The 144,179-nt window shown below is 42.3% G+C and overlaps 3 protein-coding genes across 8 annotated transcripts; 1 reads left to right on the top strand and 2 right to left on the bottom strand.

Moving 5' to 3' along the window:
• Positions 1–43,649: 43,649 nt before the first annotated feature.
• Positions 43,650–51,731, bottom strand: LOC128473538 (estradiol 17-beta-dehydrogenase 11-like). Its single transcript, XM_053455795.1, has 7 exons — positions 51,464–51,731; positions 49,071–49,178; positions 48,234–48,365; positions 46,330–46,436; positions 45,879–46,016; positions 45,053–45,169; positions 43,650–43,998 (listed from the first exon to the last, which is right to left on the bottom strand). Exons 1-7 carry the CDS (start codon positions 51,671–51,673, stop codon positions 43,908–43,910), a joined length of 903 nt encoding a protein of 300 aa, XP_053311770.1. The 5' UTR covers positions 51,674–51,731; the 3' UTR covers positions 43,650–43,907.
• Positions 51,732–89,259: 37,528 nt separating this feature from the next.
• Positions 89,260–119,672, top strand: LOC128488980 (UDP-glucuronosyltransferase 2A1-like). Of its 4 annotated transcripts, XM_053461710.1 has the most exons (7): positions 101,996–102,763; positions 111,718–112,350; positions 114,745–114,893; positions 116,306–116,437; positions 116,525–116,612; positions 117,646–117,865; positions 118,920–119,672. In XM_053461710.1, the coding sequence occupies exons 1-7, from the start codon at positions 102,052–102,054 to the stop codon at positions 119,197–119,199; spliced, it is 2,214 nt and encodes a 737-aa protein (XP_053317685.1). In that variant the 5' UTR covers positions 101,996–102,051; the 3' UTR covers positions 119,200–119,672. The 4 variants fall into 4 exon arrangements, with proteins under 4 accessions (XP_053317682.1, XP_053317684.1, XP_053317685.1 ...); XM_053461707.1 differs by lacking the exons at positions 101,996–102,763; positions 111,718–112,350 and adding an exon at positions 89,260–90,054; XM_053461709.1 differs by lacking the exons at positions 101,996–102,763; positions 111,718–112,350 and adding an exon at positions 94,502–95,227.
• Positions 119,673–122,070: 2,398 nt separating this feature from the next.
• Positions 122,071–141,252, bottom strand: YTHDC1 (YTH N6-methyladenosine RNA binding protein C1). Of its 3 annotated transcripts, XM_053461704.1 has the most exons (17): positions 140,843–141,252; positions 138,779–138,880; positions 138,249–138,574; positions 137,484–137,829; positions 135,086–135,175; positions 134,247–134,300; positions 132,983–133,077; positions 132,432–132,540; positions 131,962–132,079; positions 131,709–131,793; positions 130,978–131,144; positions 128,710–128,792; positions 127,401–127,437; positions 127,275–127,314; positions 124,391–124,453; positions 123,463–123,597; positions 122,071–123,173 (listed from the first exon to the last, which is right to left on the bottom strand). In XM_053461704.1, exons 1-17 carry the CDS (start codon positions 140,871–140,873, stop codon positions 122,934–122,936), a joined length of 2,121 nt encoding a protein of 706 aa, XP_053317679.1. In that variant the 5' UTR covers positions 140,874–141,252; the 3' UTR covers positions 122,071–122,933. The 3 variants fall into 3 exon arrangements, with proteins under 3 accessions (XP_053317679.1, XP_053317680.1, XP_053317681.1); XM_053461705.1 differs by lacking the exon at positions 135,086–135,175 and having other exon boundaries at positions 140,843–141,250; XM_053461706.1 differs by lacking the exons at positions 134,247–134,300; positions 135,086–135,175 and having other exon boundaries at positions 140,843–141,250.
• Positions 141,253–144,179: the final 2,927 nt, after the last annotated feature.

Below are 144,179 nucleotides of genomic sequence, written 5' to 3'. Positions count from 1 at the left end.
TCTACTTCAATAAAGTGGTACACATTTTAGTATAGAAGAATTAGTTTGCTTTATTTCAAAAGATAACCATTGCCAACGGTTTTCTTTGGCAGTGTTTTAAACAGAAAACAAATTAATGTATCAATGTCAATATGGTTAAAGTGTATCAAACCTTTAAACTTTTTACTATTCAGACGATATCCATTTGCAATTAATGTTTCTGAACATTACTTGTGTAACTTTAATGTTTGTTGGACAGGATTACCAAGAACTGGAGCTCATGTTGAACCACTGGCGCTGTTCATATTGTTCATAACCCATACGTCGTGCCAATAGATTTGAGCAAAGCTCTGTAAGCCGCGTAGAAGCAAATGGTTAATGGTTCTTTCCTTGAGGTCATTGGAAGAAACTAAGATAAGTGGCTTTCTATTTATAATTTTTGATGCACACTGTCACTTGATGGTTAAAGTTTATTATCTTTTATTGGTGATTTAAAGGGATTTGCTGCACTGTTATCTACACTATATATTTTGTACAAATAAGTGCCAATTATCACACACTATAATTATTCATGGTTAATCACTCAAACCACATACTTAAAAAAACCATACTGGAAAAAACAAGCATTTTTCTCTGCTCTGGTAAGCAGAGCTGTAGAGTTAACACAAAATCCTGGAGCCCTACGCTCTGCTATGGAGTCCTTCATACGTATATATCCTTGTAACCATGGTAGGTGTGTATGTGAGACTCGTCTAAAGCGACGGTGGTGTCTGTTGGCACCTCTGGGCTATGGTGACCGTGATATGGGTGAACTGCCCCTAATTTAACTCTAAAGATCCCATCAACCATAACTACCCCTAAATTAACCCTAAAGACCCCATTAACCATAACTGCACCTAAATTAACCATAACTGCCCCTTAATTAACCCTTAAGAGCCCATCAACCCTTACTGCCCCTTAATTAACCCTAAAGACCCCATTAACCAAAACTGATTCTAAATTAGCCCTAAACACCCCACCAACCATAACTGCCCCTAAATTAACCCTAAAGACCCTATTAACCAAAACTGTCCCTAAATTAACCACAACTGCCCCTACATGAACCCTAAAGACCCCATTAACCAAAACCGTCCCTAAATTAACCCTAAAGAGCCCATCAACGATAACTGCCCCTAAATTAACCCTGCAGACCCCATTAACCATAAATGCTCCTAAACTAACCCTAAAGACCCATTAACCATAACTGCCCTTAAATTAACCCTAAACACCCCATCAACCATAACAGCCCCTAAATTAACCCCCACATCCCCTAATTTTCAGCAGCCCAAATATTAGTTTTATACTTACCGTTTGATGAGTTGCTGAGGAGTGTGGACACTATAAGGGAAGGGCCGGGGGGGGGGCGCCAATCAACAGTGTGACTGCAGGGAGGGACTTAAGTAGTAACTGCTGTAAGTGACATTGAATGAACTGATTTATAAAATGAGTGGTAGTTTTCAGAGCATTTTCTCTGAAAAAAACCTCATCTTATAATTGATAAAATCGATTCAACTCATCGATAATGAAATGCATTGCCAAAGATTTTCATTATCGATTATTATTAATTTTATCGATTAGTTGTTGCAGCCCTAGTGTATATGAGACAGGCTAAAAGCGATGGTGGTGTCTGTTTGGGCAATCGGCCTAAAACGACCATAGTAGGGGTGTATGTGGGAGTGACTGAAGACGACGGTGGTGTTTGTTACCACATCCGTCCCTAGGCAACGTGATATGGGTGTTTGTGAGACTGGCTGAAGGCGACGGTGGTGTCTGTTGGCACATCCGGCCTAAGGAGATTGTGATATGGGTATATGTGAGATTGACAGAAGGCAACAGTGGTGTCTATTGGCACATGGGACCTAAGCTGACAGTCATACGGGTATATGTGAGAGTGGCCGAAAGCGACTGGGGTATCTGTTAGAACATCTGGCCTATGGCGACTGTGGTAGAGGTGTATGCTAGACTGGCTGAAGGCGACGGTGGTGTCTGTTGGCACATCCGGCCTGCGTCAAACGTGATATGAGTGAATGTGAGATTGGGTAAAGGTAACAGTGGTGTCTGTTGGTGAATGTGATGAGTCAGCCGTGATATGAGTGAATGTGAGATTGGGTAAAGGCAACGGTGGTGTCTGTTGGCACATCCGGCCTCAGTTGACTGTGATATGGGTACATGTGAGAGAAGGTGAAAGCAACTGGGTGTACGTTAGCACTACCGTTCTAAAGTAGTAGGGGTATATGCAAGACTATCCAAAGGCGACGGTTGTGTCTGTTGGCACATCCGGCCTATTGCAACTATAGTAGTTTCTGAGACTGGCTGAAGGCGACGGTGAGTAGTTTGTGAGACTGGCTGAAGGCGACGGTGGTGTCTGTTGGCACATCCGGCCTCAGGTGACTGTGATATGGGTATTTTTAATAGTAGCTGAAAGCGACTGGGGTGTCTGTTAGCACATCTGGCCTATGGCGACCGTGGTAGAGGTGTATGGTAGACTGGCTGAAGGCGACGGTGGTGTCTGTTGGCACATCCGGCCTGAGTCAACCGTGATATGAGTGAATGTGAGATTGGGTAAAGGCAACGGAGGTGTCTGTTGGCACATCCGGCCTCAGTTGACTGTGATATGGGTACTGGTGTTTGTTGGCGCATCCGGCCTATGGCGACCGTAGTAGAGGTGTATGCATGACTGGCTGAAGGCGACGGTGGTGTCTGTTGGCACATCAGGCCACAGGTGACTGTGATATGGGTATTTTTAATAGTGGCCGAAAGCGACTGGGGTATCTGTTAGCACATCTGGCCTATGGCGACCGTGGTAGAGGTGTATGCTAGACTGGCTGAAGGCGACGGTGGTATCTGTTGGCACATCCGGCCTGCGTCAACCGTGATATGAGTGATTGTGAGATTGGGTAAAGGTAACGGTGGTGTCTGTTGGTGAATGTGATAGGTCAGCCGTGACATGAGTGAATGTGAGATTGGGTAAAGGCAACGGTGGTGTCTGTTGGCACATCCGGCCTCAGTTGACTGTGATATGGGTACATGTGAGAGTGGGTGAAAGCAACTGGGTGTATGTTAGCACTACCGTTCTAAGGCGACAGTAATAGGGGTATATGCAAGACTAGCCCAAGGCGACGGTGGTGTCTGTTGGCACATCCGGCCTATTGCAACCATAGTAGTTTGTGAGACTGGCTGAAGGCGACGGTGGTGTCTGTTGGCACATCCGGCCTCAGGTGACTGTGATATGGGTATTTTTAATAGTGGCTGAAAGCGACTGGGGTGTCTGTTAGCACATCTGGCCTATGGCGACCGTGGTAGAGGTGTATGGTAGACTGGCTGAAGGCGACGGTGGTGTCTGTTGGCACATCCGGCCTGAGTCAACCCTGATATGAGTGAATGTGAGATTGGGTAAAGGCAACGGTGGTGTCTGTTGGCACATCCGGCCTGAGTCAACCGTGATATGAGTGAATGTGAGATTGGGTAAAGGCAACGGTGGTGTCTGTTGGCACATCCGGCCTCAGTTGACTGTGATATGGGTACATGTGAGTGTGGGTGAAAGCAACTGGGTGTCTGTTAGCACAACCCTTCTAAGGCGACAGTAGTAGTGGTATCTGCGAGACTGGCCCAAGGGGACGGTGGTGTCTGTTGGCACATCCGGCCTAAGGAGATTGTGATATGGGTATATGTGAGATTGACAGAAGGCGACAGTGGTGTCTTTTGGCACATGGGACCTAAGCTGACAGTCATATGGGTATATGTGAGAGTGGCCGAAAGCAGCTGGTGTTTGTTTTCGCATCCGGCCTATGGCGACCGTAGTAGAGGTGTATGCATGACTGGCTGAAGGCAACGGTAGTGTCTCTTGGCACATCCGGCCTGAGTCAACCGTGATGTAAGTAAATGTGAGATTGGCCAAAGGTGACGGTGGTGTCTGTTGGCTTAACCAACCTAAGACCGTAATAGGAGTAAATGCGAGACTGGCCCAAGGCGACGGTGGTGTCTGTTGTCACATCCGGCCCAAGGTGATTGCGATATGGGTAGATGTGAGAGTGGCTGAAGGCGACGGTGGTGTCTGTTGTCACATCCGGCCCAAGGTGATTGCGATATGGGTATATGTGAGAGTGGCTGAAGGCGACGGTGGTGTCTGTTGGCTTAACCAGCCTAAGACCGTAATAGGGTTACATGCGAGACTGGCCCAAGGCGATGTTGGTGTCTGTTGGCACATCTGCATAAGGTGACTGTGAAATGGGTATATGTGAGAGTGGCGAAAGCGACGGTGGTGTCTGTGGGCACAACCGGCCTAAAGTGACCGTAAAAGCAGTGTATGTGAGACTGGCCTAAATTGACCATAATGTGGGTGTATGTAAAATTGGCAGAAGACAACTGTGGTATTTCTTTGCGCAACCATTCTAAGGCGGCAGTAGAAGGGGTGTATGTGAGATTTGCCAAAGGCGACGGTGGTGTCTCTTGGCGCAACCGACCCAACGCAGCCACGGTACGGGTGTATGCGAGACAGGCCAAATGTAGATGGGATGTGTTTTGGTGCAACCGGCCTAAGGCGGCAGTAGTAGGGGTGTATGTGAGACTTGACGAAGGTGACGCCGGTGTCTGTTGGTACATGCGTCTTAAGGCGACAGTCGTATGGGTATATGTGAGAGTGGCCGGAAGCAACTGGTGTTTGTTGGCACATGCGGCCTATGGTGACCGTAATAGAGGTGTATGCAAGATTGACTGAAGCCCACGGTGGTGTCTGTTGTCACATCCGGCCTGAGTCAACCGTGATATGAGTGAATGTGAGAGTGGCCGAAAGCGACTGGGCTTTCTGTTAGCACATCCGGCCTATGGCGACCGTAGTAGAGGTGTATGCTAGACTGGCTGAAAGCGACTGTGGTGTCTGTTGGCACATCCGGCCTCAGTTGACTGTGATATGGCTATATGTGAGAGTGTCTGAAAGCGACTGGGGTGTCTGTTAGCACATCCGGCCTATGACGACTATTGTAAAGGTGTATGCAAGACTGGCTGAAGGCCCTAGGCTGAGTGCGCTATAGGCCGGCGCCTACCTTGCCCGTAGGTAGTATCGGCCCTGTGTGCAACTAATTTTAAGGTATGCTAGCCATCCCAGACGCCGCAAAGTCATCAAGATTAATTATGGATGGAATAAGCATGTCTTTAATTGTGTGTGATTTTTATATTCAAATGAGCTGATATCCAATTATCTAACAAAATACTATTGTACTTTATTTGACCTATAAATAACCATTTTTCCAGTGCTCTGTTGTAGAAAACATTAAATAATTTTACGTAAGCTTCAGCTTTTGTGAATGAGAAACAGGAGAGCTGCTGCTTAATGGGATGGTTACGATGAGTTCTCTGATCGCCCCAACTGTCCATTTACAATAAAGAAAACACAGCATCCATAGAAAAATTCTATGAATATATACATTTCAGGGAGTCCTGTAGCTTACTTGATGCATGGACATGCAGCAATATTAATGTGGCCTGGTAAGCAGAGCAGTAGTGTAACCCAAAATCCTGGGCCCCCAGTGATCTGTTATTGAGTCCTTCCATGTAACTATCCTATTTTGTATCCAAATGGCTGTGTCTTGAAATGTGTTATTGTGAAAGGTATGTGAAAGTATTGCTCACTTATATGCAATTATATTATGGGCCAAATAAACAATTTTGTTCATAATTTAAGCCAGTGGTATGTCAACACATTGTATGCATAGGATCCCTCTGTATCACGGGCCGGAGGACCCCATTTTCTCCCTTGAGCCTAAATGCAACGATACCAAACAAACCAGTTTAGACAAGGCCACACGCCCTCTAAGAATAAACATAATGATGCATTGGCCCATGCTTTATTCAAACTATTATTCATCTCAGCAGCAACCAAGCAGAATAACTCAACAAAGTATCACCCATCAGGAAAATCCTATAGCCTTTCTAAAGTCTTGCACTCTCTGATAAACTGCATTGACTCCCTATCTTTTCAGATTATTCAATCAGAAGTTACACTGTCAGTAAATTATCTCTGTGAAGAATAGATAAAAAATATAGTTTGATTCAAATGCCAGTGTTATCCATCATTTTCAGATGCTGGGAACAGTGAATGATGGCTTCGACACTGTTGACACTGTTGATGACAGCATAATGCAACAATAGACACTTGCTTTCTTGAAATCCTCCCTGCACACTCTGAGTATTGGGACATGGAGGGAGATATAGATATTGCTAGCTACCTCGCAGTGTGTGTCAGGGATCCAGTCGGTATATCTGAAAGTCTTCTATAGGATGAAGAATTGGTGATCTCAAACAGATACAGGTCTGACGTTTCTCTTTGGCGCCATCTGATTAAGCGATGGGGGGTGTCTGTGCAACAATACTTCCTCAAGTCAGAGATACGATGATCATTCGTAACAGAATTTTTTTTAGCATTTGGTGTTTCCAGATATGGCTGTTAGTGCAAGATACTTAATTCTAGACCTGCTTTGTAAAGCCATGATGACTTTATCCAGTTTATTGCAGGCTGTCTTTATGGGCTTTATGGTGAGGGATATTCTGCTTTTGCATTTAATTTCTACTTCAATAAAGTGGTACACATTTTAGTATAGAAGAATTAGTTTGCTTTATTTCAAAAGATAACCATTGCCAACGGTTTTCTTTGGCAGTGTTTTAAACAGAAAACAAATTCATGTATCAATGTCAATATGGTTAAAGTGTATCAAACCTTTAAACTTTTTACTATTCAGACGATATCCATTTGCAATTAATGTTTCTGAACATTACTTGTGTAACTTTAATGTTTGTTGGACAGGATTACCAAGAACTGGAGCTCATGTTGAACCACTGGCGCTGTTCATATTGTTCATAACCCATATGTCGTGCCAATAGATTTGAGCAAAGCTCTGTAAGCCGCGTAGAAGCAAATGGTTAATGGTTCTTTCCTTGAGGTCATTGGAAGAAACTAAGATAAGTGGCTTTCTATTTATAATTTTTGATGCACACTGTCACTTGATGGTTAAAGTTTATTATCTTTTATTGGTGATTTAAAGGGATTTGCTGCACTGTTATCTACACTATATATTTTGTACAAATAAGTGCCAATTATCACACACTATAATTATTCATGGTTAATCACTCAAACCACATACTTAAAAAAACCATACTGGAAAAAACAAGCATTTTTCTCTGCTCTGGTAAGCAGAGCTGTAGAGTTAACACAAAATCCTGGAGCCCTACGCTCTGCTATGGAGTCCTTCATACGTATATATCCTTGTAACCATGGTAGGTGTGTATGTGAGACTCGTCTAAAGCGACGGTGGTGTCTGTTGGCACCTCTGGGCTATGGTGACCGTGATATGGGTGAACTGCCCCTAATTTAACTCTAAAGATCCCATCAACCATAACTACCCCTAAATTAACCCTAAAGACCCCATTAACCATAACTGCACCTAAATTAACCATAACTGCCCCTTAATTAACCCTTAAGAGCCCATCAACCCTTACTGCCCCTTAATTAACCCTAAAGACCCCATTAACCAAAACTGATTCTAAATTAGCCCTAAACACCCCACCAACCATAACTGCCCCTAAATTAACCCTAAAGACCCTATTAACCAAAACTGTCCCTAAATTAACCACAACTGCCCCTACATGAACCCTAAAGACCCCATTAACCAAAACCGTCCCTAAATTAACCCTAAAGAGCCCATCAACGATAACTGCCCCTAAATTAACCCTGCAGACCCCATTAACCATAAATGATCCTAAACTAACCCTAAAGACCCATTAACCATAACTGCCCTTAAATTAACCCTAAACACCCCATCAACCATAACAGCCCCTAAATTAACCCCCACATCCCCTAATTTTCAGCAGCCCAAATATTAGTTTTATACTTACCGTTTGATGAGTTGCTGAGGAGTGTGGACACTATAAGGGAAGGGGTGGGGGGGGGCGCCAATCAACAGTGTGACTGCAGGGAGGGACTTAAGTAGTAACTGCTGTAAGTGACATTGAATGAACCGATTTATAAAATGAGTGGTAGTTTTCAGAGCATTTTCTCTGAAAAAAACCTCATCTTATAATTGATAAAATCGATTCAACTCATCGATAATGAAATGCATTGCCAAAGATTTTCATTATCGATTATTATTAATTTTATCGATTAGTTGTTGCAGCCCTAGTGTATATGAGACAGGCTAAAAGCGATGGTGGTGTCTGTTTGGGCAATCGGCCTAAAACGACCATAGTAGGGGTGTATGTGGGAGTGACTGAAGACGACGGTGGTGTTTGTTACCACATCCGTCCCTAGGCAACGTGATATGGGTGTTTGTGAGACTGGCTGAAGGCGACGGTGGTGTCTGTTGGCACATCCGGCCTAAGGAGATTGTGATATGGGTATATGTGAGATTGACAGAAGGCAACAGTGGTGTCTATTGGCACATGGGACCTAAGCTGACAGTCATACGGGTATATGTGAGAGTGGCCGAAAGCGACTGGGGTATCTGTTAGAACATCTGGCCTATGGCGACTGTGGTAGAGGTGTATGCTAGACTGGCTGAAGGCGACGGTGGTGTCTGTTGGCACATCCGGCCTGCGTCAAACGTGATATGAGTGAATGTGAGATTGGGTAAAGGTAACGGTGGTGTCTGTTGGTGAATGTGATGAGTCAGCCGTGATATGAGTGAATGTGAGATTGGGTAAAGGCAACGGTGGTGTCTGTTGGCACATCCGGCCTCAGTTGACTGTGATATGGGTACATGTGAGAGAAGGTGAAAGCAACTGGGTGTACGTTAGCACTACCGTTCTAAAGTAGTAGGGGTATATGCAAGACTAGCCAAAGGCGACGGTTGTGTCTGTTGGCACATCCGGCCTATTGCAACTATAGTAGTTTCTGAGACTGGCTGAAGGCGACGGTGAGTAGTTTGTGAGACTGGCTGAAGGCGACGGTGGTGTCTGTTGGCACATCCGGCCTCAGGTGACTGTGATATGGGTATTTTTAATAGTAGCTGAAAGCGACTGGGGTGTCTGTTAGCACATCTGGCCTATGGCGACCGTGGTAGAGGTGTATGGTAGACTGGCTGAAGGCGACGGTGGTGTCTGTTGGCACATCCGACCTGAGTCAACCGTGATATGAGTGAATGTGAGATTGGGTAAAGGCAACGGAGGTGTCTGTTGGCACATCCGGCCTCAGTTGACTGTGATATGGGTACTGGTGTTTGTTGGCGCATCCGGCCTATGGCGACCGTAGTAGAGGTGTATGCATGACTGGCTGAAGGCGACGGTGGTGTCTGTTGGCACATCAGGCCACAGGTGACTGTGATATGGGTATTTTTAATAGTGGCCGAAAGCGACTGGGGTATCTGTTAGCACATCTGGCCTATGGCGACCGTGGTAGAGGTGTATGCTAGACTGGCTGAAGGCGACGGTGGTATCTGTTGGCACATCCGGCCTGCGTCAACCGTGATATGAGTGATTGTGAGATTGGGTAAAGGTAACGGTGGTGTCTGTTGGTGAATGTGATAGGTCAGCCGTGACATGAGTGAATGTGAGATTGGGTAAAGGCAACGGTGGTGTCTGTTGGCACATCCGGCCTCAGTTGACTGTGATATGGGTACATGTGAGAGTGGGTGAAAGCAACTGGGTGTATGTTAGCACTACCGTTCTAAGGCGACAGTAATAGGGGTATATGCAAGACTAGCCCAAGGCGACGGTGGTGTCTGTTGGCACATCCGGCCTATTGCAACCATAGTAGTTTGTGAGACTGGCTGAAGGCGACGGTGAGTAGTTTGTGAGACTGGCTGAAGACGACGGTGGTGTCTGTTGGCACATCCGGCCTCAGGTGACTGTGATATGGGTATTTTTAATAGTGGCTGAAAGCGACTGGGGTGTCTGTTAGCACATCTGGCCTATGGCGACCGTGGTAGAGGTGTATGGTAGACTGGCTGAAGGCGACGGTGGTGTCTGTTGGCACATCCGGCCTGAGTCAACCGTGATATGAGTGAATGTGAGATTGGGTAAAGGCAACGGTGGTGTCTGTTGGCACATCCGGCCTCAGTTGACTGTGATATGGGTACATGTGAGTGTGGGTGAAAGCAACTGGGTGTCTGTTAGCACAACCCTTCTAAGGCGACAGTAGTAGTGGTATATGCGAGACTGGCCCAAGGGGACGGTGGTGTCTGTTGGCACATCCGGCCTAAGGAGATTGTGATATGGGTATATGTGAGATTGACAGAAGGCGACAGTGGTGTCTTTTGGCACATGGGACCTAAGCTGACAGTCATATGGGTATATGTGAGAGTGGCCGAAAGCAGCTGGTGTTTGTTTTCGCATCCGGCCTATGGCGACCGTAGTAGAGGTGTATGCATGACTGGCTGAAGGCAACGGTAGTGTCTCTTGGCACATCCGGCCTGAGTCAACCGTGATGTAAGTAAATGTGAGATTGGCCAAAGGTGACGGTGGTGTCTGTTGGCTTAACCAACCTAAGACCGTAATAGGAGTAAATGCGAGACTGGCCCAAGGCGACGGTGGTGTCTGTTGTCACATCCGGCCCAAGGTGATTGCGATATGGGTATATGTGAGAGTGGCTGAAGGCGACGGTGGTGTCTGTTGGCTTAACCAGCCTAAGACCATAATAGGGTTACATGCGAGACTGGCCCAAGGCGATGTTGGTGTCTGTTGGCACATCTGCATAAGGTGACTGTGAAATGGGTATATGTGAGAGTGGCGAAAGCGACGGTGGTGTCTGTGGGCACAACCGGCCTAAAGTGACCGTAAAAGCAGTGTATGTGAGACTGGCCTAAATTGACCATAATGTGGGTGTATGTAAAATTGGCAGAAGACAACTGTGGTATTTCTTTGCTCAACCATTCTAAGGCGGCAGTAGAAGGGGTGTATGTGAGATTTGCCAAAGGCGACGGTGGTGTCTCTTGGCGCAACCGACCCAACGCAGCCACGGTACGGGTGTATGCGAGACAGGCCAAATGTAGATGGGATGTGTTTTGGTGCAACCGGCCTAAGGCGGCAGTAGTAGGGGTGTATGTGAGACTTGACGAAGGTGACGCCGGTGTCTGTTGGTACATGCGTCTTAAGGCGACAGTCGTATGGGTATATGTGAGAGTGGCCGGAAGCAACTGGTGTTTGTTGGCACATGCGGCCTATGGTGACCGTAATAGAGGTGTATGCAAGACTGACTGAAGCCCACGGTGGTGTCTGTTGTCACATCCGGCCTGAGTCAACCGTGATATGAGTGAATGTGAGAGTGGCCGAAAGCGACTGGGCTTTCTGTTAGCACATCCGGCCTATGGCGACCGTAGTAGAGGTGTATGCTAGACTGGCTGAAAGCGACTGTGGTGTCTGTTGGCACATCCGGCCTCAGTTGACTGTGATATGGCTATATGTGAGAGTGTCTGAAAGCGACTGGGGTGTCTGTTAGCACATCCGGCCTATGACGACTATTGTAAAGGTGTATGCAAGACTGGCTGAAGGCCCTAGGCTGAGTGCGCTATAGGCCGGCGCCTACCTTGCCCGTAGGTAGTATCGGCCCTGTGTGCAACTAATTTTAAGGTATGCTAGCCATCCCAGACGCCGCAAAGTCATCAAGATTAATTATGGATGGAATAAGCATGTCTTTAATTGTGTGTGATTTTTATATTCAAATGAGCTGATATCCAATTATCTAACAAAATACTATTGTACTTTATTTGACCTATAAATAACCATTTTTCCAGTGCTCTGTTGTAGAAAACATTAAATAATTTTACATAAGCTTCAGCTTTTGTGAATGAGAAACAGGAGAGCTGCTGCTTAATGGGATGGTTACGATGAGTTCTCTGATCGCCCCAACTGTCCATTTACAATAAAGAAAACACAGCATCCATAGAAAAATTCTATGAATATATACATTTCAGGGAGTCCTGTAGCTTACTTGATGCATGGACATGCAGCAATATTAATGTGGCCTGGTAAGCAGAGCAGTAGTGTAACCCAAAATCCTGGGCCCCCAGTGATCTGTTATTGAGTCCTTCCATGTAACTATCCTATTTTGTATCCAAATGGCTGTGTCTTGAAATGTGTTATTGTGAAAGGTATGTGAAAGTATTGCTCACTTATATGCAATTATATTATGGGCCAAATAAACAATTTTGTTCATAATTTAAGCCAGTGGTATGTCAACACATTGTATGCATAGGATCCCTCTGTATCACGGGCCGGAGGACCCCATTTTCTCCCTTGAGCCTAAATGCAACGATACCAAACAAACCAGTTTAGACAAGGCCACACGCCCTCTAAGAATAAACATAATGATGCATTGGCCCATGCTTTATTCAAACTATTATTCATCTCAGCAGCAACCAAGCAGAATAACTCAACAAAGTATCACCCATCAGGAAAATCCTATAGCCTTTCTAAAGTCTTGCACTCTCTGATAAACTGCATTGACTCCCTATCTTTTCAGATTATTCAATCAGAAGTTACACTGTCAGTAAATTATCTCTGTGAAGAATAGATAAAAAATATAGTTTGATTCAAATGCCAGTGTTATCCATCATTTTCAGATGCTGGGAACAGTGAATGATGGCTTCGACACTGTTGACACTGTTGATGACAGCATAATGCAACAATAGACACTTGCTTTCTTGAAATCCTCCCTGCACACTCTGAGTATTGGGACATGGAGGGAGATATAGATATTGCTAGCTACCTCGCAGTGTGTGTCAGGGATCCAGTCGGTATATCTGAAAGTCTTCTATAGGATGAAGAATTGGTGATCTCAAACAGATACAGGTCTGACGTTTCTCTTTGGCGCCATCTGATTAAGCGATGGGGGGTGTCTGTGCAACAATACTTCCTCAAGTCAGAGATACGATGATCATTCGTAACAGAATTTTTTTTAGCATTTGGTGTTTCCAGATATGGCTGTTAGTGCAAGATACTTAATTCTAGACCTGCTTTGTAAAGCCATGATGACTTTATCCAGTTTATTGCAGGCTGTCTTTATGGGCTTTATGGTGAGGGATATTCTGCTTTTGCATTTAATTTCTACTTCAATAAAGTGGTACACATTTTAGTATAGAAGAATTAGTTTGCTTTATTTCAAAAGATAACCATTGCCAACGGTTTTCTTTGGCAGTGTTTTAAACAGAAAACAAATTAATGTATCAATGTCAATATGGTTAAAGTGTATCAAACCTTTAAACTTTTTACTATTCAGACGATATCCATTTGCAATTAATGTTTCTGAACATTACTTGTGTAACTTTAATGTTTGTTGGACAGGATTACCAAGAACTGGAGCTCATGTTGAACCACTGGCGCTGTTCATATTGTTCATAACCCATACGTCGTGCCAATAGATTTGAGCAAAGCTCTGTAAGCCGCGTAGAAGCAAATGGTTAATGGTTCTTTCCTTGAGGTCATTGGAAGAAACTAAGATAAGTGGCTTTCTATTTATAATTTTTGATGCACACTGTCACTTGATGGTTAAAGTTTATTATCTTTTATTGGTGATTTAAAGGGATTTGCTGCACTGTTATCTACACTATATATTTTGTACAAATAAGTGCCAATTATCACACACTATAATTATTCATGGTTAATCACTCAAACCACATACTTAAAAAAACCATACTGGAAAAAACAAGCATTTTTCTCTGCTCTGGTAAGCAGAGCTGTAGAGTTAACACAAAATCCTGGAGCCCTACGCTCTGCTATGGAGTCCTTCATACGTATATATCCTTGTAACCATGGTAGGTGTGTATGTGAGACTCGTCTAAAGCGACGGTGGTGTCTGTTGGCACCTCTGGGCTATGGTGACCGTGATATGGGTGAACTGCCCCTAATTTAACTCTAAAGATCCCATCAACCATAACTACCCCTAAATTAACCCTAAAGACCCCATTAACCATAACTGCACCTAAATTAACCATAACTGCCCCTTAATTAACCCTTAAGAGCCCATCAACCCTTACTGCCCCTTAATTAACCCTAAAGACCCCATTAACCAAAACTGATTCTAAATTAGCCCTAAACACCCCACCAACCATAACTGCCCCTAAATTAACCCTAAAGACCCTATTAACCAAAACTGTCCCTAAATTAACCACAACTGCCCCTACATGAACCCTAAAGACCCCATTAACCAAAACCGTCCCTAAATTAACCCTAAAGAGCCCATCAACGATAACTGCCCCTAAATTAACCCTGCAGACCCCATTAACCATAAATGCTCCTAAACTAACCCTAAAGACCCATTAACCATAACTGCCCTTAAATTAACCCTAAACACCCCATCAACCATAACAGCCCCTAAATTAACCCCCACATCCCCTAATTTTCAGCAGCCCAAATATTAGTTTTATACTTACCGTTTGATGAGTTGCTGAGGAGTGTGGACACTATAAGGGAAGGGGTGGGGGGGGCGCCAATCAACAGTGTGACTGCAGGGAGGGACTTAAGTAGTAACTGCTGTAAGTGACATTGAATGAACCGATTTATAAAATGAGTGGTAGTTTTCAGAGCATTTTCTCTGAAAAAAACCTCATCTTATAATTGATAAAATCGATTCAACTCATCGATAATGAAATGCATTGCCAAAGATTTTCATTATCGATTATTATTAATTTTATCGATTAGTTGTTGCAGCCCTAGTGTATATGAGACAGGCTAAAAGCGATGGTGGTGTCTGTTTGGGCAATCGGCCTAAAACGACCATAGTAGGGGTGTATGTGGGAGCGACTGAAGACGACGGTGGTGTTTGTTACCACATCCGTCCCTAGGCAACGTGATATGGGTGTTTGTGAGACTGGCTGAAGGCGACGGTGGTGTCTGTTGGCACATCCGGCCTAAGGAGATTGTGATATGGGTATATGTGAGATTGACAGAAGGCAACAGTGGTGTCTATTGGCACATGGGACCTAAGCTGACAGTCATACGGGTATATGTGAGAGTGGCCGAAAGCGACTGGGGTATCTGTTAGAACATCTGGCCTATGGCGACTGTGGTAGAGGTGTATGCTAGACTGGCTGAAGGCGACGGTGGTGTCTGTTGGCACATCCGGCCTGCGTCAAACGTGATATGAGTGAATGTGAGATTGGGTAAAGGTAACGGTGGTGTCTGTTGGTGAATGTGATGAGTCAGCCGTGATATGAGTGAATGTGAGATTGGGTAAAGGCAACGGTGGTGTCTGTTGGCACATCCGGCCTCAGTTGACTGTGATATGGGTACATGTGAGAGAAGGTGAAAGCAACTGGGTGTACGTTAGCACTACCGTTCTAAAGTAGTAGGGGTATATGCAAGACTAGCCAAAGGCGACGGTTGTGTCTGTTGGCACATCCGGCCTATTGCAACTATAGTAGTTTCTGAGACTGGCTGAAGGCGACGGTGAGTAGTTTGTGAGACTGGCTGAAGGCGACGGTGGTGTCTGTTGGCACATCCGGCCTCAGGTGACTGTGATATGGGTATTTTTAATAGTAGCTGAAAGCGACTGGGGTGTCTGTTAGCACATCTGGCCTATGGCGACCGTGGTAGAGGTGTATGGTAGACTGGCTGAAGGCGACGGTGGTGTCTGTTGGCACATCCGACCTGAGTCAACCGTGATATGAGTGAATGTGAGATTGGGTAAAGGCAACGGAGGTGTCTGTTGGCACATCCGGCCTCAGTTGACTGTGATATGGGTACTGGTGTTTGTTGGCGCATCCGGCCTATGGCGACCGTAGTAGAGGTGTATGCATGACTGGCTGAAGGCGACGGTGGTGTCTGTTGGCACATCAGGCCACAGGTGACTGTGATATGGGTATTTTTAATAGTGGCCGAAAGCGACTGGGGTATCTGTTAGCACATCTGGCCTATGGCGACCGTGGTAGAGGTGTATGCTAGACTGGCTGAAGGCGACGGTGGTATCTGTTGGCACATCCGGCCTGCGTCAACCGTGATATGAGTGATTGTGAGATTGGGTAAAGGTAACGGTGGTGTCTGTTGGTGAATGTGATAGGTCAGCCGTGACATGAGTGAATGTGAGATTGGGTAAAGGCAACGGTGGTGTCTGTTGGCACATCCGGCCTCAGTTGACTGTGATATGGGTACATGTGAGAGTGGGTGAAAGCAACTGGGTGTATGTTAGCACTACCGTTCTAAGGCGACAGTAATAGGGGTATATGCAAGACTAGCCCAAGGCGACGGTGGTGTCTGTTGGCACATCCGGCCTATTGCAACCATAGTAGTTTGTGAGACTGGCTGAAGGCGACGGTGAGTAGTTTGTGAGACTGGCTGAAGACGACGGTGGTGTCTGTTGGCACATCCGGCCTCAGGTGACTGTGATATGGGTATTTTTAATAGTGGCTGAAAGCGACTGGGGTGTCTGTTAGCACATCTGGCCTATGGCGACCGTGGTAGAGGTGTATGGTAGACTGGCTGAAGGCGACGGTGGTGTCTGTTGGCACATCCGGCCTGAGTCAACCGTGATATGAGTGAATGTGAGATTGGGTAAAGGCAACGGTGGTGTCTGTTGGCACATCCGGCCTCAGTTGACTGTGATATGGGTACATGTGAGTGTGGGTGAAAGCAACTGGGTGTCTGTTAGCACAACCCTTCTAAGGCGACAGTAGTAGTGGTATATGCGAGACTGGCCCAAGGGGACGGTGGTGTCTGTTGGCACATCCGGCCTAAGGAGATTGTGATATGGGTATATGTGAGATTGACAGAAGGCGACAGTGGTGTCTTTTGGCACATGGGACCTAAGCTGACAGTCATATGGGTATATGTGAGAGTGGCCGAAAGCAGCTGGTGTTTGTTTTCGCATCCGGCCTATGGCGACCGTAGTAGAGGTGTATGCATGACTGGCTGAAGGCAACGGTAGTGTCTCTTGGCACATCCGGCCTGAGTCAACCGTGATGTAAGTAAATGTGAGATTGGCCAAAGGTGACGGTGGTGTCTGTTGGCTTAACCAACCTAAGACCGTAATAGGAGTAAATGCGAGACTGGCCCAAGGCGACGGTGGTGTCTGTTGTCACATCCGGCCCAAGGTGATTGCGATATGGGTATATGTGAGAGTGGCTGAAGGCGACGGTGGTGTCTGTTGGCTTAACCAGCCTAAGACCATAATAGGGTTACATGCGAGACTGGCCCAAGGCGATGTTGGTGTCTGTTGGCACATCTGCATAAGGTGACTGTGAAATGGGTATATGTGAGAGTGGCGAAAGCGACGGTGGTGTCTGTGGGCACAACCGGCCTAAAGTGACCGTAAAAGCAGTGTATGTGAGACTGGCCTAAATTGACCATAATGTGGGTGTATGTAAAATTGGCAGAAGACAACTGTGGTATTTCTTTGCGCAACCATTCTAAGGCGGCAGTAGAAGGGGTGTATGTGAGATTTGCCAAAGGCGACGGTGGTGTCTCTTGGCGCAACCGACCCAACGCAGCCACGGTACGGGTGTATGCGAGACAGGCCAAATGTAGATGGGATGTGTTTTGGTGCAACGGGCCTAAGGCGGCAGTAGTAGGGGTGTATGTGAGACTTGACGAAGGTGACGCCGGTGTCTGTTGGTACATGCGTCTTAAGGCGACAGTCGTATGGGTATATGTGAGAGTGGCCGGAAGCAACTGGTGTTTGTTGGCACATGCGGCCTATGGTGACCGTAATAGAGGTGTATGCAAGACTGACTGAAGCCCACGGTGGTGTCTGTTGTCACATCCGGCCTGAGTCAACCGTGATATGAGTGAATGTGAGAGTGGCCGAAAGCGACTGGGCTTTCTGTTAGCACATCCGGCCTATGGCGACCGTAGTAGAGGTGTATGCTAGACTGGCTGAAAGCGACTGTGGTGTCTGTTGGCACATCCGGCCTCAGTTGACTGTGATATGGCTATATGTGAGAGTGTCTGAAAGCGACTGGGGTGTCTGTTAGCACATCCGGCCTATGACGACTATTGTAAAGGTGTATGCAAGACTGGCTGAAGGCCCTAGGCTGAGTGCGCTATAGGTCGGCGCCTACCTTGCCCGTAGGTAGTATCGGCCCTGTGTGCAACTAATTTTAAGGTATGCTAGCCATCCCAGACGCCGCAAAGTCATCAAGATTAATTATGGATGGAATAAGCATGTCTTTAATTGTGTGTGATTTTTATATTCAAATGAGCTGATATCCAATTATCTAACAAAATACTATTGTACTTTATTTGACCTATAAATAACCATTTTTCCAGTGCTCTGTTGTAGAAAACATTAAATAATTTTACATAAGCTTCAGCTTTTGTGAATGAGAAACAGGAGAGCTGCTGCTTAATGGGATGGTTACGATGAGTTCTCTGATCGCCCCAACTGTCCATTTACAATAAAGAAAACACAGCATCCATAGAAAAATTCTATGAATATATACATTTCAGGGAGTCCTGTAGCTTACTTGATGCATGGACATGCAGCAATATTAATGTGGCCTGGTAAGCAGAGCAGTAGTGTAACCCAAAATCCTGGGCCCCCAGTGATCTGTTATTGAGTCCTTCCATGTAACTATCCTATTTTGTATCCAAATGGCTGTGTCTTGAAATGTGTTATTGTGAAAGGTATGTGAAAGTATTGCTCACTTATATGCAATTATATTATGGGCCAAATAAACAATTTTGTTCATAATTTAAGCCAGTGGTATGTCAACACATTGTATGCATAGGATCCCTCTGTATCACGGGCCGGAGGACCCCATTTTCTCCCTTGAGCCTAAATGCAACGATACCAAACAAACCAGTTTAGACAAGGCCACACGCCCTCTAAGAATAAACATAATGATGCATTGGCCCATGCTTTATTCAAACTATTATTCATCTCAGCAGCAACCAAGCAGAATAACTCAACAAAGTATCACCCATCAGGAAAATCCTATAGCCTTTCTAAAGTCTTGCACTCTCTGATAAACTGCATTGACTCCCTATCTTTTCAGATTATTCAATCAGAAGTTACACTGTCAGTAAATTATCTCTGTGAAGAATAGATAAAAAATATAGTTTGATTCAAATGCCAGTGTTATCCATCATTTTCAGATGCTGGGAACAGTGAATGATGGCTTCGACACTGTTGACACTGTTGATGACAGCTTAATGCAACAATAGACACTTGCTTTCTTGAAATCCTCCCTGCACACTCTGAGTATTGGGACATGGAGGGAGATATAGATATTGCTAGCTACCTCGCAGTGTGTGTCAGGGATCCGGTCGGTATATCTGAAAGTCTTCTATAGGATGAAGAATTGGTGATCTCAAACAGATACAGGTCTGACGTTTCTCTTTGGCGCCATCTGATTAAGCGATGGGGGGTGTCTGTGCAACAATACTTCCTCAAGTCAGAGATACGATGATCATTCGTAACAGATTTTTTTTTAGCATTTGGTGTTTCCAGATATGGCTGTTAGTGCAAGATACTTAATTCTAGACCTGCTTTGTAAAGCCATGATGACTTTATCCAGTTTATTGCAGGCTGTCTTTATGGGCTTTATGGTGAGGGATATTCTGCTTTTGCATTTAATTTCTACTTCAATAAATGATACACATTTTAGTATAGAAGAATTAGTTTGCTTTATTTCAAAAGATAACCATTGCCAACGGTTTTCTTTGGCAGTGTTTTAAACAGAAAACAAATTCATGTATCAATGTCAATATGGTTAAAGTGTATCAAACCTTTAAACTTTTTACTATTCAGACGATATCCATTTGCAATTAATGTTTCTGAACATTACTTGTGTAACTTTAATGTTTGTTGGACAGGATTACCAAGAACTGGAGCTCATGTTGAACCACTGGCGCTGTTCATATTGTTCATAACCCATACGTCGTGCCAATAGATTTGAGCAAAGCTCTGTAAGCCGCGTAGAAGCAAATGGTTAATGGTTCTTTCCTTGAGGTCATTGGAAGAAACTAAGATAAGTGGCTTTCTATTTATAATTTTTGATGCACACTGTCACTTGATGGTTAAAGTTTATTATCTTTTATTGGTGATTTAAAGGGATTTGCTGCACTGTTATCTACACTATATATTTTGTACAAATAAGTGCCAATTATCACACACTATAATTATTCATGGTTAATCACTCAAACCACATACTTAAAAAAACCATACTGGAAAAAACAAGCATTTTTCTCTGCTCTGGTAAGCAGAGCTGTAGAGTTAACACAAAATCCTGGAGCCCTACGCTCTGCTATGGAGTCCTTCATACGTATATATCCTTGTAACCATGGTAGGTGTGTATGTGAGACTCGTCTAAAGCGACGGTGGTGTCTGTTGGCACCTCTGGGCTATGGTGACCGTGATATGGGTGAACTGCCCCTAATTTAACTCTAAAGATCCCATCAACCATAACTACCCCTAAATTAACCCTAAAGACCCCATTAACCATAACTGCACCTAAATTAACCATAACTGCCCCTTAATTAACCCTTAAGAGCCCATCAACCCTTACTGCCCCTTAATTAACCCTAAAGACCCCATTAACCAAAACTGATTCTAAATTAGCCCTAAACACCCCACCAACCATAACTGCCCCTAAATTAACCCTAAAGACCCTATTAACCAAAACTGTCCCTAAATTAACCACAACTGCCCCTACATGAACCCTAAAGACCCCATTAACCAAAACCGTCCCTAAATTAACCCTAAAGAGCCCATCAACGATAACTGCCCCTAAATTAACCCTGCAGACCCCATTAACCATAAATGCTCCTAAACTAACCCTAAAGACCCATTAACCATAACTGCCCTTAAATTAACCCTAAACACCCCATCAACCATAACAGCCCCTAAATTAACCCCCACATCCCCTAATTTTCAGCAGCCCAAATATTAGTTTTATACTTACCGTTTGATGAGTTGCTGAGGAGTGTGGACACTATAAGGGAAGGGGCGGGGGGGGGCGCCAATCAACAGTGTGACTGCAGGGAGGGACTTAAGTAGTAACTGCTGTAAGTGACATTGAATGAACTGATTTATAAAATGAGTGGTAGTTTTCAGAGCATTTTCTCTGAAAAAAACCTCATCTTATAATTGATAAAATCGATTCAACTCATCGATAATGAAATGCATTGCCAAAGATTTTCATTATCGATTATTATTAATTTTATCGATTAGTTGTTGCAGCCCTAGTGTATATGAGACAGGCTAAAAGCGATGGTGGTGTCTGTTTGGGCAATCGGCCTAAAACGACCATAGTAGGGGTGTATGTGGGAGTGACTGAAGACGACGGTGGTGTTTGTTACCACATCCGTCCCTAGGCAACGTGATATGGGTGTTTGTGAGACTGGCTGAAGCCGACGGTGGTGTCTGTTGGCACATCCGGCCTAAGGAGATTGTGATATGGGTATATGTGAGATTGACAGAAGGCAACAGTGGTGTCTATTGGCACATGGGACCTAAGCTGACAGTCATACGGGTATATGTGAGAGTGGCCGAAAGCGACTGGGGTATCTGTTAGAACATCTGGCCTATGGCGACTGTGGTAGAGGTGTATGCTAGACTGGCTGAAGGCGACGGTGGTGTCTGTTGGCACATCCGGCCTGCGTCAAACGTGATATGAGTGAATGTGAGATTGGGTAAAGGTAACAGTGGTGTCTGTTGGTGAATGTGATGAGTCAGCCGTGATATGAGTGAATGTGAGATTGGGTAAAGGCAACGGTGGTGTCTGTTGGCACATCCTGCCTCAGTTGACTGTGATATGGGTACATGTGAGAGAAGGTGAAAGCAACTGGGTGTACGTTAGCACTACCGTTCTAAAGTAGTAGGGGTATATGCAAGACTAGCCAAAGGCGACGGTTGTGTCTGTTGGCACATCCGGCCTATTGCAACTATAGTAGTTTCTGAGACTGGCTGAAGGCGACGGTGAGTAGTTTGTGAGACTGGCTGAAGGCGACGGTGGTGTCTGTTGGCACATCCGGCCTCAGGTGACTGTGATATGGGTATTTTTAATAGTAGCTGAAAGCGACTGGGGTGTCTGTTAGCACATCTGGCCTATGGCGACCGTGGTAGAGGTGTATGGTAGACTGGCTGAAGGCGACGGTGGTGTCTGTTGGCACATCCGGCCTGAGTCAACCGTGATATGAGTGAATGTGAGATTGGGTAAAGGCAACGGAGGTGTCTGTTGGCACATCCGGCCTCAGTTGACTGTGATATGGGTACTGGTGTTTGTTGGCGCATCCGGCCTATGGCGACCGTAGTAGAGGTGTATGCATGACTGGCTGAAGGCGACGGTGGTGTCTGTTGGCACATCAGGCCACAGGTGACTGTGATATGGGTATTTTTAATAGTGGCCGAAAGCGACTGGGGTATCTGTTAGCACATCTGGCCTATGGCGACCGTGGTAGAGGTGTATGCTAGACTGGCTGAAGGCGACGGTGGTATCTGTTGGCACATCCGGCCTGCGTCAACCGTGATATGAGTGATTGTGAGATTGGGTAAAGGTAACGGTGGTGTCTGTTGGTGAATGTGATAGGTCAGCCGTGACATGAGTGAATGTGAGATTGGGTAAAGGCAACGGTGGTGTCTGTTGGCACATCCGGCCTCAGTTGACTGTGATATGGGTACATGTGAGAGTGGGTGAAAGCAACTGGGTGTATGTTAGCACTACCGTTCTAAGGCGACAGTAATAGGGGTATATGCAAGACTAGCCCAAGGCGACGGTGGTGTCTGTTGGCACATCCGGCCTATTGCAACCATAGTAGTTTGTGAGACTGGCTGAAGGCGACGGTGGTGTCTGTTGGCACATCCGGCCTCAGGTGACTGTGATATGGGTATTTTTAATAGTGGCTGAAAGCGACTGGGGTGTCTGTTAGCACATCTGGCCTATGGCGACCGTGGTAGAGGTGTATGGTAGACTGGCTGAAGGCGACGGTGGTGTCTGTTGGCACATCCGGCCTGAGTCAACCGTGATATGAGTGAATGTGAGATTGGGTAAAGGCAACGGTGGTGTCTGTTGGCACATCCGGCCTGAGTCAACCGTGATATGAGTGAATGTGAGATTGGGTAAAGGCAACGGTGGTGTCTGTTGGCACATCCGGCCTCAGTTGACTGTGATATGGGTACATGTGAGTGTGGGTGAAAGCAACTGGGTGTCTGTTAGCACAACCCTTCTAAGGCGACAGTAGTAGTGGTATATGCGAGACTGGCCCAAGGGGACGGTGGTGTCTGTTGGCACATCCGGCCTAAGGAGATTGTGATATGGGTATATGTGAGATTGACAGAAGGCGACAGTGGTGTCTTTTGGCACATGGGACCTAAGCTGACAGTCATATGGGTATATGTGAGAGTGGCCGAAAGCAGCTGGTGTTTGTTTTCGCATCCGGCCTATGGCGACCGTAGTAGAGGTGTATGCATGACTGGCTGAAGGCAACGGTAGTGTCTCTTGGCACATCCGGCCTGAGTCAACCGTGATGTAAGTAAATGTGAGATTGGCCAAAGGTGACGGTGGTGTCTGTTGGCTTAACCAACCTAAGACCGTAATAGGAGTAAATGCGAGACTGGCCCAAGGCGACGGTGGTGTCTGTTGTCACATCCGGCCCAAGGTGATTGCGATATGGGTAGATGTAAGAGTGGCTGAAGGCGACGGTGGTGTCTGTTGTCACATCCGGCCCAAGGTGATTGCGATATGGGTATATGTGAGAGTGGCTGAAGGCGACGGTGGTGTCTGTTGGCTTAACCAGCCTAAGACCGTAATAGGGTTACATGCGAGACTGGCCCATGGCGATGTTGGTGTCTGTTGGCACATCTGCATAAGGTGACTGTGAAATGGGTATATGTGAGAGTGGCGAAAGCGACGGTGGTGTCTGTGGGCACAACCGGCCTAAAGTGACCGTAAAAGCAGTGTATGTGAGACTGGCCTAAATTGACCATAATGTGGGTGTATGTAAAATTGGCAGAAGACAACTGTGGTATTTCTTTGCGCAACCATTCTAAGGCGGCAGTAGAAGGGGTGTATGTGAGATTTGCCAAAGGCGACGGTGGTGTCTCTTGGCGCAACCGACCCAACGCAGCCACGGTACGGGTGTATGCGAGACAGGCCAAATGTAGATGGGATGTGTTTTGGTGCAACCGGCCTAAGGCGGCAGTAGTAGGGGTGTATGTGAGACTTGACGAAGGTGACGCCGGTGTCTGTTGGTACATGCGTCTTAAGGCGACAGTCGTATGGGTATATGTGAGAGTGGCCGGAAGCAACTGGTGTTTGTTGGCACATGCGGCCTATGGTGACCGTAATAGAGGTGTATGCAAGATTGACTGAAGCCCACGGTGGTGTCTGTTGTCACATCCGGCCTGAGTCAACCGTGATATGAGTGAATGTGAGAGTGGCCGAAAGCGACTGGGCTTTCTGTTAGCACATCCGGCCTATGGCGACCGTAGTAGAGGTGTATGCTAGACTGGCTGAAAGCGACTGTGGTGTCTGTTGGCACATCCGGCCTCAGTTGACTGTGATATGGCTATATGTGAGAGTGTCTGAAAGCGACTGGGGTGTCTGTTAGCACATCCGGCCTATGACGACTATTGTAAAGGTGTATGCAAGACTGGCTGAAGGCCCTAGGCTGAGTGCGCTATAGGTCGGCGCCTACCTTGCCCGTAGGTAGTATCGGCCCTGTGTGCAACTAATTTTAAGGTATGCTAGCCATCCCAGACGCCGCAAAGTCATCAAGATTAATTATGGATGGAATAAGCATGTCTTTAATTGTGTGTGATTTTTATATTCAAATGAGCTGATATCCAATTATCTAACAAAATACTATTGTACTTTATTTGACCTATAAATAACCATTTTTCCAGTGCTCTGTTGTAGAAAACATTAAATAATTTTACATAAGCTTCAGCTTTTGTGAATGAGAAACAGGAGAGCTGCTGCTTAATGGGATGGTTACGATGAGTTCTCTGATCGCCCCAACTGTCCATTTACAATAAAGAAAACACAGCATCCATAGAAAAATTCTATGAATATATACATTTCAGGGAGTCCTGTAGCTTACTTGATGCATGGACATGCAGCAATATTAATGTGGCCTGGTAAGCAGAGCAGTAGTGTAACCCAAAATCCTGGGCCCCCAGTGATCTGTTATTGAGTCCTTCCATGTAACTATCCTATTTTGTATCCAAATGGCTGTGTCTTGAAATGTGTTATTGTGAAAGGTATGTGAAAGTATTGCTCACTTATATGCAATTATATTATGGGCCAAATAAATAATTTTGTTCATAATTTAAGCCAGTGGTATGTCAACACATTGTATGCATAGGATCCCTCTGTATCACGGGCCGGAGGACCCCATTTTCTCCCTTGAGCCTAAATGCAACGATACCAAACAAACCAGTTTAGACAAGGCCACACGCCCTCTAAGAATAAACATAATGATGCATTGGCCCATGCTTTATTCAAACTATTATTCATCTCAGCAGCAACCAAGCAGAATAACTCAACAAAGTATCACCCATCAGGAAAATCCTATAGCCTTTCTAAAGTCTTGCACTCTCTGATAAACTGCATTGACTCCCTATCTTTTCAGATTATTCAATCAGAAGTTACACTGTCAGTAAATTATCTCTGTGAAGAATAGATAAAAAATATAGTTTGATTCAAATGCCAGTGTTATCCATCATTTTCAGATGCTGGGAACAGTGAATGATGGCTTCGACACTGTTGACACTGTTGATGACAGCATAATGCAACAATAGACACTTGCTTTCTTGAAATCCTCCCTGCACACTCTGAGTATTGGGACATGGAGGGAGATATAGATATTGCTAGCTACCTCGCAGTGTGTGTCAGGGATCCAGTCGGTATATCTGAAAGTCTTCTATAGGATGAAGAATTGGTGATCTCAAACAGATACAGGTCTGACGTTTCTCTTTGGCGCCATCTGATTAAGCGATGGGGGGTGTCTGTGCAACAATACTTCCTCAAGTCAGAGATACGATGATCATTCGTAACAGAATTTTTTTTAGCATTTGGTGTTTCCAGATATGGCTGTTAGTGCAAGATACTTAATTCTAGACCTGCTTTGTAAAGCCATGATGACTTTATCCAGTTTATTGCAGGCTGTCTTTATGGGCTTTATGGTGAGGGATATTCTGCTTTTGCATTTAATTTCTACTTCAATAAAGTGGTACACATTTTAGTATAGAAGAATTAGTTTGCTTTATTTCAAAAGATAACCATTGCCAACGGTTTTCTTTGGCAGTGTTTTAAACAGAAAACAAATTCATGTATCAATGTCAATATGGTTAAAGTGTATCAAACCTTTAAACTTTTTACTATTCAGACGATATCCATTTGCAATTAATGTTTCTGAACATTACTTGTGTAACTTTAATGTTTGTTGGACAGGATTACCAAGAACTGGAGCTCATGTTGAACCACTGGCGCTGTTCATATTGTTCATAACCCATACGTCGTACCAATAGATTTGAGCAAAGCTCTGTAAGCCGCGTAGAAGCAAATGGTTAATGGTTCTTTCCTTGAGGTCATTGGAAGAAACTAAGATAAGTGGCTTTCTATTTATAATTTTTGATGCACACTGTCACTTGATGGTTAAAGTTTATTATCTTTTATTGGTGATTTAAAGGGATTTGCTGCACTGTTATCTACACTATATATTTTGTACAAATAAGTGCCAATTATCACACACTATAATTATTCATGGTTAATCACTCAAACCACATACTTAAAAAAACCATACTGGAAAAAACAAGCATTTTTCTCTGCTCTGGTAAGCAGAGCTGTAGAGTTAACACAAAATCCTGGAGCCCTACGCTCTGCTATGGAGTCCTTCATACGTATATATCCTTGTAACCATGGTAGGTGTGTATGTGAGACTCGTCTAAAGCGACGGTGGTGTCTGTTGGCACCTCTGGGCTATGGTGACCGTGATATGGGTGTATGTGAGACAAGCTTAAGGCCGCCGTGATGTCTGTTGGTACATATGGCCTAAGGTGACCCTGATATGGGTATATGTGAGACTGGCCCAAGGTGACAGTGGTGTCTTTTGGCTCTTCCGGCCTAAGGCGACAGTGATATGGGTGTATATTAGGGCTGCATCTAATGATTCTTTTCATTAGTTGGCCGATTATTTTTTCGATTAGTCGATTAATCGGATAAAAAAATAAATGTAATTTTTTCATTTATTTAAAATAATTTAATAAACAAACAGGATGTTAAAAAGAAATAGCAGAATAAGAAACCTTTGGTAAAAATGCATTTGTTGTTTTTATTTCCCATCCTGCCCCCCCAGTTATGCACATTTGAGCCCAGGCTTGCCGCACTGCCTCCCAGATATGCCACATACCCCCAGATATGCCACTCTGCCCTCCCCACATATGCCTTATGTGCCCCTTATGCCTTATACCCCTGATATGCCACTCTGCCCCTGATATGCCTTATACCCCCAGATATGCCACTCCGTCCTCCCTAGATATGCCTTATACCCCCACATATGCCTTATACCCCCCAGATATGCCATAGTGCCCTCATAGATTCACAGACTCGTTCACAGCTAACTGACACAATACTTTATTAAGATTCCCCTTAGTTTGCACCCCTTAACCTCTAACTGCACCTTAAGTTAACCTTATTAAATTAACCCTCAGCACTAAATTAGCCCTAAATATCCCATTAACCATAACTGCCCCTAAATTAACCCTAAAGACCGCATCAATCACAACTGCCCCTAAATTAACCCTAAAGACCGAATCAACCATAACTGCCCCTAATTTAACTCTAAAGATCCCATCAACCATAACTACCCCTAAATTAACCCTAAAGACCCCATTAACCATAACTGCACCTAAATTAACCATAACTGCCCCTTAATTAACCCTTAAGAGCCTATCAACCCTTACTGCCCCTTAATTAACCCTAAAGACCCCATGAACCAAAACTGATCCTAAATTAGCCCTAAACACCCCATCAACCATAACTGCCCCTAAATTAACCCTAAAGACCCTATTAACCATAACTGTCCCTAAATTAACCATAACTGCCCCTAAATGAACCCTAAAGACCCCATTAACCAAAACTGTCCCTAAATTAACCCTAAAGAGCCCATCAACGATAACTGCCCCTAAATTAACCCTGCAGACCACATTAACCATAAATGCTCCTAAACTAACCCTAAAGACCCCATTAACCATAACTGCCCTAAAGTTAACCCTAAACACCCCATCAACCATAACAGCCCCTAAATTAACCCTAAAGACCCCATTAACCATAACTGCCCCTAAATTAACCCTAAACACCCCATAAACCATAACTGCCCCTAAATTAACCCCCACATCCCCTAATTTTCAGCAGCCCAAATATTAGTTTTATACTTATCGTTTGATGAGTTGCTGAGCAGTGTGGACACTATAAGGCAAGGGGCGGGGGGGGGCGCCAATCATCAGTGTGACTGCAGTGAGGGACTTAAGTAGTAACTGCTGTAAGTGACATTGAATGAACCAATTTATAAAATGAGTGGTAGTTTTCAGAGCATTTTCTCTGAAAAAACCCTGATCTTATAATTGATAAAATCGATTCAACTAATCGATAGTGAAATGCATTGGGAACGATTTTCATTATCGATTATTATTAATTTTATCGATTAGTTGTTGCAGCCCTAGTGTATATGAGACAGGCTAAAAGCGATGGTGGTGTCTGTTTGGGCAATCGGCCTAAAACGACCATAGTAGGGGTGTATGTGGGAGTGACTGAAGACGACGGTGGTGTTTGTTACCACATCCGTCCCTAGGCAACGTGATATGGGTGTTTGTGAGACTGGCTGAAGGCGACGGTGGTGTCTGTTGGCACATCCGGCCTAAGGAGATTGTGATATGGGTTTATGTGAGATTGACAGAAGGCGACAGTGGTGTCTATTGGCACATGGGACCTAAGGTGACAGTCATACGGGTATATGTGAGAGTGGCCGAAAGCGACTGGGGTATCTGTTAGCACATCCGGCCTGCGTCAACCGTGATATGAGTGAATGTGAGATTGGGTAAAGGCAACGGTGGTGTCTGTTGGCACATCCGGCCTCAGTTGACTGTGATATGGGTACACGTGAGAGTGGGTAAAAGCAACTGGGTGTCTGTTAGCACTACCGTTCTAAGGCGACAGTAGTAGGGGTATATGCAAGACTAGCCAAAGGCGACGGTGGTGTCTGTTGGCACATCCGGCCTATTGCAACCATAGTAGTTTGTGAGACTGGCTGAAGGCGACGGTGAGTAGTTTGTGAGACTGGCTGAAGGCGACGGTGGTGTCTGTTGGCACATCCGGCCTCAGGTGACTATGATATGGGTATTTTTAAAAGTGGCTGAAAGCGACTGGGGTGTCTGTTAGCACATCTGGCCTATGGCGACCGTGGTAGAGGTGTATGCTAGACTGGCTGAAGGCGACGGTGGTGTCTGTTGGCACATCTTGCCTCAGTTGACTGTGATATGGCTACATGTGAGAGTGGGTGAAAGCAACTGGGTGTCTGTTAGCACAACCGTTCTAAGGCGACAGTAGTAGGGGTATATGCGAGACTGGCCCAAGGCGACGGTGGTGTCTGTTGGCACATCCGGCCTATTGCAACCATAGTAGTTAGTGAGACTGGCTGAAGGCGACGGTGGTGTCTGTTGGCACATCCGGCCTCAGGTGACTGTGATATGGGTATTTTTAATAGTGGCTGAAAGCATCTGTTAGCACATCTGGCCTATGGCGACCGTGGTAGAGGTGTATGCTAGACTGGCTGAAGGCGACGGTGGTGTCTGTTGGCACATCCGGCCTGCGTCAACCGGGATATGAGTGAATGTGAGATTGGGTAAAGGTAACGTTGGTGTCTGTTGGTGAATGTGATCAGTCAGCCGTGACATGAGTGAATGTAAGATTGGGTAAAGGCGACGGTGGTGTCTGTTGGCACATCCGGCCTCAGTTGACTGTGATATGGGTACATGTGAGAGTGGGTGAAGAAAGCAACTGGGTATATGTTAGCACTACCGTTCTAAGGCGACAGTAATAGGGGTATATGCAAGACTAGCCCAAGGCGTCGGTGGTGTCTGTTGGCACATCCGGCCTATTGCAACCATAGTAGTTTGTGATACTGACTGAAGGCGACGGTGAGTAGTTTGTGAGACTGGCTGAAGGCGACGATGGTGTCTGTTGGCACATCCTGCCTCAGGTGACTATGATATGGGTATTTTTAATAGTGGCTGAAAGCGACTTGGGTGTCTGTTAGCACATCTGGCCTATGGCGACCGTGGTAGAGGTGTATGGTAGACTGGCTGAAGGCGACGGTGGTGTCTGTTGGCACATCCGGCCTGAGTCAACCGTGATATGAGTGAATGTGAGATTGGGTAAAGGCAACGGTGGTGTCTGTTGGCACATCCGGCCTCAGTTGACTGTGATATGGGTACATGTGAGAGTGGGTGAAAGCAAGTGGGTGTCTGTTAGCACAACCGTTCTAAGGCGACAGTAGTAGGGGTATATGTGAGACTGGCCCAAGGCGACGGTGGTGTCTGTTGGCACATCCGGCCTAAGGAGATTGTGATATGGGTTTATGTGAGATTGACAGAAGGCGACAGTGGTGTCTATTGGCACATGGGACCTAAGCTGACGGTCATATGGGTATATGTAAGAGTGGCCGAATGCAACTGGTGTTTGTTGGCGCATTCCGGCCTATGGCGACCGTAGTAGAGGTGTATGCATGACTGGCTGAAGGCGACGGTGGTGTCTGTTGGCACCTCCGGCCTCAGGTGACTGTGACATGGGTATTTTTAATAGTGGCCGAAAGCGACAGGGGTATCTGTTAGCACATCTAGCCTATGGCGACTGTGGTAGAGGTGTATGCTAGACTGGCTGAAGGCGACGGTGGTGTCTGTTGGCACATCCGGCCTGCGTCAACCGTGATATGAGTGAATGTGAGATTGGGTAAAGGTAACGGTGGTGTCTGTTGGTGAATGTGATGAGTCAGCCGTAATATGAGTGAAAGTGAGATTGGGTAAAGGCAACGGTGGTGTCTGTTGGCACATCCGGCCTCAGTTGACTGTGATATGGGTACATGTGAGAGGGGGTGAAAGCAACTGGGTGTCTGTTAGCACAACCATTCTAAGGCGACAGTAGTAGGGGTATATGTGAGACTGGCCCAAGGCGATGGTGGTGTCTGTTGGCACATCCGGCCTAAGGAGATTGTGATATGGGTTTATGTGAGATTGACAGAAGGCGACAGTGGTGTCTATTGGCACATGGGACCTAAGCTGACGGTCATATGGGTATATGTGAGAGTGGCCGAATGCAACTGGTGTTTGTTGGCGCATTCCGGCCTATGGCGACCGTAGTAGAGGTGTATGCATGACTGGCTGAAGGCGACGGTGGTGTCTGTTGGCACATCCGGCCTCAGGTGACTGTGATATGGGTATTTTTAATAGTGGCCGAAAGCGACAGGGGTATCTGTTAGCACATCTAGCCTATGGCGACTGTGGTAGAGGTGTATGCTAGACTGGCTGAAGGCGATGGTGGTGTCTGTTGGTACATCCGGCCTGCGTCAACCGTGATATGAGTGAATGTGAGATTGGGTAAAGGTGGTGTCTGTTGGTGAATGTGATGAGTCAGCCGTGATATGAGTGAAAGTGAGATTGGGTAAAGGCAACGGTGGTGTCTGTTGGCACATCCGGCCTCAGTTGACTGTGATATGGGTACATGTGAGAGGGGGTGAAAGCAACTGGGTGTCTGTTAGCACAACCATTCTAAGGCGACAGTAGTAGGGGTGTATGTGAGACTGGCCCAAGGCGACGGTGGTGTCTGTTGGCACATCCGGCCTGCGTCAACCGTGATATGAGTGATTGTGAGATTGGGTAAAGGTAACGGTGGTGTCTGTTGGCACATCCGGCCTCAGTTGACTGTGATATGGGTACATGTGAGAGTGGGTGAAAGCAACTGGGTGTATGTTAGCACTACCGTTCTAAGGCGACAGTATTAGGGGTATATGCAAGACTAGCCCAAGGCGACGGTGGTGTCTGTTGGCACATCCGGCCTCAGGTGACTGTGAAATGGGTATTTTTAATAGTGGCTGAAAGCGACTGGGGTATCTATTAGCACATCTGGCCTATGGCGACCGTGGTAGAGGTGTATGCTAGACTGGCTGAAGGCGACAGTGGTGTCTGTTGGCACATCCGGCCTGCGTCAACCGGGATATGAGTGAATGTGAGATTGGGTAAAGGTAACGGTGGTGTCTGTTGGTGAATGTGATGAGTCAGCCGTGACATGAGTGAATGTAAGATTGGGTAAAGGCGACGGTGGTGTCTGTTGGCACATCCGGCCTCAGTTGACTGTGATATGGGTACATGTGAGAGTGGGTGAAAGCAACTGGGTATATGTTAGCACTACCGTTCTAAGGCGACGTTAATAGGGGTATATGCAAGACTAGCCCAAGGCGTCGGTGGTGTCTGTTGGCACATCCGGCCTATTGCAACCATAGTAGTTTGTGATACTGACTGAAGGCGACGGTGAGTAGTTTGTGAGACTGGCTGAAGGCGACGATGGTGTCTGTTGGCACATCCTGCCTCAGGTGACTATGATATGGGTATTTTTAATAGTGGCTGAAAGCGACTTGGGTGTCTGTTAGCACATCTGGCCTATGGCGACCGTGGTAGAGGTGTATGGTAGACTGGCTGAAGGCGACGGTGGTGTCTGTTGGCACATCCGGCCTGAGTCAACCGTGATATGAGTGAATGTGAGATTGGGTAAAGGCAACGGTGGTGTCTGTTGGCACATCCGGCCTCAGTTGACTGTGATATGGGTACATGTGAGAGTGGGTGAAAGCAAGTGGGTGTCTGTTAGCACAACCGTTCTAAGGCGACAGTAGTAGGGGTATATGTGAGACTGGCCCAAGGCGACGGTGGTGTCTGTTGGCACATCCGGCCTAAGGAGATTGTGATATGGGTTTATGTGAGATTGACAGAAGGCGACAGTGGTGTCTATTGGCACATGGGACCTAAGCTGACGGTCATATGGGTATATGTGAGAGTGGCCGAATGCAACTGGTGTTTGTTGGCGCATTCCGGCCTATGGCGACCGTAGTAGAGGTGTATGCATGACTGGCTGAAGGCGACGGTGGTGTCTGTTAGCACATCCGGCCTCAGGTGACTGTGATATGGGTATTTTTAATAGTGGCCGAAAGCGACAGGGGTATCTGTTAGCACATCTAGCCTATGGCGACTGTGGTAGAGGTGTATGCTAGACTGGTTGAAGGCGATGGTGGTGTCTGTTGGTACATCCGGCCTGCGTCAACCGTGATATGAGTGAATGTGAGATTGGGTAAAGGTAACGGTGGTGTCTGTTGGTGAATGTGATGAGTCAGCCGTGATATGAGTGAAAGTGAGATTGGGTAAAGGCAACGGTGGTGTCTGTTGGCACATCCGGCCTCAGTTGACTGTGATATGGGTACATGTGAGAGGGGGTGAAAGCAACTGGGTGTCTGTTAGCACAACCATTCTAAGGCAACAGTAGTAGGGGTGTATGTGAGACTGCCCCAAGGCGACGGTGGTGTCTGTTGGCACATCCGGACTAAGGAGATTGTGATATGGGTTTATGTGAGATTGACAGAAGGCGACAGTGGTGTCTATTGGCACATGGGACCTAAACTGACAGTCATATGGGTATATGTGAGAGTGGCCGAAAGCAACTGGTGTTTGTTTTCGCTTCCGGCCTATGGCGACCGTAGTAGAGGTGTATGCATGACTGGCTGAAGGCGACGGTGGTGTCCGTTGGCACATCCGGCCTCAGGTGACTGTGATATGGGTGTTTTTAATAGTGGCCGAAAGCGACTGGGGTATCTGTTAGCACATCTGGCCTATGGCGACCGTGGTAGAGGTGTATGCTAGACTGGCTGAAGGCGACGGTGGTGTCTGTTGGCACATCCGGCCTGCGTCAACCGTGATATGAGTGATTGTGAGATTGGGTAAAGGTAACGGTGGTGTCTGTTGGCACATCCAGCCTCAGTTGACTGTGATATGGGTACATGTGAGAGTGGGTGAAAGCAACTGGGTGTATGTTAGCACTACCGTTCTAAGGCGACAGTATTAGGGGTATATGCAAGACTAGCCCAAGGCGACGGTGGTGTCTGTTGGCACATCCGGCCTCAGGTGACTGTGAAATGGGTATTTTTAATAGTGGCTGAAAGCGACTGGGGTATCTATTAGCACATCTGGCCTATGGCGACCGTGGTAGAGGTGTATGCTAGACTGGCTGAAGGCGACAGTGGTGTCTGTTGGCACATCCGGCCTGCGTCAACCGGGATATGAGTGAATGTGAGATTGGGTAAAGGTAACGGTGGTGTCTGTTGGTGAATGTGATGAGTCAGCCGTGACATGAGTGAATGTAAGATTGGGTAAAGGCGACGGTGGTGTCTGTTGGCACATCCGGCCTCAGTTGACTGTGATATGGGTACATGTGAGAGTGGGTGAAAGCAACTGGGTATATGTTAGCACTACCGTTCTAAGGCGACGTTAATAGGGGTATATGCAAGACTAGCCCAAGGCGTCGGTGGTGTCTGTTGGCACATCCGGCCTATTGCAACCATAGTAGTTTGTGATACTGACTGAAGGCGACGGTGAGTAGTTTGTGAGACTGGCTGAAGGCGACGATGGTGTCTGTTGGCACATCCTGCCTCAGGTGACTATGATATGGGTATTTTTAATAGTGGCTGAAAGCGACTTGGGTGTCTGTTAGCACATCTGGCCTATGGCGACCGTGGTAGAGGTGTATGGTAGACTGGCTGAAGGCGACGGTGGTGTCTGTTGGCACATCCGGCCTGAGTCAACCGTGATATGAGTGAATGTGAGATTGGGTAAAGGCAACGGTGGTGTCTGTTGGCACATCCGGCCTCAGTTGACTGTGATATGGGTACATGTGAGAGTGGGTGAAAGCAAGTGGGTGTCTGTTAGCACAACCGTTCTAAGGCGACAGTAGTAGGGGTATATGTGAGACTGGCCCAAGGCGACGGTGGTGTCTGTTGGCACATCCGGCCTAAGGAGATTGTGATATGGGTTTATGTGAGATTGACAGAAGGCGACAGTGGTGTCTATTGGCACATGGGACCTAAGCTGACGGTCATATGGGTATATGTGAGAGTGGCCGAATGCAACTGGTGTTTGTTGGCGCATTCCGGCCTATGGCGACCGTAGTAGAGGTGTATGCATGACTGGCTGAAGGCGACGGTGGTGTCTGTTAGCACATCCGGCCTCAGGTGACTGTGATATGGGTATTTTTAATAGTGGCCGAAAGCGACAGGGGTATCTGTTAGCACATCTAGCCTATGGCGACTGTGGTAGAGGTGTATGCTAGACTGGTTGAAGGCGATGGTGGTGTCTGTTGGTACATCCGGCCTGCGTCAACCGTGATATGAGTGAATGTGAGATTGGGTAAAGGTAACGGTGGTGTCTGTTGGTGAATGTGATGAGTCAGCCGTGATATGAGTGAAAGTGAGATTGGGTAAAGGCAACGGTGGTGTCTGTTGGCACATCCGGCCTCAGTTGACTGTGATATGGGTACATGTGAGAGGGGGTGAAAGCAACTGGGTGTCTGTTAGCACAACCATTCTAAGGCGACAGTAGTAGGGGTGTATGTGAGACTGGCCCAAGGCGACGGTGGTGTCTGTTGGCACATCCGGACTAAGGAGATTGTGATATGGGTTTATTTGAGATTGACAGAAGGCGACAGTGGTGTCTATTGGCACATGGGACCTAAACTGACAGTCATATGGGTATATGTGTGAGTGGCCGAAAGCAACTGGTGTTTGTTTTCGCATCCGGCCTATGGCGACCGTAGTAGAGGTGTATGCATGACTGGCTGAAGGCGACGGTGGTGTCTGTTGGCACATCCGGCCTCAGGTGACTGTGATATGGGTGTTTTTAATAGTGGCCGAATGCGACTGGGGTATCTGTTAGCACATCTGGCCTATGGCGACCGTGGTAGAGGTGTATGGTAGACTGGCTGAAGGCGACGGTGGTGTCTGTTGGCACATCCGGCCTGAGTCAACCGTGATATGAGTGAATGTGAGATTGGGTAAAGGCAACGGTGGTGTCTGTTGGCACATCCGGCCTAAGTTGACTGTGATATGGGTACATGTGAAAGTGGGTGAAAGCAACTGGGTGTATGTTAGCACAACCGTTCTAAGGCGACAGTAGTAGGGGTATATGTGAGATTGACAGAAGGCGACAGTGGTGTCTATTGGCACATGGGACCTAAGCTGACAGTCATATGGGTATATGTGAGAGTGGCCGAACGCAACTGGTGTTTGTTGGCGCATTCCGGCCTATGGCGACCGTAGTAGAGGTGTATGCATGACTGGCTGAAGGCGACGGTGGTGTCTGTTGGCACATCCGGCCTCAGGTGACTGTGATATGGGTATTTTTAATAGTGGCCGAAAGCGACAGGGGTATCTGTTAGCACATCTAGCCTATGGCGACTGTGGTAGAGGTGTATGCTAGACTGGCTGAAGGCGATGGTGGTGTCTGTTGGCACATCCGGCCTGCGTCAACCGTGATATGAGTGAATGTGAGATTGGGTAAAGGTAACGGTGGTGTCTGTTGGTGAATGTGATGAGTCAGCTGTGATATGAGTGAATGTGAGATTGGGTAAAGGCAACGGTGGTGTCTGTTGGCACATCCGGCCTCAGTTGACTGTGATATGGGTACATGTGAGAGGGGGTGAAAGCAACTGGGTGTCTGTTAGCACAACCGTTCTAAGGCGACAGTAGTAGGGGTATATGTGAGACTGCCCCAAGGCGACGGTGGTGTCTGTTGGCACATCCGGACTAAGGAGATTGTGATATGGGTTTATGTGAGATTGACAGAAGGCGACAGTGGTGTCTATTGGCACATGGGACCTAAACTGACAGTCATATGGGTATATGTGAGAGTGGCCGAAAGCAACTGGTGTTTGTTTTCGCTTCCGGCCTATGGCGACCGTAGTAGAGGTGTATGCATGACTGGCTGAAGGCGACGGTGGTGTCCGTTGGCACATCCGGCCTCAGGTGACTGTGATATGGGTGTTTTTAATAGTGGCCGAAAGCGACTGGGGTATCTGTTAGCACATCTGGCCTATGGCGACCGTGGTAGAGGTGTATGCTAGACTGGCTGAAGGCGACGGTGGTGTCTGTTGGCACATCCGGCCTGCGTCAACCGTGATATGAGTGATTGTGAGATTGGGTAAAGGTAACGGTGGTGTCTGTTGGCACATCCGGCCTCAGTTGACTGTGATATGGGTACATGTGAGAGTGGGTGAAAGCAACTGGGTGTATGTTAGCACTACCGTTCTAAGGCGACAGTATTAGGGGTATATGCAAGACTAGCCCAAGGCGACGGTGGTGTCTGTTGGCACATCCGGCCTCAGGTGACTGTGAAATGGGTATTTTTAATAGTGGCTGAAAGCGACTGGGGTATCTATTAGCACATCTGGCCTATGGCGACCGTGGTAGAGGTGTATGCTAGACTGGCTGAAGGCGACAGTGGTGTCTGTTGGCACATCCGGCCTGCGTCAACCGGGATATGAGTGAATGTGAGATTGGGTAAAGGTAACGGTGGTGTCTGTTGGTGAATGTGATGAGTCAGCCGTGACATGAGTGAATGTAAGATTGGGTAAAGGCGACGGTGGTGTCTGTTGGCACATCCGGCCTCAGTTGACTGTGATATGGGTACATGTGAGAGTGGGTGAAAGCAACTGGGTATATGTTAGCACTACCGTTCTAAGGCGACGTTAATAGGGGTATATGCAAGACTAGCCCAAGGCGTCGGTGGTGTCTGTTGGCACATCCGGCCTATTGCAACCATAGTAGTTTGTGATACTGACTGAAGGCGACGGTGAGTAGTTTGTGAGACTGGCTGAAGGCGACGATGGTGTCTGTTGGCACATCCTGCCTCAGGTGACTATGATATGGGTATTTTTAATAGTGGCTGAAAGCGACTTGGGTGTCTGTTAGCACATCTGGCCTATGGCGACCGTGGTAGAGGTGTATGGTAGACTGGCTGAAGGCGACGGTGGTGTCTGTTGGCACATCCGGCCTGAGTCAACCGTGATATGAGTGAATGTGAGATTGGGTAAAGGCAACGGCGGTGTCTGTTGGCACATCCGGCCTCAGTTGACTGTGATATGGGTACATGTGAGAGTGGGTGAAAGCAAGTGGGTGTCTGTTAGCACAACCGTTCTAAGGCGACAGTAGTAGGGGTATATGTGAGACTGGCCCAAGGCGACGGTGGTGTCTGTTGGCACATCCGGCCTAAGGAGATTGTGATATGGGTTTATGTGAGATTGACAGAAGGCGACAGTGGTGTCTATTGGCACATGGGACCTAAGCTGACGGTCATATGGGTATATGTGAGAGTGGCCGAATGCAACTGGTGTTTGTTGGCGCATTCCGGCCTATTGCGACCGTAGTAGAGGTGTATGCATGACTGGCTGAAGGCGACGGTGGTGTCTGTTGGCACATCCGGCCTGCGTCAACCGTGATATGAGTGATTGTGAGATTGGGTAAAGGTAACGGTGGTGTCTGTTGGCACATCCGGCCTCAGTTGACTGTGATATGGGTACATGTGAGAGTGGGTGAAAGCAACTGGGTGTATGTTAGCACTACCGTTCTAAGGCGACAGTATTAGGGGTATATGCAAGACTAGCCCAAGGCGACGGTGGTGTCTGTTGGCACATCCGGCCTCAGGTGACTGTGAAATGGGTATTTTTAATAGTGGCTGAAAGCGACTGGGGTATCTATTAGCACATCTGGCCTATGGCGACCGTGGTAGAGGTGTATGCTAGACTGGCTGAAGGCGACAGTGGTGTCTGTTGGCACATCCGGCCTGCGTCAACCGGGATATGAGTGAATGTGAGATTGGGTAAAGGTAACGGTGGTGTCTGTTGGTGAATGTGATGAGTCAGCCGTGACATGAGTGAATGTAAGATTGGGTAAAGGCGACGGTGGTGTCTGTTGGCACATCCGGCCTCAGTTGACTGTGATATGGGTACATGTGAGAGTGGGTGAAAGCAACTGGGTATATGTTAGCACTACCGTTCTAAGGCGACGTTAATAGGGGTATATGCAAGACTAGCCCAAGGCGTCGGTGGTGTCTGTTGGCACATCCGGCCTATTGCAACCATAGTAGTTTGTGATACTGACTGAAGGCGACAGTGAGTAGTTTGTGAGACTGGCTGAAGGCGACGATGGTGTCTGTTGGCACATCCTGCCTCAGGTGACTATGATATGGGTATTTTTAATAGTGGCTGAAAGCGACTTGGGTGTCTGTTAGCACATCTGGCCTATGGCGACCGTGGTAGAGGTGTATGGTAGACTGGCTGAAGGCGACGGTGGTGTCTGTTGGCACATCCGGCCTGAGTCAACCGTGATATGAGTGAATGTGAGATTGGGTAAAGGCAACGGTGGTGTCTGTTGGCACATCCGGCCTCAGTTGACTGTGATATGGGTACATGTGAGAGTGGGTGAAAGCAAGTGGGTGTCTGTTAGCACAACCGTTCTAAGGCGACAGTAGTAGGGGTATATGTGAGACTGGCCCAAGGCGACGGTGGTGTCTGTTGGCACATCCGGCCTAAGGAGATTGTGATATGGGTTTATGTGAGATTGACAGAAGGCGACAGTGGTGTCTATTGGCACATGGGACCTAAGCTGACGGTCATATGGGTATATGTGAGAGTGGCCGAATGCAACTGGTGTTTGTTGGCGCATTCCGGCCTATGGCGACCGTAGTAGAGGTGTATGCATGACTGGCTGAAGGCGACGGTGGTGTCTGTTGGCACATCCGGCCTCAGGTGACTGTGATATGGGTATTTTTAATAGTGGCCGAAAGCGACAGGGGTATCTGTTAGCACATCTAGCCTATGGAGACTGTGGTAGAGGTGTATGCTAGACTGGTTGAAGGCGATGGTGGTGTCTGTTGGCACATCCGGCCTGCGTCAACCGTGATATGAGTGAATGTGAGATTGGGTAAAGGTAACGGTGGTGTCTGTTGGTGAATGTGATGAGTGAGCCGTGATATGAGTGAAAGTGAGATTGGGTAAAGGCAACGGTGGTGTCTGTTGCCACATCCGGCCTCAGTTGACTGTGATATGGGTACATGTGAGAGGGGGTGAAAGCAACTGGGTGTCTGTTAGCACAACCGTTCTAAGGCGACAGTAGTAGGGGTATATGTGAGACTGGCCCAAGGCGACGGTGGTGTCTGTTGGCACATCCGGACTAAGGAGATTGTGATATGGGTTTATGTGAGATTGACAGAAGGCGACAGTGGTGTCTATTGGTACATGGGACCTAAACTGACAGTCATATGGGTATATGTGAGAGTGGCCGAAAGCAACTGGTGTTTGTTTTCGCATCCGGCCTATGGCGACCGTAGTAGAGGTGTATGCATGACTGGCTGAAGGCGACGGTGGTGTCTGTTGGCACATCCGGCCTGCGTCAACCGTGATATGAGTGATTGTGAGTTTGGGTAAAGGTAACGGTGGTGTCTGTTGGCACATCCGGCCTCAGTTGACTGTGATATGGGTACATGTGAGAGTGGGTGAAAGCAACTGGGTGTATGTTAGCACTACCGTTCTAAGGCGACAGTAGTAGGGGTATATGCAAGACTAGCCCAAGGCGACGGTGGTGTCTGTTGGCACATCCGGCCTATTGCAACCATAGTAGTTTGTGAGACTGGCTGAAGGCGACGGTGAGTAGTTTGTGAGACTGGCTGAAGGCGACGGTGGTGTCTGTTGGCACATCCGGCCTCAGGTGACTGTGATATGGGTATTTTTAATAGTGGCTGAAAGCGACTGGGGTGTCTGTTAGCACATCTGGCCTATGGCGACCGTGGTAGAGGTGTATGGTAGACTGGCTGAAGGCGACGGTGGTGTCTGTTGGCACATCCGGCCTGAGTCAACCATGATATGAGTGAATGTGAGATTGGGTAAAGGCAACGGTGGTGTCTGTTGGCATATCCGCCCTAAGTTGACTGTGATATGGGTACATGTGAAAGTGGGTGAAAGCAACTGGGTGTCTGTTAGCACAACCGTTCTAAGGCGACAGTAGTAGGGGTATATGCGAGACTGGCCCAAGGCGTCGGTGGTGTCTGTTGGCACATCCGGCCTATTGCAACCATAGTAGAGGTGTATGCAAGACTTGCTGAGGGCGACGGTGGTGTCTGTTGCCACATCCAGCCTAAGGCTACCTTTATATGGATGTATGCGAGATTGGGTGAAGGCGACGGTGGTGTCTGTTGGCATATCCGGCCTAAGGCGACTGTCGTATGGGTATATGTGAGAGAAGGGTGGTGTCTGTTGGCTTAACCAGCCTAAAACCGTATTATGCGAGACAGGCCCAAGGCGACGTTGGTGTCAGTTGGCACATCCGCATAACGTGACTGTGAAATGGGTATATGTGAGAGTGACATTGATCTTTCACATATTCTAGTATTTTTTAGTCTGCTTAGGCCACAATTATACAGGGTTTTCTAGACAGTGGATTAGTTTGGATAAGCAAAGCCCATTGTTGTGAACCTCTATCTTTCACACTTAGCCTGCACCTTCCCTTGAAGGTTACTATCACCATCTCTATCCAATCTCTGGTGCAGTGTGCCATTTTGTTGGTCTCCCTGCATGCTTTGAGAGGAGGAGAGTCTAAAACATGTGCCAGTCACTTTATGACAGGCAGGCTTCATGCACTCTTGATAAGTCTTTATGTAGTTGGGGAGGAGTAGAAAGGCAAAGAATGGACATAGGTCCCAAACAGCTACTGTTCTTCTAAAAGAGGAACCCTTGTTAAATGGTAAACAATTAGATTTTTAGGAATTCTCAAAGAAAAACAAAAAAACAACAACAAACAAACATAAAACTGCAGACACCACCTAGCTCTATTGGCAAGTCAGTGAAAATGTAATTCAGGACAGTAGCAGGCCAACACATTACAAAACATGGATGATCATTTTTGAGAACAAGATTGTATCTGTGTTGGCCCTGAATTTGTTTTTAAAAATAAATTGTTTCATCATAAGACCTATAGGTAGTGCCTCTATAGGTAATGGTTTAGTTTTTACACTGTTTTGTCTAAATGTATCTATTCTATCTAAAATATTGTTCTAAAATAAGAATTCTTTTTTTTTTGCTATAATATTTACTTAATGTGTATTATTTTAATAATGACCTTTATTTAAATTACAAATTGGTAAGAAAATAATTATCAAGGTATTCATTCCTGCCTTTAAGCAAAAATGAATATCTTCTACTTGGATTCCCATGCCGGCTGCGGGAACTAACAGCTAGTATAGGAAAACCAACAATATATCTCTTCTGCCACCAGGGAAAGCAAGGATCTGCTACGACTCTGAGCATCAGATGTCTCTATATCTCTTAAGATGCATGAAACATCTCTGAAGGCAATAATACAATAGGATGAGGCAAAATGACCTGAGCTGGTCAGGAATCACATTTTAACAAAAAGCACTTCCCAAACAGGGCCGAATGACATTGACAATGTGTGACTCATTAGTCTCTTTGCCTTGGAATTGAGACATTGGCTGTGTTAAGTGAGGAGTTGTTATGTTGGCTAGGTAATGAATAAATAGTACTGTAAAATGACATTACTTGGGAAGCCATATGGAATTGTTTTTCCTCCTTAAGCATACACTATAGTGTTCTTTATGCAGTAAAGTTATTGGTATTGATTAAAAACCTGATTTTATCTTATTTTGTTCCAATAATCTTCATTTATCTGCAGACCTGTAGGATGCCATTGTGTCAGTCGTGGTATTTTGAGCAAATTTCCTTGCTCATACACCATACTGGGTTGACTCTTTATGGCAATGTTAATGAAGTCTGTGACTCCTTAGACGTTCATCAGTCAGAAATATATATACTATTGTTTATCAAAGTCACAGTGTTTGCCTACTAGGTTGGACTAAGAAACATATAAAAGGCAGCAACCTGCTATATTATGTAAACACTACGACTGATTTAAAAAAACATAATATTTAGAAAAGTATTTTTCTTTTGATGCTAGTAGTAAAATAAATATGAGAGTCCCCCTTTTAAGGAAACATATTTTTTTCTGATGGCACTTCCTGCAAAGGTCCAAGAGATCTCAGTCATGTTCCACTTTAGGTGTAAAACAATAAGCAGCGTCATAGAACATCTTCACCTAAGTATGACCTTGTTTGAAATCTTGAGGTAGTTGACTAATCAATTCACTTCATCACAGAGACATACAATGTCTGCTAGATGAACAGTACAGAAGAGTGTTGTTCAGGTTCCATAATAATAAAACCTCATCATAGAATGTGACTGTACACAGAAGTATCCGGTTCTCCTCTTGTAGAACTCTCTAAAGGATGTCTCTGTTATGGTTTTTCTGTCTCCTTTCTCCTCAAACACTATTACATCACCTCTTTTCTCAGGATATTTACTTTTTTGCATATCTCTCTCAGGGAGATTCTCCCGAATTATGTTCCCCAGTTTATCTAGAAACTTCTGGCTCACAAACCACAAGGTCCATCATTCCTATTCACTAAAGGGGGGGCTTTGTAAGTGAGTTTGCAAGAGAGTTGAGGTTTCTAATCCACCACTTCACTATTCATTATGAAGAGCCACCACTGGCAAATTTCTCCATCGAAATGGTTCGATATGGCCCTGTATAATGCATAATTCACTATATAACAAACCTGAAACTTTTGTTTGGCACAAAAAAAAACATAGTATGTTTATTGAATGTGTAGAATTACCATCTTTTGTCAAACTGTTTCATGGGCATGTGGTCAGTTTATGGCGATGGGCATGGTTCTACAGAACACCTTTAGAATGTTTAGTAGAAAGAGAGGAGAGAAAAGAAATGAGAGAGATGTGACAAAAGAGTGGAGAGGAAAGAGGAGATAAAAGAGAGGCAAGAGAGAATAAACACTTGTTCAGTATTGGTCCTGTAGAGCACTTCTATTTGTCTTTGTCCATCCCACAAATTTTGGCGTCAAATTTCACCTGATGGAATTTGCTTAAGGCTTTCAAAGCACGTTCTGGAAGAAATCTAGAAGAAAAAGAACATATATTACGTTATTTTGATTCTTTTGTGGGTGTTTTAAATGCTATTACTTATTGATTTATAGATGCTTTCCTTATATTAATTCAGACATACAAAAAATTATTCATTTGACATCTTTAAATGCTAAAAAGTCTAAACCCGTCTTTCTCTGAAAAGGATATTTTCTATTTATTTATATATTTTAGCACTGATTGTATTTTAAAATGCATGAAATGCATGGAGGGAACAATGCTGTTATTTTGTACCTAGTCTACCCCCCGACATCCATAAAAATAATACACACAAAGAGTACATTAACCCGCTGAAGCAAGATAGGCTTAATCTATAGCTCTTCTATATGTGTGACATGGTAATGCATCATTATAAAGGAACCCACGAAGTCCATGCTGTAGTTTCGGAATCCAGTATGGGCTTTTGATGTAGCCAGCTGCTGGAAGAGGACATGTTCATGGAAATTCCCCAAAGTCTTCCCCTATGGAGCAGATACAGAGTCTTTCTGTTTCATATCGGCTGCCAACACCAGCAAAAGCCAGACAGGGATCCAATGGGAGCTGGGCTTTATTTTTATGTTGGGATTCTCACACTTTGCTTGCCAGTTTGTTGTATCTGTGCTCCTTTGCCCTAGGTGACTCTGCTTAAGATCCAGAATAGTGACTGCTAAAAGTATCACTAAGCTTTGAAGTAACGTTGGCTTCGTTCAAAGAGACCAGCAGTTGTAACAATGCCCCTAAAAATTTTGAGTAATCAGCATGTACTTTAGGAGTTCCAGATTTCTTTGTTAAGTATTTGTATTTATATATACCAAACATACTGTCTATTTTTTATTTTTATTTTCTGTTCTACCCGTCACACTCTATGTATCCCTTATTAGTTTTTGACCATCTTCACTGTTCTTTCCATGTGGACTCCTGGTGATTTATTATCAGGAAGGAGTACAGTAGAAGAAGAGAAGGAAAGCAGTGAAGTGTATGCACTTCACGTTATGCTTAAGCGATACTTGCCAAAATCTGTTCAAACACACACAATTATGTATACTTACAGCTCCAAAACAAGTGACATGTTTACAAAGGGAGGTAGAACAACCATCTTCTTGTTGGTGAGGATGCCATCTACCAGTTTCCTGGCAACATATTCTGGCTCCAATACAGGAGATAATCTAAAAAAAGTAAATTTTATCAAGGGATATTAGGGGATATTACCTCTCCTGCTTAATTTAAGACGGCCACATTTTGGAAAGAAAATGTGAGAACAATTTTACACAGCTAGGGTTATTCCAAGGGGTCTTAGTGCAGAAGTATCTGTGATCTTATTTTAATACGTCTGTAGACATTTGCTAACATAGTGAGCACTAATGTTACACATTCAATAACATGTTCAAGATGTAGCTATTTAGATCGAAAACAGAATACTTACCTGGGATATGGCTCCTCAGCACAGTTTGCCCAGGGGAAAGGATTTTGTGTTAGGCTACTACTTGCCTTCTCATATTTATCAATTAGATTAAACTGATAACAACACTAGTGAGAACAGCTACTTAATTTCACCTATTCCTATGAGAGTATAGTTTTCTTAAGAAAACTGCCAAAGATATTTTATTTATTAAATAATAATAATACAAAAATATAAAACATAACTTAGAACTTGATTTCTCACCTGGTGCCCTAAGAATATACATACCACTGAGAAACTATGGAATATATTATAGGATACATATTTATTAGCTGTTTTCTTTACTTTTATATACCGCTTTTTTAATGGTAACGGGATTGTACGCTATAAAATGTAAAAAAGTCAAATTAAATGTCAAATAGAAAATTATTTATAAAATAAAACAATGTTATTTAAAAAGTTCCCACAGTCCTTACCTTGTGCTTGGATTTTTTACAAAGCCAGTGTTGACAAATACTGGGCATAGACATGTAGTGTTGATTCCATTTTTTTCTAGGGCGGCTAGCTCTGCGGTTAGTGCCTTGTGATACCCAACTGCAGCAAACTTAGTGGAACTGAGGATTTAAATCAGTAAGTGTGAAAAATTAACTACATTAAAGAATAGCTTTTCCTGTTATGAGAATAAATATATCCATATATTTTCCATAGGATGACTATGAGATGTTTTCAAGACCTAAATATAAAAAAACTAAAAAATGGAACCAGCCTCCAAGGTCCACAAAAAAAAGAAATAAAACTATTTACATACATAATGATAGCTAAATAACTTAGTATGCAAAAAGATTAGAGCCTGATTACATAGTTTTAGAACTTGATACTATTCAAACACAATTTTAAATCGTGTGAAAATATTAAGAAAATACATACCAATAATCCACTAAGAACGGAACACCCAAAAGTCCAGCTGATGAAGCCACAGTAGCAATATGTCCATGGTTGTTCCTTATCATTGAAGGGAGGAAAGCTCTTGTGGTCTGTAGGGAACAAAAAACAGTGTGTGTTTTATAAAAGTTATTTCAGTGCAAAGTCTGATGTCAGTATATGCAGTATAATCAGTATAATATATATATATATATATATATATATATATATATATATATATATATATATATATATTGACATGGTTCAGCCCAGGGAGATGCTTTGTTTGGATTTTGTGCACAGATGCTGTAAAAGTAATTTATATAGTTCCCTGGGGTGGAGAAACTGGAGAGCCGGGTGGGCCAATATCAATATTTGGTGTGACCACCGTTTTCCTTCAAAACAGCATCAATATGTACACCTTCACAATGCAAGGGATTGTGAAGGCATATAGTTAGCTGTATGGTTAAACCAGTTTTCTACTGTCTGGAGAATTCTGGTCAGAAGTGGTCTTCATGGAAGACTTGCGGCCAAAAACCAGTACGTGGAAAAAACACGGGAACTGGGATCTAGAAAAATAGCAGCAGGTGCTCTGGACTGATGAGTCAACATTTTAAATATTTGGGTGTAGCAGAAGGCTGTTTGTTTGCTGAAGGGCTGGAGAGAGGTGCAAGAATAAGTTGCAGGCACCAGTGAAGCATGGTGGAGGTTCCTTGCAAGTTTGGGGCTGCATTTCCGCAAATTGAGTTGGGGATTTGTTCCGAATGACTGTTCTCCTCAGTGCTGAGAAGTACAGGCAGATACTTATCCATCATGCAATACCATTAGGAGACAAATTCAACATCATTGAGTCTGCCTGGGATATCATGAAGAGAGACAAGCAACTGAGACGTTTAAACTGTGTGCAAGTGTACCTAAAAGAATTGATGCTGTTTTGAAAGCAAAGATTGTTCACACTAAATATTGGTTTGATTCAGGTTTTTCTTTTGTTCACTCACTTTGCATTTTATTAAATGATAAAAATAAACTATTAACATGCCTATTTCTTAAAGCATTCTTGCTTTGCAGCAGTTTCTCACACATGCCTGAAACTTTTGCTCAGTGCGTTATAGTTTGAAAACTCACCAGTTCAACTACAACTTCTATGATCGTTTGCCTACATCTGGTCATAATTTTCATAAGGTTCACAGAGCCTAAAATAAACAACTGGTGACCTACCCTTTATATGAAGTGCTCACCATCCCTGAGAAATCTTTAGGTTTGATGCAGAGTCTCCATATGAAGCACTGCTTTCTTGGGACTCTGGGTCAGTTTCCTCTTTCACATGGAACGTTTGCCTATCCACTGACCACTTCCCTCACACTTCCACTCCCCAGCCAGCTGTCTGAGGTTAGCTTTCTCCATACACTCACAGCTAGCCCTGTCCCTTCATGAAGCCATTTTCCCCGAAGTTACCATAGTTCAGATTCACACAAAAAAAGATGCATGCACGGTGTAATAACAAAAGAGTAATACAACACCAAGACAGATTATCTAAGCATGGATAGGAACATGCCATATTCTATATTCCATGGCTCAATTACCCTTTAGTGACATATTATTTTGCTTTACATGATGTATAGCAGGGTCACATTGATGCTTATCAAAACTGAAACATGCCAACTCTTTAAATTATAAAAGGGCCAATCTCAGTAGGCCTCTCCAGCCCAACATAATCTACAATCAAATCTTACATCTTCCCACATATGTGCCAGGCCTATTCAGCCTTTGTACTGTAGTTGTTTATTAGGCGTGTCTCTTCATAATTCTAATTAATTGCACTGGTTAGATGAAGTAAAATTTTCACACACCTACGTAAACTGTCGGTTTAGTGAATAAAAGGATTTTGTAAGCATTGTAGAAACACTCACCCAAAAATGAGCGAGAATGTTCACGTCAAATATTTTTTGGATTTGGTTATCCTGGAGTGTAAGCAGGTCGGCACAGAAAACAACCCCTGCATTGTTAATGAGGATATCGATGTCTCCAACATCTTGTTTTACCTGCAGAAAGTACATTTAGGTTAGTATTTGAATTATCTTTATTATTATTATTCATTAGGACAACAATTTCTAGTATATATATATATATATATATATATATATATATATATATATACAAATCCAAAAATATATATTTCTTGGATATAGACAGGAGTGAGTCTAGCGTTATTGGCACCTGGGTCTCTTTGGTGTCCACCCTTGTAGCTAGAACAAACTCCCATAATTACATGTACTCAACACCTACTCACACGAATAACCCTAGGCTCACCCCAGACACCCTATCACCATACTTTGACACACATTTACATCATACACTATCACATACTGACACGAAAAAGTAACAGGCACTCATGCTAACACCATACACTAACATTTGCATACACTCCAATACTATATACTGACTTGCACAGTCATGCTAAGTCCCACTCATATCTGCATGCCAACACGAAATTCTAACACGCACACTTAGGCTCACATCAAAACTAACATACAAAGATTCATGCTAACACTCTCTCACTCTATCCTATTATCAGTGCAGCTTGCCAGCTCTTCATTCCCCTCAACTTTTCACTCTTAGTGAGCCCTGCAGCCCAGGGTCTTCTTTTTTTAGTTGGTACACTGTCCATTTTTAATTTACTCTTTGGATGCTGCCTTTTAGCAAATAACTCCTGAATGCAAAACAATTTATTTATGTATCCATTTTACCTTGTCTGCTGCTGCATGAATTTCTTCCCGTTTGCTGCAGTCCACCACATATGTATAAACTTTTGCTCCAATCGTTCTGCACTCTGAAGCAGTTTCCTTCAAACCGTTCTTTACAAAGGAAGAAATCAAGAAGTGACGAGACTTGTGCATAACAATTGAAAACCATGATTTCAAATTCCAAAGGTTACAATCATAAAAATACTTAGAAAGAAGGAAAGCAATGGGTTTTAAATAAGATTTAGATTGCTATTACGATAACGGTATACCTAGAATAAATAGGTAGGAAATATCCCTTAAATGTCTTTCCTTTATTTATAAATAAATGTATAGTGGCATCACATAATTCAGCATAACCAGTAAAAAAAAAGAAAATGTATAGGACGCATTATTGTAATTTGATGTGTTTATATTCACATCCTCTACCAAATCAGTATAATTCATCTTCTCAGCTCTTGATCCTTCTAAGCTTAAACAGGGAAACATTCAAAAGGATTGAAATAGAGATGAGGTGTCTTAATTATCTGGTGGTAACAAAACAATTGTGGGCTCAGGTTTTCAAAATTCAAGCCAATAATATTAGAGCCCACCCTTAAAAATACTTTGATAGAGTTCATCAACATTTCAGGTTTAAAGACAAGTGTGTGGCATGGCGCCATGGAATTCTGATGTGAAATCAACTTAGTTGTGGTAAGTTCCCCTCCTAGTTCAGGTCAAGAAAATTAACCCCCACTGAACTGAAAGCACCAGGGTAGATACATCAGCAAGTGGACTCAAAATAATGTTCTTCATTTAAACACACATATGCAAAATACTGTACATAAACATAAAGGTGGCTGTTTTTCTGTAGAGGGTGGATCTAGCTGGTGAGAAGGGGACTTAACTAATTTTGGAACAGTAATCAGCTTCAATAATGTAAATGATTCCTTCCTTCGAAAACAGGTATCTCAAAAACATTATACTTATTGGCAAACAAGTATAATCATGTTCCTACAACAAGAATATTGATTGATGCCGGTAAAATATTGCTTCTTTGAAAGCTGTGCCTTGACATAATTTCAGTGGTTGGCTGATATATTTATACACTAGACTCACTCTCCATTACTTTATGCTAAGTTGATTTGTCTACTAGTAACTACGGATGCCAAAATATTTTTCTCATTATACCGAAAACCTTAACCCTAAATTAGGTCCGCATTGTTGTCAATGGTCTGATCTACTAGGGGACTTCAGACAATTGGCCTTTTGTCTTGGTCTGGTAATTCTCACCACTGTTGACCACCATGCATGCAAATGCTCTAATTGGGCACTGTGATACCTCTAAATGGACCAGAGATGTAAGATAAGAAGCCGTGGAATGTAGAAGGACTTCTGTGGAATCATACATCTCAGCAAATAGGAAAGTTGGTACATGCCAAGAAAAAACATTGCTATCAGATATTGCAACTACATACTTCTTCATACTTTGGACCCAGTGGCTTAAACCATAGTCTTCACCATTTCTGGAAACCTATGTGCTCAGTCTTCCTAATTATTCATGCCATTCATTTGGCTGTCTTAGCTGTACCCTATCTGTAACAAAAATGTCAAGGTGTATGTAAAGGCTGGACAGAGGGAGCAAGTCCTACCACACCAACATTTCAACTGGCAATAGTACGAAGTAGGAAAACAGTTTTGAGTGATCTGATTGCTGATTGGTTAGTGGCCTTGTCACCTTAATCTGTATTGATAAGGGTAATAGTTAATAATATAACTTTCTTTTTTAAGTAGTCAGAGATCCAGTGCCATAACCTTTTCACTTGGTTCCTATACTCCCAAATGTGTACCTATACCCATGGTTAAGAACCTCTGCTGCAATGTGACCCTGTCCCTTTAAAGAATTAGAGCTAGAATTAGCATGTGCATGATAAATACATTACTGTAAAATATTCTAATATAGTGACCTATACTAGAAGCAGGTTGGTTTACCCCAGCCTTTGACTCCACTACCTACCTGTAGACATTTAGGATCGCTTTACATAAGTAGATCAAGTTCAGAACAAAATCACTTACCTTTTGCAATCCACCCCTTCCGTTGGGCATAATAATACCATCAATGCAAAGTCAATAAAATACTTACAGGAACAAGTCACACAAAAAAATGAATAAGACAAGCAAAAATCTTCTGCAATACACATCGTGCACCAATTTAGTCTTTCTTCCATAAAATGTTTTTTTGTGTGCATCAATGACTGAAGTGAGAGAGTTGTGAATTAAAGGACCCACTCATATTAGTTGAAAATTAGAGCACTGTATATGCTGTTTCTTTAGTATATTAAATACAATGTAGTATAATATAGTATATTATTATTAGTTATTGTATTGTAAATTATTATTGTTATTTTTATTATTCTCACCTTATTAATATCCCACAAAACCAGCACACTTTGGAGCTTTGCAAATTCTGTTGCTGTGTCCCTTCCTATGCCATGACCAGCACCAGTGATCAGGACGATTTCTCCACTCACAGATTTTCTCTTTGCAGGTATAAACAGCTTTACAAAGGATTCCAAATATGAATATATCAGCGTGAGCAGCAAGAGTAGAAGTTCTAGAAATACATTCATTGTGTTTTCTTTGTAAAAGCCAAAGGCAAGTGTGCTGACTATGAATCATGAACTTGGGAACCAAGTCAAGCAACTACGTCACCATTCAAGGCTTGTCAAATTCAAGTTAACTCTGCCCTTTCCAAACAGCTCTTACATTCTGCTCTTAAAAAAAGAAAACAGACTTAACTTATTGGAGGAGTTAATTATGTTATATTTGCAAAAAAGGTTTGGAATAAATTTCAGTTTTTTCCAGTGTTCATTTCTTGATATTTCCATCATTGTTTAGAACTCCGCAGTGTTTATGTTAACACTATTGAATGCACCACAATATTCATACACAGATGATCAAGGCACTGCAATTGAATTTAGTATTAATGTGCAGCAAACAAATTATATTCCATGGAGAAATATAAGACATAAAGGGAGAAAGAGATAGCAGGAATGGAGCAATATAAGTGGGGAAAAGGGGGAGAAGAGATGGCAGTAATGGAGGAATATAAGCCAAAAAAGGGGAGAAGAGATGGTATGCATAGAGGAATGTAAGAGATAAATGGGGGAAAAACAGCAGGTATGGAGGAATATAAGACATAAAGGGGAAAGAGACGGCAGGCATGGAGGAATATAAGGCATAAAGGGTAGGCACGGAGGAATATAACACAAAAAAAAACAGAAGAAAGAGATGGCAGGCACAGAGCAATATTAGACATAAAGGGGGAAAGAGATAGCAGGAATGGAGAAATGTAACACATGGAAAGAGGAAGAGATAGCAGACATGGACGAATATAAAAGTTATATTCCTCCATCAATGCCATCTCTTTCAGACCTTTATGTCTGACAGTGACCTACACCCCTGCCATCTCTTTTCCCCATTTTGTATTTTCCTCCTCAATTTGTTTCTGTTATATTACATACACCGTTTTCTTATTCTGGCTGCAGATTTGGGCGGTAAGGGCAGCAGATCCTTGCACTCTTGCTAGTACAGGGATGGGTAGCATGTGATCAGGGCCCTAACTACAAACAAACCACAGGGCCCTAGTGCAAAAAATGTGCCCAGGGTCCCCAAACTTCACCTTTGCCCCAAGCAACTTAGCAGTGCCATCCTAACCAAACAGCTTGCCTGCGCCATCTTTGCCCCCAGCTTACCAGTGCCCCCAAACATCTTATCTGTGCCGTATTTTGCCCCTAAACAGCTGCCCTGTGCCATTATTGCCCCCAAACACCTTGTCTGTGCCTTCTTTGCCCTTACCTACACATGTTAACAAATAAACACATGCTTACACATACACTTACTTATAGTCTCAAACACACACTCATGCTCAAAAACCTGTATACATAGATATTCATGCTCACATATACTTATAGATAGACATTCATGCTCACATATATACAAACATAAATATATAACTGGAATCTTACAACTGTAACACATGTATTGGGTTTCTTACTTCATTTGTTCTCTTAGAACCCCAAAACAGCGCAGCACCTGCCAACATGTTCCTAACCCCATTGTACTCTGTAACGGAGAGCTAGTTTGTATTTAGTCATATTAGCTGAATTCTGGCAGCTAAAACTCTATTTGGAGGTCACCACATCCATGTACTTGCAATAACATCCAAGCAAACATGAACTTTGCTCATGTTTGTTTTATTAATGATGCCAAAGTATGTATAAACCTTTATCATATCTCTTGATTTTTACTCAGTAAATCTGATAATTCATAGATATGATAAACTCATAATAGCAGTATATATTATCCTGTATTTAAAAGACCTTTGGACGGATAGTTAAAGTTAGCTAAAGAATGATTTGCCGTAGAAATAGGCCAAAGGGTATAATGAAAAAAGGAAAGTATAATGTTTTGAAGCTCATTTATGCTATTACATAATTCTTATGAAATTCAATCCAAACCAAGATGACCAACAACCTCAGATACAAGTTTCAGCCCTCATGGGCCTTGTCAATGATGTATGACTGGTATCCCTTAATGCACCATAAGCAAAGAAGTCAACATTTGGACCTATACTAACGCTAAGTAACAGGTGATACAAAATAATGTTTAGAAAGTCCATGGAGGTAATTATACAGTTGATGAGGAAAATGGCATAACAGTTAAATATCTTCTTAAATGTACAGCTCTGTCAAAACACTGTCAGAAAAGACTTTAATGGCAATCTAAGCTATAGTTTCATAAAATGAAGATTAGAATCTAAAATCAGAATTACAAGTAAACAATTCAACTCCAAGGACACAAATGTTGTCAAATAGTGTCCACTGTTTCTATTACTGTGAGTCTCACAGGGTCAAAGGAAAACTTCCAATGGATATTGGCCCAGGTCATAGTCACAACAGAAGCTCATTACAGCCAATATAGTATAACAAGATATTGAGATATTTGTTTTGTGTTTCCAACAAATAATATGTATCAATTGATATAGTTAAAAATAACAAGGTTATGTCTCAAATATTACCGTATTGGCTCGGATATAGGCCGCCCCCGTATATAGGCCGCACCCTAAAAGTTTGGTGCTTTTTTAAAGAAAAAGTTTTTTTCTTTAAAAAAGCACCAAAAACATGCTGCCACTCTGCCCCCCCGAGATATGCTGCCACTCTGTCCTCTCCCCCCCCTCGATATGCTGCCACTCTGTCCTCTCCCCCCCTCGATATGCTGCCACTCTGTCCTCTCCCCCCCCCTCGATATGCTGCCACTCTGTCCCCCCCCCGACTTACCAGACTAGACTCCCGGGTGTCTTACGGGGCCAGAGGGGGACATCTATGCACATCGTGTATACGCGTATTGCGTAGATGTCTTCCGCCGGCCCTGCAAGACACCCGGGAGTCTGCTCTGGTAAGTCGGGGGGGTTAAAATGCATCGTGCGGATGTTCACCGGCAACGGCGCATCGCCGCTGCCGGTGAACGTCCGTGCGATGCGCTTAGACAACCTCCCGTGCCGGTACTCGTGGAAAGTGCCAGCAGGGGAGGCTGTCTGAGCGTATCGGGGAGTAGGATGCAGGTCCCCTGCACCGCTGCGGGGGATCTGTATCCTTACCCCGCTGCCTGCCCGGCAGTCCCGGGCGTCGGGCGCTAGACCCCGAATATAGGCCGCACCCCCACTTTAAAGACTTTAAGTGGGGGAAAAAAGTGCGGCCTATATTCGGGCCAATACGGTATAATGAACATAAAATTTTGTGACATATAATTTAACAAGCAACATTGTGGCTTCTTTTTATATTACAGTTGGAGGTGAAATGGTTAAAATGTTGCTGTTATACCTTGTTTTTTATTGCCTGTCTGCACATTTTATGGTGTGTTAAATTCCTTTAGGCATGTCTTATGGATTCTAGACAAAGCTTTTAAATTCTTGGAATGTACATGTAAAGTGTATCCACTTATCTTGCACTAATACCATGAAAATCCCATAGAATCACGTATTATAAATTGTTTTCCTTTGGTTATAATGTAGCTTTTTTGTAGCAGTTACGGTTTACAACCCCATATATAATCCATTTATGTGTTTTGTGTATTAGTCAAGCAGTTGAATGACAATGTGTTTTCCGCCACGATTAACACCCAGTAAATCACTTTTACTAAAGACCTAAACCCCTTTGACGTGGTGGATGAGAGTAGGCGTGTGGTTGTGGGCACTTCCGAGAGTAGGACATCAACCCTTATAATTATATCACTGGTATAAGTTTAAATGTGTTCACACTTTTTCACAACAAAATAAAATCACTTTTCCAGTTAAAAATAAAAACTGCTCACAAGATCTTCTCATGCAAAAACATCAGATGATATCAATAATTGTTAGGGTGAGGTTTTGCTTTAACCCGACTACACCCAGGATGCTGTTCAGCTATTGGACCTGGGGTGTTTTAGTAAGTTTTCCACCGGATCCTCCCAAATATTATGCTGCACAGTGACAATCTAGCATAAAATGTAGGTGTGATGCTCCAAAGTGAGAGTAGGCAGACAACTCTTGGAGTCATTTGAGGTCTAGACAAAGTTGAAATGTCTTTGGTAAACTTTGTGACTGTTCAATTATTGTCTGAGCATAGTAGGCGCTCAAATAATGTTGATGACTGCTTGATATTCAATAATAACATGTGAATATTGATAATGGACTTCAGTCAGTGGTAGTTGGTGATCCAGAAACCGTGAGGGGCAGTAAGTCTACAAAGAACTGTTAATATATTCTATGAAATCGTTAAAAACATGTGGGGATTATGTTTACTTTTGCATGGTTGTAAATAGCTGTTAAAACCACACCTCATTTTTTATTTTTTGGCACCAGTTTGTGCACAATATTTTATAAAGCTGGAAAAAAGTCCAAAGACAAGCACAAAAGTTAAAGGACTACACAAGCCGTCTAATGTACTTTAATGCACATGATTGTCTCCATAAATAATAATATGTTTATGCATCCAAAAACAGAGAGATCAGCAAAATTCTGGCTCGTAGATGTGTTCAGTCGAACCACTGTCACCACACCAGTGATCTTGAAGGCAGTTCTCCCCAGGTGAAGATTGAGTAAATATTGCTTCTTAGCTCAAATTGCTAGTTTTATTTAATTTTTTTTTATTGTAAATTTTACTAACGTTCATTACTCTCTAATTAATTATTCTATCTGCATTTAGGCAGTCATCACATACATCCTTGATCACATAAGTCTGGGGGGGTAATAACCTTTTAATCGCTTTGTCAATATATCGTTATTGTAAATATCTATAAGCGTACATATACTAGAGCAATCTATTCTAGGGGGAGATTTTGGAGGGAGCTTATATGGAATATCTCAGTTATCTTGCGGTCTTCACCCATATCTAGTTTTATAAGTCAGCCAGGGGTCCCATATTTTCTCGTAAGTCTGGAGATATTTTGATAAAATAAAAAAATGTTTTTCCATTTTATATTGATAATTTATCTGTGTTATTATGTTATCCCATTTTGGTGGTTCTTGATGTTTCCACTTTCTGGCTATATAAATTGTGATTGCTAATTAGATGTTAATAATTAAATCTCTGTGAGCTTTGAATTTAAAGGGTAAATCTATAGGAAAAATAAACATCAATGGATGTTGTTTTATGGTTGTTAACCTTTCGCAGTCCCACCAAATATGAAGCATAGTTCCCTTCGACTCAGAACATCTCCAGCATTGCTAGTCATGGCAGCATGAGGTATAAAAATTAGCAGGAAGATGATAAACAGAAGACTTCAAATGACTTCAATTTCTTCAGGGATCTTCTGCAATGATGAAGGCAGATGAATAGGGAAGACTCTGATCCAGCAAGACGAAGAAGCATTTAATTTTTCAGCAAAGGGTGAATATCTCCTGTTCAAAGAAGAGCACTGGACCACAGCAAACACTTTTTGTCAGACCTTCAAGACCTCTAGGGAAGATGCTACCTTACCTACTGTCCAGGATCTTCAAGACAACAGCAACATCTGCCCCAAAGAGCAGCAAAAGCAAACATTTAGGGAAGGAATGACGGCCACCGGACCTCTTAAAGCAGTTTGATTACTCCACTTTCTCTCTGCTCTAAGTAAAGCTGACCTCCCAGACCAAGCAATGTGGCCACAGGAAGATTCAAATATGCAGGGGATATTTCATTCTTACAGCCTTGGATGCAACAGAATCTAAAGCTCAAGGAGGTGAACAGCAGGCTCTCAACATAAGACTACCTGCTGCTTCAAACTCACATTTTAGCCAACTCACATTGTATTGAATGGAAACATTTGTGTTCACTTCCTTGACACTGAAGCTTAGGAGCTTTGATCACAGGGCTGTTTGGCTCCAAGCCAACCTAGGCATATCACTCCCTCCTAGTAAAGGTCTCTGGAAGTTAAACTTTGCACTGTTACAGAAGCAGGAGACTATAGTGGGACTGCACATTGTATTTACACATAACATGGTTGAGAAGGGCCACTGAAGGCCACTGATAATTAGAGGGTCTCCAGTGTCTGTTGGACTTTCAGTAGTATGGTTGGGAGGGGAGGGTAAGCTGGATGAGACCAAAGAAACCCTGCATAGAAGGAATCCAGGCAAAGTATCTTCTACTACCATATGGTAATAGACCCATCTGCTACAGACAGTTTCCTTGCCATGGTCACTGACACCATTGAACCCATAGACCAAACAACCCTAAACACGCTAATAAAGCTGGAGATGTTGCACTCTGCTGCTCAGTACTTCAACAGTGATGGCCTTTGTAATGGACACTGGACCCCCATTTTAGAAAGATTATTAGGACTGCAATTTTACATTGATTTGCAGAGGTTAAATTGTCATTGTATCGTTACTCTTGTTTCCATTTCTATTCGTATTAAGAATAATAATACGTACAGAGGCGTATATATAGGGTATGGCAGCCATGGCACGTGCCATGGGCGCCATCTCAAGGGGGGCGCCGGTGAGCGGCTTTTAAATGCCATTTTTTTTTTTTTTTGGATTCGGAGGAGAGAGAGGGGCGCCTAGCAACCGCTCGGCGCCCCTCATTCTCCTCCACGAGCCCCCTACCCCCGTCCCGGGGCCGGCATTTCATGCAGAGCGCCGCAATTTTAAACACTGATGCGGAGGAGAGAGAGGGGCGCCTAGCAACCGTTCGGTGCCCCTCGTTCTCCCCGCATCAAAAAAAAGAAGACAGCGTTTAAAAGCCGCTCGCTGGTGCCCCCTGCTTCACTGCTGGGCGCCGAAATATGACGTCATATTACGGCGCTCAGCAGTGAAGCAGCGGGCACCAGCGAGCGGTGCAGGAAGACAGCAGCATCGTGGGGAGGAGGATATATAGTGGGTAGGGGGGCAGGGTATATAGTGGGTAGGGGGGAAGGTATATAGTGGGGTGGGGGGGAAGGTATATAGTGGGTAGGGGGAGAGGGTATATAGTGGGTGAGGGGGAGAGGGTATATAGTGGGTGGGGGGAGAGGGTATATAGTGGGTGGGGGGAGAGGGTATATAGTGGGTGGGGGGGAGAGGGTATATAGTGGGTGGGGGGGAGAGGGTATATAGTGGGTAAGGGGGGGTATATAGTGGGTAAGGGGGGGAGGGTATATAGTGGATAAGGGGGGGAGGGTATATAGTGGGTAAGGGGGGAGGGTATATAGTGGGTAAGGGGGGGAGGGTATATAGTGGGTAGGGGGAGGGAGAGGGGTTAGAAAGTGATAAGGGAGGGAGAGGGGGGTAGAAAGTGATAAGGGAGGGAGATCGGGGCGTAGAAAGTGATAAGGGAGGGAGATGGGGGGTAGAAAGTGATAGGGGAGGGAGAGGGGGTAGAAAGTGATACGGGAGGGAGAGGGGGTAGAAAGTGATAAGGGAGGGAGAGGGGTAGATATAAGTAAAGAGTGTGCATTAATGTGTGGATGCATTGAGTGAATGAGAGAGAGCATGAGTTAATATGTGAATGTATTGTCTGAATGAGGGAGAGCATGAGTTAATGTGTGGATGAGTTGTCTGAATGAGGGAGAGCATGAGTTAATGTGTGGATGAATTGTCTGAATGAGGGAGAGCATGAGTTAATGTGTGGATGCATTGAGAGCATGAGTTAATGTGTGGATGAATTGTCTGAATGAGGGAGAGCATGAGTTAATGTGTGGATGAATTGTCTGAATGAGGGAGAGCATGAGTTATTGTGTGGGTGAATTGTCTGAATGAGGGAGAGCATGAGTTAATGTGTTGATGCATTGAGTGAATGAGGGAGAGCATGAGTTAATGTGTGAATGAGTTGTCTGAATTAAAGTGTGAATTAGTGAGTGACTGTAAAAGTGTTTGTGTATCATAGATACATCGGACTGTTTGGGGACAAAGTTGACTTGTGCTGGGCTATTTGGGGACAAAGATTGCAAATCTTATGTGTGTAATCTGGGTGCTGGCCAGGTTCTATGTGGGCAGTGTGGACGCCAGGGCTGGCTTTGGGGTGTGCAACCTGTGATCTATGCCTGTAATTTAGGGGGTTTTAAATATACCTTTAATGCCGTGTTTTTATGTGAATTCCAATTGATCTTTACCTGCAAAGCTGGGTTTCTGTGTTATTCTGTAGATCCATATCTGCTATGCTATGTTTCCATACATTATTTATGTGTACCTGCAAATACAGGGTTAATATGTCTTATTCAGTTGATCTATACCTGTGATGCTACGTTTCATATATTAATTGTATACCTGCAAATACAGGATTTTTATGTCTGATTCTGTTTATTTGATATATACCTTCAGTGCTGAGATCACAAGTGAATTTCAATTGATCTGGGTTTGTGTGTTGATCTATACCTGCTATCGGCAGCAGGGACTAATATTTATATATATATATATATATATATATATATATATATATATATATATATATATATATATGGCCAGCAGGGGCTAGTAAATGGGTTTTAGATATTTGGACAGGGGCGCAATTTCAGTGCTTGCCATAGGCGCTATTTTCAGTAGATACGCCTCTGAATACGTATATGTTTAGGTGTTATTTACCTAATCCTTTTGTTGTATATTCCTCATTGTTGCATATGTGATGAGATTAGACTGGTGCCGATGTTGTTTACTCCCTTTCCATTATGTAATGTGTTAATTATGTTGATCCTTCCCTGCTTCATGTGTTTATTGATGTCCCCTCTTTCTATAGAAGAACATGCCCTCTCCCCTTTTTCACAGTGCAGAGGCTCCTGTCACTGGCTATAAAAATGAGCAAGACCAGGTGGAAAGTGCAAGCAACAAAAATTCCTGCAGTGCTAATGTTACTTATCATTGATGATTATCATGTCCCATGCCTGTGTGCTTATCGATTTTAGGCCTAAATTATAGTTTCTGCCAGTTGTCGCAGCAGTGCAGCAGCTTGTGTGACACAGGCAAAAAATCAGATCAGCATGGTAGGGCGTACAAAGCGCCAGGCAAGAGAACTGGTCCAGCCGTGATCTTGTGTTAATACTGGTTGATGATCATTATGTAGGACTTGTAATTGTGTGCAGATCATTTTACAGATTTTATCTGTAATTTGTAATGGAGGCTGGTAAGAGCAGAACAGCAGCTTGTGTGATGCAAGTGAAAAAATGAACAGAACCGATAAGTTCTGCTGTTAAATTCTATCTAAAATTGATGGTTTTATGTGTAGTACACATGTGTGCTAAGCCTTTACCCAAGTATATTATATTATTATAGTGGCAGGGTGGCAGTAGCAGTTCAAAGCAGAAGGTCATTCCAGTGACAGAGACAAGAAATCAGCAGGACTGGGGTGTGCAAAGTGCCAGGCAACAGAACTGATGAGTCCTGTTGTGTAATATAAATAAACTAAGTGTTTTATCATTGTGTTATTGTGGTCAGGGCTGGTCCAAGAATTAAATTATTCTGCCACAACCCACAAAAGCCACGCCCACATCCATTATGTGCCACCCACATTAACGCAAACAGAAACTCATACTAATACACTCATCCAGAGACTCACACTAACACACCCACTCAGACACTCACACCAACACAAGTGGTGTCCCTCAGGGTTCTGTTCTGGGACCAATTTTATTCAGCATATTTATAAATGACCTGGCAGGAGGCATTGAAAGTCATGTTTCTGTGTTTGCAGATGACACAAAACTAGGTAAAGTTATACAGGGCGAGCAGGATATTACTGTGCTGCAGAGGGATCTAGATAGACTGGGGGACTGGGCACTCAAATGGCAGATGAAATTCAATGTAGATAAATGTAAAGTTATGCACTTCGGGGTAGCGAATGCACAAGCAACCTACACCCTAAACGGTAGTGAATTAGGGGTAATGACAAATGAGAAGGATTTGGGAATTGTTATAGACAACAAACTAGGCAACAATGTGCAGTGTCAGTCTGCGGTTGCTAAGGCCAGTAAGGTATTGTCGTGTATAAAAAGGGGCATCAAGTCGCGGAATAAAGATATAATTTTGCCTCTGTATAAATTAATGGTAAGGCCGCACCTTGAGTATGCTTTGCAATTTTGGGCACCTATTCTAAAGAAGGATATCATAGCACTAGAAATGGTGCAGAGGAGGGCTACAAAATTAATAAAAGGAATGGAGCACTATAGTTATGAAGAAAGGTTAACTAATTTAAATCTGTTTAGTTTAGAAAAACGTCGCCTCAGAGGGGATATGATAACGTTATATAAATATATTCGGGGCCAATACAAACCATTGTGTGGAAATCTGTTCATAAGCAGGACTATGCATAGGACACGTGGTCATGCATTTAGACTGGAAGAAAGGAGATTTAGACTAAAGCAGAGGAAAGGGTTTTTTTACAGTAAGGACAATAAGGATGTGGAATTCTCTGCCTGCAGAGGTAGTTTTATCAGAGTCTGTACAGACGTTTAAACTGCAACTGGATGGATACCTGGAAAAACATAATATTCGGGGATATAATTATGGGGAAACAGCTTATTGATCCAAGGAGAAATCTGACTGCCATTTTGGGGTCAAGAAGGAATTTTTTTCCCTGGTTAGTGCAAAATTGGAAAGAGCGAAGCCGGGGTTTTTTGCCTTCTTTTGGATCAAACAACAACAAATTAACAGATATAGGAAAGGCTGAACTTGATGGACACATGTCTTTTTTCAGCCTATGTAACTATGTAACTATGTAACAACCAGGTGCTCAACAATAACACACACAGCCAACACTAACATGCACACACTATATACCCCAAAATACATATAAGCAGACACACACTAACATATACAGACACTCACACAATCACAACCAGACACATTAACACTAATTCAATTGGACACACACTAAGACACCAACAGCCACACTAGCAAATATACAGACTTACGTACCCCCCACACAAGCAGACCGTTACAAACATACTCAGACACACATACACTAACATGCAAACTACTATATCCTGACACACTCACACATTCGGACACACACATACTAACATACCCAGACACACAAACACATCACTACACAGGCAGATACACACACACGGTCACCACACTAACTTACCCAGACACACACAATCACCACATTTAACATACACACACAGTCACTACAAAAAGTGTATCTTTCAGGGCAACCACCACCACATTCTTCACTCTTACAACCCCTGGGTTAGGAGCGTCAACCTGGAGACGGGTGGTTGGACTCACGGTGCCTTGCCAAAGCGCACATGAGCAGAACAAAGAAGTATACAGGTCGAACACTTCAAATGCAGGTCTTTTTAAAAAAAAATTAAAGTGTCAAAGAATCCAGACAGACCAACTGCTTAACGCATTTGATGCCAAACATAGTGCTTCTTCATAAGTTTCAGATACCACACTCAGGTAAGAGAACAGGACGTCCAAGGCCAGTACACTTGTGGTGGTTGTAACTCCCCAGATGGCAGCCTTGCATGGTACTACTGCAAGGTCATGCAATGTGACCCCGCTTAACTCTGCCTTCTGCTTAACAGCACTGGGGAGGGCTGTCTGGGTAGTGCTTAGAAGAATTTTTAAAATAATTCTAGTCTGCAGTAATGAAATTCATTCATATGGATGTTTTATTCCTTAATGCTGCATTTGGTGATTAGCAGTGTTTAAACTAGATATCAAATATAGAATGCAAAATAATATTTACTGTATTGGACAACCAAATGTTAATTTAAGCTATCTTTGCAAGTTCCTTTTTTTATTACTTTTACTGAAAGGGTGTTAGGGTTTACGTTTAGAAGTGGTAAAGGCGAATACAATGAGTAAATTTAAACATACATCACATATGGCTCCTGAGACAAGACCAAGGTCAGAGTTTTTAAGAAAAAAGAGAGAGTAGATAGGTTGAATGGGTCTTATCTGACAGCAAATTCTAGGTTTCTAAGTGTTATCTGTACTTTTGGAATATTTAGAAATAGTTTCTAAAAACAGTTTTTATTCAAAAAATGCAACACTGACAGAAGAGGCTTTACCTCAGTGGCATCTCCAGCTTTCATATTTAGGGGAGCACATGGGGGGGGCAGAGACCATAAGTGTTTTGTTATCTGATTGTCTTAATTAAACAGTACCATGATAACACTGTGTTAGACAAACCTATGGCACACTAAGTATTAATTAGACTTGGGCACCAGGGGGCTCTTCGTGTTCGTCTTCGTGCTCGTCTTCGGGGAAAAAAAAATCTTCGTATTCCGCGAATATTCGCCCGTTCCTGTCTTCTCTTCGGGCGAATATTCGCGGACATTCTTCGTGCTCGTTTAATCTTCGTTTTCTTCCTGGTTGCCTAGCAGGGGTTAATACGGGGTTAATAACACATCACAGCAGCAGCAGCTGCCGTGAAGGTACGTGTGTGCAGCTCTATTGGTCGTTTCGGCAGGGGGCTGGTCTGGCATCAACGAGTGAATTGCAGAACTGCAGAATGCACTTCATTCGTTGATGGCAGGCGAGCCCCCTGCCGAAACGACCAATAGAGTTGCACACACATACCGAGGTGTACTGTCCATAGATGTTTAATAAAAGAATAGGGAATATTTGACATTTTTAAATTGATTTTGGACCACTTTACATGCCTAACATTTGCTACCTATTTACAATGGCATACTTTGCAACAACCCAACTTACTTATTGGACAGGACTGGAAAATAGCAGGACTGTCCACCAAAATCTTGGGTGTGTTGGCAGGTATGCTGATGGAAAAATGTTGGACAAGAACTAAAAAATAGCTTAGGGTTAATGTACGGTTATGTTTAAGATTAGTAGCAGTGCACTGGTTTGGTTAAAGATGGATTATGTCTAAATAATAATAATTTAATTTTAATGTTTTTTTTTAAAAAAAAATAGGGGTTTATTTAAATGTATTTTAAAGTTAGATTTATTATTTAGTACTTGATTATATTTATTAAATGTTTATAGTAGCGTTACCTACCGAGCTATACCTACCTATGTGTATTTGCATTTTGCATACCTAGTTTAGCTAAATTAGATGGGACAGGACTGGAAAAAAGCAGGACTGTCCCTGAAAAAGTTGGGTCTGTTGGCAGGTATGTGGATGGAAAAATGTTATAGGGTGAAGTGTGAGTTATAGTGTTAATGTAATGCTATTAGTGAGTGAAGGCCAGGGCAAATAACAAGGAAAAGGTCCTTGTGTTTTGTGCATTGTAAGTGTGTGTGTATGTGTGTTATGTGTGATGTCACTGTGTGTTATATGTGTTATATGTGTTATTGTGTGTGTTATGTTTGGTTGGTTGTGTATCAGAAGGAAAATAATGAAATGGAAAAGGAAATGGGAAAGGCAAATGAGTGGGCAATTGGCGACCCGCTCACCTGTTTCACCCCAGGGCAAAGCACCCAAACACTGTCAGTCTTAGACGTTTGGCAGCAGACTTCCAGAGCTCAGACACAAGGCCCTAGCGTAAGCTGGCCACTCCGGCGGAGGTAGCAGGCGTTGCCACACCGCAAACAGAGGCAGCCAGGGGGGAGAAACTGCCCTTACCATTAGGGACATTTTGGGCATGACTCTAGCCAGGAAGCGAACTGGCAGAGAAGAGATGCTGGCACCACCACCAGCAGCAGCATTGAAAAATGGGAAAGGCGAATGAGTGGGCAATTGGCGACCCACTCACCTGTTTCACCCCAGGGCAAAGCACCCAAACACTGTCAGTCTTAGACGTTTGGCAGCAGACTTCCAGAGCTCAGACACAAGGCCCTAGCGTAAGCTGGCCACTCCGGCGGAGGTAGCAGGCGTTGCCACACCGCAAACAGAGGCAGCCAGGGGGGAGAAACTGCCCTTACCATTAGGGACATTTTGGGCATGACTCTAGCCAGGAAGCGAACTGGCAGAGAAGAGATGCTGGCACCACCACCAGCAGCAGCATTGAAAACTGAAAAGGCGAATGAGTGGGCAATTGGCGACCCACTCACCTGTTTCACCCCAGGGCAAAGCACCCAAACACTGTCAGTCTTAAACGTTTGGCAGCAGACTTCCAGAGCTCAGACACAAGGCCCTAGCGTAAGCTGGCCACTCCGGCGGAGGTAGCAGGCGTTGCCACACCGCAGACAGAGGCAGCCAGGGGGGAGAAACTGCCCTTACCATTAGGGACATTTGATTCATGACACTAGCCAGGAAGCGAACTGGCATCGAAGAGACACTGGCACCACCACCAGCAGCAGCAGCAGCAGCAGAATTGGGAAAGGCGAATGAGTGGGCAATTGGCGACCCACTCACCTGTTTCACCCCAGGGCAAAGCACCCAAACACTGTCAGTCTTAGACGTTTGGCAGCAGACTTCCAGAGCTCAGACACTAGGCCCTAGCGTAAGCTGGCCACTCCGGCGGAGGTAGCAGGCGTTGCCACACCGCAGACAGAGGCAGCCAGGGGGGAGAAACTGCCCTTACCATTAGGGACATTTGATTCATGACACTAGCCAGGAAGCGAACTGGCATCGAAGAGACACTGGCACCACCACCAGCAGCAGCAGCAGCAGCAGAATTGGGAAAGGCGAATGAGTGGGCAATTGGCGACCCACTCACCTGTTTCACCCCAGGGCAAAGCACCCAAACACTGTCAGTCTTAGACGTTTGGCAGCAGACTTCCAGAGCTCAGACACTAGGCCCTAGCGTAAGCTGGCCACTCCGGCGGAGGTAGCAGGCGTTGCCACACCGCAGACAGAGGCAGCCAGGGGGGAGAAACTGCCCTTACCATTAGGGACATTTGATTCATGACACTAGCCAGGAAGCGAACTGGCATCGAAGAGACACTGGCACCACCAGCAGCAGCAGCAGCAGCAGAATTGGGAAAGGCGAATGAGTGGGCAATTGGCGACCCACTCACCTGTTTCACCCCAGGGCAAAGCACCCAAACACTGTCAGTCTTAGACGTTTGGCAGCAGACTTCCAGAGCTCAGACACTAGGCCCTAGCGTAAGCTGGCCACTCCGGCGGAGGTAGCAGGCGTTGCCACACCGCAGACAGAGGCAGCCAGGGGGGAGAAACTGCCCTTACCATTAGGGACATTTGATTCATGACACTAGCCAGGAAGCGAACTGGCATCGAAGAGACACTGGCACCACCACCAGCAGCAGCAGCAGAATTGGGAAAGGCGAATGAGTGGGCAATTGGCGACCCACTCACCTGTTTCACCCCAGGGCAAAGCACCCAAACACTGTCAGTCTTAGACGTTTGGCAGCAGACTTCCAGAGCTCAGACACTAGGCCCTAGCGTAAGCTGGCCACTCCGGCGGAGGTAGCAGGCGTTGCCACACCGCAGACAGAGGCAGCCAGGGGGGAGAAACTGCCCTTACCATTAGGGACATTTGATTCATGACACTAGCCAGGAAGCGAACTGGCATCGAAGAGACACTGGCACCACCACCAGCAGCAGCAGCAGCAGCAGAATTGGGAAAGGCGAATGAGTGGGCAATTGGCGACCCACTCACCTGTTTCACCCCAGGGCAAAGCACCCAAACACTGTCAGTCTTAGACGTTTGGCAGCAGACTTCCAGAGCTCAGACACTAGGCCCTAGCGTAAGCTGGCCACTCCGGCGGAGGTAGCAGGCGTTGCCACACCGCAGACAGAGGCAGCCAGGGGGGAGAAACTGCCCTTACCATTAGGGACATTTGATTCATGACACTAGCCAGGAAGCGAACTGGCATCGAAGAGACACTGGCACCACCAGCAGCAGCAGCAGCAGCAGAATTGGGAAAGGCGAATGAGTGGGCAATTGGCGACCCACTCACCTGTTTCACCCCAGGGCAAAGCACCCAAACACTGTCAGTCTTAGACGTTTGGCAGCAGACTTCCAGAGCTCAGACACTAGGCCCTAGCGTAAGCTGGCCACTCCGGCGGAGGTAGCAGGCGTTGCCACACCGCAGACAGACGCAGCCAGAGGGGAGAAACTGCCCTTACCACTAGGGACATTTTGGGCATGACTCTAGCCAGGAAGCGAACTGGCAGAGAAGAGATGCTGGCACCACCACCAGCAGCAGCATTGAAAAGGCGAATGAGTGGGCAATTGGCGACCCACTCACCTGTTTCACCCCAGGGCAAAGCATCCAAACACTGTCAGTCCTTGGCGTTTGGGAGCGGACTTCCAGAGCTCAGACACAAGGCCCTAGCGTAAGCTGGCCACTCCGGCGGAGGTAGCAGGCGTTGCCACACCGCAAACAGAGGCAGCCAGGGGGGAGAAACTGCCCTTACCATAAGGGACAATTAAGGCATGACACTAGCCAGGAAGCGAACTGGCAGAGAAGAGATGCTGGCACCACCAGCAGCAGCAGCAGCAGCAGCAGCAGCAGCAGCATTGGAAAAGGCAAATGAGTGGGCAATTGACAACCCGCTCACCTGTTTCACCCCAGGGCAAAGCATCCAAAGACTGTCAGTCCTTGGCGTTTGGGAGCGGACTTCCAGAGCTCAGACACAAGGCCCTAGCGTAAGCTGGCTACATTGGCGGAGGTAGCAGGCGTTGCCACACCGCAGCAAGTGCAACCAGGGGGGAGAAACTGCCCTTACCATAAGGGACAATTAAGGCATGACACTAGCCAGGAAGCGAACTGGCAGAGAAGAGATGCTGGCACCACCAGCAGCAGCAGCAGCAGCAGCAGCAGCAGCATTGGAAAAGGCAAATGAGTGGGCAATTGACGACCCGCTCACCTGTTTCACCCCAGGGCAAAGCATCCAAAGACTGTCAGTCCTTGGCGTTTGGGAGCGGACTTCCAGAACTCAGACACAAGGCCCTAGCGTAAGCTGGCTACATTGGCGGAGGTAGCAGGCGTTGCCACACCGCAGCAAGTGCAACCAGGGGGGAGAAACTGCCCTTACCATAAGGGACATTTGAGGCATGACACTAGCCAGGAAGCGAACTGGCAGAGAAGAGACACTGGCACCACCACCAGCAGCAGCATTGGAAAAGGCGAATGAGTGGGCAATTGACGACCCGCTCACCTGTTTCACCCCAGGGCAAAGCATCCAAACACTGTCAGTCCTTGGCGTTTGGGAGCGGACTTCCAGAGCTCAGACACAAGGCCCTAGCGTAAGCTGGCTACATTGGCGGAGGTAGCAGGCGTTGCCACACCGCAGCAAGTGCAACCAGGGGGGAGAAACTGCCCTTACCATAAGGGACAATTAAGGCATGACACTAGCCAGGAAGCGAACTGGCAGAGAAGAGATGCTGGCACCACCAGCAGCAGCAGCAGCAGCAGCAGCAGCAGCATTGGAAAAGGCAAATGAGTGGGCAATTGACGACCCGCTCACCTGTTTCACCCCAGGGCAAAGCATCCAAAGACTGTCAGTCCTTGGCGTTTGGGAGCGGACTTCCAGAGCTCAGACACAAGGCCCTAGCGTAAGCTGGCTACATTGGCGGAGGTAGCAGGCGTTGCCACACCGCAGCAAGTGCAACCAGGGGGGAGAAACTACCCTCACCATCAGGGACATTCGAGGCATGACACTAGCCAGGAAGCGAACTGGCATTGAAGAGAGACACTGGCACCACCACCAGCAGCAGCAGAATTGGGAAAGGCGAATGAGTGGGCAATTGACGACCCGCTCACCTGTTTCACCCCAGGGCAAAGCATCCAAACACTGTCAGTCCTTGGCGTTTGAGAGCGGACTTCCAGAGCTCAGACACAAGGCCCTAGCGTAAGCTGGCTACATTGGCGGAGGTAGCAGGCGTTGCCACACCGCAGCAAGTGCAACCAGGGGGGAGAAACTACCCTCACCATCAGGGACATTCGAGGCATGACACTAGCCAGGAAGCGAACTGGCATTGAAGAGAGACACTGGCACCACCACCAGCAGCAGCAGAATTGGGAAAGGCGAATGAGTGGGCAATTGACGACCCGCTCACCTGTTTCACCCCAGGGCAAAGCATCCAAGCACTGTCAGTCCTTGGCGTTTGGGAGCAGACCTACAGAACTCAGACACAAGGCCCTAGCATAAGCTAGCTACACCGGCGGAGGTAGCAGGCGTTGCCACACCGCAGCAAGTGCAACCAGGGGGGAGAAACTACCCTTTCCATTAGGGACATCTGAGGCATGATTTCAGCCAGGAAGCGAACTGGCAAAAGATACTGGCACCACCACCAGCAGCAGCGTTGGAAACGGAAAAAGGTGAATGAGTGGGCAATTGACGACCCACTCACCTGTTTCACCCCAGGGCAAAGCATCCAAAGACTGTCAGTCCTAGGCGTTTGGGAGCGGACTTACAGAGCTCAGACACTAGGCCCTAGCGTAAATTGGCTACACCAGCGGAGGTAGCAGGCATTGCCACACCGCAGCAAGTGCAACCAGGGGGAGAAACTACCTTAAACATTAGAGAGAAAAAATTTAACTTTCCAAGCTAAGAGCTGGGTAACCCAATTTGGGCAGATTGAATTTAAGAAAGGCAATCTGCTCCATGAGATGAGGTGCCATGCGTGAGCGCTGTGGACTCAGTATGTTTCCAGTCATAGAAAACACGCGCTCACTTTGAACAGTGGTTGGCGGACATGATAGAAGCTGCTGCGCAACCCATGAGAGTGCAGGCCACACACTCTTCTTTTCATCCCAGTAGCTAAGAGGATCAACATTAGGAGCAGAAGGAACTTCACAGAGGTAAAGTTTGACCATTTCAGCAGCACTACTCTCCTTTCTGCTGCTAGCTCTGTCAGATGGTCCAACTATACTGCCAAGTGCCTCTTCCCAAAACGCAGCTGCTCCACTCAGCTGTGTTGTGCTGCTTGTGGCACTGCTGCTGATGCTGCTGCTAGGGGTAGCAGACCACATCATCTCTTCCTCCTCCTGCACCTCACCCTCCTCGGACAGCATTCCCATTTTACGCTGCCAGTCACGCACCTTGTTGACCAATTGCTCCCGGTAGCTACTGAGAACATTGAATTTCAAAGCTAGCTTTCCCTTAATTCTTGGATCACAAAGGCACGCTAGCATCATTTCGGGACTCTCTTCCATTCGCTTGCGAAGGTGTACTTTTAGCAGATCCTTCAGCTTCCTGACTATGGCTGCTACGTCAGGATGTAGAGTGCCACCTTGAACAGCCTCACGGTTTCCAAGGAACACATCCATCTTGCTGCCTAGATGGGAGAACACTGGGATTACCTGGGCCAGACTGGCAGTGTTTGAGCTTAAATTTTCTGTGGCATCCCTGAATGGTTTAAGGACTGCCACTAGCTGGGCGATCACTGTCCAATCCTCCCTATTCAATGGAGAGGTAATCCCTATATTGTGCTCTGAGGCAAGATTATGGATTGCCCTCTGCTGCTCCAAAATCCTCTCTAGCATGTCTAACGTGGAGTTCCACCGTGTACTGACATCCTGACGTAGGCAGTGTACGGGAAGACCTGACCTCTCTTGCTCTTCCCTCAAAAGTTGGCTAGCCTTAACACTATGGTGAAAGTGCCCAGCGATCTTTCTGCAGCGGGACAGAACTACTGCTGCCACATTAGTTCCTTCTGACATTGCTGCCTTCACTACAAGATGGATGATGTGGGCTGCACAGCGCACACCAACAATATGACCATCTCGCAGCGCTTTCACCATATTGGCACCTCCGTCAGTTACCACAAAACCAACTTCAACATTGGTGCCCGCCTCTGCTCCCACCCAAAGGCTAAACATTTTCCTAATCGCATGCAGAATATTTTGGGAAGTGTGCTTTTCATCCATCACTTCTGCATGGAGAAGGAATGATCGGTAGCCTGCTGCAGCAACTTCCTTAGACACACCGGGCTGCCACCAGTGTGCTGTCAAAGAAAGAAAGGCATGCTGGGCGCTAGGTGCACTCCACAAATCTGTAGTGAAATGAACACACTGACCAGCAGCCTTGGAAAGCTCCTCTTTCACTGCTGCAACACAGGACCGATACAGCGAGGGGACAATGTTCCTGCTGAAAGTGGAACGTGACGGAACTGTGTATTGTGGAGCCACAGCCGCCATCAATTGTTTGAAAGGCTCCCCTTCAATCATGGAGAAGGATGCCCCTCCAACAGCAATGAACTGACCAATAAGTCGCGTTACTTTATTGGCCTGCTGTTTGGGCATCGTTCTCTTGGAGTGGAATGCCCCAAATTCTTCCAGGGTGGGCTGGGCATGCAGTGCTCCAACCTGCCTTGGTCTCTGGCTGCCAGCACTAGTTGCTGCTGCTGCTGCTGCTGCTGCTATTGGCTCAGAAGAAGAAGCTGTTGGGGTTTTTCCACGGCCACCAGCTATGCTGCCTGCACTAAGTTTTACCTCTGCATCTTTCCCCAATAGCACAGCGTTGTGTTGAGTGCTGAGGTGATGCTTCATGCTAGCACTGGTAAAATGGCCAGACACTTTCCCTCTGCTTATTAGCTTCCCACAATGTTTGCACTTTCCATAGCGCCCTTCTTCAACATTTTCAAAGTGCTCCCAAATTGGGGCGCGCATAGCCTTGGAGTGTGCCTTGGGTGCTGCTCTTACTGCTCGGGGTGGATGAACAGAGGCAGAACTAGTGGTGGTGGGACTGGTGGTAACAGTACTGGCCATAGTGGGACTGCTAATTGCTTTAGATTTGCTAGGTTTTGCTGCTGCTGCTGGTGGTGGTGATGGTGATGATCGTAGCGGAGAAGGTGGAGGCTCAGGGGAAAATTGTGCACTAGTCATTTGGACACTGCTCCCTGAGGAATCTGATTCCTGACCACTCATCTCCTCTACTTCCTCTGGCTCATAGTCTAGCTCTTCATTAGCCAGATCGAATGGAATTCCTGCTAGGCTGGAGCTAAGACTGATATCGTCGTGAGACTCGTGACTAGTAGTAGTGCGAGCAGGAAGAATAGACTCTGCACTTGGCCTCTCAGTCTCAGGCTCCTCTGCTACCTCGCTAGGTGGAGTTCCACTATGTGTAGCCCTCTCTCTAACTGTCTTTACAAAAATTTTGTAAGGACTTGGTGGCTTGCTAGAGGTACTAGGAGGACATGGCGTGGCGGTACCAGTGGGAACAGTAGGCGCAGCACTAGTGGTGGTAGAGGCGGTAGAGGTGGGGGTGGTGGTGGTGGTGGTTTTCCCTACAAAGGAATGAGATCGCTTTGGTTTGGGACCCCTCTGAGTCTTGCTGCTAATTTGGCTCTGCTTGGTACCTTGCATGCTGCTGGTGGATGGGGAAGATGCTGCTTGGGGCAAAAGGCACTTCTTTTTAGTCACTGGGCTGGTACTACTTGTGCTACCCTTTAACTTTGAACGTGCTTCTGGTGCTTTAGGCTTTCCGTAAAAAACCATAGAGCTTGTGGGCCTAGCCGCACTACTACTGCCTGCTTTTGGTGCCTTTCCTTTACTTGATGATCCTTCAAGCAATGCTTCCCCAAATGATAAGCGAGAGCTTGGCCTACTTGGCCGACTAGACTGACGCAAAGGCTGCATCTTAGAACTGGTGGTGGTGCTGGTGGTGGTGCTGGTGGTGGTGGTGGTGGTGGTAGATGGAGCTTGTCCCTCCTTAGTCCCAAAAGGAGGATCCATTTCAAATTTTGTGTTGTGTGTGTAGTGTAGTGTAGTGTAGTGTAGTGTAGTGTAGTGTTTAAAAAACTATAAAAAAAAAATAAAAAAATAAAAATAAAAAAAAGGAAAAACGAATTAAAGACAAAAAAATTAGAGGAAGTTCTCTTCAGTGCTACTGCTTAAAAAGTAAAACTATGCACTACTGCACTGTGCTGTGTGCAATCTGCCAAAATCCTAAAGTTATTTAAATTATTAACTCAAGATTAACTATTTAATAACTAGCAGTATTTTATTTTTAATTTGAATTTACACGGGCCTAAGAGCTTAGCCTACTACTATGCTAGCCTAAAGCTATATTTCCTTACTATAAGTCTACCTCTAGGCAGACGCTCTCAAACCCACTAAGCTAAAGTGAGGTTAAATCAGATTCAGTATATGATTTATTAATTAATATTAAGTTATATAATATTAATAGATTAGAACTAATTTACTTATATATTATGTATTATAGATAGAAGAATATAGATTATGAATTAGAATTTAGAATTAGAATTACTTATATTATAGATTATGAATTAGAATATTATTATTTATAATATATTATAGATTAAGATTAAAGAAGATTAGAATTATTTTAGTACTACAGCTAGTAGCTTGAAGCTTTGCTTAGTACAGCTCGTCACAGTCAATTTTTCTTGAAAAGAATTAGAAATAAAATAAAATGTCACAGCAAAACAGTTATCTTCACTGCTTGCTGCACTCACTAGCCCAACAAGTTCACTTCACTGATGGACTGAGGTGAGCAAAACACTAAGGGTACTTTTAATAAAATTGAAATAAAATGTAAAATAAATGAGAAAATCTTTGCAAAACAGTTAACGTCACTGCTTGCTGATCAAAAAAAAACACAGCACTTATGCGGCTGCACTCACTAGCCCAACAAGTTCACTTCACTGATGGACTGAGGTGAGCAAAACAAATGAAATAAAATGAAAGATTAATTAAGAAAAATTGACTTGGTCTCTTACTGTTGCTAAAACAAAGCACAAACTATAGAGCTGCAGCACCAGTACTAATAAGATTAGCTGAACTATACGCTAGTAGTAATTAATTAATATTATTACTTTTATTTATAGCTAATTTAATTAACTATTAAGATAAGAAAGAATTAGAGAATTATTGATATTACTGATTTTAGATTAGACACTAGTAGATGTTCTGAATGTCTACAGTACACTCTACACTAGTATACTATTACTAACTATAACTGACAAATATATATATTTTATAATGAATTCAATTATTAATTATATTAATTAATATTACTGATTTTAAATTAGACACTAGTAGATGAATGTCTACAGTACACTCTACACTAGTATACTATAGTATATATATATATATGACTGACAAATATATATATATATATAATATTATAATGAACTATTAAATTATAGATTCTATTAAATTGTAATTTATAAATTCTATTTAATTTATTTAAGCAGGACAGGCAATAGGCACTAGTGCCAGCCCAGGGCAAGGGCACCCCAGTGCCACTGAGGCACTGGGTGCACTGTCAACTCAACAGCACTTACACTAAAGTTGATGACAAATTAATTTTAAAAAAATTAAATTAATCAAATTATTATTATTAAATATATTAATTAAGTAGCACTGAAGTGAGGATGAAGTACACAGTGAGAAATGGCAGGCTAAGGCTTACCAGTCTCACACAGAACAGAACAATCTCTCTCTGTAACGCTCGGATGCAGCACAGCAGTGTTGCCAAAGCAGTCACAGCGAAAAATGAATGGATCTCTCAGGCAAGCTCTGGTCTTATAAAGGCGCCTTCAGAATTCAAAAAACAGCAGCACAGGCATTGGACGAGACCCTTAGCGTTACGTCACAAGAGTGAGCTGATTGGACAGACGAGGATCAGCTCACTCCTGTTTGAAATTTTGGCGGTTGCGCGGCAAAAACGAAGACGATCACGAAGAATCTTCGATTCTTCGTGATTGTGAGTCTTCGTCTTCGCCTACGGTTTGCCGGCACTGTATTCTGTTCTACGTTCCTTCGGAACGAACAAAAAAACGGCCTCTTCGTGCTCGTTTTCATGTTCGCCCGAAGACGAATGCACAAGTCTAGTATTAATACTGTAAAAATATTTGCTGCTTACCATCTCTTCAAAATTCTTACCTATGCATGTCTTATTGAAGAGATATTTGGTTATATTGGCAACCTTTAAGTGTTTAGAACATTTTTTAATTCGTAGTTTTTTTGGATAATACTCCTAATGTTGATACTGTAATATTTTCTCTAGAGTCTGCACTGTTGAGCATCTATCTTATGGATATTTTTTTTCCATAATTCATGTACACCGACCAGCCATAACATTATGACCACTGACACGTGAAGTGAATAACACTGATAATCTGGGTGGGATATATTAGGCAGCAAGTAAACATTTCTTCCTCAAAGTTGATGTGTTAGAAGCTGGAAAAAATGCGGCTGGATGTGGAGGCCTTAACAGCTTTAAACTCCCCGATAACGTGCGATGAAGTCAAAGTCGCATTAAAACTTACCCCTAAGGGCAAGAGCCCGGGCCCGGACGGTCTTACAAGTGGATATTACAGCTGCTTCTTCCCGGTTTTGGGCTCTCACTTAACAAACCTTTTTAACCAGCTTGCTGCCGGACACACTCCTGTACCCCACACTAACCTAGCCCACATTGTAGCTATCCTCAAGCCGGGCAGAGTCGCGGACTGCTGCTCTAATTATCGCCCCATCTCCCTGATTAATACGGATCTTAAATTGATGGCCAAGGTGATGGCGTTACGCTTCCAACAATTTATCCCGTCCCTGATTCATAGAGACCAGGTCGGCTTTGTCTCTGGGAGGGAGGCCAGGGATAACACCATCAGAGTTGAATTTAATGACGTATGCCCATGACCATAAATTCCCTTAAGCGCTGGTATCTATGGATGCCGAAAAGGCGTTCGATAGGGTGGCCTGGCCCTTTCTCTTTCAAACTCTAGATGCAATTGGCTTAACAGGGAACTTTCTTAACCAAATTAAAGCTTTATACTTAAACCCCTCAGCCCAAATTAAGGTCAACGGTATCCTGTCCGATACCCTACACATTCGCAATGGTACGAGACAGGGTTGCCCCCTGTCTCCATTGCTGTTCATTTTGACTATGGAGCCCCTGGCATGTGCCCTCAGGGAAAACGCCAATATCACCAGCATAACCATCGCCCATCATACCCACAAACTTGCCATCTATGCTGATGACATGCTTTATATGATCACACAGCCACATTCTTCCCTCACACATATCATCGAGGGACTTGATTCCTTTCAGGTTCTCTCGAACTATAAAATAAATTTGCAGAAATCTGAGATTCTAGGTATCAATGTACCTGACCCGCTTAGGGAGAGACTCACAAGATCCTCCCCCTTTAAGTGGCAGCCCTCGGCGATTATGTATCTGGGTTTGTGGTTACCCTCAGATTTATCCCAGCTCCGTCAGCTGAACTATGATACTTTGCTTTCTTCGGTTATTGCTCACCTCCGTAAATGGACGGTTCCGCACAGATCATGGTTTGGCCAGATAGGGGTCCTGAAAATGAATATACTCCCTAGATTCCTATACCTGCTGCAATGCTTACCGATATCTCTTCCCAGGGCGTACCTTAAGACTTGCCAGGGGATATTCCGTAAATATATATGGGGGAACTCAAACCTTCGATTGTCTTTCACTCATTTGATTAGACCCAAAAACAGGGGCGGCTTAGGGGTCCCATGTGTGGAGTGGTACTGGATGGCAGCTCACCTCGGCCGCATAGTGGAGTTGTCATTGGAGGTCCCGAAGCTCTGGGTGCCCCTGGAAAACTCCTTCCTGATGCATCACATGGCTTCCGGACCGCTTTCAGCGCCTGACAATACCCAGTCATCCCACTATATCGCCCTCACTGCGTGTATTCAAACGGCTGACTTCCCACCGCCTCTTACTGAGTCCCCTAGCCCCCTATTCCCCCTTACACACAACCCCACTATCGACCACACTATACAAGTGGGCCTCAAGGGTCTTTGCGCACAGCTTCGAGCTAAACATCTCCGACTCTACCAACTTCTCCAGGGCTCTTCATTCCGACCCCTTCGAGATCTGCTTTGACAGGCCTCCCCATCCTTCCAATGCGTTTTTCTACACCATCAACTCAAACACTACATATCCACTCTCTTACCGAATGCTCAACTCACTAGACCACTCTCCAATTTTGAGACCCTCTGCATTTCACCTCGCGAACCCTCCCACCTCCTCAAATTTACACCCTCTTGATTGAAGAATACTGCAAGACCAAACAGTTTTTTTTGAGCCTGTGGGAAAGGGATCTTTCTCTTTCTGCCCTGCTCTCTGACTCTGAGTGGGATAAAATCTAATTGCTCACTCATAAAGGCTCCATCTCTAGCAAGATACAAGAGTGTTCCTTTAAATTGCTCTCACGCTGGTATAAGGTCCCGCAAGACCTGCATCACTACTTACCACTTTTCTCCCCCTTATGCTGGAGGTGTGGCGCCGACATTGGCTCCTACATACATCTTTGGTGGGACTGCAAAGACATTAGGCCGTTTTGGGACATGGTGGGCGCGGTGGTCAAAGAAATAGCAGACCCCGATTTTGTGCCCTCCTCTGCGGCATTCCTCTTTCATCACACCCATTCCTCCTATGGCTCTTACAAGAGATCTTTATACCTTTCACCTTATCCAGGCTGCTAAGTCGATTATCCCCCGATTCTGGACAACCCCGGGCCCACCACCCGTCGGTGCCTGGATATCCAGGGTGAATACAATCTCCCATACAGAGGATTTAGTCGCGCGTCCAAGGGGGAGGAATACAGGAATACCCTTAGGTGGCTCCCTTGGTAGACTTTAATTTCCTCATCACGTATGCAAGACTTGGGTATAGAAAATCCCCCTTCGGTTTAGACCAGTCCCTTCTTTCCGCATATTGTCACCGCCGCCTGCTGGGCTACCTTTATCTATTGAAACTTAGCTCTGTTTTGCGTACTCATCATGGGTTGACACGTGTCCGACAGGCCTGCCATGCAGTGTATTTCTTCGTTGCATTATGTTTTTGTTATTGTTTATTCGTTTTGCATTATTGTTTCCTCAGTATCTCCATTGTAAACTGCACACAACAGTACTTATTTACAGTGGTCTTTAATGACTGTGATGCTGGAGACTCTGGTATGCCATTTGTATGTGTATGTGACGCTACCATATCCTCTTCTGTAACCTCTGTGGTGTACTGCTTTCAGGGTCGCCTACCGCGAGTACTCTGTTCGAGTAATACATTATGCATATTGTCTTTGTATCTTAAATGTATGCTTGTGTATCTCCATTATGCATATTTTCAATAAAGGAGAACAAGAAGCTGGAAAAAATGGGCAAGCGACTTTGACAAGAGCCAATTTGTGATGGCTAGAAGATTGTGTCAGAGCATCTCCTAAACTGCAGCTCCTATGGGGTGTTCCCACTTTGCAGTGGTCAGTACCTATCAAAAGTTGTCCAAGGAAGGAAAAGCGGTGAACCGGCGACAGGGTCATGGACGGCCAAGGCTCATTGATGCACGCGGGAGGCGAAGGCGGGCCTATGTGGTCAAATCCAACAGATGAGCTACTGTAGCTCAAGTTGCTGAAAAAGTTAATGCTGGTTCTGATGGAAAGGTGTCAGAAAACACAGTGCATCTCAGTTTCTTGTGTATGGGGCTGCGTATATGCAGACCAGTCAGGGTGCCCATGCTGATCCCTGTCCACCGCAGAAAGAGCCTACAATGGGCACGTGTGCATAAAAACTGGACCACATAACAATTGAAGAAGGTGACCTGGTCTGATGAAACATGTTTCCTTGTACATCATGTGGATGGCCCAAACAGAGAGGAGATAAAAATGTCTAAAACAAAATTGACATGCTGTTAAGATAGCTATAGTGCTCTATACCCGACTATTTCTATTGCTCCACAGATATATCACATGCTCACAAAGGCATTGGTGACTGCAAAGCTCATGTAGAAAGCAGTGGCCACAAGGAAAGGGGTGCTGAAAGACACGATACAATACGGACCAAACTACAGTTTGAGAACATAAACATAGTCTATCTAATTAAAGATTTTTAATTGAACGTAATTTACCATTAGCAGCAGCAGCAGATCATGTAGGGCCTCTGTTCAGGAGAATGTTTACCTACCCTAACAATGCCAAAACAGTATGGTTGTGGATGTCGTAAAACCACAGCTATAATAAATAATTCTCTGGCACCAAGCTGCATAGAAGCCATAATAAAATTGGTACAAAAAGAGCCGTTTACATTGTGTCTTGATCGAAGCAATGATATTTATGGTGATAAGCTATATCCACTGCTTATGCGATTTAGTGACCCTTTTCAGGCCTTTTCAAGTTTTACTGGGAATGCTGGAAATGTTTACCTGCTATGAAGATTCTTTTGAAAGAGTAATTTTAACTTGGTGAATTATTGTAGATCCTGGTTATATTGTAACCATTGTAACCATTTTCTAGAAGTTCCAAAAGAATGGCAGAACTGCCGAACTATGAAATCTGTGAGATAGAAAACAGAAAGATTCTGAAACACATGACAACCCGCTGGCTCTCCCTGTCAAACAACACCCCAATATGTACCCCAATATGTATTCAGCAACATCTCCTGAGTACAGTGATACCACCCATCCATAGATTTGTCGGGTTGTTTGAGGGCTAAAAGGCCATATTTTGGAGTGCAAGTTTAATTTAGAATTTTACCATCCGGTCATCCTGCTCCCCATGTCCTATTTGGGATGTCTTCCATGCACTAATTCTACCACCAGTCTTTGTCAAAGTTTGTAGTAATCATTTGTTGTGTGTTTTTTTATATACATTGTAATTTAGCTATGAATTTACAGCTCCTGGTATATGTCACTGTCAACACCCCATTATGTGTCCAGTAACATCTCCTGAGTACAGTGATGCCACCCATGCTTGGGGTTGTCAGGTTGGCTAAAAGGCCACAGGCAGGTACACTTTTTTCCATTTTGAAATCTGGTCAGTCTGCACCTATACCCTATTTGGGACATCTTTGAACCCACCCAATTCAAATTACCTCATGAAACCATATATTTTTTAAGCTAGACTCCCCATGGGTATTTGAAATGCTAGTATTTTAACTCTTTCCATGCCAGGAGATTTGGGAAGATACAGTGCTAATTTTAGCACTTGCTTATAACATTTTTTTTTTTTTTTACATTTTTTTTACTTTTTATATTTTGTTGGAACTGAATGGTTCCCCTGATGGTAACATCACCGCATAATTGTTTTTAAATGTTACCACATTTTTATAATTTTTTTAAAACTATTTTTGATATTTTTAATTGTTTTTTAATGTTTTACTTATTACATTGTGATTAGAAAGCTGGGATCCATTGAGTTGCATGATTAAATGCAGTACCTGTATTTAACCTGCAGGGGGAGGGTCTGGAGAGAGGTCACAGTGCACCCTGAGGTGGTTTTTGCTATCGGGGCATTTAAGTGAGACTATTAAAGCCTAGGAGGTTGATCGCCTCATACACTCTTTTAAATCAAGCGTCCACTGCTGTATGGCGGACACTGATGCCGCAGGGAGGGGCCACATGATCTCGGTGTTGCTGAGTGCCTGGACATCGAGGCACTACAGCAAGACAGCTTAAGCAGATCGCTTTCTAAGCTTGTTAAATATAATGACTTGTGAATTTAAAGCGATCACCCAGTTATGATATGCATTAATGTGCATATGATGGCTGAAGTGTCCCTTTAATTTGTTGTCAAATTGCCTGCTTACCTTTAAATCAAATGAATCCCAAATCCCTCTTCTGCTGTCTTTGACAGAACATTACATTACATTTATTCATCTAGCGCCAGAAGATTCCGTAGCACTGCTACGATCAGGGGAATAATTTAATATCATACACAATTACAAACTGGTATGAGAGGAGAAGAGGGCTTTGCAAGTTAATCTAGTCAGTGGTTGAGGAGGAAGTTAAACAGTAGGAGAGGACTGCTTGGATGTGGATGAGTTGATAGGGTCTGGATGATCTGTAGAGGTTGTTGGTCATTCAGATGGCTTGATTAGGATGATGGCTAATGATTGCACGGGGGGCGGGTGTAATTCCAAGTGAGGCCTAAGAATTTATAGAGAAATCTCACAAGTGGTCAGATAAGGTGGTTGCATATAAGCTGTAGATGTTTCAAGACATCTCTTTTGCAATTGCAAAGACAAGAGGGCAACACACTTTAAGTGATCATGTCATTCATTGAAGGTAAAAAGTTAATCAAAACCTATATCACCTATGTGAAAAGTAATTGCCCCCTAAACCTAATAACCAGCTGTCAACAACTGCAATCAAACATTTGCGATAACTGGCATTGAGTCTTTGACATCGCTGTGGAGGAGTTTTGGCCCAGTATTGTTTTAATTCAGACATATAACTGCCTTTATAATATCATGCCCCAGCATCTCAAACTCAGATTTAAGTCAGGATTTGGCCTCTCCAAAGCCTTCATTTTGAGACATTCAGAGGTGTACTTGCTTGTGTGCTTCGGATCATTGTCCTGCTGCATAACCCAACTGCACTTGAGCTTTAGGTCACAAACAGATGGCTGGACATTCTCTTTCAGGATTTTCTGGTAGAGAGCAGAAACCATGAATCCATCAGTTATGGAACCTAGGTCCTGAAGCATCAAAGCAGCCCCAGACCATCACAATACCACCAATATTTTATGTTATTGTGACAGGGCCAGGCTAGCTGGCTCAGATGTCATAAAGTTTAGCCGGGTCACGGAGCACTTTTGTGTCCGGTTCCGTATACCGTGACCCGGTAATATTTTATAAGACGTTTTATTGTGTATTCGGCCCAGAGACTGATGTGGCTTCAGCTCCAGCCTTCAAGGAGACAATCCTATAATCTGGCTGGGGCTCTTAATCAGCCAGCACAGCCCTGTCTGCCCAGACAGCACTACAGGGGGGATAACACAGGTGGGGGAACCCATTGTATCCCTTAATCCCCACACCTGGATTTGTGAGGGGATGTGAGTGATGGGATTTGTGATGGGATGTGGCTGATGGGATTGGGGGTTGGGTTCGGTACACATTGCATTGAGATTGTATAAGTTCTGTGTGTTTGTAATAAAGAGTTATTCTTGGTTTACTACGAATGGTGGTCTGGGTGATCCGTGGATAGCTGAGTGCTATCCGTATGAGGGACTGACTGGTGATTCCTCAGCCCTCAAACAGGGGTACCCAGCCTTGGGTACGGTGACCCTGTAACAGTTATGATGTTCTTTTTGCAGAATGATGTATTAGCTGTACACTCGATGTAACAGGAACAATGTTTTCCAAAAAGCTCCACATTTGACTCATGCAGATGTTTTTTGGCAAATGGCAAAAAAAAGCCTTTGTGTTCTTTTTGGTCAGTGGTTTTCCCCTTGCAACTTGCCACTGACCTTAAAGGCCTGCAGTTCTTTACATGTTAGTTTGGGTTCTTTTGTGACCTCCTGGATTAATCGGCAATGTATGCTTAGGGGAATTTTGGTAGGCCGGCTACTCCTTGGTAGGTTCACCATGGGTTCCAAGTTTTCTCTGTTTGTGTGTCTACATGTGCTACTTTTTGAGATTCTTTAGCCTACTTCACTTTTGCAAGACAGGTTCTATTTAATTGATGTTTACATTCAACAGGGCTGGCCATAGTTATACATGGGTGTGTCTAGTGAAATTGAAATTAAATTTGGTTAATTGGTTGGCAATTATTTTTTCACATTGGACCAGGCTGGGTTGGATAGCTTTTTTCCTTCTATAAATGAAATCATTTAAAAACTGAATTTTGTGTTTATTTGGGTTATCTTTGTCTAATATTAAAATTAGTTTGATGATCTGAAACATTTAAGTGTGACAAAAATGCAAAAATAGAAGAAACTGGAAAGGGGGTGAATACTTTTTGACAACACTGTATATTTTGCCTTCAAATTTTTACGTCTTAGGTTCTTTACATGCACTTGAGGACATGAAGAGTGGATTACCCCTTTTACTGTTTGGAATGCAATTAGACACTGCCACCTAGAGCTTAACCACATTATTGCTGTTAAATATACAAACTGCATTGTAAAAACATCCAGTTGCTCAATATTTGATCCTTGGGTTCACATCTAACATGTGCTACAACTGATTATTCCATATAGTCAGGGGCGCACCTAGAGTATTTGGCACCTGGGGCGGATCTTGTATGTGGCACCCCCCCACACACTTTAAAAGTACATAGCTTCTATCGTTATATTTTGAGGCATACATTGATGGGGGTACAGCATAACCGTTATCATTATATACTGGGACACACATTGACGGGGGTACAACATAACTGTTATCATCATATACTGAATTAATTAATTCATTCTCTAATTCATTCACACAATTCATCCACACATTAATTCATTCATTCTCTCTCATTCACACAATGTATCCCCTACTCACTATCTACCCCCTCTCGTCCCCCTACTCACTATCTAACCCCTTCTTACTATCTAGCCCCTTCCCCTTCTTACGATCTATCCCCTCACCCGTCTTACTATATATCCCCCCTCACTCCTTTTTACTATCTACCCCCCATTCGCAGTTTGCTTACCCTCAAGCTCCCACCACCGCAGTCAGGGCAGAGGTAGGGAGCAGAGGAGACAAAGGGGGTCGAGCGATTGCTAAAAATGTTTTCATGTGCGACCACTTTCTCTCTTCCTATCCCTGCCGCCTGCTGCCTCGGCGTGGCCCTGGCGATTGGAATGGCGCATGGTGCCCCTGCTGTCATGGCACCCTGCGCGCCCGGACAGCTCACACACCCCCTAAGGCCGGCCCTGGGTTGCCGGAGTGGGGTCCTGACATGACCCAATTCTTGCCCATTCCCCTTTAAATGGGGGTGTGCAGATTCCTCTGCTTGATACTGATACACATATATATATCTACAGTCGTGTGAAAAAGAAAGTACGCCATCTTTGAAATCTATGGTTTTACATATAAGGACATAATAACAATCATCCATTCCTTAGAAGGTCTAAAAATTAGGTAAATACAACCTCAGATGAACAATAACACATGACATAGTACACCGTGTCTACAACAAAAATAAAGTAAAAATGGAGAAGCCATGTGTGAAAAACTTTTGATTTAATAGCTTGTAAAACCACATTTGGCAGCAATAACTTGAAGTAATCATTTTCTGTATGGCCATTGCAAGACCTTGTTTTTTTCTTTTTCAGCATCACTGTTGCGTGGTAGGAAATTAAGTGTGTCATCAGAAAGACGTTTGTTTGTTTGCATTGCCTGTCCTGTATTCCAGGGAAAGTCCTGCAGTCAGGTGTTCCAGGAGCCAGGAGGAACGTGCCATGACTGCCACACGTGGGGATGGGCAGCTTGGTGAGTGTGTTAGGGATACTGATCCCACGCGAGCTGGCCAGCATAAAAGTATCACGCTACAGGGTACACAAAAGGTTAGTGGGGATGTTAACACACAGATTGCTTCATTATTTGGGGTGGTGTTTGTTACACTAAATGGTTAATTTTAATTTTTCATGTTAATTATTTATGTTAATTTATGTTATTTATTGCTTTCAGTATGTTGGTCGTTGTCCTGTTAACGCACCTATTTAGGTTTTAGGTCTGCGTGGCAATGGCTAATGTTAAATAAAACGGCTGTGGCCTTTTCTAACCCAACCTTAGTTGTCGTGTATTTATTGGGGGGTCACTGTCACTAATTAAGCACTTAACAAAGTTAGTGTCAAGCCGGGTTAGGGATAATTTACAAAGTGCAATTTTGGATGTGTCACAGTATTGTACCAAGATGTTACTAAAGCGGTGTGGTCATACACATTCCAAATAAATATTGGGTTTCCAGTGTTGTTATTTCCCCAAGGTGAGCCCAAAATAAGCAGTACACGGTCATGCATTAAAAAAAGTACTTACCTTCCTAAAACACTGCTGCTTCAGAGCTCCTTTTCAGTCCAAATTTTGGCTGCTTGAAGCTGCTAATAACTGGCAAGATAGCATTCCCATTGAAATCAGTAAGGGGACATAGAGGGTCTCATTAGACTTGCATAGCATGGGATCTGCCCAGTGGTGAATATTTCATATGTGCACAATGGGCAGACCACATCTCCTACAAACCTAGATGCTGATGCCCTTCGGGTCACAGTCTAAATGCATAAAAGGATATTCTGATGAATCCCCCAATGCATTTGCACAGAGGAAAAAAACATTAATTGGACGCTCAACTGTCACGGTTTAAATAGATCAAACTCAGTGGCTCTGTATTGCTGTTGTTACAATAATACATTTATTCAGACGCAGAGTTACGTCAGAAACAGAATTTGAAAAAAAAAAACATCAAGCCTGTCTAGTTTTCCAATGTTCCTCATGTAAAGACCTACACCTTAATCATTCCTTAGTCCTAGATTCCCATGCATGTTTACATTCACTCACTGTATTGGCCTGTGCCACTTCTACTTGGAAACTGTTTTCTACTACCCTCTGCAAAAAGTAAAACATCCTTTCATTACTTATAATGTGTTCATTTTCCATCCATATGTCATTGCCATATGGATAAAAAGGCACCTACATTGGTATACAATTGGACTTGTAACCCCACTATTGAACCAAATGTGGGCTGAAATTGAAGCATCATGTCCATATATACCACAAGGGCTAATCTGGCTAATCTGAAATAGACTGGTGGAATTGTAGTAGACTTTGACATTGTCTATTATAAACAAACACAAGACATGATACTAGATTGTAAAAAAACAATGTTTATTGTTAAACAATGTACATGACTTTATATCAATACAAATTGAATATTGGAAAAAAATCAATACAAATGTTTTGGGTAAAAATAAGGCACCTAATGTCTCCATGCCTTCTATTGATGCAGTCCAATTATGATCACTTCCTGGTAGTATCCGATCTGATGGAAATACGTCTAGTATTTTATCATGAAGTCTTGGCAGCCTTCAGGTAAACTAACCCAAAATCTGTACACTTCACATTTTCCTTTATGTCTTTTGTGATTTCAGATACATTAATCTTTCATATTCTCACTGAACCCATTGGTCAAGTATAATTTTAATTACTTTTCAAAGATAAAAGACGTAGTATAAGGCTTAGATGTGAATTGTACATGTAATTGAAGTTGGTAGAAGAAAATATTTTTTGATTACACTTTAATCTCCATTCAACACACAGAAAACGGCAAGAACACCAATACAATTACCACTGGTTTTTCTACTTTGAAAAAGAGACCATCTGGCAATACTACCAACAACAGACTTATAAGGAGTATAACAATGTAATGTAAAGTAATCACCTCACCAGCACATGCAGAGCCTCTTATTTTAGAATAAAGTAGATAAATACAAAGATTTAGCATGAATTGTGTTTTTCCTTGCACTTCACAGTTCTACTGAGGTCATCCATAATGATGTAGTTGGTTGTGCATTATATGAAAAATAAATGTACATTATGACTACCTACCTAATATTGTGTAGGCCCCCTTTTGCCATCAAAACAGCCCTGACCCTTCTTAGGCATGGACTCCACTAGACCTCTGAAGGTGTGCTGTGGTATCTGGCATCATGGCATTAGTATAAACGTGAAAAGGTTGAAAACCAGCCAAGACAGGGGTAAAGACTCAATAAAGTAACGATAAAAAGGAACTTTCCTTTTGTATGTATGGAAACACAGCTGCAGCCCTTAAACAACACTCTCCGGGTGTTGAAGTATTCAGCAAGGGTCCATTAGGGGGCGCTCATGTATTCCATTCAATATAAAAAAGTAGAATCAAACAAAAAGCTATATAGTGTAGGTGTATAAATAAAAAAATCTGCCCAATGTATCCCGGATTTTGCACTCACAGTTTAACTGTGTTGGTCAGCACATATAACGGAGGTGCCCTCAGGATCCTCGCATGGAGTGTATGTCAAGGAACACCAAAAGAAACAGAGGATATCCAATAGTGTAATACTGTTGTAAGTGCCGAGAACGCAAAAGTGGAAGTATACTTACACTTAAAACAGCATGTAAAGGCCCGTCGTCCCTGGTGGCAATCTGGTCCTGTTGATGTGTGCCTCAATCCAGTGGGTCCAGGTGGATCATGGCATTAGTAGCAGACCCTGCAGTTCTGTAACTTGAGAAGTGGGACCACAATGGATGCATCCTGGTGCCTTGTGTTCTCCCAGTCAACGACGAACACGCACCTGGCCATCCAAGTGATGTAAAAGAAAGCATGATTCATCAGACCAGGCCACGTTTCTTACATTGCTCCATGGTCGAGCTCTTATGCTCACGTGCTTGTTAGAGGCACTTTTGGCAGTGGACAGGGGTCAGCATGGGCACCTTGACTCCTCTTTGGCTACTCAGTCCCATACGCAACAAACTGCAATGCACTGTGTGTTCTGACACCGTTCTGTCAAAGCCAGTTTTAACTTTTTCAGCAACTTGAGCTACAGTAGCTCATCTTTTGGACTTGACCACCTAGACCAGCCTTTCGACCCCCACGTGCATCAATGAGCCTTGGACGTCCATGACGCTGTCGCCGGTTTGATGCTTTTCCTTCTATAGACCACTTTTGATACTGACCACTGCACACTGGGAACACCCCACAAGAGCTGCAGTTTTGGAGATGCTGTGACCCAGTCATCTAGCATCACAATTTGGCCCTCGTCAAAGTCGCACAGATCCTTACGCTTACCCATTTCTGCTGCTTCTAACACATCAACTCTGAGGATGAAATGCTCACTTGCTGCCTAATATATCTCACTCACTGACAGGTGCCATGATAACAAGATTATTAGTGTTATTCACTTCACCTGTCAGTGGTCATAATGTTATGGCTGATCTTTGTATGTTGCACATTAATCTTTGAGGTCTTTTCTCAACATTCAAAGTTGAGTGGTCAGTCAAGTTAAAAACTAATGTGAGTCACTAGACTGAGAGTCTCGTGAGTCACTAGAAAGTTGCATTCTCTTTGCATTGAGTTGCTCACAAATGCATATGACCGCATGTCTTTACTCAAAACTCCCTAGTTTAAAAAAAAAAAAGAAAAGTGTGGTGGGATGGGGTAATACAATAAATCATCTCTAGAAACACAGAGCAAATGCTTGGTTTCCCCTTGTGACTCCACCCCGTGATGGGATACATATAAATACAAATCTTAAGGGAAAATAAAGGCAAGTAAAATCTCTGAGTAGGCATGTGCCCACCACACTTCTCCCCTATGATGTGGGATGTTAGGGTGTTAAGTATACACATAAACAATGAAATCTCCCTACCCCTTCACCAAGACAAAGATTTTTTAAAAACCTGCTGCAACCCGCTATAAGAGGTAAGAGGATGCAAGACTATAAAAATGTAATATCCATCCAGCAACATTATATTAAAAATATTTTTTATTGTGACATGTACCTATGTTTAAAGTAACATATGTGACAGCAAATGCTGGCCTTCAACAAGAGTCATTGCTTCAGTAGCAGAAAAAAAATTATTGTCATTTATCACCATACCACTTTAGTCCAACATCTGGTACATGGATGTATTAAAATCACTGTTGCCCTTCACGACAAATTCTTTAAGGGTTAAAAGGGAAGGTGTGTGCCTAAAAGTGTGGCAAGAAGTGTAATGAATCTGCAGTTTCTCATGACTTTGCTCCTATTGTTTACATAATCTCCTTTGTAATAAACTATGAATATTAGCCATTGCACAGATATATATAAACCTGATTTGGCATTCACGTTCAACGCAGCAAGAGCTAAAGGTAAGCAATGTAAGAGCTCAATAATTCACTTCAGATGCATATTTATTAAATCAATGGTGTATGTATATATATATATATATATATATATATATATATATATATATATATACATATATATATATATATATATATATATATATATATATATATATATATATACACACACATATATATATATATATATATACACACATATATGCTAAATATATATACCGTATATATATATATAATATTTCAATGACATATTCAATTAGAACTCTTCTTTGATTTTGTGTAAACTCATAAAAATGCCCCCTGTGATACATATTTTCTTTATAAGAAATCTAATTCTTTGTCCAATTGCTTCATCTATAGAGAATCATCTGGTACAGAAGGTGTAAACATAAACATTACCAGCACAAAAAATATATTTAGCCGGTAAGCAAAATAACACTTTGACATGGCCTTACTGGATAAGACGTACAGCCTATTGGCTCAAATGCTTATCATTCAAGTTCTTCTTGCAAAAACCATGTTCTGCGGGAATATATTGATTTGGCCAGCAGAAGGAAGTCACTGGCTAAACATTAAAAATATCATTGATGAATTGATAAACAGGGGTCATAATGTGACCATTTTGGCTTCCTCTGGATCAGCTTATATCCGGCCAAGCCAGAAAACGTTTCCAGAGACGTACGAGACATTTTACGTTCCATACGGAAAAGAAGACATTCATTTGCTAATTGAACAATTTGTCAAGTTGTGGATGTATGAAAAACCAAACATTACTTTCCTTCAATTCTACCAACGTTTAAGCATTTTGACTTCAAAGTGGCATCAATTCAACAAGAACAATTGCAACAGTGTTCTTAAAAGTCAGGAGCTATTTATGAGATTAAAATCACAACAGTTCAATGTCTTAGTATCTGATCCAGTGACTCCATGTGGGGAACTGGTGGCTCTGGCACTGGGAATCCCTTTCATGTATTCCCTAAGGTTCACACCAGGCTTAGCAGTAGAAAGACACTGTGGCAAAATATCCACGCCTCCATCTTTCACCCCAGCTGTTCTTTCCGAGCTGACTGACAGAATGTCGTTTTCTGAAAGAATGAAGAACGTTGTGTCGTATCTAATACAGGACTACATATTTTTCTCACTCTGGAGAGAATGGGATCAATACTACAGTGAAATTTTAGGTAAGGTATATATGCATAAAGTTTTTACACTTCAAATGTAGAAATGTTTGATATGTATTACACATACTTTTGGAGTCATCCTCCTGTAGGTGCTGGTCAGGTATGTCCTGCCTTGACTACATAAGAAGATAAGAACACAAGGAATAGATAACAGCACAGGTACCCTCTCCTTATTTTATGCACACATTCAATGTAACAGTTAAACAGGGGCACATAAAGAAATGTATCATGTAGGACAGCAGTGATTTAAATGCGGCCTTGAAGTATACAAAATTTGTTAACGGTATTTTGGTGCACCCTGCAGAAACTAACAATGACGAGAGTGAGGCCAGTGCTTAGGTCGATGCTATTCAGAAGCTTTGCTGCCAGTAAATACATGATCTAGAACTGGCTTTTTGATAGGCTGGTACTGCTGTGGTTAATAGGGGAGCAAATTGTAGGTCACTAGTAGAATCCTTGCACTTATGCATTTCACTCAAAGTCAGTTTGCATAGCTTGGTGGTGAGGAGGAATGGCGCATTGTTGCCTAGGTCAACTAGGGCAGTTGCATCACACGAAAGCAGCTTTCCCTACAGGATGATCATCCTCTCCTGTGCGCAGCTGCTCAATAGTGAGAAGATTAGTGATCTAGTGTGTAATCAGTCGATTTACACTACAGTAATCTGAGCCTAGCTGACCCACCCTCTTTTGTATCTATTCCCCTTTTCTCAGATGGATGACATCATGTCACTCAGCACATAAGATACTCAGTGTAAGGAAGAAGAACATCTGAGGGAACTGTCTGTTGAGTGAAAAAGTAAATGTTATTACCCTACTGAGTTTGTTGGAAGAAGCCTATAGCTACAGTGCCCCAGGGCCTCACATGGTACTGACCTGCCCCTGTATGTGTATGTGTGTTCTATATTATGTAAGTGCATACAGGCATTGGGAATTTTCAATTACATGAAACATGGGTTGATTGGCAAACTAGTTTAAACTCTCTGTATGAATATAGGGTTGCCACCTATCTTGCAAAAAAATACCAGCCATGCTAATTTGCATAATTAATTATATGCGTGATATCACAGAAACATAATGTGCACCTACCTCCCCCCAAAAAAAATATTTCCTGTCACAGAAACATAATGTGCACCTACCCCCCCAATATTTCCTGTCACAGAAACATAATGTGCACCTACTTTCCCCCCAAAAAAATATTTCCTGTCACAGAAACATAACGTGCACCTACCTTCCCCCCAAGAATTTCCTGTCACAGAAACATAATGTGCACCTACCCCCCCAATATTTCCTGTCACAGAAACATAATGTGCACCTACCCCTCCAATATTTCCTGTCACAGAAACATAATGTGCACCTACCTCCCCCCCAAAAAAATATTTCCTGTCACAGAAACATAATGTGCACCTACTTCCCCCAATATTTCCTGTCACAGAAACATAATGTGCACCTACCTTCCTCCCCAATATTTCCTGTCACAGAAACATAATGTGCACCTACCCCCCCCAATATTTCCTGTCACAGAAACATAATGTGCACCTACCCCCCCAATATTTCCTGTCACAGAAACATAATGTGCACCTACCCCCCCCAATATTTCCTGTCACAGAAACATAATGTGCACCTTCCTCCCCAATATTTCCTGTCACAGAAACATAATGTGCACCTACCCCCCCAATATTTCCTGTCACAGAAACATAATGTGCACCTACCCCCCCCAATATTTCCTGTCACAGAAACATAATGTGCACCTACCCCCCCCATATTTCCTGTCACAGAAACATAATGTGCACCTACCCCCCCCATATTTCCTGTCACAGAAACATAATGTGACCTACTTTAGTTTACTTTTATCAGGGCAGGCAGGAGTAGGGACATAAGGCTTTATCCTTCGAGTCCACAGGCAGCAAGCTTGCACAGGCCGGTCGGTCTGCAGATCCTGCCTTACTCCAGAGCGCTGGGGGAAGTGACGTCATGAAATTAAACATCACTTCCCCCAGCGCTCAGCCTCCGTCAAACACGCTGTCGCGGCACATAGCACTGCGCTAAAGACAGAGCGGCAGGAGGGGGAGCGCTATAATGGATACTACCCTTCCTGCTAATCACCGGTCTGCCCTGCAAAAAATACCGGCCATTGCATGGCCAGTATTTTTAATATACCGATAGCGGCAGGGTGCTCTAAATACCTGCTGTCCTGGTGAAATACCGACCAGGTGCAACCCTATATGAATACCATGTATATCATATTAACATCACCTGACACAACTTCTTACATTGCTGTGAAACAGGAATTAAGCCTACAATGTTAAAGAAGCTTATATTGATCTAGTAACAATGACCCATTTATTTAAACGGCTGATTGCATGTACAATATAATCCGATAATACGTGATTGAGATCTATAATTCAAAACATCATTTAGCACAACATACTATTAAATGCCTGATGTATTATTCATGAAACTTTACCCATTTCCCATGAATATATCTAGGTTGTTAGCTAATCAGGTTCTCTAGTTACACCATACATTGATCTGAGTACTGTGCCTTCCTTAAAGAAGACACCTGGGAAACTAAAAATAGTCTCTTTTCGTGTGAATAAGCTATTGAGTCCAATGATGTATACATTTTCTATAAATACACTTTATTTGGAAAATGCTGAAAAAGTAGCACACTTAATTAATGAACAATTCTTCTTATACCTTAATACAATGTTTTATTATTTAAGGAGTCATTGAACTTTAGAAAATGAGAACATAATTCTATGGAAGAAACTATTTTTTGAAAATGGTGTATAGTTACTAAGATGTAAAGCCTATTAGATGACCAGTTGCAAACATGCTATGATGTTGTTTAAAGCCAATAGGCTCTTCCAGTGAGAAATACTCTTGGGTGGGCTCAAGCCAAACTCAGCCACCTAGGAGCCAAGCTGGCTAAAACACACATTTTTCTTCTGGGCTCTCTGTATCCAGATGTGTACCTACCTCTATAAAAGATGTATTCAAATTGGCCATAGAAATGTAGGACTTTACAGTTGAAGGAGACATTAGAGTTAAGAAAGGTATCATCAACCTATGAATTAAACACATTTTGTGTAGTTTCAACACATCAACCTTAATACATCTTTGTTAGTGAGATGCCCTGTAAGATGCTATAGCAATCTATATTATATTCATGTATTCCTTGGGCTGGACATGAACAGGAACTCCTTTATTCCTATCATGCAATTCCTTTATAATAGAGTTGCAGGGAAACGTATATGAATTATGTGGATTTCTGCATTATTGGTCAGTATAGTTGATCTTATCTTTAACTAACTTACAACAAACACAGACTGCTTGAACTCATAGCACACAAGCAAATACACATATGCATGTCTTTTGTTCCCGCAACGATATACATAACTTTTTTAGTAACAAATGTTGCTTTTCGAATTACGGTTACTTGCTAGCTATGTTTACAGTGGGCATTCAAATCTGCAGTGGTGCAGATTACAATTAAAAACATGTATATGTTCTATGCTCCTTCTAATGAACCCTGCAACATTGAGCTTTAAAAACCTTCCACACTATCAATGATCACAGTGTGGGCCAGTGCATGGGGACCATGTGTTTAGGTGTTTACCATGACCCAAGATTTCTCATGGCGGCACTGCCTAGTATGAACGTTCTTAGCCATCCCCTGTATGGCTTCAGAATATTCCATCCTGTCCTGAATCAGAACTGCAGCCAATAGACTGATATCAAGTTATTTAGTGTTCTCCTTCAACTTCTGGTCCCTAATAGTCAGTCTGTACCGATAACCAGCTCTGTTAACACGTAATACATATGAGAGTACTGTGAAACATGGCTGCAGTCTTTGTACATCCCATTGTGATTGTCTTAAATGCCTCCTTTTAATGGTTTTGATGCTGGCAGGGGTAGCAGCGTTATAGCCTACATTTTCAAAAAGCTGCTGCATGACTGCACATTTGGGTAAAGTACTCAAAAGACAATTGCTGCTTTTTGAGCAAAAGACATGGATTCAGCTCTGTATCTGCTTTAAAGCAGCCGGAAAGCTTTTATATGACATCTTTGGTTATACCAATGGGTCTTTAACTGATTTAATGATTCCTTTTAACTCAAAAAATCTAATGTACCAACTCCTTGATTTTCAGTTGATGCCCTGTGAAAGGCTCATGCTTTACTTCACCATGTATTTGAAAAAAATGCACCTGTTCTCTGTTCCTTTAAATCTATTAGAATTTTGTCTAAGCCATTCCCACTTGATATGAAAATAATCCACTCCATGTTTTGCTGTATCAGGCTATAGAAGAAGCCACTTAGTCACTCTACCGAAGCATGAATATTTGATCATATTCTCAGATACAGCATGCAGCAGTAGGGCACAGGGATTCACACATATCGTGAGTACAGCTCCTGCCTCGTCGTATTATCAGTCTGTGAGGCTCTACAGAAATGCTATTTTTTCAGTGCATTTATAAATCTTTTCTACTCTACTTCTTGCTGGCTGGAAGATGTCTTTGTGGAAATGTGATAGTATGGCCAGCAGAACACAGTCATTTAATGAGCCTGAAACTGATAATAGGGGAATTGATAGCTAGGGGTCACAAAGTCACCATGCTGGTACACTCAGCCTCTATTAATCAGGCTGCTAAGGAATCATCAAGTCTCCATATTGAAGTAGTAAAGGTGAATTTTACTTCCCAAGAACTTCAATCAGTTTGGGAGAGGTTTCTCCAGTTTTGGGTGTATGAAAGGCACCAAATTTATTTCTGGAAGATCTACAGCACTTTGAGGGCCCTTTCGAGAAACGTAACTTTCATCCACAAGCAAATATGTGGTGCCATTGTTGGAAGCAAGAAAATGTTGGCCAAGCTTCGACGGTCAAATTTTGACGTCCTCCTGTCTGACCCAGTGCTGCCTTGTGGAGAACTGCTGGCCCAGAAACTAAATATTCCCTTTGTCTACTCATTACGGTTTTCCGCAGGTTTTGTTTTTGAGAGATTGTGCGGAAAAGCCCCAGCTCCTTCTTCGTTTGTCCCAGCTGCCACTTCGGAATTGCAGGAGCAAATGGGTTTTTTGGAGAGGGTCCAAAACTTTGTACTCTACCTTGTCCATGATCTGTTTCAAGTCTTGGTTTGGAAGGAATGGGACTTTTATTACAGCTATATCCTTGGTGAGTTGCGACAGTTTTCATTCCATCCGTTAATCTACATTTCTTCATGCATCACTTGCACAGCTAAGTACCACAACAGTCATCAAAAGATGATAATTTGTTATATTTAACAGTACAAGATCATATGAGTCTTACAATTGCATGGGTGAGTAAACAGTCCTGGAGCATGATTATTATAATATAATATAGACAGCATGGGTAGAAGCCCTCTTACCTTTATAGATGGGCGGGTTCAAAAGGGAGGGCATTTTACGCCTTATAAACACTCAGCTCTTCCCCACACTGATGCAAACTCAAACTCACAAAAAATAAACACACAGACTACACTGACCACTCTAACTACTCTCAATAACTCTGGCCCCTCACAGCCAAACTGACATATTTTCAAACACACATTGCAACCAAGGTAACTTATGATGGGTGATTGGCGCCTGGGTGCAATATTTCTTCAGCACCTCCTCTGTACTACAAAACATACTAACATGCAAGCTTGCTCTAACACTGCCTCACTATTTCCCACCCTCCTCTCCCTTACAACATTAACCCTGGGCTCACCCCTGACACAATATGCTGGCATACACACTAACACCATACACTCTGACACCAAATACTAACAAACACACATGCTAACAACATACACTAGCACACACTCAAACACTATGCTCGTATACACACACACACATACATACTCGTGCTAGCACCATATACTCAAATTTACATCACTTCCATCCACACACACATCACAATGAGGTCTATTCCCTAAAGGGAGAGATGGCAGTTGAGTTTGTAGGAACTCTCTCACTGATTTACAAATAACTGGTATTACTTCTGGCCCGATACATACCCATTATATTTTGGGACTTTTTAAAATATCACTATAAAACTGAATAAATGTGATAGTTAAAATGCATTATTTTTGATTATGGCTCCCATATAAAATATGATGATGCAAAGTATGCAAATTGCACATGTGCATTGTATAGAGATATACGACTATCCCTTTATTTTCAAATATAAGATGGTCAGAGGTTAGATGTAATGTAAGGACATTTTGCATACCAACAAAAGTTGTAGAGACTATTTAAACATGCATGGGATAACCATAAAGCTATCCTGAATCTAAGACAAGACAAGGGACTGATTAAGGCCTGAGTCTCTACATCTAGAAAAAAATAGGCATGAATTGTTCTTGTTTCTGTTTCGTGTTTCTATATGTAGCATATCTCCAGCAGTTGGATTACCCCTTGGAAAGCAGATAAAACGATGTGCAAGGAAACCAGTGTATATTTTGTGGTGTTGTTTAAGCATAGAGAGCTTTAAATTGTCTTTGCACCACAGACCAATAAACTATGGTTCAACCATCACAAATGGCAGATGGGTTACCAGATCTTTCTATATCTCCTGTCTCAACATATTTTACAGGGGTCTGTCATAATGAAAAAAAAACGAACGTAAAAATGTATGTGTATATATATATATATATATATATATATATATATATATATATATATATATATATATATTACAGCATACATCTCCTTCTTCCAAACTAACGTAATACCTACTAGGGACTATTTCAGTTTTTTTGGCTAGCATTGCTTAACTATTGGATTGATGGCTTGCTGGGAGGATGGGGCATTGAACTAAATATTATCTATTACTCTGTGGAGTTACTTTTGTTTTTTCTGTTTTCTTTCTATTTTTTACATGTATCCATCTTTCCATTTTTTTTTGTGTTGTTCGATTAGGAAATACTTTTGTTGATTTACTTAACTAAACATAGATAAATGATACAATGTACACAAATGTTTTGATTGCTTCTATTTATTGTTTTGAGCACAATCTTTTGCATATACTTGAAGTTCATACCATTGTGGTATTTTTAACTATTTTAACTGTGGCCACTTTCGGGGTAGCCACTGGCTTTAACACCCCAGGAATTTCTGAGTGCCCGATTGCTCGATAACTGGTTCTAACTGGTTAGAACTGATTAAGGTTCTAACGTAGAACCTTAATCTTTATACAGTTTGATGTAGAAAACCGTTGCTGGCTTGGCCTAAGATCCTGTGAGACTCCTAGACACACGTTCCCCACACATACACACACACAAATCATCTTACCTGCCAGTCACTTGAATGGATATTTTGGCACCACTGAAAACAATAAATAGGAAGATGTTCAAAACAGTATCTAGTTTGCCTAATGGACAAATATTTATATGGTCATAACTCCCTTAATGATGAATTCAAACGTTAAAACAGCATACTGCTCAACATTTTCGTTATAAAACAGTGTATTTTATTTGCATGGTTTAATTCCTAAATCCATTTCTTTCTTCTACACACACAAGTAAAATGGATGTAACGGTATAAGTCCAACAGAAGAGTCTTTAGTTGACTCTGATACCTTTTTGTGGACCAAATTAGTCTCAAAAGCAGGGGAGGATAGAAGGATGGATGGAAGGATTTGAGTCCCAAAGGGAAGTTGTCCTTCCTGAAGAGGGGCACATTGGAGGTACTCATATATATGGGTTGTATACTCAGTTGAGCTGTGCTAAAAGAATTTGGGACATAATCTAAACTTTAAAATTAAATTCAAGCAAAACCATCTAGTTGACATAATATTTGCTTTGTTTTCTAACACAGTGTTTATTCTTGTAATATTATTAGGTTAATGTTGGGACTCATATTTGAATAATACATTTTTTAACAAAAAAACATAATAAAACAAGACAATAATTAGCGTACAGGCAGCTATTCTGCCCTGTGCTAATTGGATGTCAGCATTTGTTAATGTCTTTATTTAATGCACCCTTTACTTTTGCTTAATTTCATATGCTCCCTCCAGAATTTCACTCTGGTAATTGCTTATTTGGCACCACATATCTGAAACTGTAAGAGTTCCACTCTGATTATCAGGTTTTCCCCCCTTACTCTAGGATAAAAGGGGCAGATTGAGAAAGTATTCAGTGCTTCATAATATCTGAGTATCCCAGTTGGCGCTTTTTCTACTGGTAACTCCATTTTCCCATATGGCTGATTTCATTTAGAAAACTTTCGGACAAGTAAACTAAAATTGAGCCTTTACGATGAACTTTTAAAGGGTTAATATTTAAAGCATATCATTGTCACCTAATTTAGAAAGTTAGGTTAGTTCAACAAATGATTAGCATACTCTTTTTCTCCATTCTCAGGATCTGAGGGTGATGGGACCACTTCTCATGGCCACACAATCTAGAAGGGACAGCTTCTCAGGGCCACACAACCTAGAATAAGACTATAAATCGGTGATTTTACTTGACCTTAGTATCGTCAACTTCGGCCCCATTCCCCAAATAAGACACATAGACAATGCATGTAATTAAAATTGCTTTATTGTTCGATTTTGGATAAATTTGGCCACGGTCAAAATCCCAGTATTATCCCCCAACCGTGACACTCATTATCATATTTCTTAAACGTTATAAACCACAAATTTTTTTGGCTACAAGCCAACCATATAACACCGTACATCTATAGGGCTGGTAAGGGCGTAACAAACCACGTCACCTGTAGAGGCTGCCGGCGTCCAAAGCCCAGCAACCACACGTCACCCAACGTATCACCTGAGCAAGGCGACCAGGGAGTGTTCTGCACTTCCGCCCTGAGGCATGTGCACCACGAGTACAACCATACCTTAGATAGTTGTCTCAAGCACCGAACCAGCCAACCACATATTAACAATGACCAAAATATAAACACCAACCGCCACACAAGACGATATAACAATAAAAAGAGGGAAGGGAGGGTGGGAATTTCGCCTACTTAAAAACCTACAAGCTCATCTGTGAGCAGGTCCCCAAATTTATTTAGTTGATGACACCCAATGCCCTCCCCTTCTTCCTGTTCCTGAACATTCAGAGTGTGGGGGCAAAAGTTCACACAGGGGCCAAGTAGTCACAGAGGATGCATGTATCTAACCAATATTTTAACCCCTTGTTAGGTCATGGGGTGCTCCTCGTTCCTTCCCCGGTCATGGTGCCCCTACACCTATTTCATGCTCCGGGGCTGGTCTACCAGTGTGTATACATGGGAACTCTCAGCATTTGAATCCGAGTTTGAAAGCGAAGGGGCAAAATATCAGAGTCACAAAGTCTAGGGGTCACTGATTCATACTCTACATTGATCTGATGATATCTAAGACCCCTAATTAGCGCTTTTTCTACCTGTGTGTTAAGGTTGATATCCCAGTCTGAATGCATGCTACTCAAGTGTGTCTTTAAATACTGGCAAGTCAAGGTCCCCACGAAAACAAGTATTAGAATCATTTGGTTAACCCACTTCATTGGTCTCTACAAACAACCTGCATGATGGACTATTAATGGGTTAATATCTCAAGAGGTATGATGATTAAATAGATCGAGGGAGAACAAGTGAGAGATGATAAATGTATTTTGTGTGATTGTAGCTATAGAAGCTAAATGTGAATAGTAATACGTGTTGAAATACCCAGTTCACGTTTTCATTTCTCCCATTGCAAGCTGCTGACTCACTCTTCTGTTCTCCACCCCCATCCCTGCTGTGCCCTGCTTACCTCGCAGAACACTGTGTATTAACGGCATGCAGAGCCATCTTACAGCTCTTCAACACAGTTATCGCTGCTTAACACTTCCACTAACACATTGGAGACATAATGGTGAAATTGAAAATATACGGTAGTTCTTGAAATCTATATCACCCGAGAGAACACAGTCTTTTATAAATAGAATCAGTGCACATACACAGGGGGGGGGGGATTTTAACAAATACGTTATAGTAAGAATGCAATCATTACCTCAAAGCATAAAAGGGCACATCACTACCAAAACTTTGGTCTGAAGTGCTTCTTAAAGGGATAAGCAATACAGTTCAAAGCACAGGCCCCCATTAGCATGCAGTGCTAGGTCTATTCACTAAACTGTGAGTGCGTGTGACTACAAATTCACTAATGTCAACAAATAGGTGCACTCCTAAAAAGGAGCACCTGGCTCACATATGTTCGATGGCAGAAATGATTGGTCAAAGCACCAGGCAACCCAGTCAGCTACCTGGGGCATCTTCTTCAGAGAGGAATTGGGGATACCATTGATAACCCCTTCAAATATGTCCAATGTGTAGAAGGTTTGGTGCCAACACAGTGGGTGGGGATGTGCGAGGGGTCTATGGCTATACGAGCATTCTAAAAAGAGACATAGCATACACATGTTTCGCGGGTTGGGATTTCTGTCTGGAGTGGTTACGTACCAGTCCTGCAGGGGAGTTGAAAAAAAAAAGAAAACAAACAACATGCTGACTATCAGGTTGTATGTGAGCAAGTTGAAAATGTGATGGCAATTGTCATTAAAGCTAAAAAAATGCATACATTTAGTTGTCCTCCTTCTCCCCTTGTTTGTGGTGGGTGTCATTAAAATATTTTTTGTTATATAGGTTCCCACTATATTCCCCCTCCCCACTCCTTGCTCAGTGGGCTATAAGTTCACCTTTTAGGACTGGATGATTTGTAGGTAGATCTCATTGTTGAAAGTAAAGTAGTTAGGTGTGAGGATGAATTTTACCAGTTCTGTGATGATTCGGGGTTGTATTTTTGGTTGTCCATGCCTGAGAGAAAATGTGAACAGGCTTTAATGCCATGTTTATGTAGAATGTTGCTGTACAGGGATTCCACATCCATGGTTACTAGGATAGTGTTAGCAGGGAGGTTGGTGATTTGGTTGAGTTGGTTGAGGAAGTCAGTGGTGTCTTTTATGAAGCTGTTGGTGTTGATGAGTTAGGGTGTTTTCGACCAGTCTGGAGATCTGTTCTGTGAGTGTGTCCATACCTGTCATTATAGGTCTGCCTGGATTACCTGCTTTGTGGATTTTGGGAAGCATGTAGAATGTACCCATGCAGGGATTGGTTGGTATAAGTGATTCCAGTTCTGGCTGTAGCCCCTCAGGGAAGGGTTTGATGAGCTCCTTGAGTTGCAAGGGGTATTCTTTGGTGGGGTCAGCGCACAATTTTTTGTAATATATGCCATCTGACAATTGTCTGTCTTCCTATTTTATGTAGTCCTGGGTGTTCATAATCACTACTGCTCCTCCCTTGTCTGCTGGTTTGATGGTGATAGAGGGATTATTTTTCAAGTTACTGATGGCAGTTTGTTCCTGTGCTGAGAGGTTGTGAAAAGTTTTTTTCTGTTTTTTTTGGTCGCCAAAGAAGCAGTTCTAAGGCACCAGCCTGGTGCTGGAGTGAAAAGGCTGTTCTTTTTCCTGTTGTAGTCCAAAAAGAACACAAACCCCCACCTGCTATATGTACTGTATTTTTAGGTGCACCATGTTCATCTATATTTACCTGTATATATGACCACATGTGTAGACATCTACATTCCCATCCCTTAATTCATCACTGCATTCCTATTCCCTGTACTCAGAACATTTATGACCCTCTGGAGGGACACATACTTTTACAACATCTCACCCTCCCATATCAGATCTGGGCAGTAAGTAATGTCGTTTTGCTCAGAAATGTTTTAGACTTGAGAAAGTGGGAAGAGCTCCCGAAAGCTTGTCATTCCAAAATAGTCCAATCAAAAAGGTATTATCACAAGATACTTATTCCATCTGTTATTTGATATACCGTATATATGTGTGTTTGTGTGTGTATTGCCTGTAGATGGAGCCATTTGAATAACAATGTTATCAGCAATTTAGTTTTCCAGTACAGGAATCATGTGGCCCTTCTGAACAGTCACATGTAACATAAACCAATCAAGTGCAGAGCTGCTCCACTGTGCTTCTGGTATATCATTTTTTTGCTTGACAAGAAAACATGAATTGGCTTCCTTCTTTGGTCCTACAAATTGTATTTTTCAAGACTGTGTCCTCAGGGAAGGTTCTGGCTTGGCCAACTGATGGAAGCCACTGGATGAACCTAAATGTAGTCCTTCAAGAGCTTGCGAAGAAAGGACATGACATTACATTGCTAGTGCATTCAGGCAATGTCTTGATGGATCCCAAGAAAGCCTCATCACTCAACATTGAGGTGTTTAATGTTTCATTTTCGAAAGAGTGGAATGAAAAGCTTATGCACGACTTTTTAAGTTTGTTTATGTATGATGCATCCAATGTATCATATTGGGAATTCTTTGTGAAACTAAAGGAAACTGCTGCACAGATGCAGCTGTTACAAAGACATGTGTGTGATGGTGCATTAAAGAACAAGACTTTGATCCAAAAGCTTCAGTTGGACAAATTTGATGTGGTTGTTTCAGACCCAGTTTCTCCTTGTGGAGAGATCTTAGCAGAAGTACTTGGGGTGCCTTTTGTTTACACCTTACGGCTCTCAGTAGCTAACACTTTGGAAAGGCTCTGTGGACACCTTCCTTCTCCCTTTTCTTATGTACCTGGAGCTGTGGTGGCACTTACCGACCACATGTCCTTTGTAGAAAGATTGCAAAATACCATGTTTTATTTGTTTCAAGATGCTCTGTTCTACACAGCTTTTACAGGATTCTGGGATGATTATTATAGTGAAGCACTCGGTAAGTATTAAAATCTCTGAAAATATAGACACATGCATCTTCCATATTGCTCACTTTTTATAGCATTGTACACAGAATTAACATGATAGGCATTCTAATCTACAAAGCAAATGCTGCTCTTTTATGTATATTGCATGTTATATTGCGCTTTGTGCAAAGGGGAAATCAAATGATTCATATTTTCTGCTATAGCTAGATCATACAGTATTTTCACATGGCTATGCTCTTGAGCGTGATCACACATGGCTCCTCCAACTCTTTTGGAGTTGCTGAATGCCATAAGTGCCCCAAACCCAAATCTTGATAAACCTAGACTGCCCACATGTACCTTTACTGCCTTTCCTGGAGCATATCAGGTCACCCAGTGTGCAACCACCAGATGGATACACGCATTAATAATGTGCAGTGGAACATATGTTATTTAGTGGCCATTTTTGTCTTTAGCATAATTACATTATTTAAGCCCTCCCTAAATGTGCCTATCCTGTTATATTATATACCTCATTTATTACATATATTGACTGAGGTTGGAGTTTATTTACAATGACTCAAATAGCCAGCAAGGGTTTAGTGCTGCAAGGACTTTGGACAGCACCTACACCATGAACGGGTCCTTGCCATGCTTCTGTTATTGCTTCCTCTTCAATCCATTTTGGTCAGGTTGTTTTCGGGGCAGGATAAGATGGCACATATTGCTTGTCAAAATTGGCTTTGGGTGCTCTGGAAGAAAAGTTGCTAACCCTTCCCTGGTAATATTACAAATCATCTTTATACTAAGGCAAAGTATTAGCATAAATGGGCATTAGGACACCAGATTTCTTGGTTTACGTTATCAACGCAAATAGGCTGGATGGGGCAAGGTGCATAGGATTAGAACACATACATTTGCAGAGATTTCATTTATCTCTGCTGGAATTTGGCACTGTGCAGGAAAAGGGGAGTGGAGCCCAGCCATTTCTTCTTACCGTACTTAGAACACTACAAATAAACGCATGGCAAATATGATAGCTTGTTAAATACCTTAAGTATATGGGGCTCTACTCCATGCAAAGGTGAATAATCTCAAACATGCTGGTTATAAGTTTAAAACGGCCAAAGTTCAAAGGAGGGGTTTTACCTTGGTGCAGATGCAAGCAAGTTCATTTAAAGGTGTTCCTTTATAGGTGTTCCTTTATAGGTGTTCCTTTATGACCTGCCCCTGTGAACACGTTATATTACTAGACAGAACATACATTTTGTTTTACAAAAATTAAGCAGTATGTATCATATTTTAATAATATATTCATACTTTTACTGTCTATGTAATGGACTCCTTTGCATTTTTTTTTATCTTTGGGATTCAGGTTCACATTTTATACAAGACATCAAATGTACATAGCTGAACTTAGTTTAGCTTACTTAGTGTCTGTGTAGAGCTGTATATAGCTGGCTTTGACCAGTTTGGCAGTGATTGTGGAAGGAGCTTTTAAAGGAGTGGGTCAGTAGGTGGCATTCCTTTCACACAGCTAAAGTACTTCCCACCTAACTGCCCTTTGCACTTTGTAGGGTGCTTGTGACAACTTGGTGCTGTGTGGCACATGAGAGTCTAAAATGTTCATTGATCCTCAGGAGAACAGGATACTTTAACATAGTAATGTAGGTTGAAAAGAAGACTCAAGACCATCAAGTTCAACTTTGCTATTGATCCAGAGGAAGGCTGAAATCCTTCATTGAAGTGTTCAAAAGGGGGTGTTCTTGACTTCAAGATGGCAATCTGATTTCTTGCTGGATCAACAAGCTATAAGGAATCCTGTCCTTATAGCCAATTATATCCCTGTGTGTTCTTAATTGCTGAAAATATTTATTTTGTGGATTTTCTGCACCCTGGACCTTGGAGCAGTTGACTGACACTAAACACTGTTTTCTACATTTTTTCCCAAGTCCTTTTCATTTAATGATTTACACAACCCCATTTAAAGTATAATTTACACATTTATTTATTTTTCCAAAATGCATAACACTGTATTTGTCTACGTTGAAACTCACCTGCGACTCGGTCGCCCAGTTCTCCAATTTGTCCAAATCTGCTTGCAGGGAGGCAACTAGTTCAGACTCAATTACCTTATCTAATTTTGTGTCACCTGCAAACAGTGACACATGGCTTTCAATACCCACTGCAAGATCATTAATAAAGACATTAAATAACAGTAGGCCTAGGACAGACCCCTTAGGGGTAAGGATGGTGGCAGATTTTAGGGAGATGTTAAGTTTCCAGGACCACTTTCACGTCATAGACTCTGCTCTGCACCTTTGTCTTACCCTATACATGGGTTCACAGTGGAGTGCATACTTTGTCTCCATTGACATTTCTTTCATTGAAATCTCTCAATGCTAGCATGATGTTTCAGTCATCTCGTTAAATATCCAATTTGTAGAGGGAAACATTGATTATAAAAAACCAAAGCATGACTGTTATCACAAGTCTCCATACTATATCTGTATTCACCTTATCTAAATCTCCGCTGAGTTCAGCACCTGAGCATGAAAGCTCGAAACATTTGTATAGAAAGATCTTATCCTCTTTCTTACTATTTTATCTATAAATGTATATTAAAAGATTTACACAGCACTTTAAATTTTACAGTATGATAGAAGAGGAAGTATAATAAGTGCCACCATTTACTGTAATAAGTAAATTAGTAACTATTGGCATCAATCAGAGGCTCTCAGAAGAATTTTATCAGGGGGCACAATGTTTCCTTTGAGCCCCTTTCCTTCTCCATTAGACAATCTGTTTTTATCCAGGACGGTTTTATACTATGAGCTGTAGCCTGTCAGGTCTGCATTTATGATCTTATGTGCATATACTCCCTCCATGATAAATATAAATGAAAAATATGTATTTTTTTTTTAAAAAAAGTAAAAAAGACAAAAAGGCAAAATATTACACATTTCTTAACCCCTTCGTGACAATAGCTGATTTTTTTTTTATCCTTCGTGACAATGGCTGTTTTAACATTTCTGCAGTGATCGTGTTTAGCTGTAATTTTCTCACTTACTGAACCCACACAAGTTATATATTGTTTTTTCCCTGAATATAACTATTGTGCACACACGTAAATAAATGTGCACACACATAAGTAAAAAAATATGTAAATATATAACATATAAACAATTCCTACGCTGTTTATACCAGTCATGTAACACAAACTCCTACCAGTAATAAATATAAAGCTTATATTGTTATATACCTTATTTATGTATGTGGTCAACAAACAGTTTTTGTACACACATGTACATAAATATATTTGTATGTAACACATAAATTGTTTCTATGCCGTTTACCAGTCATGTATGAAAAAACTCTTCTGAAGACAATGAATATATGGCTTAAATATATGAGGGAGTAAAGGGGCTGTAAATTAGTGACCTTTGTGGTTGAGGGAGGAGGGAGCCTGTAAATCGGTGACCTTTGTCACTCCACATTCCTCAACAAAACACAAACCTTTCCTGTAAAGCCTAAATTAAATAGCAAGCGAGTAAATAATTGCTTACTACAGACTTGCGCTTTACCTTTCAGCAGGTGGCAGGTCATGATTTCTCCTTTTCCCAGAGCTGCTTCACTTTGAGCATTCTCCCTGCATCACAGAGTTATGCTATGAAAGCCCCGCACTGATTGGCTGACACATCACTCTGCAACCTATCACTGTAGGGCTTTTCAGACACTGTCTCATAGTTGCCAACATTTGAAAAAAATGTCCAGGGAAACTTTGCAGCACAGCTTGAAAGCTGATGTTGACCACGAGAAGCAGGAGTCTCCAGGGACAAACCCGAAGATTTCCCGGGTATGCTCATCAGTATACAGTTAGCCAGACACGACAGAGCATAAGTCTCATCATTAAATAGTAAGTCAGACACTGAGGATGGTACAACATAACTCCCATCACTATACCAGGAGCCTGAAGGTGGTATAGTATAAATCCCATAATTACATAGTGATCCAGACAAAGACAGTGGTACAACTTGACTCCTGTCATTTTATAGTGGTCCAGATACTGATGGTTGTACTGCACAACTCCCATCATTATAAACTGAGCAAGATAATGGTACAGCATAACTCTCATCAATATATAGCAAGCCAGATACTGAGGGTGGTACACCACAACTCCCATCAATAAATATTGAGCTTGACAGTGGTACATCACAACTCCACACATATGATGGAACAGCATGACTCCTATCATTATATATTCAGACACAGACGGTGGTACAGCATAACTCCCATCATTATAGACTAAGCAGACACAGATGATGGTATAATATAACCTGACGGTGGTACAGCATAACCTAAATCACTATGTGCCGAGCCAGACACATATTGTGATACACCATAGCACTCTTCATTAAATGCTGACCCAGACATTGACGGTGGTACACCATAACTCCCATCACAATATACTGAGCCAGAATCAGACAGTGGTAAAGTATAACTCCAAACATTATATATCAAGCCAGACACAGACGGTTGTACAGCATAACTCTCATCACTATATACTGAGCCCGTGTTGTTGAATTAAATATACCTCACTGAACTACTGGAGTGCTGAGCAACTTTATTTGTGACATTTTGGGGTGTTGGTGGAGCCCAGTTCAAGCACCAGAAATATAAGAGTGCTGTTCTGCTATTTATACATTGGTATATACTGAGCCAGACTCAGACGGTGGTACAGACACACATGGTTGCACAGCATAGCTCCCATCACTATATACTAAACCAGGCACTGATGGTGGTATACCATAATTCCCATTACTATACACTGAGGCAGATATTAGCAGTGGTATAGCATAGCTCTCCCATCATCATAATTTTCCTTTGCATTTTGTTTTCACTTATACTCTCTACTTTTCACTTTCACTTTCATTCACTCACTCACACACTTTTACATTTTCACTCACTCTTATTCAGGCTCTTTCACACTCTCACTTACGCTATCTCACACTCTCAGGCTCTCTTACTTTCTCACTCTCTAACTCTTTCTTATTCAGACTCTCTCAAACTCTCACTAACATGCTCTCACACTCTCACACTCTTATTCATGTTCTCTCACACTTTTACTCACTGTTATACATGCTCTTTCACTCACACTCCATCTCACACTCTCTCACACTGTCACTTATGCTAACACTCACTCATGCTCTCTAACACTCTCTCACTCATGCACTCTCATGCTCTCTAACTTTCTCATGCTGTCACTCTCTCGCTCTCATACACTCACTCACTCACTTTTATTCACACTCATGTTCTCTTACTCATGCCCTCATTCACATTAACTCATTCTTATTCATGCTGTTTCATACTCTTGCTCTCTCTTGTTCTCTCACGCTCCCATTCACATACTCACATGCTATCTCACACTGTCTTGTTCTCTCATCCTCCCTTTCACATACTCACCCTCTCACACTCTTATTCACTCTCTCACTCTAAAGGCTATCACTCCCATCATGCTCTCTCGCACTCTCACTCAATCTCTCACATTCACTCTCTCACAGCCTCATGCTGTCTCATGCCCTCTCTCACCCTTTTAGTCACACTTTCACTTACTCTGAAGTGTCTCGCAGTCTCACTCATGCTCTTTCACACTCTCTCACTCAATCTCTCACAATCATTCTCTCACTCCTAATCTTACAATCTCATTCACTCTCTCTTACACGCTGTCTCTCTCAATGTCTCCATACCTTTACTGACGACCAGTTCAAAGTCCCTGTCTTCTTTCTTGCAGCTCCATTTCTCCTCTTGCCCATTCTTTTTTTTTCTTTTCTTTTTCTGCTTTCTTACTTCTGTCCTCTTCTCACTGGTACCAGCTCTGCTGACCAAGACATTACAAAGCACTTCCTCAAAAGGGGGAAGAGAGTGTTTGCGGAGGCTTCGTCCCTTTGAGGAAGCACTCCAGAAGCCCTCACCAGGTGAAAATAGGCACACATGTGTGTTTCATGGTGAGAGACACAAATCATAGGACACCTACCAGGACAAAACTTTGCCGGGACAGTGTCTCAAAAACCGGGAGAGTTGGCAGATATGCTGTCTGTGCAGCATGAGGGCAGAGTGCACAAGTAGTGGAGCTGTCATTGAGATGCCGATACAGACACCCAGGGCTTTGCCTCAGCACATCTGGTGCATCAATTTAAGGCAATTTTACCCACCTATTCCTGTTAGCCAAGGAAATATCTGTTTTAGTTATCAGTTTAATGCTATATGGTGCTAACTTGAAAGTACCTTAAACTCTGCTTTATTAGGAAACTGCGCATTTTAATTTAAATGATTCTGTAGGTCATTCAGCGGAGCTTCAGAGATCTGGGGCCATCTTGGGTTACAGCCAGACACAGTTAGTTTTAATAAATTAATTTCCTTTTTTAAGTCCTCGAAGTGACTGTCACACCCATCACATCTCACTACCATCACTTGCATTAGACCTCACTTCCATCACACCTTACTCCAATCATGTATTTGATGACATATTTTTCTATCCTCTTGCCTCTTTATCTTGCTTCTCTACCTGTTTACATTTTTCCTCCTAGTTCTATTCTCCAAATTAACGTCACATAATATACAGACATACATACTATACAAGTACTCTGGACTTTACCATGTTAAAATATACACACACTACTTACTGCATCCTGCTGTAGGTCCCTCCTTGCTGCATACTGTAAGTACTGTGACCTCTAGCAGCTCACATCACTTCCCAGTGTGGGAAATACAGGCCACAGTACTTCTCCATCCGCTATGAGTAATGGAGCATAATTGACAGTTTTGCATCAATAGAGACCACCACTTAGGAGCTAATTGGATCACCACTTTGTGGGATAGATGAAAGGTATGGGTCCCTCAAAATGCAGGGGCCCTGGAGCAATTACTACGTGTCCTCCACCATTAATCCGGCCCTGCATATTGCTTACAGTGGGGCAAAAAAGTATTTAGTCAGCCACCAATTGTGCAAGTTCTCCCACTTAAGAGATGAGAGAGGCCTGTAATTTTCACCATATGTACACTTCAACTATGAGAGACAGAATGAGACAACAAAGTCCATAAATCACATTGTCTGATTTTTAACGAATTTATTTGCAAATTATGGGGGAAAATAAGTATTTGGTCAATAACAAAAGTTCATATCAATACTTTGTTATATACCTTTTGTTGGCTATGACAGAGGTCAAACGTTTTCTGTAAGTCTTCACAAGGTTTTCACACACTGTTGTTGGTATTTTGGGCCATTCCTCCATGCAGATCTCCTCTAGAGCAGTGATGTTTTGGGGCTGTCGCTGGGCAACACGGACTTTCAACTCCCTCCAAAGGTTTTCTATGGGGTTGAGATCTGGAGACTGGCTAGGTCACGCCAGGACCTTGAAATGCTTCTTACGAAGCCACTCCTTCGTTGCCCGGGCGGTGTGTTTGGGATCATTGTCATGCTGAAAGACCCAGCCACGTTTCATCTTCAATGCCTTTGCTGATGGAAGGAGGTTTTCACTCAAAATCTCACAATACATGTCCTCATTCATTCTTTCCTTTACATGGATCAGTTGTCCTGGTCCCTTTGCAGAAAATCAGCCCCAAAGCATGATGTTTCCACTCCCATGCTTCACTGTAGGTATGGTGTTCTTTGGATGCAACTCAGCATTCTTTCTCCTCCAAAAACAACAAGTTGAGTCTCTACTAAAAAGTTCTACCTTGGCTTCATCTGACCATATGACATTTGCCCAATCCCCTTCTGGATCATCCAAATGCTCTCTAGCAAACTTCAGACGGGCCCGGACATGTACTGGCTTAAGCAGGGGGACACGTCTGGCATTGCATGATTTGAGTCCCTGGCGGCGTAGTGTGTTACTGATGGTAGCCTTTCTTACTTTGGTCCCAGCTCTCTGCAGGTCATTCACTAGGTCCCCCCGTGTGGTTTTGGAATTTTTGCTCACCGTTCTTGTGATCATTTTGAGACCACGGGGTGAGATCTTGCGTGGAGCCCCAGATCGAGGGAGATTATCATTGGTCCTGTATGTCTTCCATTTTCGAATAATTGCTCCCACAGTTGATTTCTTCACACCAAGCTGCTTGCCTATTGCAGATTCAGTCTTCCCAGCCTGGTGCAGGTCTACAATTTTGTTTCTGGTGTCCTTCGACAGCTCTTTGGTCTTGGCCATAGTGGGGCTTGGAGTGTGACTGTTTGAGGTTGTGGACAGGTGTGTTTTATACTGATAACAAGTTCAAACAGGTGCCATTAATACAGGTAACGAGTGGAGACTCTTAAAGAAGATGTTACAGGTCTGTGAGAGCCAGATATCTTGCTTGTTTGTAGGTGACCAAATACTTATTTTTCCGAGGAATTTACCAATGAATTCATTAGAAATCCTACAATGTGATTTCCTGTATTCTTACCCCCCATTCTGTCTCTCATAGTTGAAGTGTACCTATGGTGAAAATTACAGGCCTCTCTCATCTTTTTAAGTAGGAGAACTTGCACAATTGGTGGCTGACTAAACACTTTTTTGCCCCACTGTATTTGTAAAAATTATTTTGGTATGCAATCTTCATTTTATGAAAAAGTCTGGATTTTATTAAATCACGTCTATGATAGCGGAGGGAAATCCAAGAACAGATTCTGTAAAAGGTTAAAAATCATCACTGTAAAAAATTATGATTTTATGCCATACAAACAAATACCCTGTAGATGGAGCAGTTCAGCACAATACTGCTGACAACTTTGATTCCTAGCAAGGATATTTCATCACACTTGCTCTGTGTATGCACACACATAATTTACTTCACAGCACAAGTAAAGATAGTATCCTACATGTTTCCTGTCTAAAGGGAGTACACAGAGTCTGCTGAACAAGTAACATGATTTGGTTTCTGGCTGTCTCCCTCCTGCAAGCAGGATTATTCCACAACAAAGTGTCTTCAGAGAAAGTTCTGGCTTGGCCAGCTGATGCAAGTCATTGGTTTAACCTAAATGTAATCCTTGAGGAGCTTGTACATAAAGGACATGAAGTGACTGTTCTAGTCCATTCAGGCAATATGCTGATGGACCACAAGAAACCCTCACCTCTAAACTTCGAGCTTTTCACAGTACCATTTTCTAAAGAGAAGAATTTGAAGCTGCTTGATGATTTTTTAAGTTTATGGGTTTATGAAGCAGTTAATATGTCCTACTGGGAGTTCTATGTAAAAATGAAAGCTGTGGTATCAGAAATACAACTGCTGGACAAACAGGTGTGTGACGGTGTTTTTAAGAACAAGGAGTTGTTGAAGAAATTGCAGATGGAGAAATTCGACGTGGTGGTGGCAGATCCTTTGGCTCCTTGTGGTGAACTTATCTCAGAGTACCTAGGAGTACCACTAGTTTACACTTTTAGATTCTCAATGGGTAACTCCATGGAAAGACTATGTGGACATCTTCCATCTCCATTCTCCTATGTACCTGGGGCAATGGTGGAGCTTACTGATAAAATGTCCTTTATAGAAAGACTGAAAAATACCATGTTCTATTTATTTCAAGATGTTCTGTTCAGTACGGCATTGTCACAATTCTGGAATGAATATTATAGTGAAATATTAGGTGAGTAAACTTTATGTATATACATTTATTAGGGTCACATTACAGAGAACAATTGACCCTTTTTAGCGGTAATAAATGCATAATACACATTTTTAAAATGTTTAAAAAAAATCCTTATATTACAGTTTGCTACCTATAGAATTTGAAGTACATCAGCATTCAGGACCAACAGAGGTTCTGCAAAAATTGTTGCAAATCTGTCTGAATAATAACTAAACTATACAGTACATAGTTGATTTCAGTGTACAGGAATAAGCATGAAGATTTTGAACTGAAACAAAGGTTTGGTAAAAAAAAAATCACTTTTTGTAAAGGGTGCCAGTGTTTATTCAGAAATACTACATGGCACAGAGACATGACTGTTCTTTTAAATATGATGTTATCTGTTGGTTCAATTATTAGATAAATATAAGCCATATCACCATACATGTGAAATTTGAGTTGACCCTGAGCCTCTTGAAACATCAACCCTTTAATAACTCATCATTTAGAATCTTTGTAATGACACACCAAATGTGCTAACCAAATGGCTCTAATACTGGTCTTCATGGAAACCTTGACTTGCCATTGTTTAGAGATACACAATTGATCCACCTGCATCACCATCATCCCAAGATCCCAAGAATAGGACAAAAACCCTGAAAGTTCCCCGTTATGCATATCACAGATTTCCAGGAATCTGTCTATTTTTTTTTTAAAACACATCTGTGCCCCAGCTCTGCTTTTTTTAATAAAGGGGAATGTTCTATTCTTTTCTATTCTACTAGTGACTGGTTCTGTTCGAAAATAAATATAATGTTCCAAATCAAGTGTATCCTCAGGCTATTACCCTAAAATCTTAAAGAAACAACTCAATTTGTAGCTAACAAGTTTGGAAAATAAATTGTTTCAGGTAGGAAATCCATTCAAATAACTTCTTTCTATGAAACATTTAACCTTCTCAACAGTACAAAATTTCAATGATAAGCCAATCAATACTGTGTCTAAAGTCGAACTATCTACAAAAAAAAAACTTTTTCACACGCATGCTGGAATATCTGCAGCATACTGCTTATCATCACAAAAAGGCTGAAGTTCGGACAGTTTGAGTTCCAACACTTTTTTATGCTTGTGTAAGATGAAATAGATCAACTATTAATAACTCTAGCAAGAGTTGTATGTGAAATAACATCCAGGGACATTTTGCCAGTGACCTTATTTAACCTTGTATGTGGTTATAATTTCATTTATTATACTTTCAAGAGCAGAGACAGTCATACAGAGAGTAACATAAGATGTGTTGTCTTTGGGTCTAACATTAGTGGACTAAAAAGGTTATATTGGCAAGAGTTCGATAAATCACAGGTGTGCGGCCGCACGCTAAAAAACAGGTGGAAGCTACTGATGAGCATGGGCCCACCGGGCATTTGTGCCACATGACTTGCATCAGCCGTATTGCATGCTTATAAAACATTTTCTTCGCAAAACTCTGGACATGTGATGTCAAGTTACTTGTGCCCTTCTCCTACATGTTTTTAGGTGTTCAGTTCTAGCTTTGGTCATGGCAACTGACAGATGAACCTAAGCTTGATATTTTGGGGTCTATGGTATCATACATAGTTGCATATTGTACCCAATTCTCTACAAGGCTACATTTAAATGTGTTTTTTTCACAATTTGCTATTTATTAGTTAATACATACTAAATATACACTATACAAATACACATGCAGGACAGGTGAATACGTAGCCCCGGCACCTAAGGGGGATAAGGAGCCCCATTACACTTTTTTATTCTCATATATATATATATTGCATATCCATCACCCGACACGCACAATGTAGTACTCAAACTGCAAATGAAGCGGCAGCAATGGTAAGAGTAGGTTGCTATCCGCTATCGTCCCAGTATGCTATTTTTTACAAAGAAAAACCTAGATTTTCTGAAAACATTGAACATATAATTTGAATAGATAGTCAAAATAGTCAAAATAAAGTAAGTAGGCCCGCGTTAGACCACCGGGCACCCCCCTGATGAGTGGTGCCCCTCTCGCTCCCTTTTAGGTATGCTACTGGTTACAACTCACAAAGCATCTTGAATGCTTATTATTATTTAGGTCTGCAAAATGTGAGCAAATGTGGGTTTAAATTTTGCAAGCACATTGAAATAATACACTGTTTCGACTCACGTCCCGAGCAACCTGGAGACTGCTAAAGGTCATATTATGGTATCCACTCATTTTAGATAAATCATTTTCATTATTTGTTTTATTGATTTTTTTATTGTTTTTTTTTTAGTATTTATTTAAATTACAGATAGAAAGCATTACAAACAATAACATTATAAACAACAATGATATTACAGACATACCTTATATGCAAAAAAAAAATAAAATTAATTTCTTCATTTGTTCAGGTTATCCTACGTCACTTTGTGAAGTAATGGGAAAAGCAGACATTTGGTTGATCCGAACTTACTGGGATTTTGAATATCCCCGTCCGACTCTGCCAAATTTTGATTTTGTAGGTGGCCTGCACTGCACACCAGCAAAGCCTTTACCCGAGGTAAGAATAGTGTTCATGATATGCATGTTACTAGACATAATCTGTGCAGAGTATTCAAAAGCCCAATCATTAAAAATGATTACATGCAAGGGTGACCAGATTTCCCCTGATTAATCTGGGGCAAATTTTAAAGGAAAACCTGGCAACAATTTTTATGCAATTAATGCTATGTAACTACAAACTTTCTGCCATGACCCGTCTCAAATAATGTGTACAATTGCAAATTGTATAATTGCTTCCTCTATTCACTCAACTGTGAGTGCTTGCTAATTGGCTGTATATGCAAGGTTGTAACAGCATACTCTCACCAGTTGAACAACAGTCCATGTTGCAGACTCATTCAACAAAAAATCACTTGCATAGCCTATTCCTAAAATATATTTTACTGCAGACTAAAAAAAGAGGAGCCAATACCATGTAGCCTATGGCAAGCAGGGGAGGCCTGGAAGCCTAAGACCTGGGGGGGGGGCAAGTCTAGTCAAGTGGCCCATCGTGCCACCGAATCAGCCCACCATCCATGCCCATCTTTTCCTGATTTTCGAACGCATATTGAGGTAATGTGTTGGTATTGGGAGTACATCAATACACTAAAAAAAGTCATCATACATGGGACATCTGAAGCTGCTAATCCTTTTTAATAAAACATGGAGATTAAAATAGAGTAAATAACATTTCCTCTCACTGATTTCTGGTCCTTGAAAGTTTTGTCCTCTGAAGCGACTAGAAATTCAGGAGGGTGTTTTATCTCCGGATAGGTGAAAATTAAATAGTTCAATTTATTCGTACAATAAGTAAAGTGCCAGGAAACAGATGACCAAACACACCAGGATGGGCTCTACCCTATCTACATCCAAACACACACACACCAGGACAGGCTCTGCCACACCGACACCCAAACACACACACCAGGACAGGCTCTGCCACACTGATACCCAGACACACATACCAGGACAGGCTCTGTCACACCAAAACACGCACACACCAGGACAGGCTCTGCCTCACCGACACCCAAACAGACATAGACAAGGACCGGCTCTGCCTTACCTACACCCAAACACACACACACCAGGACAGGCTCTGCCACACCAACACCCCAACACACACATCAGGACAGGCTCTGCCACACCAACACCCCAACACACACATCAGGACAGGCTCTGCCACACCAACATCCAAACACACACGAGGACAGGCTCTGCCACACCGACACCCAAACATACACCAGGACAGGCTCTGCAACACTGACACACACATCCGGATGGGCTAAGCTATCATGCTTTTCATATGGAGGAGGTTTAACATAAGATATAAATATTAGTGAACTGTTGGTATAGTACATAACAAGCCATATACCAACTATTTTTTTTTTGCCATATTGTAAGGCTTAAAACATTTTTTTCTTTCTAATAAAGGAAATGGAAGAAGTGGTCCAAGGCTCTGGAGATCATGGAATTGTGGTGTTTTCATTGGGTTCCATGGTTAAAAATCTGTCAGAGGAGAGAAGTAACATGATTGCAGCTGCTCTGAGCCAACTACCACAAAAGGTAAAATATAAACCAAGAACAATGTTTTTTTTAGATATATTTTCCATCAGCATGGTATATTACACCTTAATATGCTTTTTCCACCAGGTGATTTGGAGATACAGTGGGAAGAAACCAGATACTTTAGGAGAAAATACAATTGTGTATGACTGGATACCACAGAATGACCTCCTTGGTAAGGCTATTTTTGTGTGTTTGCATCACACATGTATGACATAATGCAGCTTTTAGTATGGACTGCATACCGACCAGCCATAACATTATGACCAATGACAGGGGAATAATACTCATAATCTTGATATCATGGCACCTGTCAGTGGGTGGGATATATTAGGTAGCACATTAACATTTCGTCCTCAAAGTTGATTTGTTAGAAGTAGGAAAAGCATCTGGGCGACTTTGACAAGGCCAAATTGTGATGGCTAGACGACTGGGTCAGAGCCACTAGTGTACCTAACGGGGGTGAGGGGGGTGGCACAGACAGGCTTTTTCCAGGGACAGGCTGCTTTAGGGGCAGAGGTGGCACAGGCAGGCTGCTTTAGTGGCAGATGTGGCACAGGCAGGCTGCTTCAGGGGCAGAGGTGGCAGATAAATGGGCAGCAGTGGCACAGACAGGCTGTTTTGGGGCAGATGCCTACTACTTCAATGTCTGGCTTAGTGTATAATAATAGGGGTTATGATGCACTCCTGTCAATGTCTGGGTCAGTGTATAGTAGTGGGAATTACGCTGTAGCATATCTGTTCAGAAAATCTTATTTATTTAAACTTACTTCATTTATTTATGAGTTAATCATTTATTTTTCCAGATTTCTAGCGAAGTCTATGCCTGGATGGGTCAGCAAAATGGGGACCTACACAATATTAGGCATGTGGTCATAATGTTATGGCTGATTGTTGTATATAAATTAGGAACACTCTGCATTTTGCTCTGTGACTCAGAGTCTGAGTCAGTATTATGGAGAAGTGGCATGTGGCATTTTGGTTTTATATGTGGCCATGTCCTCTCACTATGATTAAGTGCTGCTAGTTGGTCTATTTCTCTCTCTACATTGTCTGCATATAGCAAGGAACTTTGAAAAAGATTGCATGTGGTGGTTTGGTGTTTTCACTGTGCACATTCTCTACTTGCATCAACAAGGAGACTCCCCAATGTTACAGGGTATGACTATAAAGTGCAGTGACTGATTAATAACTATTTTGTTTTTCAGGCCATCCTAAAACAAAAGCTTTTATTACACATGGGGGAACGAATGGAATTTATGAAGCAATTTATCACGGCATTCCCATGGTTGGTATTCCACTGTTTGCTGATCAACCAGATAATATGGTCCACATGAAAACCAAAGGCATGGCTGTAATGTTGGACTTCAACAAGATGAAAACACAGGACTTAGTGGACGCAGTTAACACAGTCATTAACGATCCCTCGTAAGTCCTCTTTAATTATTGGGAAAATGATTTCATTAAGCTACAGGTGGTCCCCAGTGGTTTATTTATGTAGGGTGCTAACCTATGCCTTGACCCTCTTCCCTTCCTCTTTTGCCTGGGCATCCCTAGACATACCATTGTTTGATGCTTCAGTTTGGAAATGTTAAACCTTTATCAAACTAATATAAAATGTTAATTACGTCCAAATAGTACGTTAGAATTTGAAAACATAAAAATGTGTAGTAGTTCCTTCAAGGATTTTGTTTTACAAAACTACAAAATATAAACATAAAGGCGACTGTAGTCCAATCTTTATCGTAGATTGTTAGAAGTCAGGTTTTGTCCTAGGCACTGGGACAGAATGGGAAACATAACCTTAGTTGTAGAATAGTCAAGCTTCTATTGTTGACCCAGCTTTTTAATATATGGCTTAATAACCAATTTAATATTGCTGACATATAGTACCATCATATTTCACAACGCTCTACAATGGAATATTATCTTTCAAACTTTTTGTATACACATAAGTTAGATAACTGATCCTAGTGGATTATGTTTGTTGGTGCTATTTACACAACGTTAGAACATTCCAGTTACGCTTGTTTTGAAAACTAGTAACGGGAATCCTTACACATTTTGTATAAAACCATTATGACTAAGCTATTTTGATGATTTTTTTCCAAGCAGCTCAATGTGAGTAATTTGCCACATTTTCAGTCAGGCTATTTCACAAGTCATCAGTTGCTAAATTTTGGACTAAACCAGCAAAACAAGTACGTAATGTTAGGAAATTGCTTCACTATATCTACTGAATATATTAATCCACAAATCTTTCATTCAAATTACAAATAACTTTTATGGTGGGATAGCCACCTGCTCACTATAAACGCAATTTCCATAGCTTCACCTTCATGTTTAGGAATATTTCGAAGCATTTATTTAATTACTGTCAGACTTTATGCAGATCATATTATTAGTGAGGGGTTTCCCCAGCATTTTGTAAGATAACACTCATATTAAAGTTATTCCATAAAACGCTTTTTTGTTATTTTAGTTATAAGGAAAATGCCTTGAGGATCTCAAGCATCCATCACGACCAGCCCATCAAACCACTCGACAGAGCCGTTTTCTGGATTGAGTTTGTCATGCGTCACAAAGGTGCTAAACACTTGAGACCTGCGTCTCATGACCTTACCTGGTACCAGTACCATTGTTTGGACGTTATCGGCTTCTTGCTTGTCTGCCTGTTGACTGTTCTCTATATCTCTGTTAAACTGTTTACGTTCTGCTGCAGGAAGTGTTGCCGAACAAAAAAGAAGCTGAAAACACAGTAGTAGAGAAAAGTGTTCCTAAACATATGGCACTGTTATCTAAACTATATTGATTATTTTCTTAATTTAAAAGCAGCCAACAAAATAGTATGAGCAACAATGTACAAAACAGAAACCTTAGGTACCTGGTCTAATAATGTATCGTAATAGCAAGTTAAAAGTGCTTTTTGTGAGTGAGAAGCAAGAATAGGGTTTACAGTTTGTTCCTGTGTAATCGTTCCTTCTAGCCCATAGATCAACAAGTGAGGGGGTTACATTTCTTATGGAAGCAACTTAATCAGGACATCAATATCTTAGAATCTCATGTAATAAAGCAAGGACTTCAACTATGGAAATACTAGTACAAGACTGTATGACTTGAAGTATCATGGAAATACTTGTACAGTAATGGAAATATTCCTTGTGGGTCCTTCAGACATCCTGTAATCAATAAGTTGTACACCATGACAGATGAACGTGGCTTGCCATCAGTTATGCTGCTTCATAGCCCTCAAAGACGCAAGTTGCCCTATACTTGCAGCTTTAGGTAACAATAGCTGATATGATGGAGCAAGGTCGAAGAGTTACTAGAGAGAAACCCTCGCAGGGACTACAGTACTTTATTAAAGTCACATCACATTACGATGCCAATATTTAAGTCATCACTACAAACATTTTTGTGTATTGTGCCAATTACTTAGAACACAATACTTTGATCCATACTGTTTAAGGTTTTACCTTAATCTAGATGACTCAGTGTCAGCATCAATTTGCTCGCTGTATTTGCCAAAACAGGTCGTGTCGATGTCACTGTAAACTTTAAATGCACATTCATTTTTTTTCTGAAAAGTCCAGACATTCCTTTTAGAATAGTTTTTTTTTACTAAAATCTAAGTCTACAGTTGTCTTGTGCATTAAAACGGTTAAACTGAGAACTTGTTAGCTACCCATGCCTTGGATTTGTTATCGCATTAACACTCTTGTAATGACTGTTATATGTTGCTTTGTGTGCAGCCAAATTCATGTTTTGATGTGTCAGCAATTTTGTGCCTTATCACCAGATATGTATTTAAAAGGGAACTCCTTTACACCATTCGCGAGACACTTATGTGATTATGTTGCACCCCGTGTCACATGCAATCATGTTCCAATTCCAAAGAAAGAGAACTAGCTTCACAAATACCAGGATAACTAGTAAACAAGTGTTTTTTTGTGAAACATTAGCTTTTGTAAGGAATGTGTGCGTATATTTGTTGCAACCATTACACAGTAAGAATAGGATACAAAAGTATGACAGGAGTTCCCCTTTAAATTATGTTAAAACGTAACCTTTCAAACTGACCCAAAATGAAACCAAGGAACATATGACAAGATGTTACCATTGCCAAAAAGTGGCACGTGCAAAACTTTGATTGTTTGTATTAGCTGTATTATTGAACAAATAAATCTAGTATAAAAAAAATTCATGTCTCCACTTTTATCAAACATTGGGACTCAGAGATGGAGTGGGGTGGTAACTTGTAGGAAATAATAGCATGAATTCTGGTAAAACGCAACACATAGTCCTCCATGTCTCCAGAAGAACCAAAAACTCTACAAAATAATTACTTTAACAGCTTTTTTGTTATGGGTTGTATTTAACTTCTGCATGGCATGACTTGCAATCTATGCCCTCAGTTGCATCTATGCCCAAAATGGATTACACTAAAAAGTTAGTCCACTTCGGTTGAATTACTTCAGGGCTTGACAAATTTGTTTTGAATCTAGGAGCCAGATTTTTTTTTTTTTTTTTTTTTTAAACTAACAAAGTTAAACAAAATTAATGATGTCCCAAGGGAACCCCCCCTCTCCTCAAACCCCTATTTTTTTTTTTTATTATTTTTTTTTTAAATACTTACATTTTCGCTTACGATCCCCGCTACGAGGAACTATTCTGTGAGCCCGCCCCCCTTGAGCGTCAAGTCTTGAAAGGGGCGGGACGAAGAGCCTCACTGAGCCACTCAGCAGCACGGTATGTGCAAGCTGGCCGCCTAACGCCTAAAAAAATTTAAAGCAGTCGGTGTGCACACGACGGTTTTACCACCCTGCGGCCGCACTACATGAACATTAGACCAACGTTCATGTGGTGCGGCCGCAAGCCGAGGTGGTTATTAGGCAGCACCCTGAAGTCCGACAGGCCGCACCCTGAAGTCCGGCAGGCCGCACACTGGCCGCCCCTGACCTAGGCGACAGGACAAAATTCTCAGTCACCATGGCGACCTGCGATTTGTCAAGTCCTAAATTACTTCTCTTGTCTGTTTATAAAGCCTTTACAAAACAGTCAAAGATGATGAAGTGTTTCATGTCATGGGCACAGATCCAACAGGTGCTCTTCCACTTTGAAAGGATATTCCAGCCATCATACGCACACATATACACCTCCACGTACGATACCCAATACAAGCAATGGCTTGGGGAATGCTGTGGGCATTTCAACAGATTTTAACCCTTTCATGACAAAACCCGTACATGTACGGGCTCACAATACATTGTCTTTAATGGGTTTTAAGACAACCCGTTGTCCTTAAGGGGTTAATGAGTGCGCTTTTCTGCTACTGATTGGCTTTGTTTCAGAGAAAAGGGCAGTCGCATGGCTGCAGTTTTATTAAAGACAATGTATTGTGAGCCCGTACATGTACAGCATTCCCCAAGCCATCACTGGTATCATGTACGTGGAGGTGCGTACACATTGTATGTATTTTACTTCTAGTGGGGAAATCATGGACATTTAACTGACCCTTTAAAGATTAAATTAAAAACATGGACAATATTAAGTGGAAGCTTTGGAGTCAATACATAGCATAAGGAAATAAAACGTGTTCCTTACTTTTCAGAAATAAAACGCTTCATAAGTCATTTCATCTTTTCACAGTAGTTTTTATTATAAAAAACAAAAAACGGCACAAACACAACCCAGTGTGGCCGGAGACTATTCAAAATAACAGATGCTTTGTAGCAAGGGATTATAAGCTTAATAGCTCATACCATGGCTCATTACAAACTGCAGATATTGCAATTTTACCAATTTAAAACCAAAATGATGGCAGATGTCAAAACATTATCTAGCACACAGAGGTTATGATCACTCCCCACAGGTGATCAGACATCAACAATCAAAGCATCCAAATGGTTGTTTAAAAAAAAGAAAATTAAATATATATAAAAAAGAAAAAAAAGGTTCATGGTATTGCTCATCGTTACTAAGTGGGATTTGGAAAGGACTTCTAACAATTCATTCACTTGGCCTATATCTCAAGATCTGCATACCTTATAGCAGCATTATGGTCACACAATCAACTTGAACTATATGGAAGGAGAGAAAAAAAGAAAATGTGTAAAGGCAGTGACTACCTAACCATTTCACAATCGAGGGGGGGCATTCAAATTGTGTGTGATCCAATTTATTCACGAATTAACAAGGAAAACAAGCACTGGGATGAATTTGGTGTTACATTTCAAGAAAACCAATTACAAATCTCTATGCAAGGTTTGTGCGTCTTTATAATTTCTAGGTTTAATGACGATGCACCTTCTTTGCTTCATGTTTAAATTCATCCGGAGGACACTTGCATATCAAAAAAGATCAAAAGACATTTCTTGTTTTCCCCCACACAAACTCTTTAGAACAGCCCTAACAGATGTCAACACTGCATATATTTATGAGGGGAGGACATAAATCCATAAGTTCTTCAGAACACAACCGGTAGTGTGTAAGCCAGTTATCTTCTATATCTGCCCCGGTCTCCCCTGTCACTTCTGTCTCCTCGATCACCCCGGTCTCTATCACGAATTCGCTCCCTCTCCCGGTCTCTATCGCGGTCGCGGCCTCTGTCTCGGCGGGCGTCTCTGGGGCGCTCTCGCTCACGCTCTCTATCCCTCTCTCTTGGGCGGCTTCGCCGACCACTGACGACTGCTTGGGTGCGACGCAGGAAGTCATCTACTCTCATATCATAGTCGTGCTGGGAAAAAAAAAAAGGAACATTTTATTGCAAAGGTTTCAAAATCCTCAAGAAAAACTTTACAGGAGATATATGTAAGTTTTACATTTTATCATGAAGATCGAACCTGTAGGACTAAAAGAAATTATGCTTATACATGCTACATACTAAAATGTTCTTCAACCGATCTGCCTAGCACAAGGTAAAGACTTTGTTGCAAGCTTCACAACAGTAGCATTTAAGGACTAGAAAATATACAATAACTAAATCAAATGAAATTTACACTTAAGTGCAGTTGGTTTTCACTTACTACACGTTTGTCCCGATATCTTGCATCGTGGGGAACTGGATGATGACCCGAGAACTGTGGGTGTGCTTGAGGTGGAGGTGCATGGTGCTGATAGTAAGGGTGATGTGGGGGCTGTTCCATCGCAGGGTATGGAGGCTGCAAAAATAAATGAAATACCTTTAGGCTGAAGCTCTTGGTGTAAATACTAATACTTCTTTCATCATTAACACGTTAGGTGCTTGACATAAATTTGATACTTAGACCAATATAACTGATATACATTACATTTAAAGTAGTGCATTTAGATAAATCGAACGATAACACAAAACCTGAATTCAGTAAAGGAATAACCAGTCAGTAATTAAGATTGAGAAGCCTAGTTGGGTAGGATACCAGTAAGGTGCCAATTCAGTGTGAAACCACAAAAGCAGATTAGCATTAAACTATATTTAATGATATGTCTCTCTAGACTTTCGCAAACAGAACAGAAAAAATATTCAATAAAAGGATATGGTCAGTTGACATATCATTTAAGCCTTTACCGTCAAAACAGGCTTAAAAGTATAGCCTGGTAGACATATTCCAAACCTTTCGTTTTAACTACAGATACATGCATTTCCTCTGTGTTTAGGTCCATACCCACTTTCTGATAACAATCGATACAGCTGTATTAGCCCAAAACAATCTAGAACCTTTAGTGAAAGTCAATAGCTTTTACCATGCCACACAGAATAAGGCCTTCGAAGGGATCTTGGAGGACTCTTCTTTAGGTAGAACAGCAGACTGAGCAGAATTCCTATGCTGGCTCAATAAAAGTTATCAACTGACTTTAAGGCCCAACTTAAGTGAAAGATGACTTTTATAAAGGTGTTGCTAGTTTTGGAGACATAACGCAGAAGTTGAAAGTAACTTTAGTTTACATCACTTGAATCACTATACAAATACATACCATTCCTTGCCACGGCGGTGGCGGCCCCATGTTGTGAAACTCTCTAACATAATCATTGTAAGACTGAAAAAACAAAAAGAAAAATGTGTCACTCAAAAGCAAGGAGAAATGAAATTTAAATAAACAAACCAAATTGTGTAAAACAAATGTTTATTTTGGAACTACCTGTGCCACGCATAAGCAGTCTCGCCTGTTTATTTTACCTTCCACACAGACAAAACCAATGCATTCCACCCTTCCATATACAGTATCTCACAAAGGTGAGTACACCCCTCACATTTTTGTAAATATGTGATTATATCTTTTCATGTGACAACACTGAAGAAATGACGCTCTGCTACAATGTAAAGCAGCGAGTGTACAGCCTGTATAACGGTGTAAAATAATACCCCTAGGTGGAAATGTCCAAATTGGGCCCAAATAGCCATTTTCCCTCCCTGGTGACATGTGACTCAGTGTTACAAGGTCTCAGGTGTGAATTGGGAGCAGGTGATAATATTGGTGTTATCGATCTCACACTCTCATACTGGTCACTGGAAGTTCAACATGGCACCTCATGGCAAAGAACCCTGAGGATCTGAAAAAAAAATAATGGTTGCTCTACATAAAAGACGTCCTAAGCTAAAAGAAGATTGCCAAGACCCTGAAACTGAGCTGCATCACGGTGGGCAAGACCATACAGCAGTTTCACAGGACAGGTTCCATTCAGAACCGGTCTCACCATGGTCGACCAAAGAAGCCGAGTGCACATGCGCACCGTCATATCCAGAGGTTGTCTTTGGGAAATAGACGTATGAGCGCTGTCAGCATTGCTGCAGAGGTTGAGGGAGGTCACCCTGACAGTGCTCAGACCATATGCCGCACACTGCATCAAGTTGGTCTGCATGGCGTACCAGAAGGAAGCCTCTTCTAAAGATGATGCACAAGAAAGCCCGCAGTTTGCTGAAGACAAGCAGACTTACCACATGGATTACTGGAATCATGTCCTGTGGTCCCATGAGACCAAGAGAAACCTGTTTGGTTCAAATGGCGTCAAGCGTGTGTGGTGGCAACCAGGTGAGGAGTACAAAGACAAGTGTGTCTTGCCTACAGTCAAGCATGGTGGTGGGAGTGTCATGGTCTGGGCCTGCATGAGTGCTCCGGGCACTGGGGAGCTACAGTTCATTTAGGGAACCATGAATGCCAACATGAACCGTGTCATACTGAAGCAGAGCATGATCCCCTCCCTTCAGACACTGGGCCAAAGGGCAGTATTCCAACATGATAACGACCTGAAACACACCTCCAAGATGAACACTGCCTTGCTAAATAAGCTAAGGGTAAAGGTGATGGACTGACCAAGCATGTCTTCCAGACCTAAACCCTATTGAGCATCAGTGGGGTATCCTGAAACGGAAGGTGGGGGAACGCAAGGTCTCTAACATCCACCAGCTCCGTGATGTGGTCATGGAGGTGTGGAAGAGGATTCCAGTGGCAACCTGTGACGCTCTGGTGAACTCTATGCCAAAGAGGGTTAAGGCAGTGCTGGAAAATAATGGTGGCCACTTAGGGGTGTACTCACTTTTGTTGCCAAGGCTTACACATTAATGGCTGTGTGTTGAGTTATTCAGGGGACAGCAAATGTATACGGTTATACAGGCTGTACACTCACTATTTTACATTGTAGCAGAGTGTAATTTCTTCAGTGCTGTCACATGAAAAGATAATAAAATATTTACAAAAATGTGAGGGGTGTACTCACCTTTGTGAGATACTGTATCAGTTAAGCCAGTTTAGTGTATAAAAGCAAAACAGAGCTCACACAAACACCACTGATCAGTTAACATGACTATCGGTTACATATTGCTCATTTTTCAGTCTTGCATATTCCGTTTCTATAACGCAGCAGCACTGTTCTACCTTTATGGACAGCATGGGTAGTACTTAGTGCTGTTCAATTGTTACAGAGAAAATTGAATGGACCTCTCAGAAAGGAGAAACAGGCAAACATGTAAAGCATGTGTGTTTACAGAGAAAGACGTTCTAAGTGAACTCTATAAAAGTAGAAGACAAATCCACGTGATCCGATGGGATACACCCAAAGGTAATAAAAGAGCTTCAGTGTCCTCACAGAACCTTTGGCAGGCTTTTTGCAGTCACTGTTGGCAGGAGTAGGTCAAGAAGTTGGCAATTGCAGTACCACTTCAAAAAAAAATGAAGAAGGAAGACTGTCAACTACAGACCGGTAAGAATTATATCTGTGGTTGGGAAACCATTGTTGGGTCAAGGAATGTTAAATATCCTGACGTAAGTGGTTTGCAAGATCAAAAACCGCACAGGCTTACTTCAGGGAGGTCAACCTAACAATCCTTTGGCTGTCTAACTTAAATAACAGACCAGGGAGTAACAGTAGATATCACCCTGATATCTAGATTTCAGTAAGGCATTTGACACTGTCCAACATAGACTGTCTTTGGGTTTAAACGTTAAAATAGTTGAACAGATAAAGCAATGGTTGAGTGAAAGGAGATAGACGGTCGGTGTAATAGTGTGTATTCGAGGGATCAGTGTTAGGACCCATATTTGAATATTTTTTATTAGCGATAAAAAAGGGTCTTAACACTAAGGTAAGTCTTTTTGAAGATGAGGTCGGCATTTGCAGTATAAAATCTCAATATTTATAGCTTGGAGGAAGAGAAGAGAGATAAGGATTTAGAAAAAAGTATAGGTGGGAAGTCTACGTCAAAGGATGAAAAGCATTAGCTGTTAGCTGCTTTTTAACTGGGCTACCAGAGTTGTTAGACTTCCTCTGAGAGTAGAGATCTCATATTAAAAAAAAAAAGCAATAAATTCATAAAGTTCAATTTTTAACATCACACACGACACATGACGTAACCAATCTTACCCCATTTAGAAATACATCTCTGCGCACCCCGGTAAATCTTCTGTCAAAAATAAATATTAAGAAAAATTAATATTTCTGCTACAATTTTGTCTGCAAATAATTTATACAAAAACAAAGCATATTTACCGATCTACTTCTTGGTATCGAGGATCCTTAACAAACCCTGTAAGTAGAAGAGACAGATTTCTCCAGTTATTAAATCACTATTTCTGGACCCGTGTTTGTTTTTTTTATTTCTATTTAATAACCACTGCTGATTAATAGGAATTACATCCGAATTCAAATGTTATACTTTGTTTTCCAAGCACACTATTAAATGTCTGTAATTATAAATTAAATATATTGTGTACATTTAATAGTATAAAGAATTGATAATGGAGAAAAGAAAAAACAGTACAAAAATTTAATTTTCAAACATCTATGAGAGTGGAAGACAAAGACATAAACCCTTTGTTTCAGAAAAGGTTGGTGATGTTGGGGGGCACATAAAGATAATAAAATACCTTGGAACCCAAAATGTCATCATATTTTTACCACAGGCAAGTCAATTTACAGAAAAAAAACCCACATAGCTTGAGCTAACTGCTTTGGAGACTTTTAGTGTAAAAGTTAATATCATGCGAGCCGAGACTGGTGGCTTGAACCTATCAACAACGATCAGAAGCACTAAGGAGAAATATATTAGTGGGAAATAATGCCTATTAAAAGGATGGGAAGGTGGCTCTCCCCTCAGTATACACTTAAGATGGGGTTCCAACACACTGGTGATTGTTATTGACAAGATACCATTAAATAGCACTTTTAATTTCTAGCTACAATGATTTAAGAATGTACCGATTTGTTGAATTTTGACTTTTCATCTTTTCCTCCTGTCTTTACCAAAACTAAGAAATGTAAGCAGGAAGCATACCTAATTACACTTCCTGCACATTTTTTAAAGTACTCCCATTAAACCTAACTGGAAGAGGGGAAGCCAATTGTGTATGCTAGTTGAACATCAATGTTCAGCTAGCAGACTTGCCAATGGCTACCAACAGTCCAACTGCTTTAATATGGGTGCCTATGAGCATGTACAGGAAGTATACGCAGGTACACACATACGCTCCCTGCACTCAGTAGAGGAGACAGAAGTCCAATCTTGTAATAGCAATAACTAAAGAATTTATGTTGTAAATGGAATTCAGTTCATGTTACTTTAGCATCGCCAAGTAGAATTACAAACATAGCATTAGAGGACAGATAAGAATCATTTGGACGACCAATGTAATCTTTCAAATAACTTAAGTTGCAACATAAGTACGCTTCTTCTTCATAATCCTAAAATGCACATGTAGAGAACCGTGATGGAAAGTTACAGACTGGTCACGTATGCTGTAACAAAGAACATAGGTACCAAGCGTTTATAATACAAAGAGAATCTTGGTGAGATATTAACCTGGTCTCTGGTGAAACTCTGCGGGATAGTCAGTTCTTGGTTTCTTTCGGTTGTTATGAATATCATAATCTTCCGGTCGACGCCTACACAAATTAAATGTCAGAAATTAAATCAAAAATTGGAAAAAGGTTTGGTAAATACATACCTGTAAAAGTTGCCACCACCTTGAAGCCAAGTGGATTTCTATATATTATCTGCTGAAGGCACTGAATCACTCTGCAAGCATTCACAGGTTCCACATATAAACTACTCAAAGGCATACTGTATAACAATAGGTGTACCTACATCTTTAAAGCAATAAACTTGTTTATATAGAAATAAATCTATCTAAAACACATTCCATGGAAGCTGAAGTTATCTCATACTAAGGTTGGAGATATCATAAGAGCCAACCAGCATCGTAGAATAGGCTCCCTATAACAGAGAATGCTTCTGCAGCAGGGCTGCATTGAAATCATTAACCTGCACAATGTATTAAGTTAAACGATACCAACTCGTCCCAAAAGTCAGGAGACGTTCTGGCTAATCTGGAAGTTATACTCTCCCTCTACTATCATTATCTATACGTGGAATACTGCTATTGCATTAAATGTGAACAGGTGAGTTTGTCAATAAAAAACACCTTACTAAACACAAAATCACGACCCCTAATCTAACTAAACTGTTATATTGGAGTAAGTACATAAGGTATTTATTACTCAATTAACAATGTAACATACTTCAAATGAAAGCACTAACAAAAGTTTATTGAAGTTTACCCTCTGAGCAGGAAGCACTGCAGTTGCACATTTAGCAAAAAAAAGAAGAAAAAAAAAACTGGTGTAAAGAGGGAACATACCGCTTTCCTGTAGAGTGCATTTACGATCGGTATAAAATATAGCAACAGTTCATACAGTAGTCCGCTAACGGGTTTTAAGCTGCAGGCCGCACAAATACACGGCTGACCTGAGAAGGTGTGGTGCTGTTACAAGAATATTTTGCAGTCCATTGCAAAAGTGCAGTAAAGGATTCACTTGTTATTATACACTTGTTATTAGCATGGAAACCTCTTAGCTTACAACTTCTGTGTGCTCAGTCCATTTAAGGCCATAAAAAAAGAAAAAAAAATTAAAAAAAGTAATAAAAATGAAAATGAAATAAGGGGGTTCTGTCAGGTTTCCTTCTACCTAAATCGGCGGCATCCTTTCGAAAGGCATAGGGAATCTGGAACTGGCTCTCTACCACCTACCACCGAATAACCCAGTTGTACACCCCATGAAACCAACATATCCAGTCTTTAGAAGAAACCTGCATGGTGTATCTGTGCGCAATTAGCCTATAAGAGGGAGGGGTGATTGGCTGAAGGGCTTTTAAACATCAGTTCTTTGAAAGCCTTCTCCAATTCTGAAACCTGTTATACCCCCATATTTTTTTTTTCCTGGTATATGATAAGTTCATAAAGTAGTGAATAAGAACCAAGGCGATCCACTATAGCATTTATAGTCCACAGGTACTGCCAGCATCTGGAAGGAATGTATAGACACAGCAACAGCCCCACTTTCTGGTTTGTTGCCGGGTCTCCAAGTGCAACTTTCTCCCCTTTCCAAAGAACCTAAAGCGGTTTCAGGTGCTCAGCAAGATGTGGTATTCACTGTGGTATTACTTAAAGAGAACATTTTGCAATCTGCTTCTAACACATCATGCCGAAGCCATATGGAAATAGTCCCAACAAGGCTCCTCTTGAAAACAAAGCAACATTTTTTTTTAAAGCTTTATCTCCCCAAAAGGAGGTGGCATCTTCTGCAACACCATTAATGATCCATTAATAAAGTCCCATATCTGACAGGGGTTATCCAGGGTTACACCTGAAAGAAAAGGCTTTTAACAAGATATTAACATTTTCTTTCTGTATGTTAAGATGTATTTCTATATATGTTACTCAGACTTCAGTCTGCCTACACCTCCAACACGGCTCAAAAACTTTCACTTGCGTATTAAAATGAATGCTAGTCTATACTGGTCTACAACTGCGCCTCTCCAGTGAACTTTTTTTTTACTCAATTGAGCAACCTCCCCTGCTGGGTCAAAAGCAACGTGGGACTGGGGGGAGTGTGGGAGGGGCGGAAGGGACAGGAACAACATGAAATCCTCAATGAAGCCACAAACGCCTCCATGCAGCTTGATGTGAGGATTTTGGATCTTCATCATTGCCAGGAAAACGCGTGCTGTGTTGTCCGTCACGTTACTCCAGCACAAGTGCTTATTATCAGTCCAAAGAACTTTTCTAACCTTCCCACTTCTCGGGTTGTCTCTCGGCGCGAGGGGCGTCCTCTAGATCTTGGCTGGGAATGCATTCTTCTCTTGTGTCTCATTTTGTGGATGACTTGATACAAGTCAATGGTTTCATCCGTGGGAAACAGAAGGCAGAGCTGGTTTCCGCACTCTGGTTCAATTTCCTGAATATAAGCAAAGAGAAAATTCACCAAACTGTGGAATATATATTATATATATATATATATATATATATATATATATATATATATATATAAATAAATAAATAAAACTTAAATTTGCTTGAAACACATTTCAAGCAAAGCGATTGTATGTATTTTCATGTAAAATTTGATGTCAAGCTAATGACACTTATATTACAATATTTAATAGAATTTCTCTTTATGGCATCATGTGAATAAAAACCATGGTGTATTTGCAAATATATACATACACACACACACACAATATATATTTAAATACACAAACATATATTTATTTTACTACCATCACACAGCTGTCAAAATGTATTATGTAAAAACCATCATTTTTATTTAAAAGCCAACCAATTCTTTCCAGAGCAGCAGACATGTCAGTATATCTGCCTCACTTGCTCTAGGTCAATGTAACAATGAAAAAGTTTAATCTCGTGTCTCTTGAGCAAATGCACACTTCTTTAAGTTAAAATAGTAATACTAAATAATATAAATGAAGATCTGACCTTTAGAAAATAATGTTTTTTTTTTTACCTGTCCATCCCGTCCAATCTTCACGGGTTTATGTTCGTTCCAAGGGTTGTTTAGGTGTGCTGATTTGGTGAAGGGCAATTCCCTCCTGTTGATAGGCAAGAAACATCCAATCACAAAATTCAGAGGTATGAATATACATTTTTAAAGTTTACATAAAATTACATTAAATTGTTGTTTTTTTTGCCATAAAAGCACGTGTTTGGAGAACAATTTGCTGTCACAACTGCTGTTTGTAGTATATGAAAATGCCTACCTGCAAATCCAGTCTATCTTGAACACCCCCCCAAGCATCTTTGCATTCATTCCTGCTGGCAGCACCCAGTGGATAGGAGAACCACCATGATGAGATTCTGATGACAGCCTTGCGAATCCTATGAGAAAATAACCCAAGCTATTACATGACATGGCATTTTGTTTTTGATTACTATATGATGGTGTGCGCATGTATATAAGAAAGGTTCATAAAAAAAAAATCCTATTTTGTAAAAGAAAAGTTTTGGGTGGGAACTTTAAACAAAGAGGAAAATGTACTGCTTGAGAAAAGCAGTCTATTACACACATAACTGATCATAATTTATATTCAGACACTGGAAAGATATACATTTTGAATTCAGAGCAGTGTTTGCACACACAATGTATAACGCATGGACAAAAATGCAAATTGGACAGAAAACAAAAGGTACTATTAAAAGCCTTTTTTGGTCCCAAAATGAACAGGCTTACCTTGGAATTTACCACTTTCTCTAACAGAGAAGATGAGAATAACACTCCTTGCAGCTCTGAAGGCTGCATTTAGCTTCTTCTCATTCACTGGTAAAGTTGACCAAACACCCTATGTCATAAAAAAAAAACAAAAAAAAAAACATTGCGTTCAAAAATAAGTCAATGGGCACCAAAAGTTCATATGGCGACACACACATAGCACATATCAAAGTCAACCATTAATGGCAGATTTACGGCACAAATAATCCCAGCTGCTGTGATTCTAATCTGAATGTATAACCTGTGCGCTGTTAACATTGTTATACTCATTTATGTACAGCAAATATTTTGTATGTTAATATTGATAAACGTAAATACATTTAGATGGCAAGCACACATTTACAGAGAGCTACTGAGTGTGTCTTTATGCCTCTAAACAAAAAAAATTAATCGCTTGCCTTAATTATTTGATAGTTGGGCACCCATTCGCTGAACCAGAAACAAATTACCAACACGATTGGTGGAATTTCAGCTATAGCTATACATGTCTGCCATGGGTACATTTAAATTACCTTTGCTTTAGCCAAGGACACATTCTCGTGGTTGTTACTCTTGATGAGGAAGAATCGAGCATCTTGAAGAATATACCTAATTTTATTGATTCGTTCTGAAAAATGAAGCACAGACTTTATTTTTTCATACACATGCAATCTTTTAATAATGTTATGGTATAATTAGACAATTAGACTTTACTAGTCAAAATCAGAACCCCATACACACAGAGATTATATATATATAATATATATTTACTTTCATTTTTAAATAGAAGGTCTTATTCATAATATATTTTGGAACAACCTTAAACAAAAACAAAAATCCACTGAAATACATATACCTAATACTTGTCTTTTATAAAATAGTCTGCTGCTCTACAACAGAGGAAGACATAGCAACTAGTTAATATCCCTGGGTAAAAAAAAAACCAAACATCAGGAATGAATACAGTATAAAACTCACTCAGGCATCACCATGGGGTTAATTAACTAATGGTAGAGCCATGGTTTTAAATTGCCTCATTTCACACAATTTATGATGAAGAACCAACACTGGCTGGTTCCTCCACCAAGCATGGTTGAGCTGCTCCATGATGGAGGGCCAGCTCCTGTAGCTTTAGATCACAGAGGTTGGCCCTTCACACGGTATAGGGAAGTCAACAAACCGTAACCATGACTTTCCTGATTAAAACTCTCATAGGAGGGATGCAAAATTATAGATAGTAAATTAAATACATTAAACAAAAATAGAAGTTCAAGAGCAGCTTGGTCAAACTAGTGGTGTCAAATTTGGTACTTCTCTGCAGCAATATTATTAAATCAGTATAATGAATGGGGGAGTACCATAATTGCTTGCCTGTCACTTTCACAGATTACATGTGGAGTATTTCTAAAGAAAAACAAGCCATCAGTAATAGAAATGAATAATGTAATTTTAAGAACCAACAGCCCTTGCAAGTCAAGTAAAGTAATAGCAGTAACAAAATCAGATATTTTGGCTTTACCAATGAAAACTGGGACAACTACTGAAAGCGGTTGCATCCTGAAAATGTATTCTATTCCATCTTTAAATTTCTCAGTTTTATATGATTTAAGTCCGAAGTTTGTGGGAGCGCATATATTTCAAATTTCCAAAATATTGTCATTTTACTGAAGATTGACAATTCAGACCCACTGTGGTAAGAACCATGCAAGAACTACCCAAACGTTCTGGAAACAGTCACAATTCTTGGTCTTTTAAGGGACTGAGGGTCAATCGCAGAATAACAAAGTTAAAGAATACCTTTTCGGACATCACGAACAGAAGAGGATAATTTTTCGTGCTTCTTTTCTGAACCTGCATTTAGCCAAAAGTACATGTATTCAGGTTGTGCCTTCAGACATAAAATACATTTCCAAAACTGTATTGTCCAGTTTTCTTTGATCATTCGCACAAAAACAATATCAATCAGAAAAACTTTATTAAACCGATACCATTCAGCCATGATTAGAAGACATCCAATTTATAAATAGAGGTGAAAATCCCATATTTCAACTCTGCAGCAAACCTACGATCCAAGGAGTCGCATGAACAATGTCACATCGCTCCTACACAATGATATATATATATATTTAAACATTTTACCCGTGTTGGAAATGTAATTTGTGCAGAAGACAATCATTGAGCAAATCAAGCAGCCAAAGAGAATTATTTTCAGCACAGTTTGGCAGCCAAGAAACAGAGAATTAGGAGAAGTCTGCCGTAAAGTCACTTTATCGCACCCTTGCGCAAGACGCCTATTCATATATGCATTTTCTGTGCCGTATCGGAGGCTGTTATTAGGCCATAATTCATTTTTGGAATTGCTGCTCACAATGCCAACATAGCGAATCCAGATCAATACATCTTAAGGCGGGGGGGATGTTTACATTACAGGCATTTTCCTCAAAAGAAATTCTCAATTGGGTGTTTCAGTTTAACTAAAACATTATGTTTCATAAATCAATGAAAAGGACAGAACAAAGCCACTAACTGTTCCAGACTAATTGCCATTACCAACATATACTATGCTTACAAAATCTATTTATTTTGTGGAAGAAATCGGTATTATCTAAAAAAAAAAAAAAAAAGGGAAATACTACCTGCATACGAGTCTGATGCAGAACTTCCACTTCTATCAAACACAATTGGAGAAATACCTCTAGCCCTTTTCCTTTCCTTCTTTTTCTCATCTAGAAAATATGTGAAAAGATCACGTAAGCATGGCGGGGGGGGGGTTTAAATGCTCCAACAGCCAAGCACTGACAGAGCGGTATCCCTTTCCATGTTGAAACCGGGATCCATTGACAGAACAAGGGATCAAAAACCTAATTTCACATTTACAAGGAGGCAACAGTCTCCTGAAAAGCTACACTTGGACTTAACGTCTTTGGAATAACACCCCCTAAAAGAGGACAGGGTGCCAAATAACAGCCAATAAGATCATTTTCACAGAAGAAGCGAGGACAGGAGAGCGATCATACCAAATCTGCAAACAGAGAATGGCAACCTGCTCAGGAATATAACCAAAAGGAGCCAATTTGTGCTGTCTAATAAGATACTCCCCATGTGCCTTTTGTACTATTATTGAAAGTAAATGTGTGTCTTAGTTCTCAGAGCTGAAGTTTAAAGATTCATCAACTTATTTTTCACTAAATCCTTTAAAGCCCATCCACAGGCAAGTAACCAACGTTTAAAGCACATAAGATATTTCCAAGAGGAAAAGACTTCTAACTCTGCCGTATAAGGTGCACATTCCAGATTAGAAGGTGATGAATGTACATCCACCATCAGTAAACACTTACCAAGTATTCAGATGATAAGGATAATAGCATATTATACGAAATTATGCAAACTTCATCATGTGAAATAACTACTTGCGTTTAGTCTGTATAACATTGGGCACAATTTGTCATTCCACATGCACAGCAGGTTACTGGATTACAGTAACGCAAGGATATGAAATCAAATGGAATTGCACCCCATAGCTACAATCATTGGTACATAGGTGCCGCCACAGTTATAATGCATACACAAAAAGAGAGGTTGGAATGCAGCACTCAGCAGTGAAATGGTGCACGAGCCAGGGTACCACCAAGTCCCTCAATAAATCCAAAATAAAGAAGCAGAGGCTCAGCACTTCAAATAATAAGGTGAGTTTATTTCACACAGGCAACGTTTCGACGCAAGGCTTGAGAAAGACCTGTTCGTCGAAACGTTGCCTGTGTGAAATAAACTCACCTTATTATTTGAAGTGCTGAGCCTCTGCTTCTTTATTTTACAGTTATAATGCAGTCATGCTCCTGGGCACTTAAACACAAACATATTTTGGGGAAACTGCCGGCATTTAAACAGCTCAGCAATTTGCTGGTCTGGGGTTCAGCAACTCGGGCGGATGAACTCGACAAGCAAAATGATCTACAATAAGTTAGTCTGTTTAATACTTTAATCAGATGAGGACATCCAGGAAAATGTATGACTTCCCACGCACAATGTTGAATAGAGTAGGTGTTTTCACGTTAATCAGAAGATTTTAGTAATGGCCGACTTCTACTGTTGGCAGTCAGTAGGAATCTACCGCTGTGTGCCGAATACATTTGTGTTGGGGGTGTGCCTTAACGGCCATTTTACTAGTGTGATTCACAGGCACTACTGCAAGTGTTTCCTACAGCTGTGTGCGCTGCCTTTCCTAGAAGTAACTAAACTCTCCAATAGCAAAATGACCACAGGTAAGAAAGTACTCAAGTGAAAAAAAATATATAAAAACTTACTGTTTGTGGCAAAAAAAAATAAATTACATTGCTACCCAACCATAGAGCAATATCAAGGGGATACAAAAGTATGGTGAAAAATCCCTTTTAAAGTGAATGCTTCCATGTTAATGGAAACAACATACCAAGCAATTACTGTCAAGAGTCGTTGGGTAACCATGCTTCAAGAGTGGCTGAGGGAGCTGTCCCTGCACTTTACATTACTGCATGCGCTGCACAATTAATCGGGTTATAAATGTTGTATATACAGAAAAATATGGCTTCCCTCAAGCAAATAATGTTTGGTAGGGATAGGATACACAAATTACATCATAGCTGAAATAGTTTAAGCAGATTTTTAAATATTCGAGAAAAAATTATTTTTCAGAAATATATATATAAAAATTAATATTAGATCGTAAAAGTATCAATGATACCCTCAATATGCTCCACAAGAATATGATTGTTAAATAATATGAAAGGCTGGGATGTGCGTAAGGCTATCCAGAAGATTTAGTAAAGCGATTCAAAAAAGGCAGGTTCTTTTCCTGTCGTCGTCGTCATCATATATCTAGGTAACCAGGGAACGTGTGCACCGCAAATAATTCTCCTTTCCTTAACAGGTTTAAAATTAGTTGATAAACTAATGACTTTTCAACCATGTGTAAGTTAACAGTCTGCAGTAAAGACATTGGCAAATTTGGTCACGGAACACAATACAGACAGACAAATGATATACACTAAAAGTTACCTGAAATGTCAGAGCCTGATCCTGATCGAATCGAATCACCAGAGAAAGAGGCAGACTCAGATTCTGAGTCGCTGGCCTCGCTGCGTGTATCATAATCATTTCCTTCCCTCTGGTCTCGTTCCTGTTCATCCTGATCATATTCTTCTTCATCTTCTTCACCCTCTTCTTCCTCTTCAGCATCTTCGCCGTCATCATCATCCATTCCATCATCATTCTCACTATGGTTGCCTTGATCAGACGATTCACTACTTCCAGATTCTTGATCTGAGCCATATTCCTCAGAATTTCCATCATTGGAGGAGTGGCTGGACCTACTTTGACGTCTGCTTACCTCGTGTCTTATCTTCTAACAAAGGATTGGTTGTCAAAACAAAAAACATAAGAGTTACAAAAGAATATACAAAACAGTGAGGTTTCCCCTAAGAGTTACTTTACATTAATAGAGAAGATGTTAAACTGTTGAGATAGTTGCAACAATGTTTAATCTAAACATAAAATCCACAAATGTACAGAATGAAACAGTTTAGAAGAAGTTATATAACCAAGTATAGGCCAACATCTTTTCCCAACATAACTATGGGTAAGATGTGTACATTGACATGAATGTTGCCAAATAAGAGGTCATTAGGTTTAGCCAACGTTAAACATGTTCTTGCTTATAGTCATCGCTTAACAGTGTCAAGATATCACTAACCAATATCATAGTTTCATTGAAACGTCACTACTGAAGTTACTCATTTTATATACGTAAGAAGCACTCATTACCTCAGAAGCTATTTCTGGAGTGTTCGATTTGGGCCTCCTGCCAGAGTCTCTCTTTCTAATGCTCATCTTTTCGTGCGGACCTTTAAAAACTTCATGTACAGCACTGCCAGAGGAACGGATCCGCCGATCGCCATCGGGCCTCCGGTTCCGTTCTTGCCTCTGAAAGTCATCACTTTTGTATTCCGGAGCCTGCTTTCCTTTAATGCTGGCAACCCTTTTGTTGCTCCCCGCGGACAGCCTCTGAGGCGGTTGTCTTGTTACGTGTGAGGATTGTTTTTGTCTCTTTGACTCTCCCATTTCAATTCTGTCGCTTTTCCTTTTGGACCCTAAGGAAATGTAAATGATCAAGCTACAGCAATGTGCCAATTAAACATGACATTAATTCCAGGAAAAAGGTAAAATTCTGTAATCACTGCGTTTAGTCATTTGACAATACCGTACGTATATCCAGACATTACTGGCTTACAAGTGGACATCTTCACATAGGGAAAAGAAGCATTCTGATTGGCAAAAAGTAATAAAATGAATACCTTTTTTCTCATTCACATCTTGCTCACTTTCTGGGTTGTACAGTTCATCATCTTGGTCTGGTGCTTCAGTTAAAATATCATCCAGCACATTAACTTCACCATCTGAAAGTGCAATAGAGAAACTTAGCGGAAATAAAAATGGTGGGCAAGAAGAAACTTTCTATAAAGTCATGATCAATTTTTCCCAAATCTACATGTTTGTATACTTAATAAACCAATGTAATTATATTTTATGAGTATATCACCTACCTTATGAAACCGTAGGAATCGCTATTTTAAATTATGTCTGCGTGATTATTATGATTTCAGTAGTTAAATTTGACAAACCATAATAAAAAAAAATCTTAAAATATATTATTGGTGTGAAAGCTGCTTCACATTTTTTTCAAGGATGTTAAAGTGTCAGCGAAGGTATGGCCAGTAATTGTTTTTCAGTGCTTTGAGTCTGGGCATCACAGTGTATGTCTCTGTATCTTCTTCCCACTGCTTATTCATTAAAGGGACACAACCCATCTAGCAGTCCCCCTTGCAAATGCAATTCTGCGTAATCCCTCCATGCACCTACCTTTTTCCCTGCTCCTTGGCTTGTAGGAGATATGTTCATGCCTTGGCCCAAGGCGCATATTCATGCCTCACTAATAAGCTTTATATAATACCCTACCGTGAACTCAACCGCTGCCTCAAATAGACATCTTGCAATTACTTCTCTCAGAAGAGCTCAGTGTATCTCCAGTTTTCAATTGTCAAAAAAATATGACCACTTCCTCCAGCTGCTGTGATGTCAGCCTGCCAGGATATGGTACACTTCCTTTCAGTATAGACAGGTAGGGAGTCCCTTTCAAACTATGGTAAAGACGAGTGAAGATGCCAACCACATATCTTAAGATCGGCAGGCTATAAGACTGAACCCCCCCACTGATTACTACCTTCATAAAGGGATCAGTAAATACAGTGCCGCAGATATGTATCTCCCAAAAAATAAATAAAAACAGATTAGGAGGATGGAGTTAACTCAAAACCAGAGTTGCCAGAAGGTTAGCTTAATTATGGAAAGAAGTATTATGTAACTATATATTTCTTTAATATAATCATTTAAGTTTACAGCTTCTCACATGTCTCCATTACTTACATGGGCTTGGTATGAAGACTATGTGCCTATCTAATATATATATATATATATATATATATATATATATATACACGCACATGATAAATTTGCCAAGGCAAGTGTTGACCATTAGAGAAGTGACTCCAGGGGCAGTTAAATGCCGGTGACACCCCCGTTAAATGTATTACAGTCCTCCCGCAGGCTTCTAGACCGTGAACCGGTCCAATGCATAGAAAGGAGCTGGGGAACGGTGTTGAATTGCAAAAGAAACACCATGAAAATTTTAAAGGACCACAAAGCTATCATGTGCATTATGGAGAAAGTTTTATTTCTTGTAATTTTCCCATTATATAAGGTAACAGGATACACAGTTTACCTTAAGCCATGTTACTGAGAATAGTTGAAAACGAAACCTAATGCTAGCATTGAAAGGGTTAAGAAACTAACCGCTCATTTATTTCGAAAATTAAAAACTGAGGGGATACATAGCAGCATCGAAAAGCTCATCCTAGTCACTTCCGCCATGGCTAGTCCTCAGTTACAGGCCAACAAAGGAAGTCCTGCCGCAAAGTGCCTCCAATGAGTCCGTGTGGAGTTATGTCCTCTCTCAGCCTCCGCACAATTATCCTCTGCTATGCATCACCTACATAGTCACCGCTTTCTGCTCCATCAATAACTCACGTACAGTTATCAAGATTGTAAGCAGGGTCCGCCATACCGCGTGACTACTTAAGCCCCGTTTCCGCATTGTACTGCGCTGCGGAATACGGTGGCGCTATACGAATCAATGAGGCCTGGGTGAAGCCCTGGCGCTATATAATTAAATATACGGTAATATAACAGCAACAAGACTACAAGCAAGTCTCCGCCAATGCAAAAGGAACAATACGAGAATACACAAACGGGAAATACATACACATACGCGTGTACATCACACAATGGAGGCTGCTGTGTACCTTTGCTCTGGTCTCCTCTCTCCGCCTCCATCCTCCTCCCGCTACCAGCCCGAGATCTCCTCCTTCTCCGTCCTCCCCTCCTTAGGTCCCCGCTGTTGTCCTGGCCGCTGGCGGATGTCAGCGTGTCCCCCCCGCCCCGCCGAGCGCCCCGCTCTCCTGCCGTGGCGAAGCGGATCCCAGGGGGAGTCACCCAAGCTAACACCGGGGGGAATAAGGACAATAGCCTCACAAGTAGACAGCTACGACAGCGGTTCGTGTGTCACATAGGCCTCAGCACTCTTAATGTCCCGGTATAATAGCTAAGGACAGAAGCTCGCTACAGTCCCGTCGGTGGCGTTTTTCTTTCTATTATAATACCAAAATGGCGGCTGCGTGATTTATTCTCCTGCGACAACAGCACTCGCCACTCCCAACGTGCACAGCGCGTTGACCAGTCTACCGGTGACGTCATACACTTCTTCCCGCGGGGTAGTCTAACGTTGTCTGGGTTCCGATGGTTTATTTTAGATTATTTTATAAATATATATATATTTTTTTTATTTAGGAGTTTTCTTTCCTTTCTTTCTGCCAATGTTGGGATTTTAGATTTTTTTTGGAGATGAATCAGGAATATTTTTAGTGTCAAATACAGGCTGACATGTATTTCGTTTCAAATATACTAGCGCCATCTAGTGGCTCTCCTAAGTTCCTGATACTTTTGCACTTGCTGCCCCCGAAAAAATCTCATTAATCATGAATGCATTTTAAAGTAAATTAATATACATTCTTTGTTTCGATTTAAAAACAACAAAAAAATAAATACATATTCTGATAACAATGCAGCTCCAGAACCGTAGCCTAGTGCCCGTCTCAGGTCTCTGGGATTCTTGCCGGTTTAGGAAGACAGCAGTCCAATTGAAATCGATGAGAGCATCAGATGTAAATTGGTCTTTTAGCCAGTAGAATGAACTATTAATTGAATTAATTAATGCGCTATTACCACAGGGTCATGAAATGTCACATTACGTGACCCCACTGTGCTCCTGCCCCTCCGAGCAAGGGGACCACAGGCAAAGTCAAATTCAAGAGAATGGGAGATAAAGGCTAACAAAGGGGTAACAACTAGACTTGTGCTTTTGTTTTTGTACAAACTTTATTTTTAACGAAAATCGCCTGTTTTGTGTGACTGGGATTATTGTTCATTGCTCACCTACCATACTGCAAGTTAATGAATTGTTTATTGTCATGCACATATTTACTGTTGTGGGGCCCCCAGTGGTGATGTCACTCCCTTAGCCACACCCTATCATGACCACATCTCTTCTTGGTTAAATATTTTTAGTAATAAAAAATATACATTTTAAACAATGTAAAGCAATTCAAATATAAATATATTAATATTGGCTGCAACTGAAAAATACAAGTAATTCTAATGACACATCTATAAATACTGAAAAAATAAAAGTATATTTAATATGACATAACTGCCATAACTATATATTGTGTCAGACATTGATGGTGGTACAACAAAACTGCCATTACTGCATACTGTGCCAGACATTCACGGTGGTACAGCATAACTGCCAACCCTATATACTGTGCCAGACATTGACTGTTGTACAGCGTAACTGCCATCACTATATACTATGCCAGACATGACGGTGCAGTACAGCAAAACTGCTATCACTACATACTGTGCCAGACATTAACGGTGGTACAGCATAGCTGCTATCACTATATACTCCGCTACTACCCCCGAGTGCCGGCGTGACATGAACTTCTGGTGCTCCTTCAAAGAAGCTCCAGCAAAAGTGGCGGACAGCAGCGGAGGTTGTCTACACGCATTGCGCAGAGTGGCATATCTGGGGGGAGCCAGAGTGGCGTATAAGGGGGTATAAGGCATATCTGGGGGGCAGAGTGGCATATCTGGGGGCAGAGTGGCATATAGGAGGGTATAAGGCATACCAGGGGGCACAATGGCATATAGGCGGTATAAAGCATATCAGGGGGGCAGAGTGGCATATCAGTGGCATATAGGGGGTATAAGGCATATCAGGGGGCACAGTGGCACATAAGGGGTGTAAGGCATATCAGGGGGCATAAGGCATATCTTGGGCGGAGTGGCATATAGGGGGTATAAGGCATATCAGGGAGGCCCAGTGGCATATAGGAAGTATAAAGGCATATTAGGGGGCACAGTGGCATATAGGGTGTATAAGGCATATCTGGAGGGCAGAGTGGCAAGCCTGGGGTCAGATGTGCATAATGGGGGGGGCAGGTTGGCAAATAAATAGTAAAACCTTTTAGGTATTAAAACCTAGTTTGAGAAATGTGTTTGAGTTCTTGTTCCTTTAAAATATAGCTTTTATTATTATGTCAGTAAAAGAAGAAGGCGATTAGAGGAATGCCTTTGTGATAAAGAGAAGTATTGTGCACAATGACACATGTTAAAGTAAATTTTAAGTTTTTTATTTGGCCATTTGTTTTAGCATCCAGTTTGTTCATTAAATTATTTTAAATAAACCAAAAAAATTGCATATCGTTTTGTTATTGTTTTGTTATCCGATTAATTGTCCAACTAATCGATTATGAAAATTGTTAGTTGCAGCCCTAGTATTGGTAAAGAAATCTCGTTCCATACATGTCCTCCTATCCAAAGCGGAAGGAATACTTCCAGCACAGAGCACACGCACAATGTGTTTGGCCTCTGCTTGGGTTGCTCACGGTGTTGACATGGTCAAGAGGCTGTGAACAACTTATAGTCTGAATCTCTTAACTCCTCTGTTGCTAATGGTCTGGAGGATGTAATATCTTTGAAACAGAGACCTTTTACAAGGAGGGCTTGTTGAGTCCACTCTGGACATACTGTGTGAAGATGTTTATATCACGAAACTTTCAATTAGAAATAAAAAAAAAAAAAATATGACATTAATCTATAAGAAATAGTAATACATCACAGATAAATCAACTATACAATTTTAAGTAAGAAGAATTACTTTAAAAGAAGAAAATAGCAGCTTGAAAAAAACCTAAAATTATAAAAAGCATATCAGTCAATAAAAGCACTTAAGTAAGATTTTTTCACTAAGTGTTTTAAACAATCATAACACAAAACATAATATAAAAAATGATTTAACCCCTTAAGGACAATAGGGGTTTTTACTCGTAGTATATTGCGGGACAATGGCTCTTTTAACGTTTTTCAGTGTTACTGTTTAGCTGTGATTTTCTTCTTTTCTCATTTCATGCTCCCACACATATTATATATTGTTTTTTTCAGGACAAACAGGGCTTTCTTTAGATACCATTCATTTTATCATATCATCTAATTTACTATAAAAAAATGATAAAATATGGG

Source organism: Spea bombifrons, chromosome 1 (genome assembly GCF_027358695.1).
Source record: "Spea bombifrons isolate aSpeBom1 chromosome 1, aSpeBom1.2.pri, whole genome shotgun sequence".
Lineage (NCBI taxonomy): Eukaryota > Metazoa > Chordata > Amphibia > Anura > Pelobatidae > Spea > Spea bombifrons.
Note: the sequence above shows the minus strand (reverse complement) of the source record. Positions and strands in the feature narration are given on the sequence as shown.

Excerpts from the sequence above, each read along its gene's own strand:
- LOC128473538 (XM_053455795.1), bottom strand. The coding sequence starts at position 51,673 with ATGAATGTATTTCTAGAACTTCTACTCTTGCTGCTCACGCTGATATAT. Across the intron at positions 46,437-48,233 it reads ACATTCTCGCTCATTTTTGG|ACCACAAGAGCTTTCCTCCC; the intron begins GTGAGTGTTTCT and ends TGTTCCCTACAG. Across the intron at positions 46,017-46,329 it reads CCGTTCTTAGTGGATTATTG|TTCCACTAAGTTTGCTGCAG; the intron begins GTATGTATTTTC and ends TTAAATCCTCAG.
- YTHDC1 (XM_053461704.1), bottom strand. The coding sequence starts at position 140,873 with ATGGAGGCGGAGAGAGGAGACCAGAGCAAAG. Across the intron at positions 131,794-131,961 it reads AAGATAGACTGGATTTGCAG|GAGGGAATTGCCCTTCACCA; the intron begins GTAGGCATTTTC and ends GCCTATCAACAG. Across the intron at positions 123,174-123,462 it reads GATATCGGGACAAACGTGTA|CACGACTATGATATGAGAGT; the intron begins GTAAGTGAAAAC and ends TTTTTTTCCCAG.
- LOC128488980 (XM_053461710.1), top strand. The coding sequence starts at position 102,052 with ATGAATTGGCTTCCTTCTTTGGTCCTACAAATTGTATTTTTCAAGACT. Across the intron at positions 102,764-111,717 it reads TTATTATAGTGAAGCACTCG|CTGATGCAAGTCATTGGTTT; the intron begins GTAAGTATTAAA and ends TGGCTTGGCCAG. Across the intron at positions 114,894-116,305 it reads CAGCAAAGCCTTTACCCGAG|GAAATGGAAGAAGTGGTCCA; the intron begins GTAAGAATAGTG and ends TTTCTAATAAAG.